The 143,404-nt window shown below is 40.5% G+C and overlaps 6 protein-coding genes and 1 long non-coding RNA gene across 12 annotated transcripts; 3 read left to right on the plus strand and 4 right to left on the minus strand.

The window, feature by feature from the left end:
• Positions 1–3,952: 3,952 nt before the first annotated feature.
• Positions 3,953–5,661, minus strand: LOC105934889 (cell surface glycoprotein CD200 receptor 1-like). The gene is made up of 6 exons (XM_021322839.2): positions 5,616–5,661; positions 5,247–5,360; positions 5,055–5,135; positions 4,414–4,680; positions 4,176–4,259; positions 3,953–4,094 (listed from the first exon to the last, which is right to left on the minus strand). Exons 4-6 carry the CDS (start codon positions 4,634–4,636, stop codon positions 3,994–3,996), a joined length of 408 nt encoding a protein of 135 aa, XP_021178514.2. The 5' UTR covers positions 4,637–4,680; positions 5,055–5,135; positions 5,247–5,360; positions 5,616–5,661; the 3' UTR covers positions 3,953–3,993.
• Positions 5,662–13,420: 7,759 nt separating this feature from the next.
• LOC105934890 (cell surface glycoprotein CD200 receptor 1) lies at positions 13,421–17,003 on the minus strand. Its single transcript, XM_036138694.1, has 7 exons — positions 16,708–17,003; positions 15,332–15,385; positions 14,724–15,029; positions 14,153–14,425; positions 13,944–14,031; positions 13,819–13,861; positions 13,421–13,614 (listed from the first exon to the last, which is right to left on the minus strand). Exons 1-6 carry the CDS (start codon positions 16,784–16,786, stop codon positions 13,846–13,848), a joined length of 816 nt encoding a protein of 271 aa, XP_035994587.1. The 5' UTR covers positions 16,787–17,003; the 3' UTR covers positions 13,421–13,614; positions 13,819–13,845.
• A 1,658-nt stretch (positions 17,004–18,661) lies between these two features.
• On the plus strand, positions 18,662–28,913 carry cfap91 (cilia and flagella associated protein 91). Its single transcript, XM_012875101.3, has 17 exons — positions 18,662–18,842; positions 18,925–19,001; positions 21,949–22,097; positions 22,176–22,238; positions 22,775–22,831; positions 22,956–23,125; positions 23,202–23,379; positions 24,600–24,757; positions 24,851–24,997; positions 25,084–25,208; positions 25,281–25,397; positions 27,123–27,194; positions 27,290–27,436; positions 27,511–27,732; positions 28,057–28,205; positions 28,293–28,384; positions 28,487–28,913. The coding sequence occupies exons 1-17, from the start codon at positions 18,755–18,757 to the stop codon at positions 28,681–28,683; spliced, it is 2,208 nt and encodes a 735-aa protein (XP_012730555.2). The 5' UTR covers positions 18,662–18,754; the 3' UTR covers positions 28,684–28,913.
• Positions 28,914–31,446: 2,533 nt separating this feature from the next.
• Positions 31,447–44,760, plus strand: nr1i2 (nuclear receptor subfamily 1, group I, member 2; the record flags this gene model as incomplete). The annotated part of the gene is given in 9 exon segments (NM_001309942.1): positions 31,447–31,596; positions 32,567–32,760; positions 35,275–35,405; positions 36,400–36,569; positions 36,651–36,961; positions 39,259–39,404; positions 43,708–43,824; positions 43,996–44,101; positions 44,184–44,760. Coding segments are annotated over 8 exon segments (1,326 nt in total). The 5' UTR covers positions 31,447–31,596; positions 32,567–32,572.
• Positions 44,761–53,142: 8,382 nt separating this feature from the next.
• gsk3ba (glycogen synthase kinase 3 beta, genome duplicate a) lies at positions 53,143–105,673 on the minus strand. 4 transcript variants are annotated; one of them, XM_012875097.3, is made up of 11 exons: positions 104,830–105,671; positions 90,912–91,105; positions 79,245–79,328; positions 69,283–69,393; positions 68,174–68,304; positions 65,287–65,393; positions 65,015–65,112; positions 64,809–64,904; positions 57,544–57,730; positions 56,996–57,094; positions 53,143–56,139 (listed from the first exon to the last, which is right to left on the minus strand). In XM_012875097.3, exons 1-11 carry the CDS (start codon positions 104,915–104,917, stop codon positions 56,069–56,071), a joined length of 1,266 nt encoding a protein of 421 aa, XP_012730551.2. In that variant the 5' UTR covers positions 104,918–105,671; the 3' UTR covers positions 53,143–56,068. The 4 variants fall into 4 exon arrangements, with proteins under 4 accessions (XP_012730551.2, XP_012730550.2, XP_021178498.2 ...); XM_012875096.3 differs by having other exon boundaries at positions 64,797–64,904; XM_021322823.2 differs by lacking the exon at positions 56,996–57,094 and having other exon boundaries at positions 64,797–64,904; positions 104,830–105,673.
• On the plus strand, positions 87,906–89,358 carry LOC110369316. Its single transcript, XR_002428919.2, has 2 exons — positions 87,906–88,210; positions 89,038–89,358. It is a non-coding gene; the product is annotated as an uncharacterized LOC110369316 (long non-coding RNA).
• Positions 105,674–115,665: 9,992 nt separating the features above from the next.
• gpr156 (G protein-coupled receptor 156) lies at positions 115,666–137,035 on the minus strand. Of its 3 annotated transcripts, XM_036139194.1 has the most exons (11): positions 129,758–130,019; positions 128,174–129,372; positions 128,054–128,065; positions 127,328–127,443; positions 127,092–127,227; positions 126,897–127,007; positions 125,356–125,481; positions 125,030–125,125; positions 122,801–123,037; positions 120,695–120,853; positions 115,666–118,261 (listed from the first exon to the last, which is right to left on the minus strand). In XM_036139194.1, exons 2-11 carry the CDS (start codon positions 129,368–129,370, stop codon positions 116,939–116,941), a joined length of 3,513 nt encoding a protein of 1,170 aa, XP_035995087.1. In that variant the 5' UTR covers positions 129,371–129,372; positions 129,758–130,019; the 3' UTR covers positions 115,666–116,938. The 3 variants fall into 3 exon arrangements, with proteins under 3 accessions (XP_035995087.1, XP_021178510.2, XP_012730562.2); XM_021322835.2 differs by lacking the exons at positions 128,054–128,065; positions 128,174–129,372; positions 129,758–130,019 and adding exons at positions 133,681–133,833; positions 136,799–137,035 and having other exon boundaries at positions 115,666–118,258; positions 127,328–127,455; XM_012875108.3 differs by lacking the exons at positions 128,054–128,065; positions 128,174–129,372; positions 129,758–130,019 and adding exons at positions 133,681–133,833; positions 136,799–137,035 and having other exon boundaries at positions 127,328–127,455.
• Between the last annotated feature and the right edge of the window lie 6,369 nt (positions 137,036–143,404).

Here is a 143,404-nt window from a genome sequence, read left to right on the forward strand (position 1 = left end):
CACATGAAGTAGGAAGCTATCCAGTTTGACTTTAGTTTTGGTTTTGAATAAATATGTGTAATATAACTGAAATGTCACAATCACTGTGAACATATGATTAAAATGAGATCTGACAGTGATCGTTGCCCTGTAGGCACGTCGCCCTAGCGGCCGGCAGCGTCCAATGGGGCGTCTACATATATAATTTCTATGGAGTTTAGCTAGCAAGGACGGCACCACAAAGACAAGAAAATAAAGAATCATCGAATGAAGGGGTCAAGGGGGGTTATAAATAATTATCTGGATAATTAGAGGTGGGGTAGAGGCGTGGCCATGCTCCCGAACCTGAGTTGAACTATACCCCCCCCCCCCCAAAAAAAAAGTGTAACTTGAATAAGGAATTAGCACCTAGTTGTCCGGTTACACAGATTTGCTTAGACTTAGAACCTGTCACCGTTATAAAATACATTGTCACTGAAATGAAGAGGCTCGAGATCAGGGGTCACCAACATGGTGCCCGTGGGCACCAAGTAGCCCTCGATAACCACATGTGGTGCCCATGAGCCTGTTCCAAAAAAATAAATAAATAAAGCACAATCCACCACCAAAACTTTATTTTATTCCGTTGTTCTTCTTGTTTAATTACACTTGCATTTAAATAGATTTAAAAATTACAGTATCTATAAAAATGCATGAAAACTGTATTTATTTTACATAAAGTTAAGGTGAACTTTGACTCTTCTAGTTCAAAGGGCAGTACTGGTAGCCCTTAAGGACCTCCATAAGATAAGGGGGTGGTGTCAACGCCAGAGCAGAATGTGAGCAGCAGGGATTCAGGAACCAGTCTTCAGTGCATGGAGACACGACGGGTGAGTAATCCAGAGCCCAACGAACTGTGAGAAACAGTAGACAAAGTTAGAACTAGGAATCCGAATTATCAAACTCACAGTAACGAAGAACTGTCGTCTGGACAGTGGCCTAGGCGTACCACAACGGTCTAACACTCTGGCGTCCTTCAGCTGATTGAATGCTCCTTTTAAGCTCCAGCCAAAGCAGCCCCAACGAGCCGCAGGTGTGGGCCACGCCCACCTGTCAACAACAGCCATCTGTGGAAGAGAATTAGCAGAGCACAGTACACAGAATCCTGACAGGTGGATACACATATAATTGTACTTTGTACAATTGTACATATGTAATCGTACAGTTATTGTTTGTTTGTTTGATTTTTTTGGGAGAGGGTTGTATTTTTCCAACGCATTTTAATTTTTCTCCACCAATTTTGACTATTCAGTGTAGATCAGTCTCATAAAATAGTATTAGAAGATATTTACATTACAGGTTGGAATGTAACAAAATAGATGAAAAGTCTAGGGGGTATGAATACTTTTGCAAGGTACTGTACATAAATCAGAATGCACAGTACCCTTACATGCATCTTTACACAAAATCAATTATTAGTTATGCAGACGTGAGAAATACTTCACGTTACTAATAATTATAGGATAATACCTTGTTGCAAACAAAAACAGAGTATGACTTAATAAAAACAGTATTCTAGTCAAGGTTTGATGGACTGCTGACAATTCAAGTGTTTTACTCAGAGGTACCACTTTTGCAGTCATACTGCCCCCTTTTTGATATTTTCATCTAGCGCATCATCATGCTTAATTTAATAAGACATTTATCACTTTCGCGTGGTAAATTTCTAAGTATAATAAACATTTAACAATAAACTATAATTCTACTAAACAACAACTAAGCAACAAGCTATAATTCTACTTTATGTCTCTGAATGTTGAGAAGTCAGAGAGACCACATTGTTTAAACTATATCATATTTATGGATAGAATTTCTTTATTTAAACTAAATAAAGTCTACATTTGGCTATGGCAAGATGGCAATTCACCCTGTCACCTGTAGCTAGTTTCTAAGGCCTTTGCATGGATAAGCACAGCTAAAGTAAAAGCACACACCTTTAGTTAGCATCACTCAATTGTTTTTTTTTTTTTAATTAAACTAATAATTATTGAGGGGTGGTTGCAAATAAACAATATAGTCTTAATGGGCAGCTTTTCTATCAAAATTTTAGAATCAATTTTCTGTTGGACAAATGAAGCACAGTAATATGCAAATAAAACAATTTTATTGGGGATTGAGCAGCATTAAAATATAGTTTATGTGAGCAAAGAAAGCAGGAGAGAATTCAACAGCTGTATATCAGCTGGCAAAGGCCAGGTTGCAGATATGCATAATGTGCAAAATGAGGTTCTTGTTGGATGACATTGTGACCTTTAAATGTTTTATATCCCCTTTATGTATACAGGTAAATCTCACTGAGATACAAGCTCTCCTTTGCAAGAGCACCCTGCTTTAATCAAACGTACAAGATGCAAATATGTTTAAACAGATAATGGTTGTTTGAATAAATACCACAATTAAGCTAAAAAGCATCGAAAAAAATAAATAATGGCAGCAAAAGTAAAACATCAGAAAGTTATTTGGAGATGCTTTGCCCAGTCTCTGTTAAAATATGTCTGGACAGCTTCATGATCATTTTAAAATTGTTCCAAGTTATGTCTTTAACCAAGAAAATATTGAACTACTTGTATAGACTCAATATTCTCTAAAAAGAAAACGCTAATGAATATGATCTAGCTCATGTTAGGATTGTAAATTTAGGACAAAATGTTTAATTGTGTCATGATTATGTGAACCTGAACACAACCACATACAAGCAGAGCTTAGTTTAGAGAGTTTATTGAAGGTGGTGGATAGTGGAGTAAGGAAAAACCAACAGTCTGTACCGGGCTGGAGCAGGAGGATGGTGATGGCAGGAACTGGCTGTTCGGCAGGTGAATACTTGTAGTCCCGAGCAACAGCACGACGTCACGGTTAATACTTGAAGGACTGGAGTAACAGCAGGACATCAGAGTGAAGACTTGCAGGACTGGATTAACAGCAGGACATCAGAGTGGATACTTGCAGGACCGGAGACGACGGGAATTCAGGCTGACAAGGAAAAGGTAGGCGAGCAATCATGAGCAGAGGTAAACAGACAAGCAGACAGGGAAGGGCAAACTGAGGGAGGTTTAAATAGTAAAGCTGACAGGTGGATTGAGTCCTGGCTTGATTAGTGGCTGGCAGGTGTAGATGATTACTGAGGTGGAGAGGAGACTGGGGTGTATGGAGGGTGAAAAGTGTCCTGAATATGTGCATGGTGCAGCAGACAAAGCTGCACCATGACAAATTAGTGAACTGTGAACATTAATGAACTGAGTTTTGACCTGAACGTAGCACATTTTGTTTGCCAAACGTGAACTTGCATGTTCAGCAGATAAAAATATTCAAAACCTAAAGATGTCTTTGTTTTAATTTTGATAAAAAAAATATATATTTCAAGCTAGCCATTAGTTCTCCCTCTTGCTTTAATTTATATAAAACAGGACTGGCTTTGCTGCAATCACATAGCTGTAAAATTGTATATTTCTGAACTTACATTGCAAATGTTGGACATAAATCAGAAGCAGGACATAAAAAATGTAATCTAATATTCTGTTCAAAGTCCTGAATAAGGGAAGATGATGATGATTATTCAAAGAGATGTTTTAATCATTGGCTTTGGAATGTAAATTTGTATTATTATTATTATTATTATTATTATTATTATTATTATTACTATTATTATCATTGTTGTTGTTGCAGAAAACAGGTGTTCAGGCCACATCTGTGCACGTTGAGTGGGGCCAATGCAATGCCACTGTTCTGAAATAAAACTTGTAATACTTTGAATGTCCAATAACTCCAGCAGTGCTTATCTCGTCAGCTTAAGCTTCTATCCATCACTATTGACTGCATTTGATGTTCCACGTTTCATCTTCTTATCCAACAGACATCACAACAGCGAAGTTGTCACAAACACTTTAGTCCTTACCAACAAAACCTGACCCTAATCAAATATTTCTACCTTATTTAGTTACTGCTAGAACTCTTACCAACAGTAAAATAAAGTGACACCTACTGGTACACACAGGGTAATAAGCAAAAACACAAAACTGGCTCCTGTGACATGTTTCCCGGTGATGAATTGGTTTGTGACATCTCACTTTTGACATATCCTGCCAAAAAGTTATGAAAATGGAAGAATTTATCAATTTATTTCATGTGAGCACAGTAAGGCATTCAGATAAATCACTCACCATTTTTTAAAGCAAAAACGAATGTTACTGAAATCATTATGATGAGGACCAAAACGATACGTATCCACAGCTTTGAAGAATAAGCTGTTGTGAAAGAATGAAAGTTTTTATTTATATTATGATGGCCACCACCACTGGATAATGATTTACAGTAAAGAACAAATGTTAATTGATCAGCTAACAATCATACCATTATAAAACATTGTATTTTCATGAGGTAAGTTTAAAGAAACCTGACCTTCTCTGAGTTTTGGTACCAAAGTCTTCTCCTGGTCCCAGAACTGGTGCCGCATAATACAGGTCAGGTTTTCTGGATCCATGTGTTCAGGGATCTCCAGCTGACTCTCCACTGTTACTGATCCATCTGGGTCCTGCTGCTGTGTCACAGAGTCATTTCCTGCAAGACTCCAGCTGATGGTAGAAGCAGGCTTCCCTCTTTCTGCTCTGCACACCGCCACCATCTTGTTGCTCCGACGTTCTAACCAGGCAGATACATCAGGAGGAGCTGAACCAGCAAAGACAGAAATGGAAAGATGTTGTACCTCCATGACGTATGAAAAGGTTAATCACATCACAATTTAACAGATGTGTTACTTTTTCATATTTAAGGATTTACAAAATAAATATTAAAATCATTAAATTATCATTTCAGTAACGAGCATATGCTATAAGAAGCATATTGATTTTTTGAGATCTTAAATTGTTACAACATTAAATTATACTTTGCTCCTAATATTTACAAGTCATAATAAGACATAAAAAAGTAATAATCTGCGTTGACTTTCAGGTCTACTTATCTAGTCCTTTTTCTGATGATAAATGTCATATAAGAGTTCTATATTCAAAACATGCTTTTAAGGATTGATCTAAAGTTCCTACCTGTGACATCCACTTCAGTGATATAATTGTCAATTCCTCCTGTGTAGACTGATTCACACTTGTAAACCCCAACATCACTGGCTGAAAAGTTTGGGATGTGCAGGAATGACTGACCAATTGAATTGTTTCGGAGAGACTTTCCATCGTTGCAGGAGTCAAAGCTTCCGCCGTCATCACTAAAGGAAATCTTACACTTTTTGTGTTTCAGTTCAATGTCCCAGATAACAAACACTGTCTTAATCCACGTCGTATTACTGCACTGCAGGTCCACAGTGCTCCCAAGATTGTAAACTGCCTTTCTGTAGACTGCAAGAAAAAAACAATAATTCACATTACATTTGGTAACGGTGGCAATTAAATGTTTATTTGATAATTCAAACAATGTTTATAGATTCCATTATAGGAAAATGCTAGACAACGATACAGAAATATTGCTTCCAAAATGAATTACAGAATTAAATAGAGGTAGATCAAAACTCCTAATGCTAGTTTTCAATGTATAGTCCTCATTGTTTCACAGAATGCAATTTAGCATGGAAAAGCATAAGAAAATCCATTTACCATTAATTTTTGGAGGTGAAGCAGTTGAGTTTGAAATAACAGAGGTATTTGAGTTAGTATATTCTGTGAGAAACGAAGGTGGATGTTAGGAAAAGTACACAAGTACAAAGATTTACAGAATCATTCATATTCCTTGATTTTTTTATAAACCAAGACACCTTGAAAAGTTTCATAATTTGTTAAATGAAGTCCAGCTGTGTACAATCAAGGGGTCACAGGATTTGTCGGTATAAGCACACCTTTTCTGAAAGGTTGGGGGTTTAGTCATTTGTTTGTTGTCAGCAGCAAAGTACTAGCACCATCTTTGCCAATTAAAAGAAAAAGAGCAAAGGAAGAAGACGCTGTGGGTGCATCACACACAAAGCCCTCAGATTCAGAGAGCAGCTTGGGGAGTTCCTGCTTTTGAAAGAACTCCTTTTCTACAGCGAAAACAAGCACAGACTTGTGTCATATACTAGTTTGAGGAATTTAGACACACAGTATTGGCTGATGGCCTGGTTTCTATTGGCTGTGCGTGTATTCGCCGAGCTTTACACTTCACTCCCGCTTTGCTTGACGCAGCAATAAGTGAGAACAAGCTTTGTTAACGGAGAGCTTTCATGAATATGCAGATCACATGCTCATGACCAAATCGCGCAAACTCGCATGCATACAATGTCTGAGGTCCTTGTAGCCAGAAAGAAGACACTAAGGAAAGAAGAAGGACAGAGAGTTTCTTTGCAAGTAAAAATACTTGAGATGTCAGAATAACAACAGTAGAATCATTTTAGTGAGGAAAAGGACGGCTGCTAGATGCAGACACTTAGAAATACATGGTTAAGTCAGCCGACCTTTACTCTGTTGTTAAGATTAGCTTCGCACATACATGGTGGATTACGGTAACAAAGCAGCAGGGGTGGCCATGCAGGTGAAAAAAATAGAAATTTTGAGAAAAGGAGAAGCACAACCCCCAGAAAAAGTATATTTCTAAAAAAAAATAGTTTCAGACACATACTATAACCAGGTAATATTTAATAATTTTACCACTTATTTTTGAAGAAAAAAAAAGTCAAAGTTACTTACAATGCTCATTCTGGATGGGTTTGTCTCATTTTCAGTCATCAATTTCTCCAAAACCACAAGAAGTGACAACAACCTCTCTTCATATTTTGTGGAAAGGTCACCTATATAATAACTGCAATTGATATTTCATACTTTTACTGTAGATCTTTGGAGGAAAGCCAACTCAAACTTCCTTATAATGCTAATTCTGAATGTGTTTGTCTTGTTTTCAGTAATTTATTTCTCCAAAAACCTAAAAAGTTACAACAAAGTCTCTTAATATTATGTTTAATGATTCATCTATAATATACCAGTAACTAAAATAAATATTTCAAAATGTTACTGTAGATTCTTGGAGAAAACCCAAGTCAAAGTTCCTTATAATGCAAATACAACATATTAATTTGTCATTTGCAGCATTTTATTTCTCCAAAACCCTAAAACATGACAAAAAATGATTCATATGTTAAAAGGTAACCAAAAGGTGCCCATTCAACGTATTCAGCTTGTTCCTATCTCCAGTACTCATTGGGGAAGAGGTGGGGTAAACCATGGACAGACTTATTTCTGTTATAATTTTTTCTTTTAAATAGTTATTATCATTATTACCTTCAATGACTGGAGGGATGTTTGAGTAAACAGAGAACTTCTGCTCAGCTGTTGCATTTGACATTGCCACTGTCGTTTATACACGAACTGGTACAATAGTGATAAAGATGGATGAATCTGATTTGTCAGCTGTAATATTTTCTTATTAAAGTGAGACAGTAACTAAAAGTTTTTCTTCTGTTTTGCAGAGGGTCTGCTGATGAAACAAACTTTTTCTTTATTTTAAAGAATAAGTATTATTGTGTCTATGACAACGTTTAACAGCAGCAATTCAAGTTTTGTGTGTCCTGGGTGGCTGGAGTGACTATTTGAAGGATTTGATCTTCCTCTTTCTTTGACAGCAGCTCCCAAACTGCCAGCAGTAGACGCAGTTTACTCATTTGAATGGAATGAAACCAGAAGTTTACATACACTGTATAAAGAGACACAAGCATTTTTTTTCTCAGTCAGGCATGAAGTGGTAAATGGCCTGTACTTTTATAGCGTTTCATCAAGTCCAACAACCCAAACACACTTTACACAACAGTCAGTCATTCACTTATTCACACAAACATTCACCTGACGGTAAGGAGCTATGTTTGTAGCCACAGCTGCCCCAGAAATGAGGCTGCCATACGTCGTCACAACCACATTTGTCCATTTGGAAGACCCATCAGCAAAAGTGTTGAAGAAAGCTTCAACTTTCTTGCTGCTATATTGATATGTTGTTTTAATATTTCAACATAATGTTCTTTACTCATGATGCATCTATATTGTGTGCACCTACAAAACAACCCAGGCTTGAAAGCTTCCCCCTTCTTCCTCCAAATGTAACAATGGTCATTAGCTAAAATTTTCAAGCTTTATTTAGTCAGACCACAAGACATGTCTCCAAAAATGTATTTCCTTGTCCCTGTGTGCATTTGCAGGCTGTAATCTGGATTGTATGCATTTCTTTTGGAGTAATGGCTTCTTCCTGACAGTGAGAAAAAAAATCATATGTGTCTTGTTATATAGCGTATTTATACTTCTGGTCTCAACTGTAAAAGTAGCTGCTAAATAATAACTTTATACACAGAGAACTCAACTCAGAACCCTATTTGTGCAATGATTCATACCCCTAATCGGTAATTACTGACACTTAAAAAATTGAACATATAAATAACAGAAAAACCCAAACAACACATCTTTACATGACTTTTAGGTTGACACGGCATATGTGCCACATTCAGACTAAAAAAAATATATCTTGAAAGACGTACACATATTTTGCAAGTAAAATGGTGCAAATTGCCAATCAGTTTTATTTTCAGGTTTTAAGGCAAGAAAATATGTAGTTATTAAGGTGTGGCAAGAAAAAACTGTTGTTAAAAGACAATCATAAGAAGTTCAGCCCAGGGAGATAAAATACAAAAAGGAATTTTGCTGCTGCTCATATCCCTACTTTCCACATTTGGTTCTACATCCACTGATAATACCTTTGTCTTTTTTTAAATGTTTTTAATTGGCTCTAGGCATGTTTTTGATTTGCAGCCCACTGTGTTTTGCCAAGAAACATTCACGCAGATAACTCTTTGCAATTAAGAGCCATTTTAGACAAAGATATCAAAGTTTATGATAACAAATTTAAGTTTTAAGATTTCAAACCTTGAGCCAGAGACCAGCCTTCAGATAACAAAGTGATTACAATATAAATCCACATCTTGTCCTTCTTCTCAGGTTATCTTTAGTTTTCTTTGTAAACCTTAGTGGCTCCAGCACATCAGTGAAACACATCAGGTTTATAGTTCTTTTACCACCACGCTGGTTTGATCTGCATGTATTTCCTGTGCACTCGTGTCATTCTCATTTCTAAAACAGCACTAGTTTTATTTCCAGCTTGTGATACTATCTTATTTTACAGCAGTGTAAAAACCGGTACCACAATAAGTCAAGCAAGCAACCTTACACAGAATCTCATCTCCCATCCGAGAGTGTTGAAGACATTGTTGACTTTTTACCTAATTTTACTAACAGAAAGCTCCTATAGTGAATATTTAAGCAGTCCCATGTAAGACATGCCAGTTTTGTATCTGCATAAAGTAGCTGTCAAAGCAATCCCAATTGGGGGAAATCTGCAACACACAAAGTATTACAGTTAAATAGTCAACAAATGAGCAGCACATACTATCTGGCATTCAAAATAAGTCCAACTAAATATTATCAAGCCATTGCAAATTCTAAGTTTTAGATCATTACTATTTGTACACAACACATCAATTCTTGTTCTGCAGTTGTCTTTAAATATGTTAATTCAGGTCTTAGATGTTCAAGTGTAGAAAGATATAGTTTACATTTCTTTGCTTTCAAACTAACCAGCCTACTTTTGTAATTCTTGTAAGTGTAATCATTATTCATTGTGATCATCTTTTAGTAATCACCGACAATGATAAAAGGGGAGGTTTTTTTGCAGACTTTGTGGTAGATTCAGATTTGGCAATGAGAGATTTGTGCATCAGTTGCACCAGAGAAGAGCAAATGAATGCAAATCTAGAGTTCTGTTTTCTACATATGTGTGTTTTAGATGACAGCAGCCTTCCTGCCTCCATAGTATTCAAGAGTTAAAGCAGCAAGCAGATGCAACTTCTTAACTTTATAAAAGCAGATGTTTCAGCAGTTTAATGGTCATAAACACATAAGCGTTTGTTAATATCAAAGCAGGGAGGCCTCTGGCAAGACCTTGGGGAAACAATTTTTGCCCATTAACCTGGGAAGGGTTGTGAGACCATTTCCCCAAAAAAATAGAGGTACATTATTTCACAGAAGAAAGTTCATCTTTCTTCTAAAAAGAAAATGTCAGTATTTCTCAGATTTGCAAATTGCATTTGAATGAATCTCAAGGCTACTTGAATAATGCTAAGACCAAATTAGAAAGGACTGACTATAATGCACATATTTGGAGAAAACACGACATCCCACTGCAGAATTAAATTAAGCAGCTTTCAAGCAAGGTGACAGAGGGGAGATGATTTGGGCTTGATTTGTAGCCCCAGAACCTGGGCATGTTCCGGTCATTAAGTGGGAAATACTGATGTACCCCTGAATCATATGTGACATCTGTGGCTTTGCAGAAACTAGATCATAAACAGCATGATGATCAAAAGCAGACCAGCAAAATCTACAGCAGCTACAGGAGCTTACAAATCATGAACTGATGCCATGGTATTAATACAATGGGTTCAAACCTGCTCCAGAACAATATGAGTGACTTGAAAGGAACAACTTTTTTTACTTTTACATACAGAAACAAGACTTTATAATGACAGAATATGATCTATAACCCAGGAAAGGCATACTATTAAAAAGTATTCATCGACACAACAATTTACATGTGACATATGAATCCACACAGCGCATGTATTAGACACAACAGTTTGTTTTAAAGAAGAGTTTGAGTGCCCCAAGTTTAAGACAACTACAGCAAAACAAATATTTTAGTGAAACGGTCTTTCAGGAGATGATTTGTTCTATAAAATTATTGTTGATTGTCAACATCGCCTGGCAAAAAGTAGACAAACGGGAAGAAAGGATTGACAAATATTTTTGATTAATTCAAATAAAACATTTATAATCAAATTTTCAGATAAAAAATTTAAAATACTGAACGCTATTCACAACATTGATGAAATATCTGTTGTAATAAAAGTACTATCAATATTATCATTTCCATCACATGCATATTGATTCACAAAGAGTACTGATCTCTACAATAATGTATAACTGGTTAAGAAGCCCTACAAATTGCTAAATTGTGATGAAAAAGAAATCGCCCTGTAATCCAGGTGAGAACATCGGGAGAATAAATGATAAAGAATTTAGTAGACAAAATGAAAAGCCCAGAGATCAATGTTTGTGTTTTAAAAAAAGGTTAAAAGACTATTTTAAGCAAAAACGTGCAGTAAAATGTTAAAATTAAAATTCAGACAGCAAGTGAAGTAATAAAGTAAAAAGTGTGGTGCACTGTAGAAATATTATTTCTCCTTTTGCTTTTCACCAGTCATTGTTTCTTATAGATTGGTTCTACTGCAAACTGGGATGGTAGATTTTGTACATTCACCAGCCTCCATCAGACAATGGATTTGTGTTTATTATTGTTGTGTCATTTTACCTATTTGATTATGAATATTATTAACAATTATAATTGGATATTATAATTAGTAATATGTTATTGTAGTCAGAGGTAAGCAACAGCGAAAAATGCTTCCAAATGGTTGTTATTAAGGGCTACCACCAGCCTTTAATGGATATAACCAACTTAACCTTATTTACCACAAAAGACAAAAGATTACCACAAAGTGTTTAACCAGTTGTGAAGCTGAGTAAAATAAGCCACCCATAAATGTTAATAACCTTAATTTATGATTGCAATTGAAATCACTTAGGAAAAATCTCTCTATGTATATTCGTGTTGGCAACTCAAAGGTGATGATTCGTTAACTTTTAGAGACAATTCGACCACTGATATAAAACCCACAGACCACCGCAGTTAAGCTAGTCAATTAATTCCCTGTTACAGCAATTATTCTGTTTAATACTAATATTACTTGAACACAATATCAAACAACACAATATAACAGAAGAAAATAAAACAATAAAATAAACAGCAAGGTGATGAAACATGGAGGTAGTTTTTTGGTAATTTTCTAACCTAAATAAGCTTTACTTAATTAAGAATTTAATAATCACCATTGAAGCAGCAGCACATATGATGTAAACAGCATTGAGATGGATCTGGCTAATACTTGGAGTAATGTGGTGGTTCTTCAAAACATTAGTACTGCTGCTAGCCACGATTGGCTACAGTGAGCTTCAAGCTACTAAGCTAGGTGGCACAAGATGCCGGGGCTACAAAATGAGCTTGTGCTAAGAATGTTTAGCCCAGGTGGCTCAAAATGGCGGTATCTCAGACAATGAGCCAACCCCAACAAGGAGGAATGACAGAGGGGCAGCTATGTTGAGACAAAGGCTACTAGTTAATGCCATGAATGAATTTGAAACGAAATCCGCACATAACCCAAAGAGAGGAGGAAGAGAGAAGAAGGAAGGAAAAGTGATTGGATCTTAACGATAACATTCAGTATAATAACCTTGAGCCGTCGGCACAGCTGTCCCACAGAAAATAATAACATTAAGAACAATAACCTTCAACCGCTGGCGCAGTTATCTCACAGAAAGCACAATAAAAAAACACAATAAACAGCTCATCACCTGAATTCAGTCACATCGTGTAAACATTCAACAGACAGTACAAAAAAAACTCCTTCTGGAGTAAAACATAGGCAATAAAACCTACTTCTAAATAAACCTCTGCCCAGGCAAGTATCAGTTTATATCTAGAAGAAATGGAATGGTGGCTTTCTTTGTCGTACTCCCCGGGTGGAAGATTTGGTCCAGAAATGTAACATGACTGCGCCCAGATTGACGGCTCCCTGCCATGTCTCACTGGCCTCCATGGCGGTGGAGATGTGGTGGCTCGCCCGGTATGTGCGGGGCGGCTTCACGCTAGCAGTCTTTTTGCTCTGCATGGCCAAAGCAGAAAAGACATTGCCTCATCTGTTGATGGAAAGGGGAAAAAACTCCTTTGTCTTCTCGTTGGGATTGTGTACTTCAACCTAATTAATTAGAGTCCCTGGATCTCCTCTGTCAATCCAACTATAAAGGGTAAAGGTGATGTTCAGCTTTGTCCTGCAAAAAGTGGGTCACCAGTTTCACTGCATGTTCAGACACAGGGTTCTCAGTTGAGATGGTGGGGTTCTCTCCGTTACAATATGAACTGCGGGAAGAGAACGAATTGTTCGGGTTATACTGTTAGGTGGAGTCAAAGTCACAGCCCAGGTGTTTAGTATGCTGGGGATTAACTTTTCTTAAATTATGTCTTTTCCAGAGGATTGGTCATGTTACTCACAGCTGATACCGCTAGAACTGCTTTGTGGGGAGCTCTAAGAACAAATTCTGATTTGCGATATTTCCCCAATTTAATGTGATTATTTTAGAAACGTTTACTGGTAGTGATTTGGATGTAATGTGGTATTTTTATTTTCACACAATGCTTAGTCTAACTTGAAACTTAGTCCCGGTTTGGTTCTGTTCTTTGGTTCCTGTGGTACATGTTTTGTCTGGTTGGGAACTAAGCAAACTTTACACCATGAGAATAAAATAAATAAATCGCTATTCAAATGTTGTACTCAGGGTCAGGAAAAGATTGACTGGGCTGTATCTGCTGACCTGCAAGTGATGATAGCTGTTCCAAGATCTTCTTCAAACGATAATACTTGGCTGCTGTCTTTTTCCTGTTTCTGACGCTGTCCAAGTCAAGCTGACAACTAAGATACTAAGAAAACACACAGAAAAGACATTTCTGTGTAAAAAAATATAATAAATATAAAGTATATATGTAAATACATATAAAGTGCTATATGTAAATCAGAAGTCCTGGTTAAAGTGAGAAACAGAGGGAAGAAAATCTGCTTGTTTTGAATAAATGATTCCCTAAATTAACTCAAATTAACTTTCATGTTTAGCAATAACATCCTACCTTGGGTATTTTTGGTTGTGGCGTGTTTTATAGAGGACGATGGCTGGTAAAAAAAAAGTTACACAAAGTGAGAATGAATGCTTTATTTTAGATACTAGGCAAATAAGATTCAATAAATGACTCACCACTTCTTGAGTGCTAAAAGGAAGCATCCTGAAAAAATTAAAATGATCACCAATGCAGCACGTATCCACAATAGAAAAGAATAATTTTCTGTGGGAGACATAAAGCTTTGTTATTACAAGGAATAACTTTTAACATAATAATAAAACACTGGACAAGTTTTAACTAAAAACCTTTTTCCCATTTATTTTTCAGTCTGGAGAAATCTGACCTTCTCTTGGTTTTGGTACCAGAATCTTTTCCTGCTCCCAGGAGAGGTGCTGGACTGTACAAGTCAGATCTTCTGGATCAAAGTCCTCCAGGATCTCCAGGTGACTCTCTACTGTTATGAATCCTTCTGTGTCAAGCTGAGTTTTCACTGCAGGCTCCGAACTGCCTCTATAACTCCAGCTTAAGTTGGCAGCTGGTGTTCCTCTTTCAGCTCGGCACACTGCCACCATCTTGTTGTCCCTTCGCTCTAACCAGGCAGATAAACCAGGAGGAGCTGAATCAAGAGAGAGAAAAACACGATCAAATTCAATCCAAGACCTCAATTTATAAAAAGTCCAAGTGATTTTGAACTTGCATTATTCACTCATTGTGAATAATGCCAAAACAAAACTAATTAAACCAATTATAGGACTGATCCTTCTGGGAAAAGCAAATTAGGCAAACTGCAGTGTCCTTCAAGAGTTGACAAGATTTTTATTCTGCAAGGTTAAAAGTCATCATTGTGTACACATTTCCATTTTTCTATCAAAGAAATGTCTTAAAAAGATTCCCCGCACCATGTAAAGACCTACCTGTTACATCCACTTGGATGTTATAATTTTCAATTCCTCCAGAGTAAACCGACTCACACCTGTAGACCCCAACATCATCAGCTGAGAGGTTTGGGATGTGCAGGTACAAATGGCCGGTGGAAGTCTGTCGGATAGATTTTCCATCGTTGCAGGAGTCAATGTCTTTGCCGTCATTTATAACGGAGAGCCTGCAGTTTTTGTTTTTCAAGTTTACATCCCAGATTATAAATAATATGTCAGCCCACGTTTTATTAGTGCAAGTCAGGTTGACGTTGGTCCCCAGATTGAACGCTGCCTCTCTGTTAACTGGGAAAAAGAAATTTGTGGTAATGAAATGGTTAGGTGTTTAGTCTTGAAAAACATACTTATTTAATAAAACTGCGTTATTTAATATAAGCTTATTTAAACACACACACTAGTGTAATTGTGTGTTTACATATACAAGTCAAGTACAACTTAGTGAATGACTTCATGTGTTTTTTTTTTGTTTTGTTTTTTTACAAATATCTTTACCTTAGTTATACCAAACAATTTCATTAAAGATTTCTTTCCAGGCATTTTGATGAGCATCAAAATACCACTTCTATTATTTTCTGCTGAAACTTTACCATCAGTTAGCAGGAGAAATGCATTCGAGTTCCCAGAGGTGTCTTCAGTAGTTCCTAAGACAGAGAGAAGTAGATGTAAGGAACAGGTTAGTAAACCTGAGCGGCTTTCTCATAACCTGGCGAGCCAGATTTATAATGTATAGCGCTCTACGTTTTTCACATAACCAAGCTGGCACTGCTCCCATTAAATCCGTTCAGGAAAAGGAGGGACATTCAGCCGAACTACCAGCAGAGCTAACTACCAGACACCTAGTGACTGCCTACCAAAGGTTGGTTTAAGCAAATCACGCTATCAAAAAATGTTGATAGCAGGTGCCTCTCCTTCTTTCCCCTCTTCTACCTTTTAGTGTCAATTGAACATGAAATAGTCCCAGAACCAAATCTAATAAAGCTTCTTGCATGTATAAATCAAGCGGAGCACTATGGCGAAAGCAGAAAGGCTCCACTTGTGAAAGTAAAATCTGTTGGGCTCTTTTTGGCATTAAGACAACAATTCTTAATGCTACACTGCCAGGCAGGACACACACAGACACAAAAAGAGGAGAATGGGTACACTGGTTAGGGATAGTTAAAAGACAACAGTGTAGCGAAAATATCCAATTGCTTCAACCCTTGGAATCGGAATACCATCTCCGAATGAATAACAGCAGATAGTCCACAGCAGCAGAAAACGCCAAGTTTTTATATATATATATATATATATATATATATATATATATATATATATATATACATACATAGATAGACAGACAGACAGACAGACAGACAGACAGATATATAGATATACAGACATTGCATAGGTATTAAAATACCTATGCAATTGAAATTGAGATATGACAGTGCTATATTTGTTTGATGAAAAAATAATTAATTGACGGTATTGTTCATTTTTTTAGGGTAAAACTACGATATTTTCTACAATGCAAACAATACTGCTGTTAAGAAGAATGGTAAATATTCATGGAGAACGTTTTTTAACAAATCAGTGGTGTTTGTTTTCCATGACATCAAAATTACAGGCGCATATCAGTGAGTTCATTTATTTCAGCAACTCACTTCCTTAAGTCAAGCATATTATACAGTAGAGTAATTACACACACACTGAGGTTTTAGATTCTCTTTCTGTAAAATATAATGAAAATCCAACATTTAATTTCTTAGAAGATTAGAATATCACATCAGACTAATGAAAAAAACAGAAATGTTGGCTCAATGAAAAGTATGTTTAATACCTGCTTCAAGGTTGTTATTTTCAAAAGGTACTTTTACTCTGACAGACAAGTCTCTCCTGAACGCATTTTCTAATTTACTGAGTTACACCTGTGTAAGAACATGAAACATTACATTTACAAGTTTAACGTATTAATAATCCAAACCTGAACCTTGAGACCATGCTTCGAACATGAGGATGACCACAGTATAAATCCATGTCCTGTGTATCCTCTTTGCTCGCATTTTTTGTGTAACTTTGTTGTTTTCGTTCTTGTCAAACCGCTCCACATTTCATATGGTCTGTAAATGGCCCCGTCTCTCCAAGCTATACTCATTTCCTGTTATTTGAAGTTACTTGCAACACCCCCACACAGAATGACATCTCATGTTTGCTCATATTTTCCATTTCCCAGAAATGTGTGATTTAGCTAGCCAGTGTTACCCTACCTCGGTAATACTGATTCTATATATTAGCTCACTGGTTCTCTTTGTTCACTGATGGATTTTTTCGTTTAAATTGGTTCACTTTGTTTCAACATTGCAAGTCCTGATTATTTTCTTATTAAAGACTATTCACTTCATCTCTCTACTTCAGGTTTAGCCTACATTTGGGTCCATCCAAAACCAAACATGATGAAGCCCATGTATATTTTTAATTTTTAGTAACCCAAAGATAATCAAATCTAAATTTAGGTATGAAAGTCCTTTAGTTTCAACCCCAAACTCCATCTAGTCATTTCCTATGTTATGCAAAACTAAGTGTCAGATTTCTGAACCCTTTGTTAACCTGTTTCAAGTGTATTTGACTGTAGAAATGGAGAAGACTTTAGTTTATAAGGTGCTTAGTGTCCCAGGGCCACTAGGGGCCCCACAAGAGCAATTCAAAATGTATACAGTTTTTTGCATGTATTAAGATTTCTATATGATTATGGTAACAAAAACAAAAATGTTGATAAGAAAATGTGCTTGTTTTACAAAAATGTATCCTTGATCATGTAAAAATCATTAACTACGCATGCAAAAAATAATAGGTTTTAATTGGTCTTGGGGGGGGGGGGGGGGGGGGGCTGGTAGACGCAATAGGTCACGATGCTCCGTTATACCCTGCCGGTGTGCATAAAAACTTCCAAAGTACAGGTGGAATGCAAGTAGGCAAAACAATGTCGCAAAAAAAAAAAAAAAAAAAAAAAACAAGAACAGAGAAAAGAAAGAGGAAGAAGTTTATTATTTTTTTATATAACTAAGTATTTGTTATTTGTTGTTGTCTTGCACTACAGATTATCGTGTGCACATTTCAGTTGCATTGTTTTGGAACCAAATATTATAAACCTAACCTCTTTAGTGTAAATGCATTGCATACAAGATTATTTCATTACTTTTATCAATGATACATATAGGTAATGCAAATAGCATATCCAGAGCTTTGATTAGTTTATAGTAGGCATATGAACAAGATGATCATTTGACTGTTGATTGTAGCAATCCAATATAAGAGAAAGAAAAGAACAGCCTATTGCTGGTGAGCAAGCCGATTCAGCCGAAGAGTCGAAGGAACCCACCAAATAACCGCGTTTCTCACACTGAGCTATATAGCTCAGTGGTTTCTCATCATTAATAGTGCATTCAATTACAGTCGGAACTCGGAAATCCGAACATAAAAATCTACTTTAAAGGCCGGGTGGTCGGGTCCAATATAGCAGCTCCTCACATCAACAACAGCAGGCTGTGATAAAACATGTTTATTTTACCACAGTGTGTCTAAAATCAATGATACATGTAGCAGCTGCAACTTTGAACCGAACAAATTAAACTTGGTGTTGTTTGCATGTGGAAAGTACAGCTTTATGTTTATAAGATGTACTACAAACAAAACAACAGCTTTCATGGCCTTCGCCCAACATTTATTTATTTTTTATCTTTTTATTTATTTATTTTTTTATATTATTTTGGAATCCCGACCTCTCCGACTGTATTCACTGGAACGCATTTACTCGGGTTTACACCCTCCTCCGCTCTTGTCTTCGTTTTCCGAGGTAACGGGAATGCAACACAACACCTGACAAACGCTGGGGGAGTTAACTCCTCCCCTTTCCTGACGAGCAGTTGTCCGTTTCCATGGTTACAGCGCTGAAGATATTTTCCGTGTCGTGCGGGTTTTCAACGTCGCTGATAGCAAGAAAACTGTGTCGGAAGAAGTTTCGTACAAGCAAAATGAGCTATTCTATCACCCAAATTATTCCCCAAAACAAAAGGGCTTTTAAAGCTGTGATGCCGGAGCGGCCTTATGACTTCTTATATGGTGAGTAAACGTGGCTAAAGGTCGGCGGTTTGCTCGCCTGCCGCAGGAAGCTGGTTAACAGTCATGAAACCTTGTGTGACAGATCCCGTTTACACCGTGTCGTCAGAGGTGGACCACACCAAGGCCAATTTTAAGGCTTATGCAGCAAATAATCGATTTGTGAGTTGTTGCTCCACACAAATACATCTGTTTAGATAACAAGTGTGTGCTACTGGAGGAGGAGATGAAAGTGCGGATGTAGGAATGTTTAGTTGTTGTATGATCTTGTTTTGTTATTTACATACATATAATTTGTAAAGATAGTCATAACTTTTTTTTATTTCTTTACGTTTCCTTTTGGTAAAAAGTGTAATTTGCTCTCCAAGTGTTAATCCCAGCCAAGATGTGTAATAAAAATGGATTTATAACTTTCATACATGAACTTAGAAAGTGCTTCACAAGATCAAATTCAAAATGCGCCTCTTATCTATTTTAAACCCCTTTCAGGGATTAGATGAAGAGCTCAGCAGAAGGTGTATGGCGTAAGAGATCAGAGATGTACTTTAGCCCAAACCTGCAGAAAGTCCTAAATATCGTCAATAAAATATTTAAATCAAGTTCACATATCAGATTTTAAATTCAGTATGTAGCCAGTGAAGAGACGATCAAACGGGAGTAATGTGCCCTCTCTTTTTGGTTCTGGTAAAATGAGTAACTTTTTTTTTTTTGGCTCAGACAGCTCTAAAACGGGTGGCAATAGTCTAATCTTGAAGAGACGTCAAGATTTCAAGATTCGATAGAAAGCATAAATGACAATCTCAATGTCTCTTTTCAATCAAACCAAGCTCTCCTCGCAGAGTCTGCTAAACTGGAGGAACCGTGTGTAAACAACCAAATTGACATGCTTCTTTAAAGGTCTCAATAATGTTGAGACTTTGCTGCCAGTGAGTTCAGGTTCCTACTTGTAAATTTGACAGGTGGGTTAGCACTAACAAAAATTAACCCGGCTTTATCCATATTTTTCTCTGTGGGAATTTCTGTGCCATCTAGCATTTCATAGTTATATTTGGATAAAGATATTTAAAGTTAACAGTCTGGAAGCTTTATTGGCGATAAAATAAAAGCTCGACTGTGTGTGATCAGTATAGTAATAAAAACTCACTGCGTCTGCCGATCACATCTCCCAGAGGTAAATTGTAAAGAAAACAGTAAATGCCATAGGATGGACCTCTGAGGGACCCTACTCGCCATTGTTATAGATGAAGACTGAAACAAGTTTACTAAAAATCTGTCCTGCAAATAAGGGAGAAACCATTTTAAAACTGCCTGTCTTGGAGACGATTTGATACAGTGCAGGATTTGTCTCAGGTTTGAAAAGCATGAATTAGGTCTGGGTCACAATGGGCTTCTTGGATGGGACCCACTTTGGTTATCCAAATGCAATCCAGACAACACAGACCCATTCAATGAATTAGAATATTACTAAAAAAGCTCATTTATTTCAGTAACTCAGCTCCCTGAGTAAAACACACTAGAGTAATTAGACACAGACCTTTATCAAGCCTTACGGTCTGTTATTGTGACTTTTTGGTTAGAATTAATGAAGACATGACATTTAAGTTTAACACATTACATCAGATCAGTAAAAAAAAAATAATTAGTCCAGAAATGCGGTCTTAATTAAAGGTATGTGTGTTAAACTGGTTAAAGCTTATTGTTTTTAAAGGGCACTTTTAATCCGACATAGGATCAGAACCCATATTCTAATTTATTTACTCTGACTGTATGTTAGTCTTAGCCGAGTCTCAAACAAGCACCCAGAAAATCAGTTAAAACTGAGCAGCACAACCTGGACACGTATGGGTGATGCTTTTTACCCAGCGTTGTGCTGTGTCACACCTATACAGTTGACATTAGGCTATTAGACAGTGCATGTTGTGATGGACCCAGACCCAGAAAGGACAGTGGAAGGCGCATTGTGGAGAGAATTGTTTAATGATAAAGAGAGAGGCCTACAGATAAGACGCGAGGGAACCAGGGCATGAAATAAGTGACACAAACAGAAGAATCCAGCACTGGACAATAAAAAGCAGTGATCCTAGATACTGAGGAGCTGTGGTTAGTGACAGGGGAACCAGGTGGGTTGAGTGAAGGTGACAAACCAAATGAAGCATTAACAAACCAAGGAGGGGAAAGAGCAACACTAAAAATCAGGATCTGAACTGAAATGCACAGAGAATACGACTTTAGAAACGCCTTAGAAACTCTACACAGGGTGTCCAAACTTTTTGTCACATGTGCCAAAATTGTCAAGTCAAAACCACTTGAGGGCCAAAAAATCTAATTTAAAAAACAAAACAAAATTACCAACAAATTATATTGTGATATTTGTTTTTTACCTGCTCCACAAAATATAAGCATGCAATATTTCAGTTTCACAAATTAGTCAGATTCACTGTAGGAAAGGGATGTATAAATCCCGGTAAATTTAAAACTTGAAAAGGGTTTTGCAATTTGCCATATTAAAATACAGTCAAGTGTTTTGGGCTTGATAAAAATTTTTTGTCTATTCTCAGCAATAGGAACAGGATTTGGGTCAGTCTGTCTCTGAAAACGCCTGCTGAATTTTGCCAATTTTAACAACTGAATTAACAGCAGATTTTGGTGCAATAAAGTCTGCATTTGACTAAGTCATTGGTCTTATTTACTATGAAATTAATGAGAATATGATATTGTTATTAAAAGACATACTTTGACAAGATACATTTTCAATTGTATCTTGTCAGTAATCATTTTGCGATATTTGAAAATATGGCAAAATTTGAAAATCTGCCCCAACCAACTGCGCTGGTGGTCTGAGTCATTTTTGAATTGTGGCAGGGGGCCGCACAAACACAAGTCCAGGGGCCGCAACTGGCCCCCGGGCCGCACTTTGGACACCACTACTCTACAGAAATGAGTATGGCAAGATGTTGATGACAATAATAAAAAGCCATAGAAGATCAAAATACAAGCCTCGGTGAAACCCAAAGCACAACATCTGTGAATCATGACTCCCTGGTTTGTATTGGCTGGCTGGGATGATTCAAAACGAACAACCTGATATTTTCTTTCTTATCGCACGCAGAGAAAAGTACCTGAGTTTGGGCCTATGTTCAGCAACCAGCCACGGTACACTCTCAAACTGGACCCAGCAGTGCCGCTGCCATCCTATTCCGATTACCCCTGGCGAGGACATGCTGAGCAGCGCAGAGAGACCCTGCAGCGTCTGGCTGGGTGAATAAACTCAGCAGCCTCGATTTAAGCATCCTCTTTTAGTGTTCCAGATGTGACTCTGACTCATCTCCTTGACAGCGTCAGTCCAAACGCTGAGACGTGCCACGTGACTGGAGCCGATTACTGGAAATACTTCAAACGGTTTGATTTGCCAGCAGATATTCTGATGTTATGATTTTAACATTATAGCTGCATTTACTTAACGGTCAAAAAATGAAAAAGAGATGCAACGATTGGGCTTTGCTTGACTGATATCCATGTCCGTCTTTCTTTTGGATCAGACCAGCCAGTTCACTTTTGATGGGTTCAGATTTTTCTTTTCTAAGCATTGCAACACATCAGAGGAAAATCCATTAGAGCAGTCGAGGTGCTAAGGTTGAATCCGGTGGGGAATGAAGTCGAATGATCCATCAGATCAGGTCCATCAAACCATATGTCAGTCAACTTTATCTGATAACTGATAAACTGTAAACACATTGAATCAAAGTTTGTGCTTTTATGGTTTTTTTTATAGACCGAAAATTGTGGGATTTCTTACTTTGGATCAATCAAAAAAAGATGGTTGATTCCAGTCTCTGGCCGACTTATTGGCACATCTCTAAAACGATAATGATTAAAAATAGGAAGTTTTCTGTAAATACTGATTACAAAGATATGACTGTTTCTTTCCCATTTAGTCCTTTGATGGCGTTTGAACAAAGGTTTCCACCAGATGTGGTATTTGAATTTTCAGGGTAAGTCTCACATGTTCCCCAAGTTGCTCAAGTTAGATTTTTCTTTTCTTTCTGTCAGCCTCTATGCCTTTGTTTCTGTTTTATTTGTGAGCATGCCCTCTCTTTGGTGAAAACATCGCTGCAGGGAAGATTTTGAAGCTAGTGACGAGGAGCAGCAGCCCGCCCAGCGCTCTGTGGGGGTTCAGACCGACTACAGAGAAAGCGAAACCCAGACTGACCCGTACAGCCCTGCGTACGTGCTGCAGCCCGAGACCACTCCCTCTGAGCTACTGCAGCTGGCAGCACTGACCTGGGGTAGGAGACCGACCGCCACCGTCTTTCTACATTTCATTCTCAGAGCCACGCAGCGTAGATGATCTCTGCCTCTCAGGTCATGGCTTGCCAGCAGGCCTCGCCGAGGTGGAGATGATTGAGCGGATACGTGCAAAGCGACTCTGGGAGGCCAGCCTTCCTCCACCGCATGACCGGAGCCAGCTCGACAAGAGGAGGCGCATGATGGAGGAGATGGAGGCCAAGGAGTGGGCGTTCAGGGAGGGAGAAATCCAAAAGTGAGTTGTTGTGCTCCTCAGACTCTTTTACCGGAAAATAAGAGCAATAATCCACAGTTACAGTTTGAGTGGCTTTGTCTTTTCTCTTTTATATGAAAGACGACTTCCTAATAATAATTAAGATATCACACAATTTATAAAGTTACAATGCAATGGCATGCAATGATTTACATAGCTATATTTTAAGGTGATTTATTAGCAATCTTTAGTATCTCCTCTTAAATAATTATGTTGTCTAAATCACAATTCTATTGGAAATTTTTGACAAATCTGTATAATCTGATTGAATTTGACTTTGTAAAGTGCCTTGAGACGACATGTTTCATGAATTGACGCTATATAAATAAATTGAATAAAAAAATTTAATCATGTCCTGCAACCAGTTTTATCCAACTAATATATCTACTATTAGAAATTATTATTATTATATTATTATTATTATTATTATTATTATTATTATTATTATTATTATTATTATTATTATTATTATTGGCTCCATGTTTTCTCCTTATGTTTTCCTTCTACTGTCTTGTTAAAATATACAAATTTGCAGCATTTTGATTTTCAATGCGACTTTTCGACCCAGATTGGCGTATAAAACTTTCCAGATTTTCAGGAACTATTGCTTCTCTAAACTCATTGCTGCCGTCTTCCTGCCTTGGCATTGTGTTAGCTAACACCTTTTAGGACGAACAAAGTGCCAAAACTCCTGTTTTTACAGAGGTGGCCACACTGATCGGTTTATGAAGTCCAGTCGATTAAAATCATCTGGCGGCTATTTATCCTACAATCTTAGGAAAGCGGCTACTGTGTGTTTAATATTTTTTAGAAGCATGGCGATTACAGTTCGTCCTTCTTTTTGTGAACCACGTTTTTTTTTGTTGTTGTTTTTTTGCTATGCCCTGATACAAAAGAGCCTAATGTTGTAAGACGTTGTTCTTTCTTTTTCTGTGACTGTATCTTAAAGACCAAAAGCTTGATTCCTGACTGTCCAGATTAGGTTTGATCACGTGTCTCTGATACACGCAAGTTTCCTAAAATAATACCTGTTCCCCTAGTGTACCCTGTTACACAGAACCGATGCTCCACAGTGTTAGCCTCATACATTTCCCCTATACATGAAGTTTGGTCTTCAGATGAAGCAGAAATAAGAAACCCTAACCCTAAACATTTTGTTTTTAGTACAAAGCTAAACCCTGAGCAATTTCTTTGTCGACCAGACTGCAGGAGGCTCGCCTTGCTGTGCTGGAGGAGCTGCTGAAGCAGAGAGATGAAGCTCAGAAGGATGCTAAACATGACAGATTAGCTCAAATATACTCCAAGCATCTGAGAGACAGGGAGCACAAGCTCAAGAAAAGCAACAGTGACTACATGAGGGGTAAGATATCCCGCTGTGTTGATGAGAACCGCATGTGAATGAAGGCTGAATCCCATTTTATTTTTATTTACCTCTTTTCTCCCTCTTTTGTAGCTGTTAGAAAACTGGAAGCCAAGCGAAAAAATGTGGAGGGAAAACTACAGCGAAGGGACATTGTTACCGATTTCCTGACTCAAAAAGACAACTTCACCAAGCGCAATACGAAGCAGTTCAAGAGCTACTACACAGACACGTATGAAGGTGTGATCAAGGATCTTAGCAAAAATACTACTGCAGACCCACGCAATGGGCACATTGTTACAGGATTTATATGTGATCCTACGTAGGCTTGGAGGAGCTGGAGGCAGGACTAGAGGCGTCATTCAAGCAATGGAAGGAGCAATACAAAGACATCGGGGATGTGAAAAGGTCGGCTGCACAGAGAGCTGTGGAGTCACTGATGGATTACAAGGTAAAAGCGGTGCTTACTCAGCATATCCTGTAAAATCTGGTGACATACTCAATACAAATTATGACTCAACAGGCCTGCAGGGAGGAGGAGGGCAAAGACACGACAGAGAAGAAGGCTCTACGTTTTCTCACCAAAAAGAAGAAGCCTCTTCCTCCTCCTGTCACTCCAACAGTAGAAAGTCCCCCAGAGGTTAGAACATCGCTGTCTGTTTATAGATAGATAGATAGATAGATAGATAGATAGATAGATAGATAGATAGATAGATAGATAGATAGATAGATAGATAGATAGATAGATAGATAGATAGATAGATAGATAGATAGAGAGAGAGAGAGATATCTTTATTGTCATTTTGTACAGAACGAAATTTCGTTTGCATACAGCTTGAAAAAAATCACTCTAGAAATCACTCTAAAAATCATATATTGCACTATTTTTCAAGATAAAGATGCAGCAGCGATTTATGTAAACAATTGAAATGAAAAACAATGTAACAATGTAGACAATGCTGGGGAAATAGACAGTGTGCTATTCACGTAATGTTTGTCACTAGGGTTGTATGTGATAGACCAACATGAAGTACTATATGTAGGAGGAAGGAAAATTATTACTTATACATTATTATTAAACACATATGTGTTCAGCGGCCCTGTACTCTGATACTCCTCCGTTAAAATTCTGTCCAACCAAAGGCGTCCAGAAGTCACCTAGTTAGTAAAAACATTCAGTCTGTGTTTAATCTCAGTGTAATTCCTGATGTTCTCTGAATACAACAAACATTTGGCAGAAGATGGTCAGTCAGAGGAGACACAAATTGACCTTTTTGACCCACATGCAACACTCGGTGTGGAAGAAAAGTGAAAGAATATGCTGGTGAAGATTCTCAGTCATCCAGGTCATGATCAATCAAAAAGTGTTAAAAAAAAAAAATAAAACAACTGGACTTCTTTTCTGAAGCTGAAGACGTTGCGCTTCCCATCGAGGAGGCTTTCTCAGTTCAAAATGTCTGGAGTAGAGTAACGTTCCAAGCTTTATAGACCTGCTGCCAAGGCCTCGTTAGAGCTTAGAATCACATGTAAGGAAGTAATTTATGTAAAGCGAGGAAAGCCAACTTTAAACAGAGGAGGTGGGCTCAGGTTTCAACTTTCAAAAACTTACAACACAGCTATAGGTTTGCCCTTCCACGCATATGACCACAACATTCCTCCTGTGAGCGCGGCAAACGATGAGCCTAATGACTCTGCATTGTTGGGCAATCAGTTCCACGCAGTTATTTTTTTAACCTTTTTTTTTTTGGTTAAAAGTGAAAGAATGCATCACTGTGAACACATCATTCCCACAGTGAAACATGGTTCCTATTTAATGTCTGTGTGGGAGAACAAACGGGGTTCTCAGGTACCGGTTGCGTTGTGTGGCTATGAGAACCCAGTACTGAAACTGTAAACATTTCTCTGCCTTTTAGAGTAAATATGGCAAAACATAGTTACGGTTTGAAGAGTCTTTTTATTACTACAGAAGTCTACAATAGAAACACCACATTATCAGAAAAAAGAACCCGGGGAGATCGAGAACAGGTCTGTTTAACAATATGTTGTGGGATAGCGTTGCAAGCTTTAGAGCAAACAGCTGAAAGATCTCTGCAGTTTTTAAAAGCTGGCAGAGGTAAATGTCCCTTTATGCGAGACCGAAATGAGCGTGAATTGATTTAGTTCAAATGAATGGAGAAAATACTCGGGGGCGCTGAATATCAATACACGTCCCACTTTTCAACATTTTATTTGTTAAAAAAAAAAAAAAAATTATATTAAAACTTACCACATTAAAGACACAATGTGACTGGTTTCAACATGACAAAATGTGAAAACCTTCTGCAAAGCGTTGTCTTAGAAATTGTACTTGTTCATGTTTATTTAGGAGGACGAGCAAAGCGAGCTTGCAGTAATCTATTTGCAGAAACTACTCAGAGGAAGAAGCATCCAATACCAGGTCTGTATGAGCTGCCAGTCTGTCTTGATTTTTAAACTTTCTCGAGAAAGGTTCACCTGCGTTCCAGTGCAAAGTCTTTTTTTTTTTTTTTGCAGATGTTCAAGGGCAAAGAAAACAACCTGGAGCTCATCAGGGAACTGAGGAAAGTCCACGCTCTGCAAAGTGAGGAGCAGCAGGCACAGAAAGCTGACAAAGCGTTTATAATCACCCTGAAGAAAGAGAGGGATCAGCAAATGCAGCAGGTAACGCACAATACGACTCGTAAGCTTTACTCCCTCACCAACGATCTCACTCCAGCCTCTCTTTGTCTCTGCAGGCGTCGCAGGAGGAAGCACGTCAGGCCGCGGTGGTTGGCAGGGACCTGGCGCAGCTGTTCGACACCCTGTCCAAGGATCTGCTTCTTCTGCAGGAGGAGCGCAGGATCCACGCTTTCACGCTGCTGGCCGAGAGAGAGCGCCGTCGGCGGGAGGCAGAGGAGAGCGGGAGGCGTCAGGTGGAGGAGCCTAGACTCAGAGAAAGAGACGAGATCTTCAGACAAGTGTGTACACTCCTCTGTGGCATCAGAACAAAAGAGACTGATCAAAATAAGACATGTGCAAGAGTATTTATACATTTTATAGACAGACACAAACTAGGGATGGTTTAGGATGTTTAGGATGTTTTCAATGAAAAATCTGAAAAGTGTGGCTGAATAAAGCATTCCAGCATGGCGATGCTGTCACAGTTTAACTGTAGGGATTGTGAGGTTGTGAGGTATGAGGTCCTAATTTCTTTGTTTTTCAGCTGAAATATCTCATGATGACCTCATTAAAAAATCTGTATCCATGCAGAATGCTAACACATAAACCCCTGCTTGTGTCAGATAGTGCAGGTGCACCAGAAGAGCGTGGATATGTATTTAGAGGACATGATTCTGGGACAAGTGGATCCTGTGGCTGACGAGCACGCCAGAGAGGAGATCACCAGGAAGGCAAAGCAGCTCAACGACGTCGCCTACGCCATGGAGAAAAGGTAAGCTAGGACTCTGGTGTGGTCGCTGGCGCTCTTTATTCAGAAGTTACAAACAAAAAAATAATCAAATGTGTATATTTTGTGAAGCAAGGACAGCTGTCAGTCAGAGGAGATTGTGGCAGAGATGGTGTACAGCTTCCTTGTCCCCGAAGTTGAGAGGATCCGAGTCATGCAAGGAGGTTTGTGTCCACACATTTTTATGGTCAAAAAAAAAAAAAACTGATATAAAAATGCCAGTGCAGTTTTTCCACATTTGTTGAACATCGGCATTTGTCGCCCAGTGCGCTTGAAGCAGCAGAGGCACTTGGAGGCAGCTCGGAGCATCATTCACGGGCCTGAAGCGCCTGCCGGCATCCCTCAACCTGAAACCCCACAGGGTTCCTCCTCTGGTGTAAAAACCTCTGGTCAGGCTGAGGAGAAGATGACGAGCCAAGAGGAGCAGGGAACACGAGCACAAACTTCACATGTGCAGCTTTAAGGCCTGATCCAGAACTTATCTGTTTTAAAAAAGCTTTTGAGGAGTCAGTCTTAAAGCACCCATTTAATGTTTTTTTTTAGGAGACTACAGTCATGGAAAAAATTATTAGACCGTCCTTGTTTTCTTCAATTTCTTGGCTGCAGTCAATAATCCAGTGGAGCATTACTTGATCTAGAGTAGTTCCACAACCACAGTGTTTCAGGACAAACGTTATTTTCCACCTATATATATGTGTGTGTGTATGTGTATATATATATATATATATATATATATATATATATATATATATATATATATATATATATATATACACACACATACTACATTGAATAAAGATGTTTCAAGCACTTACTGTATTTTTCAATTTTTATGTTTTTCTCATTGTTGAAAAGAATGACTTGTCAAAGTGACTTTCGGTTTGAATGTAATTTACTTTGTTTCCTCCAAATTTTCCTTCTTTTAAACATTTAGTAATCTTAGGTTCTGTTATCCGTCCAGGGCTCAAGCTCTACTTCCAGACCAAGTTACGCTTTTTACCAGTAAAGTGTCCGTGTCAGACAGGGATTAAATAACTCGCAGAGTCGTCCTAGTCAACAATCGGGTGAATGTCGATTCTCCTGACCATATCATCGATGCCGAAAGACCACTGCCACCAAAACCAGAGAAAACATTGCTCAGAGATAGGAGTAACCAGCTGAATTTGATTACAGTGACCACCTATGTACAAAGATCAGTCACCCAAAATCTTTTGTTTGCTTCAGATAAAGCTTTCATGTGACTCAGTGATAGGAACTCTGATCTCTCAATTTTTTTTAAGTAATTCTCACCGTAAGGTTGAGGTTGTGTGAAACCTTACATTAGGAAACAGCAGATCTGTGTGGCGTAACTGCATCAGCGTTGAGCAAAATAGTGGTCAAAGTCTGCAGTGTAACAAGTGAACTGAGGATTACATCAGATTCCCAGATGTTGAACAGCACAGCTCTGTAAATACGGGGACATCCCTGGAGCGCCGGGCTTTCTGTACGGGTGTAATTCCCCATTGAGTGTGGCTCTGCAGAAGATGCTGGGATGTACGGGAATAATAACCAAAAAAAAAAAAAAAAAGATTTAAATATATGTACACGGTTTGTGGCATCCCACTATGCAGTTCTCCAGCCTTGCTGCATGATGTTATGGTTCAGATCACGCTTCAGTTTTAAAGCCGGGCGATGCAGTAAAAGTCCACCTGGAGACAGTGACTGTCCATGCTCACCCTTCTGCTACTGTTGCTTTTTTTCCCAACGTGTAAAGGCAATGTGGGAATTGTATTAAAAATTAGGTTATATGAGAGAAGACACCCTTTAAAGTGAGTGATTTGTGAAATCAGGCCAACATAAATAAATATTTTCTGAGGCTTTCGGAAGTTCATGTGGGTTGATTTTCTTTTTTTTACAGTTAGGCCCACCCCTTAATGCCATTTCAGGTCATAAACTACTGAACGACGGGTGTACTTGCTGCTTAATCAAGTATGTCCGTCTCCAATCTTGGAGTTTGGGCTTTTAGCCACTAGGGAGCAGAATGTTTCCATCCAGTCTGAGCTCAGGAATATGGAGATTGGACCAGGAAGATTGAAACTTTTAAGATAGCTTCTAAAGAGTGATTTCAGCGGTAATATTCAAATTCCTTTTAGACAGTCTGGATTGTTTTAGTGTGTAAGGTTGTTGGATAGAAAGACCCTGAAATATCATTCATAAATAAAAGTTAATTCAATGAATTTTTCATAGATATTGTTCACAGCTCACAACCCATTGTTATTTTTTTTACAGAAATGATTTACATGAATCCTTTATTGTTATACAATAACTTATATAAAGTTCTCCATCTTCTTTTTTTTTATTCATTCATGTTTTTTCCAACTACAACTAGAAATAGATTTTAGAAAGAGAAATTGATGACCTTACCCCATGGTTAGTTTTTATTTATTGGAAAACCATCAAATAAGACAGCAAATTAAATGATGTTGGGGTATTACAAAGACTAGACTCTGGGTTCAGATGCACCAAGGAATCAAAAGGAGATCAGAATCCACCACATATGCATTAATGGGCTTTTATTTGATGATCACTAAGTCAAACAAAGGCAAACAGATCGTTTTTTTTTTATTTTTAAAATGCGTCAAAACCAATAACTCCCACTATGTTAGATTTATAGAAAAAAAACACGATTTTTGAGTCTAATAATTCTGTAAGGCTTATTGTAAAATCTTTCCTTTTCAGATTGTATACAAAACTGTTTCATCTGCCAAAGACCCTGCAGCAATCAAGACAATCAATAGGAATTGCTTGTCAAACCGGAAATTATATCGGTCAGGAAAAACCTGATCAGTGCATCGGGCCTTTCTCAGGAAAGAAACAGCTAAGAAAAATTTAAAAAATCTTAAATTTAGCATTACTATGTTATTGCTTTTTATTTTATACTTCTTTTTTTGTCAGTGCTGCTGAATATTAGAATTTAGTTTTTCCTAATTCTCTAAATGCATTTTGTGTTTGATTTATGTGTTATTTGATATATTAAAATAAAGACAGAAACTAGTAGAGTGAACGTATGGCATTAGTCAGCACAGCTGTGGGCAGCAACACTTCCTCCTACTGTGACTGAGCTCAGAGTTGGTACCAAGGTAACAGCTGTAATCGGTGTGGGCGGGGCTACAGGTCTAACCCCGCCCACACGAGAAATACTTGCAGGAACCCGCCCCGACCGAAATCAGCGAGGCGAGCAACAGGTCCAACCTGCTGGGTTATTCACCGCAGTCGTTCTTACCTGCTGTGTGTTCAGAAGGGAACAAAAATCCTAAAAAATAAAAAAAACTGCCTGGATCAGCCGCAGCGAGGCGAAGCTGACTGAGCACAGCTGGCTGGACATCTGGAGAGTCAGGTGAGGGACTATTTTGACCCCGACTGTGTGTTTGATCAAAGCCCGACCTTTAACCAGGTGACGGGAATCAGGGCTCACCTCTGTCACGGGCACGTTAGAGTCATTACCAAAGGTGAGTTTGTAGTGTTGTACGAAGAAAAAGCGTTTTTTTAGAAACAACAGTGCGCTTCTGAATCTGTACGTTTACACTGAGCTGAAGCTGAGGCGCAGTTATATGACCGGAGAAGCTACAGGTGGCTTGTACAGCCGGTCGCTGCGAAAGGCAGAGTGCGGCCGAAAACCGACAACCCAGATCCAGCTGCATATGCAGGATCCAGATGTGGCTTCACACCTAGGGCCCACATGTGGCTGCACACCTAGGATCCAGATGTGGCTGCACATCTAGGGTTCAGATTTGGCTGCCATTTGTTTGTTTTTATGCTGAGCAGATACTGAAACGCCTTAGTTTTCTGGGGTTAAACCTTTTTTAAGGACTACTGTATTACTCAAAAAAAAAAAAAGGATCAAAAATACTCTAAGCGATCTTTTTTCTTGCGCAGCATCACTTGGCTTTTGAAACGATGCAGGACGTTGTTCGCCTCAGTGGGGTACAGGGTACACCGGTGCGCTGTTGCTGTGCTGCAGACTGTAAAGCAGTTTCACACGGTGAGCACTTTGCACCGGTGAGAGGAGGTTAAGAATAAAATACCTCGTCAAACTAGTCCCACTTTGAACGGCAATCAGCACCGGATCTGCTCTGGATGAGAGAAATTATGACAAATTTAGCTGCAAAACAAGAAGACAAGACTTAAAAAGTATGAGGAAATGGAAAGCAAGATAAAGAAAGTAAACATTAATTTAGAAGAATTTACTTAAAAAAATAAGTTCTAATTTTCCCCTTATATATTTGATTACCATGGTGCTTGATATTAATATATAAAATGTTAATACATAAAGAAAATGATGATAAAAAGTTTGATTCCCCTTTTAGCTGAGGATGAGTAGGAAGGCTGCTGGGATCCAAGTTGTCCACGAAGCTCCCGCCAAGCCCCACGAGGACGATGAGGATGAGGAGGGGAAGGTGACAGAAGATGAAGAGCTCAGAGCGTGCGGCGTGTGCGGCGACCTGGCAAAAGGTTACCACTTCAACGCTCTGACATGTGAGGGCTGCAAAGGCTTCTTCAGGTAAACCTCATCTCTCACCCGCATGTTGCCGATTCCCCCTCACGACGTTTGTTTGTGTGTTCCTGTGCTGTAAATTAAAGTTGTTCTAATTTATAGCTTTTCCTTTCTCGTAGCTTCATTTCTGCTAACAGGACATCAACTGTTGTGCTTAAACTCACTCTTCACAGTGCAGTTTATGATTTATAGAGCACAGTTATGGGGCTGCATGGTGTAGTAGTTGTTACTGTTGCTTTGCGGCGAGAAGGTCACGGGTTCAAATCCTGGTCAGGGGGTACTCCAGTTGTTGCAGCTTCATCCAACCATTCAGAAAACATTCACTTTGGGTTCAAGAGCCCTCAACTGTGTGTGTCTGTGCCTGTGAATGAACGCTTCAACAATGCAGAGGGTGCATTATCGCCTAAATGTAGTGAGATTTGGAAAAAAATCATACACAAAACGGCATAACCGCGTGTGTATTTGCTCTCATTAATGTTACATTTGGAAAAAAAAAACCTGGATGCTGGAGTGATCGTGCAAAAAAGTGATTCATTTGAAGTGATTTATTCCAGACTAAGGAGAGAGGTGATGTAAAAGAGGTGGTTTGTGAGGCAGCGACAGCAGGCAAGAAGCAGGACAGAAAGATGAGGGGACGGCTGCAGCCGCAGAGGAACGAGGCCTCCAGAGAGACGGAGGAGGGGAGATGATCACAGGTGAAACGAAAAGACTTCTGAGATCCAACATGAGGGATTCCCGTGTTAATCAGATATTCTTTGGTCTTGCTGAACTCTGACTGGGGGAGTTCTGATTGTCCAGCTTTCCCTGTTAAAATGGGAGTTTTCTCTTGAGACACCATGAGAGAATGGGAGGTTTTTCTTTTTTGTTGCTTTTGGATTTTGGCTTTTCATCTTGGATCATCGTTGCAGGGAAATATTCCTCCTTTGCCAGACTTCAGGGTCAGCTCTCACCGGACCCCTCCAAACCAAACAAGTTGTTCTTGGTTGGATCGGACCTAACATTGTGCTGAGTGATACTCACCAGGCTTCTTCTAGATGCTTTTAGGAAATCTGTTTTGTTTTGTTCTCTAAAGACAGCTGGATATTTTTATTTTTTTATATGATCTATGGAAGATGGTGTTGATGAACGATGCCTGACAGTAGGGGCACAGTATTTAACCAAGTTATATGAATCGTGTTTTCACTTTTCCTTTTCAAATTGACCCTTTAAAGCCTGATACAGGTAATTGTGAGGAAACTTCATAATAAAAGAAATAAAAAAAATCTTTTTTTTGTTTGCTTTAAAAAAATAAAATAAAACATCAAGCTTTCCAATTTTCAAATTGACACGTTAGACCAAAAAATTACATTTTCCTCCATGTTTTCAGCAATTTCTTTATAGGGTGTGTAAAATATATGTGAATTTGTATGTTGTAAATACTGTACCCAATATTTTCCATTCTTAGACGATTTGAATTTGCCAATGAAAATCTGGCCCTGATAAATGTTTAAAAAGTTTCCAGTCTGCACAACTAGTCCCATTCTGGAATTATGATGTTTGGGTCATACGAAACCATCAAACGGCCCCCTGGGTCACGCCTTGGGCACCCCAGGGTTAACAGAGAGAGTTTGGTGCGAGTGGCTGAGGTGGATAGGTTGAATGATACCTGAGAGGACTTTCAGAAATCCGCTGAATTGTGTAACGGGGCCGGGTCTTTAAGGGCATTGCACAGAAACAGGTGGCCTACACGGAGCTCAGAGCACGTGCCGATTGACCTCTGCTAATGCATCCTAGCTGCAAATCATGCATTTTTAAAAGCGCCCCCCCCCCCCCCCCCCCCCCCCGACAGAAAGACCATCCAAGTGCATCTAGTCAGTGGATTAGTTTGTCAGTTTCAGGTGGAAAAAAAGTGCATTTTTTAAAAAAAAAAGATTTTCCTTAGTTTAAGTTGACGGTGTCGTCGGGCTAATGAAAGAAGCGCCTTATCTACTGCAATTGTTTTTTTTTCACCTTTGACCCCGTGAGATAAACTACTTCAAGCTACAGTAGTGTGTTTCTCCTTGCATAGCTGGAGGAGGAGATGCCATTGTTGGAAAACTTAGTGAGTGTGAAAGCTGTCGCCGGGGTTGCGTGTCCGTCTCCTGAGGAGGTGAAGAGTTTTATTTGTGAGTAAAAAAATTAGAGCTTTTCAAAGCTGTCATCCAAACTCGAGCGAGCACTTTAAAAAAAAAAAAAAAAATGGGTAAAATGACATGGAGCATTTTCTTTCTTTCGATGTCTGCCCAGAGTCTGGCTCAAAGAAGCTCCACTATGAGTCAACATATTTTGTTATCTCCACATTATATATGACTTTTGATGTAACGAGTCACTTAAGAGCTCACATGTGCCTCTGTGATGTAACAGTCCAGTTTATGGGAATAATTCAACCTCTCGCATTCCAAGCTCAGGGGTAAAGTACATTGTTTCTTCAGATTGATGTTGATAAGCTGTTATTGAGTTTATTTGGGTTTTTTTGTCTTTGTTTTTATGTAATCAATTTAGACGAGCCATTAAGAGGTCAACACAGCTCCGATGTCCATTCCTGAATAAATGCATCATAACCAAAAACAATCGTCGCTCGTGTCAGGCCTGCCGCTTCAGAAAATGCCAGGCCATCGGCATGCGGAAAGATAGTGAGTAATTTCTAATCTCTCACACCACTGAATGATGGACTTCAGATTGTCTGGAAATCACCCTATGACCCATACCAGATTTACAGCCCATGATGATTGTACTTCTATAGTCGCTGCTGCTGTTTTTTTCCTTCTTGGTACTCTGTTAAACACGCATCGTCAGACCGGCCAAAACGCCAGATTTTATAGAGGTAGTCACACTTGTTCATGAGTGGTTTGAGGGTTTTAATTAGTACTACTTGGCTGCAGCTCCATCATTGAAGAGGCAACTCAGTACTTAGTTTTTGACCCAAAGCTTCTCCAGTTTGGCTTCATCTTAGTTAACTAGAGGACGGTGAGGCATCTTCTTCTTCTGTGCTTCTAAGCGATGCCGAAAGGACATTTTCGTGCCATACAAACATAAACGCATTTATAAATTCTAATGAGCAAAAATAAAGCATGTCACTACCAGATGTGCACTACAAAAACGGAACTAAAAATAAGTAATATTTTCTTAAAATTAGGGTATCTGTCCTTGATTTGAGCAGCTAAATAAGATTATCTGCCAATGGAATAAGATTTTTGCACTTAAAATAGGAAGAACTGGTCTCTATCATCTTATTTCAAGTGCAGTTTATCTAATTATCTTATTTTAGGGGTCAAAATACTAATTCCACTGGCAGATAATCTTATTTACCTGCTCAAATCAAGGACAAAAACCCAAATTTTAAGAACATTTTACTTATTTTTAGATCAGTTTTTACAGTGGTTTAGTTCTTTAAGTGCTACCTTTTCAGACCTTTTCCACAATCATCCATGGCTCTTGACCAATTGTAGATTTTTTATGATGCCTGTGCAAGTTCTCAGTCACCCAGGTCATCGCAACAGCAAAACAGGCTTAAATCGCATATTAATTTTTCCTCGTGATTTGTAAAAGAAAGTCAAAGCTGCGCCATTCTGATGCTGTTCTCTGTTTTGTGTGTGTGTGTGTGTGTGTGTGCGTGTGGATGTGCAGTGGTCATGTCAGAGGAAGCGGTAATGGAGCGGCGAATCAGGATAAAGAAGAAAAAGATGCGCTGCGAAACCACAGAGCTTTCGTCCCAACAAGAAAAGGTGGTTGAGGAGCTGCTCTGTGGCCTCCGCGGTACATTTGACTCAACCTTTTCACGGTTCACTGGCTTCAGGGTGTGTGACCTGTTGCGTACGTTTGTAGGCGGCTATCGTTGTCAATGTCGCCTGAATTTATTTAATTATTTTTTTTACCAGCCCATGGACAGAGAAATCTTGGCTGAGGACCAGCAGACCAGCTGCCCGACAACGTCCTGCTCTACAGCTGATAAACCTGATAAACCTGTAGCTGAACCCATAGAATCTCCCTATTCCTGCTCCCTCTCCTCCTCGTCTTCATCCTCCTCCTCCTCCTCCTATTCTTTCCGCTCCAGTTTCTCTGAGAAAGTAGAGGACCACAATGGAGACACAAGCAGCTGCGTTTACACTAATCTCCCACATCTGGCTGACCTCACAACCTACATGATCCAGGACATCATCCGCTTTTCCAAAAGTCTTGAGGACTTCCGGTAAATATGTCCAATATTTAATAAAAGCCCAGAGTTTTTCTAAATGTTGAATGATTTACAAACTTTGATGTATTGAAAAATTATTTTAAAATCTTTCGATATCTGGAGTGCACACACATTATCTGTGTAATTTCTGTGTATGAAAGTTATCCTCAAAGCTCATAAGACTTGCTGGCTTTTGATCATTTGCTTATAATTACTTTGGGCTCAAAATCTTGAGCCCATGTTACCTCACTGAATGTCACGGCTACATGAGGAATCAAAGGTTGGTTTCAGTTTCTGGTCACACACAGAACAATGTTCCTTACTGCTGTGCTTCAGTTCTGAAATCTCTGAATAAGTTTGTCAGTGAAGACTGTGGAGATAAATGCTGTTTTGAGGCTTTTCTCTATTTGTAGGATACAGAAAACATATCCTTAACTTTAAACCTTTTCTGATTTTTGCTGTGTTACAACCATAAACCTGAACTGGTGATTTCATGTCAGATTTAATTTTTATATATCGCATCAACTCCAAGTAGTTCACCATTACAAAGTGGATAAAAACATGGTCTCCATAATGTTTTACAAAAAAAAATCTGAAAAGTGCATTTGCCTTCAACCCCCTTGTGTCAACCCTTTGTGAAACACCTTTCACTGTTTTTACAGCTGCAACTCTTCTGAGGTTGGTCTCTACCAGAATCGTACACCTATAGACTGAAGTTTTTACCCATCCTTCTTGGCAGAATAGTTAAAGTCCAGTCAGATTGGATGGAGTGGCTCTAAACATCAGCTGTCAAGTCAGTCCCGTGATTCTGAATTGCCTTTAGGTCTAGACTTTGACTAGGACATTCTGACAACTGAATACGTGTTGATCCAACCATTTAATTGTACATGCGGCTATGTTCAGGGTTGTTGTCCTGGAGCCATTTTCAAGTGTTTTGTGATTTCTAGCAAGAACACCTTGGATTTAGCTCCATCTATCGCCCCATCAACTTTGACCCATTTTCTTGACCCAGCTGTAGAAACATATCGACCCCGCAAGATGCTGCCATGACATTGTTTCCCGGGTACTATAGTATGTTTAGGGTTACATGCTAAGAGCTCTGCAAATTCATAGAACTTGCCTTCATGCCACAAATTTTGTATGTAGGTCAAAAAAATCTGCTCTGATCTTATCTGATCAGATAATCTTCTTGCACATCTCTGCTGTCTCCCCTTCATGGCTTGTGGCAAACTAGATCAGACTTATCGTTTTCTTTCAGCAATTGTTCTATCCACTGAACAGCCATGTAGGCTTGTTAGGTTTGCCATCGTGCCACACTCTTTGATTTTCAGATGATGGATTGATCAGAGCTTCATGGGGTGCTCAGGGCTTTGAATGTAATTGTATGACCTAACCCTGGTATAAGCTTCTTCTTCTTCTGACCTGCCTGCTGTGTCCCTTGGTCTTCATAATGCTGTTTGCTTGCTATGGTTCTGTGACAAACAGCAGAGGCCTTCACTAAACAAATGGATTTACATTGATATTAAATTACACAAAGGTTGGATGCTGCTAACTAATTGGTTGACTTGTGATGCGCTATATTTTATTTAGGGCTATCAGAGTTAAAGGGGCTGAAAGCAAGTTCCAAAACCAAAAGTTTCCACGAAAGGCTGTGTTGTTTATTTTAAGCAAAAAATATGGACAAAACAATAAACAAAAAACTCTTACAACTTAGATAAAAACGAAAGTTAACCTATTCGGATGTTACAGTTTCAAAAAGTGGTCAAAAACTAAATTTTACAAAACCTCCTGTCGTCACAGCGGACATTTGACTAACACAAGCCAGCCCCACCACGCCCTCTGGTGTGTTCTTAATGTCTTAAATTAATGGGAGGGTCTACAAATTAAGTAATCTAAACAGTTCTAAATATAAAAATGACAGATTTTGGTTACAAACTAATTTAAGTATATTCTAACTGTCCAGAGAGAAAAAAACTAAATTGATAGAACTACAAAAAAATCGAAATTGATAGATTTACAAAAATTTGACATAAATGGCCACAACAGCGACTATGCTTAGATTTTCCTTCTTTTTTTTAAACATTGTTTTGTCTGTACTTTAGAGTTTTGCATTACTTTGTGTTGGACCATGTCGTTAAATCTCAAATATTATAAAGGGTGATTCTGTAATGCAAGAAAATCTGAATAAAATTCAAGGGGGGTTGAATAGTTTCGCTAGACACTGCAGGTAGGTTTTCCCTCTAGGTTTCTGCTCCACCGGTGTTTCATAAAACCTTAGGGATAACGGGGACTTGCATTCATCTCTCGTGCAGGTCTCTAAGCATTGAGGACCAGATATCTCTGCTGAAGGGAGCCACATTTGAAATGATGCAGATTCGCTTCAACATGGTGTTCAACTCCACAACCAGCAACTGGGAATGTGGCCATATTACATACTGCATACACGACGCTGTTCGAGGTGGGACTACCTACATTTGTTATGGTTTCTGATCTCTTTGTTGCAAAATTTTCCTGAATATTTTGCCCTCTTATTCTGCAGTGGGTGACGTGGGTGCATCTACTGTTGCTGTTAGATATGTTAGGTTGATGTAAAATAAATAAATAATAACACAACCAAGACATTAAAGCATACAAATAGGTTGATGCCATTTTTTAAAAAAAAAGCAGCAGAAAGTTAGGCCACAATGTTGTAGGAACCCACACTATTACACAAATCTCCATGGATTATGATGTTTGCAGATGACATTGTGATCTGCAAGGAGAGTCGGGAACAGGTGGTGGAGGATCTAGAAAGATTGTTTGTCCTGAAAAGGAGAGGAAAGAAGGTTTGTTGCAGCAAGACAGAATACATGTGTGAATGAGAGGGACCCAGGTGGAGCCGTGAGGTTACAGGGAGCGGAGATGAAGAAGGTGGATGATTTTACGTACTTAGTACAGAGCAACAGTGAGTGCAGAAAAGAGGTGAAGAAATGTGTCCAAACAGATGGGAACGAGTGGAGAAAAGTTTCAGGTGTGTTGTGCAATAAAAGGTGATAAAAGGAAAGTTGAACACCATGGTGGTGAAACCAGCCATGTTGGCTACATCAGAGGGACAGCATGTTAGATGTTTTGGATATAAAGTCAGAGAGATCAGATTGAGATGGTTTGGACATATCCGAGGAGGGATGGTGAATACACTTGTTTGAGGCGGTGGTTGGGTAAATCTGGCTTCAGAAATTAAAAACCCTGCCTGTTTTTTCTACATCCTGTTCACTTAGTGTCTGAAGTCTGTGGGTTGTTTGTGCTAGTTTCGTCTTGCCCTTTAGCACTTTAGAAATGTGTACAAATTCTGCAAAACGCTCAAATACGGCGTTTGCACTGTTGTTGCACAACATCACTATCACTTTATTTGTACCTATATATATATATATATATATATATATATATATATATATATATATATATATATATATATATATATATATATATATATCTGAATATCTGGAGCGTGTAACAAGAGTAACTTCCATCTGGGATCATTAAAGTATGTCCGATTCTGAAATACAGTGGTATCGGCACGGTTCTCTGAAAACATGTGAGCAGAAGCTCTCCTCTCTACTTTGTTTCATCGTGTTCTGGAGTATCTTGATTTCCGCACAGGGAAACCTCAGCAGAATGCAGTCAGACTGGACCGGTCGGTTTAAAGTTCATACAAATCTGAGCTCATATTCCCTTCTTTGCACGCAAGCCGTCTTGCCATTGAAACTCTTTTGATACTCTTGGGCTTATGGATTGAAGACAAATTAGGGAAATACATGCTCTTCTGACCAGAGCCTGCATGAATGAGCAGGTTTAAGACAGTGATGGGATTGTTGAACAGGTCAAACTGGCCTGAGCAGCTGCTGCAGCTTTCTGGATCTTGAGGCCTTTCAAAGAACTTGAAAACCTGAATTTAAGATTCTTAAATAAACATGTGAATTGATTATGTTAACCCAAACAGAATTCAGAAACGTTGATGGAGAGTCGTTGTACAAATTACATATATGAATTACATTTTAAGGAAATTGTTGAAGAAAAATAAATCAAGCAGGACAGACCATTTTGAAGAAACCTATAGGTGCTGATTTAAATTAGCTCACAGTGAACTTGGAGCATCGCTCACTGTTGTATATTAAAGACAGATGGTAAAACAATCTGTATATAATCTATTTTCTCTGCCTTTACCACTTGTGTGTAGGTAGAGGTTGTGTCTAATCGCTGAGGTTTGTTTGGGTGAACTTTAAGGAAACTTCTCGTCAATGTGCCGGTCGCTTTGTTTGAACAGCAGGAAATGACACTAAACCTCCACAGGTATTTTTTTTGCTCTAGCGACATAAAAGCTCTGGTATGGGTATTAAAACAGGCTGATCTGTCTTCAGTAGGTAACCACCTCGGAGATGTTAAGATAAACATTATTTTAGAAACGTGACGTCAGGCCTCAGTGGTTTGTAAGAGCTGACTGCGCGGACTGGCACCGGGCCGCGCAGAAAGAATAAAATAACAGATAATAAATAAAACGGAAATAAGGTCAGAGTCTGAACAATGTTGTATTTTGGATACAGATTTCCTTTGAAAAAGGGCTGGATTTTTTCCGTCACATCCGTCTATGACACACTCTTTATTCATGTAACGGTCACATGAACAAATGCACTTATGGCATCATACTTGGTGACGTGAATAACTTGTAGGAGAGGCTGCGCAATGAATGTGGCCTTAAGAGTATCTATGGAGCAACATACTTTGTCTCTCATTACCCCTAGATGAAACCATATTGTTGCGGAGGAGAGGCTCCCACATATTTGCGCAGACTCGACAGGTATGCACAGGGCTCAAGTTTTAGGACCGTGTGCGCAATGTCGCACTATAAACCTCGGCTCAGCAGGAAGAAGTCTTCACATCAAACTGTTTTATGTGTGACACTGAGCTTGATACACTCAGATGCTCAAAGCGGGCAGTCGCACGGACGCGGGGCATCACCTCCCCTCTCTGTGCCGCAATGACAGGTGTGCGGTGGTTGCCTGCTGGAGAACAAACAGCTCTAGATGCTCAACTGGCTCATCAAACAGGCTACTATCAATTTCCCCTTATTCCTCCAACTGGCAGAAAGTGTGGGGAAATGTAGGAATTTGTCACAGGGAATGTAGGCAACCGGTACGCTGAACAACGAAGGGTAATTCTGCTGCGGACAGTTCACAGTACGCCCGAGTATGCAGGAGCCTTAACACGCTCAGGGCTCCCGCTGATTCTGCATTAAGGAGAGTTGCATTTTTCAAGCACAGTGCAAAAATGGTTGCGCTTTACTGTGTCGGAGAACTTTAAACCTATGAAACTGAAAAAAACTGATGTGGCATGCTGGTCGAATTTGGTGAAATGTCATGCATCAACTCAAAATGTTCCTAAATCATTCTCATGGCCACTATGTGCTTGAATGTATGCTTGACAACATCAGGACGTGGTCCTTATGAAGTGACAAATGATGCATTGTGGGGATATCTCCTCCTTGGGAGGACCAGGGCATCACAGAGCTCCTGGAAAGTCTGAGGTGCAACCTGGAGGTTTCGGATGGACCTAGACGAGACGTCCTGGAGATGTTCTGTTGGATTTAGGTCAAGGGGATGAGGAGGCCAGTGAATGGTATCAATTCCTCCATCCTCCAGGAACTTCCACATGGGGCCAGGAATTATCATGTACTAAGAGGAACCCAGGACCCATTGCACCAGCAAAGGACCCAACAATAGGTCTACGGATTTCATCCCGACACTTACTGACAGGAATGGTTCAGCCTGTGAAGGCCACAAACATTTTCCTCCTCCTTTTTCATTGACTGACTTTCAGTGTTTTACACGTGACCAGGGTCTGTCTCTACTGGTAGCATGAGGCGATACCTGGACCCTGCAGAGGATGCACAGGCAGTCCATCTCCACCCGGATGGCACATCAATATGTGCCATCACCAGAAGGGTGGCTGTGTCTCCCAGCACAGTCTCAAGAACCTGGAGGAGAGTCCGGGAGACAGGCCGTTACTCTAGGAGAGCTGGACAGGACCATCAGAGGTCCTAAACCCATCAGCAGGACCTGCATCCGCTCTTTTGTGCAAGGAGGAACAGGATGAGTTCTTCCCGAGTCCTACAACGTGACCTCCATTGGGCCACTGGCGTGCATTTCCTTGACTAAACCATGGGAAACAAACTTCATGAGGGTGGATGTCCTCTAGTAGACCCTGTGCTCCCCGCCTGGCACCACTGGCAGAGAAAACCGGAGTGGGCAGATTTGGTACTGAGGCCCTCTCCTTTTCACAAATGACAGTGGATTCTCTGAGCTCCTGAGACGTGAAGAAGTCTGGAGAGGCTGAGGTGAACGTTGCGCTGCCTGCAACACAGTTCAGGATGATCGTTATGTGGTGGGACAGTGTTGGTGAGGCATAATCATGGAGGAACGCACAGAGATGTACAGGATAAACAATGGCACCCTGACTGCTTTGGGGTCATCTCACCGTTGCCTTTAGTGCACCTGTTGTTGATTTCATTAACACCAGAACAGCCGACACCGATTAAGCAGCCCGTCTGCTACTGAAGTGACCTGATCAATATCGCAGAGGTTTAACCGACCAGATACCATGTGCTGATTAAAAGGTGTTCCTTCAGTGTTTTTGAAGCGGTGTATTTTACATTTTAGGATTGAGTTTAGAGCGAGTCTCTGTGCCAGCAGAGCCTGACCCAGTTCCTTCATTTTCATGTCTTCCAGCGGGATTCCAGCCTCTCCTGCTCGAGCCCATCTTCAAATTTCACCACAATCTGCGCAAGCTGGACCTCCAGGAGGAGGAGTACGCCCTCATCCAGGCCATATCCCTGTTTTCCCCAGGTTAGCTGCAGAACGTCCAGTCGCTCCATCCCACTCAAGTCAATCATTAACGCGCCCTGTAAATGTTTGAACGCTGCAAACTGTGTGCACTTGTAGTCTGGATGAAAAAAAAAGAAATGCACTTTTAGAGGCTCTCAGATTTTCCTTTTATCTTTGAATTCAATCCACCAGATCGCCCAGGAGTGCAGGAACACGCCGCCATTGACAGAGTTCAGGAAAACCTGGCCCTGACGCTGAAAACCTGGATTGACTGTAAGAAAAAAGGCCCAAAGAAACAGTGAGTGTCGAGTCACTTTTAATCCATCAACTGTGAAACATCTTCACATATTCACCCACCTTTTTGTCTCCTATCGTTTCAGCCTGCTGTATCCCAAAGTGATAGCCTGCCTCACAGAGATGAGAACAATGACTGAAGAGTACAGCAAGCAGATTCTGCAGATCCAGGACGTGCAGCCTGACACCATCTCCCCCCTCATTATGGAAGTTGTCAGTAAAAACCCCTGCAAACACGTTTGATGTATAAAGAAAACGGCCGCTTGGAGGACTTGGCTGTTATTTGGCTGCTGAAAAACTGAATGGGCCCATGGATTTGCTGCTTAGTAAGGAACCCAGGAGAAGAGCGAAGACAAATCCTGATAAAGTCATCAGATTTTTGTACAAATTCATAGCATCCATTGGTCAGAAGCAAGCTGTACAGACTCTGTGATCGCTTTGTCCTGAGTGCTTTTTTGTGGCATTTTGAGAGAAAAAGTTTTGATGTTTACACTGATTGTTACTGCATTCAGAACGGAGACTGCTCTGGAAGCAAAGAGAAGCCGTCTTCTGATGACATCCTTACCGTTTCACTCGTTACCTCAGGTTTTGTCCAGTTTTGTGTTTGTTGTATAATGTAAAATAGAAGGTTAACACTTATAAATAGTAAAGATACTATTTCTAAACTGGTGTGTCATGATTAAGTTGTGTTATAGTTATCAGGGTTTATAAACCCTTAAAAAAATCAAGCTGTCTCATAATTTAAAATCAATCTGAAGGACCTCTTCCACAAAAAGGAAACAAAAAGGAAGTTTCTGTATATTTTTTCAGGAAAATTTTTTCTTACATCCACTAAACCATTAATTAAAGGTCATCAGAAGAATCAATGACTCTGTTAATTAGCATAACTAAGACTTGAATGTATTATCAATCACATTAAGATTTGTTGACTGATAATTAAACTTGGCCTAGACGGCCTCAAAGATACTAGACTGGCTCGACCCTCTGACACTCTTTCAATTCAATTCAATTCAATTTTATTTATATAGCGCCAAATCATGAAACATGTCATCTCAAGGCACTTTACAAAGTCAAGTTCAATCATATTATACAGATTGGGTCAGATTATACAGATTGGTCAAAAATGTCCTATATAAGGAAACCAGTTGATTGCATCAAAGTCCCGACAAGCAGCATTCACTCCTGGGGAACCATAGAGCCACAGGAAGAGTCATCTGCATTGTACATGGCTTTGCTGCAATCCCTCATACTGAGCAAGCATGAAGCGACAGTGGGAAGAAAAACCACCCATTAACGGGAAGGAAAAACCTCCGGCAGAACCGGGCTCAGTATGAACGGTCATCTGCCTCGACCGACTGGGGTTACAGAAGACAGAGCAGAGACACAACAAGAGAGACAAAAAGCACAGAAGCACACATTGATCTAGTAATCTGTTCTACATTAGATGGTAGTAGCGGGTGAGCCGTCTTCTCTGGATGATGTCACAGTTAACAGAACGCCAGACCAGGTGTACCTACTATGAAGAGAAAAGAGAGAGAACAGAAAGTTAAAGCAGAAATGACAACACATAATGCATAATTGAAGAACAGTAGAACTCAATAGAGTGAGAAAATTAGATCCTGATATACTCCAGTAGCCTAAGCCTATAGCAGTAAAACTATAAAGGTAGCTGAGAGTAACATGAGCCACTAGTTATAATTTTTGTCAAAAAGAAAAGTTTTAAGCCTAGTCTTAAAAGTAGACAGGGTGTCTGCCTCACGGACCAAAACTGGGAGTTGGTTCCACAGGAGAGGAGCCTGATAGCTAAAGGATCTGCCTCCCATTCTACTTTTAGAGACTCTAGGAACCACCAGCAGACCTGCAGTCTGAGAGCGAAGTGCTCTGTTAGGAACATACGGGGTAATCAGAGCTCTGATATATGATGGAGTTTGATTATTAAGGGCTTTATACGTTAGAAGAAGAATTTTAAATTCTATTCTTGATTTAACAGGAAGCCAATGAAGGGAAGCCAAAATTGGAGAAATATGATCCCTCTTGTTGATTCTCATCAGAACTTGCTGCAGCATTTTGGATCAGCTGAAGGCTTTGAACTGCATTTTGTGGACTTCCTGATAGTAAAGAATTACAATAGTCCAGCCTTGAAGTAACAAATGCATGGACCAGTTTTTCAGCATCGCTCCTGGACAGAATGTTTCTAATTTTGGCGATATTCCGGAGGTGAAAAAAGGAAACTCTGGAAACCTGTTTAATATGGGATTTAAATGACATGTCTTGGTCAAAAATAACACCAAGATTTTTTACTTTATTACCAGGGGCCAGGTTAATGCCACCCAGATTAAGTGATTGGTTAAGAAGTTTATTTTTTGAGGACTCTGGCCCAAAGATTACAACTTCGGTCTTGTCAGAATTTAGATGCAGGAAATTTAAAGTCATCTAGCTTTTGATGTCATCAAGACATGACTGCAGTCGAAGTAATTGATTGGATTCATCAGGATTTATGGATAAATATAGCTGAGTATCATTAGCATAACAGTGGAAATTAATCCCATGCTGTCTGATAATTTTGCCAATCGGAAACATATATATAGTAAATAGAATTGGTCCAAGGACTGAACCCTGTGGTACTCCACAAGTGACCCTAGAGTTTGAGGAAGATTTATTATTAACATGAACAAATTGGAATCTGTCTGACAGATAAGATTTAAACCAGCCTAATGCTTTCCCCTTAATCCCTACAGTATGTTCAAGTCTTTGTAGGAGAATATTGTGATCAACTGTATCAAACGCAGCACTGAGATCTAACAGGACAAGTATAGACACAAGTCCATTATCTGAGGCCATGAGAATATCATTAGTGACCTTCACCAGAGCTGTTTCAGTGCTATGATGAGCTCTGAAGCCTGACTGAAACTCCTCAAGTAGGTCATTACTTTGTAAATGTTCACAAAGTTGATTAGCAACTACTTTCTCAAGAATTTTAGATAAGAAAAGAAGATTAGATATAGGTCTGTAATTTACTAACTCATCTTGATCAAGAGAGGGTTTCTTAAGTAAAGGTTTAATAACAGCTACTTTCAAAACCTGTGGTACATATCCATTTACTAAGGATAGATTAATCATGTCTACAATAGGACCACTGATCAGAGGGAATACCTCCTTAAACAACTTGGTTGGGATTGGGTCTAACATACAGGTAGAAGGTTTAGATGAAGCTAAAATTTTAGATAGCTCAGAAAGCTCTACTGCTTTTAAACAGTTCAAACACTGCGCAGATTCTAAAGATTCCTCCAATGCTGCCTCACTTACTGAGGACGAGGTAATCATGTTTGGGAGGATGCCAATTATTTTATTTTTAATGGCATCAATTTTATTTATGAAGAATCCCATAAAATGATTACTACTAAGAGCTAAGGGAATGGATGGATCAGCAGAGCTGTGGCTCTGGGTAAGTTTGGCAACTGTACTAAAGAGAAATCTAGGATTATTTTTATTCTCTTCAATTAATGATGAAAAATATGCTGCTCTAACTCTGCGAAGAGTCTTGTTAAATGGTAAATGGACTGAACTTATATAGCGCTTTTCCAGTCATGTTGACCACCCAAAGCGCTGTACACTATAGCCACATTCACCCAGTCGCTCTCACTAACGCACACACATTTATACACCGAGACGCAGCTCGGTAGGCAACTTGGGGTTAAGTGCCTTGCCCAGGGGCACATCGACATGTGGCAGGGGGAAGCTGGAATCGAACCCACAACCCTCAGATTGCCAGACGACTACTCAACCCGCCAAGCCACAGTCGCCCTCATTGTTATACAACAATAGTCTGTCCCTCCAGATTAAGTAGGATTCCTCTTGGTGTGTAGATCGCCATTTTCTTTCCAATTTCCTAACATTGTGCTTCAAGGAACGCAGCTCTGAATTAAACCAAGGAGCCAGCTTCCTGTGAATAATCACCTTCTTTTTCAAGGGAGCTACATTGTCTAATGCAGAACGCAATGAGGAAGTCAGATTGTTAGCAAAGGTATCGATTTGTGAATGGGAAGAAACAGCAATGCTGCCATCTACAGGGCAATTCTGCAATACTGAGGATATTAAAAAGGGGACAGACTCTTTAAGTTTTGATACAGCATTATCCGATAAAAATCTACTATAATGGAACCCTCTTTTGGGGGTGGAGAACTCAGTTAGATTAAACTCAAATGTTATTAAAAAATGATCAGACAGGACAGGGTTGTGAGAGAATACTGTTAATTCTTCACAATCAATGCCATATGTCAGAACAAGGTCTAAAGTATGGAGCCAAGAGTGCGTCGGTTTATGCACATTTTGAGCAAAACCAATTGAATCTAGGATAGTTTTAAAGGCTACACTAAGGTTATCACATTCAGTGTCAACATGGATGTTAAAATCACCCACTATAATAACCTTATCAGTATTTAACACCAAATCAGATAAGAAATCTGACAACTCATCCAAAAACTGAGTGTAAGGGCCTGGTGGACGATACAAAACAACAAACAGAAGAGGTTTTATTGCTTTGCAGTTTGGATGAGGGAAACTGAGGGTTAAATGTTCAAAAGAACTGTAATTATTAGTTGGCCTGGGACTAATTAATAAATCAGACTGAAAGATAGTTGCCACTCCTCCTCCTCTTCCCACAGATCTGGGAATGTGGAAATTTGAATAATTGGAGGGAGTTGACTCATTTATACTAACGTAGTCCTCTTGTAGCCAGGTTTCTGTGAGACAAAACAAATCAATCTGATTATCAGAAATCAATTCATTAACTAACAAAGTCTTTGGAGGGAGAGACCTTATATTTAATAGACCACATTTAATTGTTTTATTTTTAGGTTCAAGGTGAACCGTATTGATTTTTATTAGGTTTTTATGATTTGTTCCTTTGATTGGTAAGCATTCAAAATACCCTCTGATTAAGAATCAAAAGTTAATCATGAGTTGATCTAATTTAAGATTTTAATTTCTGACTTTAACCTAAGAGGAGGAATTAAAGGAAAGGCATGAAAAATAATAATCTTTGAACTGCCTTGACAAACAAAGCCTAAAGAAGGAAACAACATTTTTTTTAATGTCACCAAATCTGACAGACTGATCAGGCTTCTCTCTGATCCAGTAGATCACGCCCGTGGTGGGATCCAAGGTGGTTTGGTGGTTAGGCGGGGCATTTGTGTCCTGGGAAGGCGGCAAGTTTTCTGCTTCAAAGCACGTAGACTGCATGTCAGTGAGGGTTTCCCCCTGCATTTATTGGTTAATAGAGATGAGAAGCAGGTAATCACAAGTGACAGAAAACCATAAAGGTTTAAGCACTGAGATCAGGAATGCCTGCATAAAGAGAACATAGACACCTGGGATCACCATAAACAGAGCCAGTATTAACTAGAACATAGATTAAATGTTCTAAATACATTTTCCCTCATAAAAGCTCTGAGATAATATCAAACTTTCTCAGGTGATAAATATCTGAATTCAAATTTGGTCTGTCCCCTACTATGTCCTCAAAATCCACTACGGCAGCCACTTGTCGGGTTTTCGGGTCTGATGGTAAACGTATCATTGAATCAAACACTACTGTACACCTATTTTTGACCAACTGTTCATGTTTACATGCCTCTAATACATCATCTGGGCATGTTTTGGCATTTGTAGTTGGTCTTGTCACCGATTGTGTGAAATTTTATGTAGACTCCAAAAGACAGATCTCTATTCTTTGGGTACCTTTGGGTAAACAAACTCTTATGGGTACCTGAAGAGTTCAAGCCGACAAGAACTTTTTATAATTTTATCCAACTTGACAAAAACAAATCCAAAACAGTTCTATCTTAAGAAAAAGGCCTCTGATCATGATGGTGCCATGATGGTGCCAGTACCTCCGGCTTCTTCATTGTTGTTGATCGGACTGTACTCGGGTCAGCTTCTCTGACCAGTTGTCTATGTTGTCTTTTAGCCTAATCCTCCTCACCAGGACAAAAAAAATGCCTGCTTCCCAAAAACCAATGAAAAAATGTTTTCCCCCTTCTTAGAAACACTTTAGTTTGAAGTATCCAAATCAAATATATAATTAGGGCGATTTTAATAAAAGTTAATGTATTCACCCATTTTTACTGTTTAAATTAAAACAATTTCTCCTAAAACACATTTAAAACCATTTATTTTATTCACACTGAACATGATTGCAGGCTTTGACTGGGGCAAATGTAGCGCCATCTGATGGACAAATGTAAAAACTGATCACTAGAGGTCCATAATGAAATCTTCACATTAAGCAGCAAACCTGGGCAATCTACGGCCCGTGGGCCACATCTGGCACGCTGACCACCTTTGACCGGCCTGCGTGAATTGTTAGTAAAAGTCCAAATCCCTTTACTTTGTTATGGGTGTTCAAAATGCTATGATACGGCTTTTATCTAGAAAGCCACTACTGTTTTCTGAATGTTTCTCAAGAAATGAACAAGGCAGGGACTTCTAAATATGTATTTACTGAAATTGACCATAGGGCTGTGTGCCTAATGTGTGGACAACATAAAGTAGTGTTTAAGGATTACAATGCGAGAGCCTAAACATGGAGGGAAGTACAAGATTGTGATTGATGCAGAGCATGAGAGGATCTGCTAGCCTATCTGCATCCAGTAAGGACGTTTTTAGAAAGCTCCGCTCTTCCAGGGTTGCAGCAGTCAGGACCAGCTTTGTAATGTCCCACAAGACTGCTAGTTATGGCGAACCACTCTCTAATTTGGAGTTTATTAAAGACTGTGTGGTGGAGTCTACAGTACTAATAAGCACAGAGAAAAAGATGCATTCACAAACGTGTCTCTCTGGAGGTATCCCATAACGAGGTAGATCAAGAACATTGAGGGGCGTTTGGTGCCTCAGCTGACAATTTTGTCTTGTTTCCTTTGGCTCTGGACAAAAGGTTGTGATGTCCGTGATAAAACCCAGTTAATTAACTCTGTATGTTGATGAACTCCCCGGGACTTTTGTTGCAGTCGAAACTCGGAAATCCAGCTTTCATTTGGAAAAATCAACTGTAATGGTCGCTATAGTTGGACTTTCCCCTTGGAAAGTCTGAGAATTTTTTTTAAGGCTGATTGTCGGATCCAACAGTAAGCTGTGATAAAAATGTTTATTTTACAAGACGTAGTTGTAAGAGTGCATCTGAAAACAATGTTACATGCATAGCGACTGCAAATCTGAACCGAGCGAATTAAAAGTGATGTTTGCACATGCAAAGTACAGCTTTAAAGGACGTTTATAAGAGGTACTATGAACAAAACAACAGCTTTCCTAGCCATTGCTATATTGGAATCCAAACCTTTTGTTTTTTTGTTTATATTTTTGGTATACCGACTTCTCCGACTGTATTAACTGGAATGGTTTTTTTTACTTGGGTTTACCCCATTCCCAGTTTCTAGTTTCATTTTCCAAGGGAATGCAACTTAAATGGGACCAGCTGGGGGGTGTTGCAACCGATGGTGGTCCAAATCTGATGGGGAAAAATGTTGACTTTTGTGTGACAAAGTGATTAACCCAGTACAGGAACTGATATTTTTGCAATGTATTATTCATCTAGAAATGTGCAAGTTGGTGCTAAAATGATCCATGTTGTTCCTGCAATTAAAATAAGGGCACTGAATCAGTTTGATTCATCGTTGGAGGAGCATGACGGTGAAAATTGACAAAGGTTTCCAGACCGCTGTGACATGGCTCAGCCTGGAAAGGGTCCTTAAAAGAATATGGGATCTAAAAGAGATTTGTTGTTTTTTTGTGAGAAAGCAGGCAATGACATCCCAGAGCTCTCAGGTGCAGACTGAATGGAGGATCTGGCCTTTAATGTTGGTGTGACTGCACAAACTTAACTACATCTGCTGCAATGCAAGACCCAGTTTGTCATCAAATGTACAGCTTGGTGACAGCTTTCAGGAGAAAGTTGAAGTTTCTTTCAATTAGAGGGCAACATGCAAACACTGCAGGATGTCAGACTATATTAGCTAATCACCTCCACGTTAGGACCACTGCACAGCGAGTTTTTTCTAAAGACTTCAGAACAGTTGAATGAAATTCAAATGACTTTTACTCTACTACACGGTGTGTATGATGCACCCTGTGATTTCTTAGCTTGGGTTTATTGATCTGCAGTCTGATAATCTGCTGTTAGAGCTTTAATCCTCACTAAGAGGAATAAGAGTGGACACTTGAGGACCGCTCAGAGGATATTGGTTCTCTTAGCATCCATCTACACTTGTGTACAAACGTTCTCAGTGATGGAGTTTAACAAACCCAGATCCTCTCTCCGTGATGATCACTTGGCTGCTGAACTCAAATCCACATCAGACATTCAACCCGACTTCAGGGCACTCTTTCAAGCACAAAACAGGCTAGATTGCTCTAACCGAACACTAAAAGAACGGAGGTAAAACCAAACAAAAACACTTTTTGGAGTTATTGCTTTTTGTTGTTGCATAAAGTCAATGTGATGTTGGTGTTTGAAAACTAGTTGAAGGTATTGTCATTTCACAAATGCTGCAGAAAATAGTTTTTATACATTTTAAACAGTGCAATAGTTTGGTATTCTACACTTGCTTAATGTACCTATTGAGTTACTGTTGGTTATCAATGTAAGTTTAGGCTACTATTTTACATCAAGTTATGACTAAACATCACAAAAGCGGAGTTCTAAACACAGGAATTAAACCATTTACGTTGAATGGACAATAAAAAAAAAGACATTTTCAATGAAACCTTTTTTTTCTCCTTTGAAAAAAATGTTTTTTGTGTGCAGCTTAGCAATTCTTGGCTAATTAATAAAACATATTTCTGAAAATGTTTTCTCGGTTTTAACACTCCTCCTGACTTATGCCATTGCAAACGGTGACTTTACTTCAAAAGGATCAAAATCAAATGTCAGGAACTTTAAGGTAAACTTTATTTCAGGCTCATCAGATTTTTGTATTTGAGGGTGGTGTAAATTCAAGATTTCTAAAAATAGCAACAAGCACTAAAAAGAAAACCAGGGAGACACATACCTTGATCATTTCCAGGCTATCCTACTCTTTATTTGTTGCAAATTACAGTACCAGGGAACTATTCCTCGGAGCACGCAGGGGGGAATATTTACAGAGGCGCACATTTAGCATACCTTCACAGAAACAAAAGGAGCAAAAACAAACAAAAAGAAAAATCTAAACGAAATTTTTCAGTCACAAACAGAGGCATTCAAGTAGTAGTACTGTTATACAGGATGTATTGGTAGTAGTTTTTTTTTTTTTACTTTTTTTTCTGTCTCTTTAACCCCAGTTAAACCCATTTAGCATACGGCTAGTACATATGCTAGTACGACGTATGACGCTAGCATATATACTCGCTTTGTTTTTGGTAACTGTTTTTGTTTTCATTGAACTGGGTGGTAAGGGTTGGGGTAAAGTGGTCAAACCTTCTGGTGGAGAGAAGCAACAAGTTTATGAATGCAAAATTACAGCAAGCAGGAGATTGGGAGAGAGGCTACATGACTCGACCACCCCCCCACATGGTGCTACTAAATTCCTCCCATACCCCAACCCTCCCTCTTCACGTTTTCAAGATATGCAGCCCAGAGACGAGAAACAGTCAACAGAAATATCCAGACGTAGGGGAGGGACAAAAAAAAAAAAAAAAACAAGAAAAAAAAGAGAGTTATTGCCTCTGAGGATGGCTCATCACAACTACGTTAACGTTCGGCTTTGGTAACAGAACCAACACTGTGAGCGATACTGAATCTCTACTGTAGTCTATATGTACAGTATTACGAGGCCTCCTGCTGCCTCACCAGTCCACGTGTGCGCCCGTGATAAAACATCTATCAAAATAAACACCTGTCTATAGTGTATCTTCAGCTGAGGGAGAACTGGGGGGGAGAATTTTACAATTAATGTCTGTATAATACATGAGGTGTGCGATGAATGAAAAAAAACGGGAGCGATGAGGAGGCGGAGGCGCCGTGTGGCGGGACGTTCAACAGCACCAAGGGGAGAGTTACGACATCGAGGGGGGGCCGGGGGGGGGGGGGGTGACGGAGGAGACAAGGCGAAGGTGTATGAAAGCAAAGGCACTCCAAACTATAGTTACACTATACATGACTAGTTCTTGTTACAATAATACAGCTGATATCTACCGTACTGTACAGGTAAGATTGAACATATGGCTGGATAAAGCTGATCATCATCATCTAACAATATCCATAAACAATATGACTTCTGCCCCGATTCTTTTTTTTTTTTCTTTTCTTTTCTCTTTACCAACTCTTTGTTTTTGCTCATAAACAGTACATGGGTCAGCGTATATACATACCTTGAACACAACATGGGAAAAAAAATAAAATAATAATCATAACATAAAAAACAAGATACAAGACGTACAAGTCAGAATTTTGGTGAGGAGCATTTATACTGTATATACAAATTCATTTTTTTTTTTCCTTTTCTTTTTTTTTTTTTTAAATGTAGTGAGTGTTCTTGGTAACTAAAGACAGTCGGTCTTGTACCGAGCAGCTCTCGATGCACTGTGCTGCGAGGATGGAGAGTGGCTAACACTTTAAAGAGCGCCGCTTGCGCTCGTCGGAAAAACGAACGCAGAAAGAAAAAAACGACAACCTGTGATCATCTGGAAGAGAGAGAGAGAGAGGCGGGTGCGGACAGGAGAACGGGTTCGTCGAGACGATGCGCTTTCTTTCACGCTGTTACGGACAGAGTCCAAGGCAAAAAGGAATAAAGCGAGTGCTCTAGGTCCACCTACAGCCTTTAATACACGCGACGTGGGAGAGGAGAGAAGCTGCTGCTGGACTCCAGCAAGAACGGAACAAAAAAACAAAAAACAAAAAAAACAAACAAACAAATAAAACATCAACTTTTCTAAATCTGTCTTTAGGCAGCAGCAAATATTGCCACTACTCTACCAGATATGAGCTCGCCATAAATGATTTCTGAACCATTGTCGTTATTATACATATATCTATATATACTTTTTATACAGAAAGAAAAGTAATATATAAACTGTGTGTATGCTTGTTTGTACTGTATGTATATATTATACAAGCACACAGGAGCAGATACACGTCACATCCATCGCACACACACACACACACACACACACACACACGCACACACCAGTCCCCCCGGCAAAACACTACCCACGAGGACAAAATAAAAATAAAATTAAAACGACGAGAACAGGCCGACGAATTGAAAACAACCCCAGGTCGAAGGAAACGAACCGTCCGATCCGTCCGGGCTTTTCCCCCCCGGGCGGACGTCACCGTCACCATGCGTCAACGTGTGCGAGAGGATGTGAGTGTGTCTGAGGGTGTAATACGCGTGCGTGAGCCTCATGCCTGGTCTGCGGAGGTGAAAGGGCGTGGCGGCCACCCCCCCCCCCCCCTCCCCGGTTGATCCTACTGTACTCGGGTCATGCACTACAGGAGGAACCGGAGGAGGAGGAGGATGCAAAGTTGGGTACATTACAGAGGGGGGGAGGGACAGTCGGGAGGCGGGGGGGTTGGGGAAGAATGGCAAAATACTTTTTTTTTTGTTTTTTTTTTCGCAGATTGTCCTCTTAGAAATATTAGGAGGCTAGCATTGAGTATACATGTACAGTATACTTGTAGTCGTCAACGCTTCTGCCCCCTATGTTTCCCTGTGAAAAGAGCGCGGAGAGGAGGAGGAGAGTTCAGACAGCTGGGGGGGTCAGGGTTTTTATTGGGGAGGGGGGTTTAGGAGATGGAGGGCTGGGTTCGTGTGGTCATGTCTCAGGGCTGTTGTGTCGCTGTTGAGCCCCGGCTCGCTTCGGCGTCGCTGCCAGGAGCAGAGCTGATCACAGCTCACCCCCTGGCCAGGGGGCGCAATGGAGAGGCTGTATGGCCGGGGCTGAGACCGGGGCGGGGGGGGGGAAGGGACAGGGGGGGCAAGTGAGGTCTGCAGGCTCAGGAAGTGGAGTTAGAGGCCGAGGCGGACGCGGTGGTGGTGCTGGGACCTCGCTCCGTGTTGCTGCCGTCTGTGTGTAGGAAGAAAAATGGCGAAAGTTACTTTGGAGACACGTTAAATCGGACTGGGCACAAAAAGTTAAAACATTTGTGTTTTGTGGATTATTTCACAGCTGCAAAACTGTTTATTCCTCCACCTGTTTCAGCATCGGCAGAGAGGATTTGGCACGAACCACTTACTCGCCCACAAATGCGTTTCCTTACAAATGATGCGCCATTCAAAGGGAAACAAGCAGGCTCTCCGACAGGATCAGATTTATTGCTAAAAAGCTAACTAACTACACACTGACTAAATCCTCTAGTTAGTTGACTTTTTAAATGAATATTTTCTACCACAAATGAATATCATTTATCAATGTTTAGCCTCTGGTCATTACAGCCCCTAGTAAGTGCTAATCCTATCACAGCAGATTTTCTACCTTCATGAAATTTTATACGTTCAGTTTACTCTTATTCCATGTTTTTTAATAAAAACAGGCCTAAACTGAGCATTATGATTGTAATAACTATTTATAAGCATTAATCCAGGGATTTTTTTTAAAGGTAAAGATGTACTCAGGTCATCAATAGTTTAATAAATATGAATCAGTGCCAGAAGCTCTATTAAAAGGTCGATAAATAATTTTTTTAAACATCTGTCCACCTTCAATACAATATAAAATCTACTTAACCTACAGGTGAATTATCAATGAATTAGGACATCATCAAAAAGTTAATTTGTTTCAGTAATTTGCGAAAAATTAAAGGTCAAATAGATTCAACTTGGTTTGAAATCTGCTCAATTTCAACCGAATGCAAAGCCGTAAGTAGTAAATGACGAAATGGAGAGGAGAAAATAAATAAAATAAAAAGAAGCGTGGCTCTAACCTGTGGTGGCAGACGAGTTGGTTGGTGTGGAGGCCACAGCCTGGCTGCGGGCGTGGGCAGGGATGAGTATGGAGGCCAGAGAGGGATTACTAGATAGCTCTGAAAGATAACGGACAGAAGTTGTCGGGTCATGCTGCTGCAGAGCTTCACCGAACCCAGAAAAAAAACGGAAACGGAGCATTTCTATGAGCGGCACGCATGAAAACATGGCTGGGGTGCCCAGTTTGGATTTAGGATTAACTTGGGGAAAAAGCTGCACGTTTCAACTTATTCTTTCATTAATATTAATTATTATATCAGGAATAAAATATTTATAGAGTTTAACAGACTTTCTCAAGAACAAATACAAAGGTTCCCTATTGTTTATGGCTGATATTTCTGCAGTAGTCAGACTTTAAACATGAACGTTGCAATAATTTAAATATGAGGCTTTTTTACCCTGGCCAAGAACTGCATTAGATTCGGTTTACAGGTTAAAGAAAAATGAATCAAATGAAAAGAATCAATCTTGTACCCTCAAATGAACAGCTTGTGTCTGTACAGCATACCCTGGGTGGTGAAGTTGAAGAGCGATGGCTTCTCTCTGCCGTTGGGCAGCTTGATGTTGGGGTCACGCAGCTCGTCAAAGAAGGAGTGGGCGCAGGCCTCCAGAGGGGTGAGGCGCGCCGTGGGCGTGTACTCCAGCAGGCGAGAGCAGAGGGCGATGGCCTCCGGAGGCGTACGAGGCCGGAAGACCTGAACCGCAGTCAGAGACAGCAGCAACGTGTTAGAATTGGTCATCGTTTTAAAGCCAATTAACGCACATCTAGAGGCACACAGCCAGTCAATGTAAAACTGGAGAGGAGCAATTTACACGTTTTCAGCAATATTAAGCAAGACTTCGAAATTCTTCTAAAAGTACTTTTACTGAGAGCTGAATGCAGCTGCAGGGAACAACCACAAGCGGCCTTAGAACGTGGTTCCCACACAGCTCTATTGTAGAAATTCATATTTTTCCACACTCAGCTTTTTACATTATTTCAATTTAAAATATAAAATACTAAAGTTCACCAGGAATTTATGGAGGAAGGAAGGAAGCAAGCAAGGAATCAGATTCCATATTTTTTTCCAGACATTTTCAGTCCTAATTCTATGGAGGACCAATCCTGCCATAATTAAGAGTAAATTGATAATTAAATAAATAACTTAATAAATGAATTACTTTTGCCCAAAAACTAGTTTAGTTAATCATTTAATGTGCCATTAAATGCAACAAAATCAAATTCTGATCACAATGTCAGTCAAAATTGGACATTTCAATTGAAATCATGTTATAATTTCTTATTATTCTCGTTTTGTTTTTCTCTCTATTGTTTTATTTTTGACACATGTGAAATATATTACATAGAGTAATATATTTTCCCAAGTCATTTTATTTCTTTTTTACTTTTTATTTATTTATTTATTTTTAAATTTTTTGATTAGATTTTTTGTCCTCGTAATTCTTAAACAAAATTTTTTTTTCTCTCCCAATATATACTTGTTCTATTCCCCAAACAGATTTCTCTGAGCCCATTTTCTCCCATCTTTCTGTTTTATATCCCTTGTTTGCTCTTTTGTCTTTTTTGTCGCAACAAGCACCTGGAAAAGTAAAACCAAAGGAGGCGGGACTGAGAACAAGGGGGCGGTCTTTGGAACCGCCTCAGCTTCTCTCCTATTGGCTGAGGTAAAACCTCCAGGAAGTAGATACTGAGCGTCATTCTGCCTGTCAGGTTTTGAGAAGGAGCAAGTAGAAATGGCTACTTTTTGTCATGTTGATAAATAAATTCAACATGATGCAGATTTAGCAGTAAAGCGCTGTTAGTCGGGATAGTTTACCATCTCCTGTTGACTCTGACTGATAGAAAACTTCAGTTTACCAGGGCACCAAGTTTTAAGGCATTCACCTTAACTGGCCTGCTTTATAACAGCTAAAGATTGAAATAAAACACCAATTCAGGCCTGACATTTGATCGGCTATTTAATAAGTAGTTTCTCTTTTACTGTGTTGCATTTATTGACACATTAATTTGCTAAACTACTTATGCAAATAATTCATTCATTCATAATTTATTTCTAAATGTTAATTCACTCCTTACTGCCTCTTATATTTATAGTCTATGTCTCACAGTACAAGATAAAAGTCTTGGAGAAGGTCAAGATCTTTAACCACATCGATCCAACCTGCAGAAAACATGGAAACAGCTTTGTAAAGCGGTTGCTGATCCAAAACATGGTTTAAACTTTGCTCACAAATGTCCATGCCTCTCACTCCCCAGGCAGCAGTTAGTGGCTAATAATAATAATCACATGAAGAAGATATTAAGTTAAAAGGTAGCTTCAAATTTTAGCTTAATGAGTGTTTTCTTGTCCCGCTGTTGAAAGGACAGCACAGAAAAGAACCGCAAATTATTTTGACAAGGATGTTTCATGGTAATTTTTTGTCAATTAACATGAAATACGTTACATAGTCTTTAATCATCCCTCACTTTTCTTTTCAACTTTAGGTCCGGGCTACAGGCTTTTTAGATCATATTTGCTGTGTCTTTAAAATAATTTTTTCTCTGAACAGTGTATGCATGTTCAGCTTATTGTTTGCCAAGCACCTGGCTGTACCTGAACATTTTCATAGAAATCTGTTGTTCATGCTTAATAGGCCACTTCACTCTGACCAGCTAGTTCATCACAGAGTTAATATATAACTTTCACTTTTAAAATCCCACCTTGTTTAAGACTCAAATTTTCACTTTTCAGTGCCAGTTTAGAGAAATTTTAATGTCTCAAAATAAATCTTTTAAATAAACTTTAGATCAACACTTGGCTTTTATTAGCTGCCACATCTGAAACAAAACATTTTGTGGTATGTTTTAGGTCTTAACCTCTGGGTAAAGTGTTTTTCAATGAAACATGTGGTTTAGTTTGTAAAAGTATTTTACCAATAGCAGACAATGATGCAGATCTGAACACAAATAATAAAAAAACTGCTATTTATTTAAACTTCATTGAAGAAACATACATTTTACCAAGCCTTACTTTTCTATTAGATATTTACTTGGATCAGATAATGTTAACATTTTCCATTTGGTAGTAACATCTTTCACTTGGGAAAGTGATGGTATGAAGTTGGGGAAAAAAACTAACTTTGAAATAAATAATATGTCTATAAAAAGTTTATAGATTAGTGTTTGCAGGAACCTCAATGACATTTTTAGGACTGGAGTTGTTTTAAGATGGCTGAAATCCTATTCGGACATGTCTCAACCCAGACTAGTACTAAAGTTCAGCACCAGGGACTATTAATCTGCGGTGAGTTTATGTTTGAGAGGATTTTAAAGTGAAAAACAGGAGAAGAAACAGAAAAAACATTAGCTTTTTATTTCCTAATGTTAAAGGAGCTATAGGTAATACTGGCACCTTGTGGCTCAAATTGGTACAATCAATCTAATATGCCGTTTTTAAACGGTGTGAAACCTTTCTGACTTTTTACATACACAGGAGAGGTATATGATGTTGTATTTTGTTCCATTTCTGGTCAGCTTCTCTTACTGGCTTCCATGTTAGCAGGCTGCTGCTCTTTTGCCAAGATAAAATACCAAATGCTACGCTCTGTGTTGCGAACCCTGGGAAATCTCCTATGATTGGCTCAGGAACCAGGAAGTAAACACAAACTACACTATGAACTGAAGTAGTTTTGGACCGTACCTGTAGGTTTGAAAATAGAAAAACGGGATGGAAGAGGACCCATTTTTACAGGGAATGTTACTTCCATCCCAGGTGGCAAATGAGAATGAAATTTATTGATCTTATTAGAGTAAATATCTGACTTATAGCTGCTTTAACACTGACTTATCTTTATTTTACTTTTTAAACAATTTTTGATCATTGACAACCTTATTTTCTTGCCTTTAAAATTACGCAGTTTCGAGGAACGCCCCTAACGGCTGCGCTGAAATAGCAGCGGCCGACTGGCTGCATTCCTTGGCAACGCAAGGCCTCAGTCAATCGTTCCCCCAAGATGTTTGTTAAGTGTATGTGATGGACGGTTGTACTGGAACTGAATTTTTGATTGCAATTGCAAATTGTAGTTGACAATATAATTGATTGATTGATTGATTGATTGATTGATTGCTAGACATCTACTTTAGAAAACAAGTTTTTACAGAAGACTAACATCCATACATCCATCGTCTTCCCCTTATCCGGTATCGGGTCGTGGGGGTAACAGGTCCATGAGAGAGATGCCAACATCCCTCTCATCTACCTGCTCATTCTGGGTCGTCCCAGGGGTCTGCTTCCCATGTGACTTGTCCAGAAAACTCCCAAAGGGAGGCAGCTAGGGGGCATCCTAAGATACCTGAACCCCTTCATCTGACTCCTTTCGATGCAGAGAAGCAGCGGCCCCATCTCTAAGGCTGAACCCAGCCACCCTCTAGGGCACATGCGTCAAACTCAAGGCCCGTGGGCCAAATTTGGCCCATCAAGGTAATTTATCGGGCCCTCAAGAGACAAAATAGGCATATCATGTCATAAAGTAGAGGCACATATTGTCTTAAAGTGTATAAACTGGCTAAAACTGTACCTCCTATAGTGAATGTTGATTTTTTTTTTATTGTTTAATAAGAGCATCCTGCCACGACGTCAGTTTTTCCACAACACATTAAAACAACCCAGAAATGTCCAAAAAGAGTAATGGTGAGGCAGAATGGTGAGAGTTTAGTGTAACTCAACCCAACATCAACATTTTCCCCCCTTTTTTTTGCAGCTAAAGTGTATAAACTGGGCCTAGGGGTACTACTTTTATGTAACTGGGAATTTTTTTTTTCACATTTTTGTTATGAATGCCAAAAGTGGCCAAATACCAGAAAGAGTGACATCCCAGCTCTAGAGGAAGCTTAATTCAGCCGCTTGTGTCCAGGATCTTGCTCTATTGGTCATGATTCTTTCCTCATGACCATAGGTGAGGACCATAATGTAGACAGACCGCTAAATCGAGAGCTTTGCTTTTAAACTCAAACAACAGACAGTGCCAACAATACTGCCGCGCCAACCGTCTGTCCATCTCCTGTTCCATTGTACCATCACTTTTGAACAAAACAAGATATTTAAACTCCTGTACTTGAGGCTGAGACTCACCCCAACCCAGAGGAGTCAATACACTTTTTCCAGTTGAGGACCATGGCCTCAGACTAAGAGGAGGTGACTCTGATCCCGGTCGCTTCACGCTCAGCAGTATTACGTGAAGAAACCATCAGAACCACCACATCATTCACTAAAAGATGTGATGGTGAAGCACCCTCTTCTCCATGACCACACCTTGAGAACATGTCCATGAACAACAGGTATATCGGCCGGCCCGTTCGCGGTCTGTAGTACAGCAGCAAGACCGGCCGGGTCTCTTTACTGGTGTTTATAGTCGCTTATTTTAGAGCCCAAATAAGCGACTCACAGAATTTACAAACGACTTTAGAAAAAAAAAAAAAACAAGCAGACATGGCAACATAGTCAAAACCCATTTCACACGATGACCGTAGCTATGCCCTGTGATAGACTGGCGACCTGTCCAGGGCGTACCCCGCCTCTCGCCCATTGACAGCTGGAGATAGGCACCAGCACTCCTCACCACCCCAACGGGGACAGACGTGTTAGATAATGGATGGATGGACCGTAGCTATTAGCTATTAGCAGTAGCTAATACATGGAGGACGTGTTTACATGTACACATTTATGATACTCCGAGGCTTCCATAGAGGCTGTTACGGCGACGTTGTTTGTAATTCATTTAGTTTGTAATTCATGTGTGAAAACCTTTAATGTTATGTGTGAAATCAATAATAAGTCTGAGCAGAATCTGTCATTCGGGGGACTGGTGTGGTCTGGACAGGATGTAAGGTTCTGGGTTCCAATCCCGGTCTGCCCCTCTGGGCCCCTGAGCAAGACCCTTAGCTCCAGAATGCTCCCCAGGTGTAGCACAGTGGCAGCCCATAGCTTCCTAAGAGTTGGCTTAAATGGCGAGTTTCACTGGAATTTATGTTTCAAACAAATAAAGATAATTATTCATTATTATTAAGCTGCCTTTGAGATAAATGGAAAAGATCTGACACAGGAGCTGAGAGATGTATCCTCAGCTGAACATCTATAGGAGGTTTTTAGTGAATATCACTTTTTTTTTTTTTTTTTTTTTAAAAGTGTTCTTCTTGATATTCTTTAAAGATTTCACAAAAAAGTGGCTTGCATCTTTAAAAATAAACCAAAAAATTCCAATAATCTTCATGAAAATGTTCAGGAACTGTATTGGAAATGAGAGAAAACGCAGCAAAGCTCCCCAGAAAAACTGTAAAACTCTTTTAGAGAGTCTGAAGAAAACTTTTGAACAACACTCTCAGGAACATTTGTCTCAATCAAAGTAAAAAGCAAAGGCATTAGTGATGATTCACGACTTTCTGTCCAACACACTCAGCTTATACAAACGCTGTATGTGTGCTGGCAAATACAGGCAAAGGTGAGCAAGGCAACAGCAAATCAGGCTCAATATAAAAACACAGACACTCGCCGGCCACTTTATTAGGTACGCCTGTATCATTGCTCTTTAACACAAATGGCAATCCAGCCGGTCACCCGGCAGCAACTCAACGCATTTAGATATCAAGGTGCGGTGGGTGAAGAACCGGGCCTCAGCACGGGGGAGTTTAAGTGACTTGGAGACGTTGGCCGTAGTTGTTGGTGCCAGGCGTGCAGAGATAAGAAATTTCACAACTTGTTAGAACCAAGGTCTGGAGTATAAAATCTCTGAGTGCAAGATTTCAACTGTAACATTCAGATGGTGGGGTCAACGACATGAAAGCATGGCTGCTTCCTGCCGGTTGTCAGCAGTTCAGGCTGGTGGTGGTTTAATGCCGTGTGGGGGATATTTCCCAGCCACGCTTCGGCTGCTTTAGTTCAAAATAGGCATCGTTTGAGAACGCCACAGCCTACCCAGGTACCCATCCCTTTACAGCCATGGTTTAGACTCTCATGGCAAAAACTTCATAATCAGATCAAACTGGCTTTTTGAATAACATGAGTTCCCTGTCCTCCAATGACCTCCCTACACTGCAAAACAGAACCAAATTAAGTACAAATCTTCTTAAAATTGGTGTATTAGTTCTTTATTTCAGTAGGTAAATAAGATAGTCTGCCAATGGAATAAGATTTTTGCACTTAAAATAGGAAGAACTCATCTCCATCAACTTATTTCAAGTGCAGTATATCTAATGATCTTATTTCAGAGTTAAAATGACTCTTTCCATTGGCAGATAATATTATTTACCTTCGGAAATCAAGGACAAATACACTAATTTCAAAATGTTACTTATTTTTAGTTCTGTTTTTGCAGTGCAGTCACCAGATCTCAATCCACCAGAGCACCTTTGGGAATTTGGTGGAAACGTTAGATTTTCACCATGGATGTAAGGATGAGAAATCTGCATCTAAATGGTCGATCGCATTACGGCACCTCTGAAGGGAAAAGAGGGACCCAGAACTAGGAAAGGCGTACCTAATAAAGCGGCCAGTGAGTTGATACGTCACACAAGCTGATGCATGATGATGTTCAACATGCAATGACAAAAAAAAAAAAAACACATGCTCAGTAAAACAAGGAGTAACTAATAATAAAAACAGCTAAAGGAGGAGCAGTTTTATGAGCATGCAGCTCCAACGGAGGGAGGCTAGAGAAAACTGACGACAAAACCAAAGCAGTGGGATGTGGCCGTAGTAGAACGTAGAAGTAAAAGTGCTGCTGTACCTGCTGACTCACCTTAGTCCATGGGTGGGCCTTGATCTGGGGGAATTTGAACTCAGTGTAGTTGGGGTTCATCTCACGGATCTGTTCTCGGGTTGGAGTACCAAGAACCTGGAAAGACACGGAGAAGCGTTAACCTCAACAGCATCGTGTCCTAAAATCTAACTTCCACGTGCTAAAAAATAAAAAAAAAATAAAAGTAGCACCGGGCTGCTTGTTACCTTAATAATTTCCACAAGCTGATCCACCCCACTGTCGCCAGGGAAGATTGGTTGTCCTAACAACAGCTCTGCCAGGACACAACCAGCTGACCACACGTCTGCAGGAGGAGGCGGGTCAACGAACAGAAGAGAGGGAGGAAAAAAACAACAAAAAATGAAAAAGAGGTCAGACACCAGAGCTGGTTTACTCTAGATGGATCGAGCTACAGAACAGCATCCCCGATACTGACTGTGACCCCTGGGGGGGGGGGGGGGGGGGGGGTGAGGCCTACCTATGCTGGAGGTGTAGTCAGTGGCACCGAAGATGAGCTCCGGGGCCCGGTAGTAGCGAGAGCAGATGTAGGACACGTTGGGCTCCCCGCGGACCAGCTGCTTCGCACTGCACACAGAAGAGAAGCGCATGACTGTGAGCATCACCGGCTCCTTCAGCCGAAAAAAAAAAGAAACCCGAGACAGGGGGGATTAGGGTTTAAATGGGTACGCAGGGGCTAGACCGGGATTTGGTGTGTGAAGGTGAGGAGGTCAGTGAGGCTTCTGCAGTGGAAGCGGTGCTTTTAAGGCACTTGGTGTAAAGAAATAAAGAGTCTGTTTCCTACAGTGGAGTCTGCAAAGAATGGACACAGTGATCTAAAAGTGTTGCATCAGACGCACAGAATAACGAAGAGTTAAAATATCTTTTAATATAATTTACATTGCGCTCTCTTTTCCTACTTAAATGATGGTTTGCAGACAGCTGGTGTGGTTGTTCTTCTGTGACCTCCTGGATGAATCGTAAATCTGCTCTTGGAGTGATTTTGGTAGCCTGAGCACATTTAGGGAGGCTCCTTGTTGTTTTCTCCATTTCATGGAGAGGTCAGGCTACCAAAATCATGTTACGACAAAGTAGGACTCTCTCTGTGGATCGCCGGAGGCCCAACGCCTAAGAAACCGTGCTTCAACACATTTCACACCGATTCATGTCAGTGGCTTTGTTTCTCGTCTCTCGTGTATTTTCTCCAGACCAGGACATAACATGAAGTAGGTTTAAACATCTCAAATAGCAACACTTTGTCCGGCAGGTATTATTTAAGTGATTCCTATAAATAGAAGGAAATTTTTCCACAATTTTTTTTTCTATTAATAAATTAAATCGTTTTCTTTCTCTTACACTTGACGATTAGAGAGATTTAAATATGAAAACGGAAGAAAGAAGGAAAAACTTTATTGTTCTGGGCAGCATTTAGACATTTATTTTCAACAAACATTCAAGCATTTAATGTTATGAGCTAAAACTATGACAATGTTGTCTATGCGTCACACTTAACACGTGAAACATTAACTATTTAAGACACAGATTTGAGGAATTGGGATTTCCACATTGTGGCAAACGTAAAGGAAACGTGTTCATCATGCTCTACTTTCTTATTTTACATACTTGAACACTAAAATAAATTAAAAGGTTGATCTCGAGGCACACGACTCCAACCAAGCTTGACACCCAGATTGTAACTAATGTGTCTGATGACTTTACTGCCATTTATTCACTACAGTTTATCCCTGCCGACTTCAACCATCGTCTATTTGCTGCTACAGAATACCGTCAAATTGTTCCATTTTCACCCACAGCTCCGTGGCGCAGCTTGTGCCTGTTAACAAAATGCTTTCTAAATTAAATTGACACTGACAATTCAATCAGGCCGGCGGAGCCCGGCTCAGCGTGTGCTCGCGCCGAGCAGGTCGGCACTGTGTACTCAGCTGAGTGACAGCGCCGTTGTTGATTAGAGCAGCGCGCTGCACCCATCGACCCCCCCACTTCACACATAAATGCCAATACGGCTCTGTGACGGCCTCCGTTGATGACTCAGTGGCATGTAACAGGCAGATCAATTTAAAGCTTCACGTCGCCTCTGTAGTTTAACACGTGATGCCTCAATCAGGTAGTCTTGTGATAAAATTGTTACTGATAAGGCGCCTGAAGCCATTGTTACACCAATTAAACAAAAAAAGCCAGTTGAAGCAAGAAATATCTTTAAAGCTGATAATTTCTAAAGATGCTTGTTGAGGCGTCAGAGACCTGAGGTTCACGTTTTTGCAGACAGATTGCAGGTTGTAGAGAAAATACATAAAATACATAAAGTTAAACAGAGTAGCACAGCCTAATCTCACTTATTCTGTGGTTTAGACCCGTCACCACATCTATTAATCTGTATCTCAGTCCTTGGGCAGGACACTTCACCCACAGTGCCTGCTGGCGGTGGTTCAGAGGGCCCGGTGGCGCCGATGTATGGCAGCCTTGCCTCTGTCAGTCTGCCCCAGGGCAGCTGTGACTACTAAAGCCGGGCGTACACTGTATGAGTTTTTGCCCTTTTCGGGACGATTCTTCAGTCGAGAATTGTTTGGATCGGGCCGAGTTTCAGCTTGATCGTGCGTCCTGCGCCGTGTAGTACACAGGGGGTAACGAGGGGCGATTCGCCTCTCATGACCACCTCACGATCAGGAATCGGACGATCGGATGAAAACCAAACATGTTTGAAAATCAGTCGGCTCTCCTGAGCGATCGAGTTACAAGCATCTGTGAGCCGATTTCCCCCAACCTCACGCACTGCGGACGCGCAAACAAGGAAATTCTTCTTCATCTTCTCAAACGAAAAAGAGAAGCATGATGGCGGTACGTGTGACATGGAGTCAAACTACGGAGGAGCAACCCTTAGAATTTCAAAAGCAGCGCATTTGTTTCTAGTGGGCCTCATATTTAACAGTCAGCATCAACACGTCCGCCTTTTTCTTCTTCTACTGTTGACGTTTGGCTTCCGGGTAGACTAGTCCGAGTAGCGCCATCTCTCTACGGGGCTGAGTCCGACAGGTTGTTTTTGAACGTACAGTGTGAGGAATCAGATCGTATCAGAGCGATGGGCCGCACAGTGTAATAACATATATCATGAGCAGTGAACTTTTAAACCCTGCGGTTTCGTCGTACAGTTTGAGCTGTATATGAGTACCGAGTGAAAATATTGTACAGTGTATGCCCGGCTTAACATAGCTCACCACCGTGAGGGTGTGAATGGGTGAATTACTGTATGTGAAGCGCTTTGGGGTCGTCGGACTACTAAAAGCGTTAAGCAACTACAAACAAATTCACCATTTATCCATTTTGGGCAGAATGTGCGCGCTGCCTCTCACCTGCCAAAGTCGCAGAGCTTGAGCACAGCCGTCTCTGGGTCGAGCAGCAGATTCTGGGGCTTGATGTCCCGGTGGCAGATCCCGAACGAGTGGATGTAAGCCAGGCTCCTGAACAGCTGGTACATGTACAACTACGCAGGGAAGAAGACACAGAGAGGCGGGTTAGAACGGCAGAGCAAGCAGGCAGCCGGCCATCACAAGAAACAAAGCATTCTGGGATGTGTTTGATTCAGGTCCAGCACGGGACATTTTGTCATCCAGTCCTTTTAAAGGACCGCATGTTGCAGAGATGAAACGAGACCTTATTCATCAATGAGTCAATATGAAACATCTAATTTGCATGAATACACAGGGGAAATGAGAAAAATACTGATTTGTGTATGTTTTATTAGTTTGAAGAGAAAGAACAGATTTTAAAAAGCAGACAATAGTCAAAACAGGTGAGATTGATTTTATTTTGGCTGATTTTATTGTATCTTAGCAATATTCTGTTCCAAAAATCCTACAAATGAGAATAAGTTCAAAGAGAAACGAGTAAATAATGGAACACATAAAAAAGTACTTAGAAATTATTCAGAGTCATGAATCTCAGAACAGATTATCTTCATTGTTGCACTTATTTCATGCATTTTATCTGTTTTTGTACTTTTATGTATTTGTGTTTCCCATTTTAGATCCAAGTAAAGTTTTGTATCAAACTAATTAGGGAAGTTAGACTTAGATAGATCGATAGAGAATTGGACTTCACACCCATTTGTCTTATCCAGAGTTTACTAACAGTCTTTTGGGTATAATAAGCTTTATTTTGTATTTAAGCACCACGATCTAAAAGCATTTCTTAAACTGAGATAGAAAAACTTGTTTAACACCAAAGGTCATCTTGGCCTGATATAAAAAGCAGAATCCACTAAGATTTCTAATCAGGAGGTTCAAAACAAAAGTGATAATCACAGCAGAAGAAATTTATGCTGCCTCATTATATGATTACTGAATAATAACAAAAAGCACGAAAAAAAAAAATCCTTTCCCTTCAGAATCTCTGAAAACGAGCAAAGTGCACTTCTTTTTGCCGTAATGCTTATGAAAACATTAATGAGTTCTTTATATACCTTAACATAGACCATGGGCAGCGTCTGCTTGGCTCGGCTGTAGTGTCTGGCCACTCTGTAGACGGTCTCGGGAACGTAGTCCAAAACCAGGTTCAGATACACCTCGTCTTTCTGTTGAACACAAGCAAAAACAAAGACATTTTGGTTAAAACTCATCATCCCAAAATAAGTCAGTAGAGCAAACGGGCAAATATTAAAGATCAATAATATAGTCATATCCAGGCGCATCTCGGTGGCCTGTTTAAATTTTCAGTGGGTTATCTCTCTCTCTCTCTCTCCGCCTGTCGCCATTTACAAGCTGATGTAACAGATTCTCACATCCTAAATGGGAATCCATTGTACCTCCCCGGAGGGCAGGAAACGCACAACTGTGCGTCACAACAGCCTGAACTCAAGCAGCGGACGCAGACAGTGATATCATTTCCTTCTTCCCTGGTCTGAACGAAGCGAGTGTTGAAGGGCAGTAAGGGGTGCGGGGTGGGGGTTATTGTAAGACTTCCTTTATCCTCTGAGCGCAACCTGACCTGCCCAAAACCAGGCAATCAGACAACAAGACAGAGACCGATAAGCGACAGCAAAAAATCCTGATACGGTCCGAGATGTGACAGTTAATGAGAGGACAGCTGTATTCTTGCTAAAGTGCTTTCTCCTTAATGGTTTTCCATACTCTACAGTCTCTTAACAGCACAGAGAGGAAGACATTAGTCTGCCCTATATTCATCCTGAGCACCCACTCCCCGCAGGTCTGTCAATGGCTGAGAGTCAATGAGTAATCCCCCTGAAGAGCCCCCCGGCCAGGCTCTGTGCTACACTTCTGTCAGCTCGCTGTCCTGCTGTCATACAACGGCCCTCCCAGGCTCAAAGCCAGATAACCAATTAGTTATGTTGGTCAATACTACAACCATGACTGAAACGATTCCTCTGGGGTTGGAAACAACTTTAACTTTCAGTAACACTTTGGTGAATAAAGTTAATTATCATATAAAATGTATAGTCTCCCATAAGCTTGGCCCTCTTATTAAGGATCTTCTTCTCTGGTAGCAGTTAGCCGAAGCAGCAAACACTAGCTAGCTTCTCTTTTGTATTTAAAGACCCAATACGGCCCGTAACATTTTTGTAACGTATACCATTTACTGTATATATTTCAAGCCAAACTTGAAAAACTTGTTAACTAAAAACAAATGCAAACAAACTCAGCCCTAAGCCTTGGTAGACTTGGATGCTACAGCTGATGCACTGCTGCCTCCTGGTGGTCGTCGTGACACATTACAACTAGTACGCTAAACTACCTACCAGCATTGCTGCCACCTAGTGGTAACAGTGACACATTACAAGCATGTTAAACCAGCTACCAGCATTGCTGCCTCCTGGTGGTAGTCGTGACGCATTACAACTAGCATGTTAAACCAGCTACTAGCATTGCTGCCCCCTGGTGGTAGTCGTGACGCATTACAACTAGCATGTTAAACCTGCTACTAGCATTGCATGAAGATTTCTCAATAACGCCACACTGTGGGTAGAAACAACGCTTTAGAGTCAAAGGCAGACAAAGGGACGTAAACATTAAGTGATTTTATTGTTGAAATTACACACCAGAATAAATATGTGATGCTTCGACATTCTCCCTTCCCTAAATGAGTGAGGTAAGAAATTAAAGGATGGCTTTTGGTCCTGGTTTTAATTTAGCACTTTGCTTCAAATTCAGAGACTAATGCTTTAGTTGTTTATGAATGAAGGATCACAAATGGATTAGAAGCTGCAACGACCAATATGGTCTCCGGCACGATTCTATTAATGTCACTGTAAATGTGGGAAAAAGTCTTTGTTGGGAACAATCGAATGTGTATGTGGATTAACTTGACATGCTAAAAATAATCCCATAATAATCAGTTTTTTATAGTGTTTTATGACTTTATCTCAGAAGTCATAAGGAAAGCGGAGTGTGGCCAGCTAGTTTTAATTGGTATTTTTTGTAGATTGCAATAAACAGAATAATGAATACTGTCAGGAAATCTGACTAACATTCTGCAGGTAAAAAAAACTAATAACCAAACTACAGGTAAAGTCTTCAGGAACAGCTCACAGAACCTGGAACAGGTCTGAGGTCTGTAGTGTTCACTCTCCCAACAAATACCTCCTGTAACACCCTGATGTGTGGAACAACTCGATCTACAGAGATCTAACAGTACCGTCTCTGTCACAGACACCACACGTTTCTCCCTCATGATAACCGGACAGAGCTGTGAGAATGAAGTGCCTAAAAATTCAGAGAGACACAGAGACAAGGCCACCTGTAGACTAAACACACGTTTTCTACAGTCCCATTCACTCTTTGGCAGAGAGGATTTGTCTTCCCCAGCCGAGCATGCATGTCTGCAGCCATTCCTCCCCATTGATAACGTTTGTGACGGCCAGGGAGCCGGTTCCGCCTCCTGCTAGCGCCATCGATGCTATATTTAGCCTAGCAACAGCGATGACTCACTTCCTGCCTCGCTGCAAAGCCACTTCCTTGGCTTCTTCCCAGAGGGATTGCCATGCAAAGCCCTGATTGGCTCTTTACACACTCCCAGCTAAATAATAACGCATCTAATTTAGGAGGGTTTAAAAAAAAAGATGCCCACAGCCACCTGAACAACTGGGTGAGCTTTCTTTCAATAACAATCTCCGGTTACACTTTCCTGAAGGCTGGATGGAATCAGGTCGACTTATAATAGACGGTTTGCACAGCTTATTCCAGCAGGTGTGGTTGTGCTTCATGTCGCATGCTCTCATTTACACACTGGATGAGTGAGCCCTCAGGAAGCACACGCATGATATCCACAGGATTAGGAAAAGCGAGCGGAGTCGTACATGTCGATGAGCGGGAAGATCACGAGTATAGCCAGAATGAGTCGGCACTTTGTCACAGACTAATGAAGAAGCTTCCAATGTGGCACTTGGAGGCGAAGGATAAGTTACTAAACATGTGCAGAGGACACAGTATGTCTCGCACTGCCATTGACCTTTCTCTTAGTGTCTACAAGTTAATCCTGTGCCAACTCTACCAGCTCGGTGATTAACCCGAGGCGGCGGCGCTCAGCCACATCCCGTCTGACAACAGCTGCACTCATTTGTCTAGAGTAAAAGCTGAGAGAGGGCGATGGTCGTTCAGGTATTTTTTTTTTTTTAGAGACTGCTCACATTTTTCAACAATTAATTTAATAACCTAATATATTGATTATTATTAAAATTATATTAAATAATTAGGGGTGCAAAAATTCGCCGTGGCCGGAGAAAAGTAAATCAGTCCCATGCTAGCAGTGGAGTCTGCCATGTGTCGAAGTGTCCGTGTAAAGGTAATATTTACAGATGACCTTAAATTTATCAACAGCCCTGGAAGAGTTAGCCTTAAAGTCGTTTTCAAAATTTAGTCAACATGTTTCTTTAGTCTGGAGGTAACCTGAAGGTTTCTGAGTGGCTGTGCCAGAGTGCTGACTAAAATCGGCTGGGCAATATTTTTAAAGGGAGATATAAATTAAGACTATATTGTTTATATCAAGATGGTTTGTGGTACATTATAATTATAGTTTTGGGTATTCCACTGGGTTACTTTTCAGCTGCTTCTCTTATTTATCTACAGAGCTTTGTTAAAATAAATTGCCCGTGACACATCTGGACTAATGCTTTGCTTCAGATTAGGGGTGAGCGATATAGACTTTAAATTTTATCACGATATATTGTGGTAATGTTGTGATAACGGTAAAGGTGATGATAAAAGACTATTTACAGCTTCTTGCAGTCTTTTTCAGGTAACTGTGACTGCATGTCAATTATAGCCCAATAAACCCAAATATAAAAACATAAAAAAAAAAAAAAAAAAAAAAAAATCAAGATTCATTTTGACTTTAGTTATAAGTGTAATTTTATTACCAAACTGCACACAGTAGTGATAACTGTATTTAATTATATGTTTGAATTTATTTATATTCATTGATGCTCAATAAATAAGTAAATGATCAATAAACCAACAGTGGAGAAAATAGAAAAAAAAATAATTCTGAAAATACTGGCAGTTTTGGGGGGGGGGGTTTCAAACACCACTAGTTAAAAAGATCAATCCAAATTATTATTATAAGACATTTTTCATAATTATAAAACAATACGATAAAGGCCCAGACCTAATTCAGAGATGTCTTTTTATAATTACTTCATGAAACCATATCAAGATAAATATCATATATCGGCGTTCCGCCTAAACATATCGAGATATTGATTTTTGGTCCATATCGCCCATCCCCACTGTGGGAGCTAAAGATTAGGGTGATGGTAAGGAGGCCTGCCAATCACAAACACTGGGAGCTCATCACCAAAGATAAATAGTGGAAATTCTACTATAAATATAACAAAGAGACTAATTCACTGTTGTAAAAAGCGTTTGGTTGGTGTAATGCCAATAAAGATTTTTTTAATAATCTCTGAGAAAGTGTAAATGATTTTTGACATAATTTCTAAACCAAATCAACAGAGCAGTTTTTTCTTTCTTCATATTCAGTGTTTCATACATTACCAATGGATCTATTTGGCTGTATTTCTCTCATAGATAAAGGCAATAATGGGGCAACTGCATTCATTCACCCTTTCCTTTTTCCCCCCACATAGAAAGTACGCCTGGGGATAGTGTCTGTCCTCAGTCAGGCTCAGCAAAATGTCACACACGTTGACCCAGGTTCTGTTGAGGATTTACTCCGGTTAAAAGGGAGTTTTCCTTTCCGGGCGCCAAACACATGCTCAGTCGGAGGAATTGCAGCAAAGTTAATGATTCAATGCAATAAACACGCGGCAACATGCTCGTTCAGAAGGATTGATGACTTGACGCAAATGTCTGCATTTTCTTAGACAAAAAAATTTGTTTCACCAATTAGCATTAGAGACTAAACTTGAGTGCAGTGTTTTAAAGTTGGATCAAATTGGAATGCATGTATTTGACTTAGATTCTGTCTATATGATTGGACTGACTATACATTTCTGTATTTTTACATTGGTCTTGTTTGTTTCTTGTAGTGCTTTGAGATGACATGTTGGAAATTGAGCGACATATAAATCAACTAAACTGATGCTCCTTTTTTATTGTTTCATCTTTTCAGAGATCCAGGTATCATTTCCTATCAGCTGGCTGAATAAAAATAGGTTTAAACCTTTGTGTGCCAGAGGAATGAATAATCTCACACCTCTCATCATAAGATACTGGATGAGATCTTCTGGAAAAAAAAAATTCTTTACCTTTACTTAACATGAATTGAATTAATATTCTTTTAATGTATTTTCTAGTAGCAGGGGATTCTATTCTGGTGTGTAATAAGCGCATTACTATCATGACTCAGGCTCTTTATGAGTCTGTTTCAGTTTAGTCCTTTGAGTAAACACATTTATTTAACACCCTGCACCATCCTTATGAGCTAAAAAAAAAAAAGAAGGAAAAAAAAGGGCTTTCTTTGGTGATAATCCAATCTGAAAATGTGTCATCGCTTTTGAAAAAGGCTGATAAAAAAAAGGGAGCTTTCATTAGTGGTGGGCAACATGACGGCGTCGGATTGGGATGGATCAGAGGGTGCCGACGATCCGCCAGAGCAGCGACACCCTAAGCTAGTTTATAAGGCAAATTTATGGAGGTTCTATACTCTTGCTCGCATACTTTAGTTTAATCTCCCGCCTTCTCGCTTCCTCTTGGAGCGGGGATGAAAAGTCTACCAGTTTCACGGATTACTATGGTTTAAATGGGGTAATAGCGTTTAGTTAGCATTACTGCTTTAAAATGGAATTGCCATTAAAAACACATTCAGGTCGGGAAACATTTTAAAATTCTGCCTTTTTTCTATAATTAACTCACAAACAGAGACCAGCAGAAGGCAGCGGTAAAACAGCAGGGCTACTTCAACCACCTAAGAGCAGCAAAAGTTTCTACTATTCTGGACTTTCAAGATGTTTTTGGTGTCACTGGATGCAGAAGGAAACCACACGAGTCGTCCTCCAACTCCAGCAGAAGCTCTGATGCTGCTTGTCAGCTGTTTTTCTACTACTTTTATAGTGCCTGGTTATAGGGTGTGGTTATAGTAGGCGAGCAAATTTACTTTTTTGCCTAAAGCTTTTTGAAAGGCATCTTATTCTATAGCGAAGACAATTTCCTTCAGACGATCACAGCGAAAACCGTACTCCTATCAACTGTTTTAAAGGTATTTAAAAACAGCATTACAGTTTTAATGGTGGCTGCATTTAGGCTCTTTTGCTACTGTAACATCAACATTGTGTAGCAAGATCGATCGTTGTCGTTTACTTTGTAAAATAAGAAATCTTTTTTTCTTCTCTTTTAGGCAAACCAGTTGGACGGAGGGCCCCGTAACCCTTTAGGTGCGTCGACACGGCCGAACTCTGTCACTGACGGTACAAGGTTTACCAAACTGTGCCTAAAGGCTTTTTGTTTGTTAGTTTCAAAGAAATGCTTTACGTAAGACAATCAGGAATTTGATTTTACGGTTTCGAAGAAAAAGAAAAAAAAAAGAAAGGCAGGATTCTCAAAAGCGAAAACTTTAGTGGCGCCAGCCTTTAGTGTTGAACGATTACGGAGTAAAACATTTTTATTTTATTTTTTTATTGATTACGGAGTAAAACGTTTTTTTTATTATTATTTATTGGCTGCAACATGTTGCTGCATATAAAACAATGTTACCTTGCATTTTAACGTTACTTTTCATTTTCAAATAACACTGCCAGATAATTGGGGACGGGATCACGCACCATTCGCAGACGTGGTGAGACAGTGGGAGAGAAATGTCCCTCCAGCTGTGGGAGGTTCCCTTTATCTTCATAAATCTAAAACCTGCCATCTCAATGTTCATTTATTAAACTCAGTTTTACAGGTGCTATAAAAAAATATATATCTGATTGCTTGCCGGTAAAAATCTCTTCATTATGCACGTTAGTACACGAGAGGATGTAGATGTTGCGACTGCGAGCAGCTCTGAGCTCTTGGGCGCACCGTGAAGCAGACGAAGCGAAGGGCGACGCTGCCTTGAAAAAATTCTTACTCTCAAGAGGGAAAAGTCAGGCGACTATTTGCTCACAGCCCACGCTGCTCAGAACGGCGGCCTCCAGTTTAAATAGCATTATACAAGAGGTTAAAGGGTAAACGCTGACTCGGGCCCGCCACATGTCGCCGGTTGCGTAAGGCTACCTGCAGCAGCTGCAGTCTGACACTCGCCTCTCTAAAAGGTGCACCCGGCGTGAACCCTCGCTTCAGGATCTGTGTGACACCTACATCTGATTTCTCCTCAGGGTCTTCTTATTAAAAAGCCTGTTCGTCCGTCCTCCCGCCTGTCTGTGAGCTTCCATCTTAGCCTCTAAGCTGTGACTTTACCTTTTGTCCACTTCATTAGCCCTCCCTTCACTCCAGCCTCTATGGGCGGTAAATCCCCATACCAACAACATGGTGCCAGTCTCCATAATTAGCCAAGTGATATGATGGGAGGGGGGGAAGAAGGGGGGATAAATGAGTACAGGGGAGGAAAAAAAGTGAATTTAAATGGAAGAGACGGTGAAACTAATTTGACGTAGAAAGAAAAATAAAGGGGGGTTTACAGTAAACTAACCCGAGGACGGCTGCGGTTTGTTTCTGACATAACAGCCTCCGCAAATAAATTATTAGCCATGTTTTCCCAGAGGTCACTGGGCACATGAGCAAGAACTGAGGTGGAGCTTAAAGGGATAGAGGGTACAGCTCGAGTAAATCTATAATTAACCAACAACCACCCCCCCCCCACCCCCCAAACATCTCTCTTTCCACCCACGATCCCCGACTCTAACCCTATAATCCTTACAGCGTTCCTTTAGCTTCGGTAGGTGTGCTGCAGAGGAGCATTCCTGACTGCACAGTCATGGGTATAGTCCCCGCAGCGTGCGTGCCAAGTCCACGTGTGTCTATATTTGCCACGCAGACCTCCGCAGGCCTGTTTGTCAGCGGGCTGAATGGCACCTCCCAGTCTTTCAGTCTCCAGGAGACCCCCCCACCCCACCGGGTGACAGAAATAGTAAGCAAGACAAAGGAGGTGACTTTCCCGTCTTGATGGATGGTGTATGCTGTTGAACAAGTCTGTGAGCTGCGAGATGAAAGCTTCAACAACGTTTTAGGAATTCCTGAAAAATCTGAGCTTTCAAAAAGGATCCGTTTATTTGCTTGATTTTTAGAGAACAGCTAAATAACTCAACTCAATTGTATTCATATAGCACCAGTTCACAACACTTGTCGTCTCAAGGCACTTTACAAAGTCAAAGTCAATCAAATCATAGATTTTACTCGATTTTTTAACTGCTCTGACTGAGCAACTGAGATTTGAAAAGCTTAGGATATTATTTATTTGACTGATTTAAACTTAAAGTCCAAAACTTTATTCCTGGCCCGCCTACTGTGCTCCTTGTTCTTAATGATGCTGTTTTTTCAGTAACGTTCAAAAGTCTTCACAGGACAGCTGGATTTATACTGAGATTAAATAAAGCAATGGCTGACTATTTAAAAATGCAACTACAAAAAGTATTAAAGTCCACTTTATTTAGGGGAACAGTGCTTTGCAAAAGTATTAATTAGCATCAACCAGAGAGGCAGCACAGAGAACGAAGGTAACCCTGAAGGAGCTGCAGGAGCTGCAGAGACTGGAGGATCTGTCCATAGAACCACGATAAGCTCTACACTCCATAGAGCTGGATTTACGGAACACAGGCCAGAAAAAAAGGCAATTAGTGTCAGAAATAAGAATTTTGAGTTTGCCAAATAGGCACGTAGGCATCTCCCCAGATCTAAGGCGGAACATGCTCTGGTCAGATGAGACTAAAGGCGTTTTCAGCCACCAAGGAAAATGCTATTTTTGGAGCTAGCTCAACAAAATCCCCCTCACACCGTGAACTCCATCCCACAGTGGAACATGGTGGTGGCAGAATTATGCTGTGGGGATGTCTTTAAACAGAAGAGACTGTGACTGAAGACTGAATCAGGTTCACTTTCCAGCTGGACAGTGACCTGAGGCATTCTGCTAAAGCAACACTCAAGGGTGTGTAAACGTTTGCAAAGCACTGTATATTAAAGTTGTTTCCCATTTCTAAAAGACTTTTTAGAGTAAACAAAATGCAATTTCTATTTACAAAATATTTTTTTTTTTTTTTACATAAAGAAGATCCAGATCCAACAGAAGGAAAAGCCAAGTTGAGTTCAATTTAAATACTCTGAAATCTTTAGAGACGTATCTTTATGAGGGGTCAAAGTAATAAAAATGTATTTGAAATATTGGATATGACAGTAAAACTGGATTTGACAAAAATAAATAGTAAAAACCAACATGTGACTAATATTGCCTCTGTGAAAATTAGAACCCATGAATTTGGATGTCATTAAAATCATAACGTGGTAAATGCCTGTGCAAATTAACAAAGACTCCTGGATAGGCGTCGAAACGTTTTCAGAAAGAACCAAACAAAGTCCGGTTGCCTCCGATTTAAGCCCGTTAACATAGTAAATATTAATGCCGTAAATATAAAGGTTATAAGATTTAGCGTTGCCAGTTTTCATTCAGTGCCTTGACGCCTCAAGGCGTCCACGCCATGGTGTAATTCTTGTTGCTGAACATGGCAGCAGAGGCAATATTAATCACATGTTGCTGTTCACGCCGCCCAATTTCACCATGTTCGGTACTTTACTGCCACCTTGCAATATTTCAAATAAAATTTTTGTTACTTTGACCCTCGTGTGTTTTAAGACCAGTTATGGCGAATGTATTATAGAAGATACGTGCACGTCAAGCCCCGCATGAGTCATGTGGCAACGCGTCTGACAGCCGGTGCTACAGAGCGCTGCACCTTTATGGATCCTGCATATTTACTGTATATTAAACTCGATTTCTCAAGAAGACGAACAGGAGCCGGCACATTCATGTGTGACCGACCTTGTCTCCGCTGGAGTAGAAGAAGTAGCGCAGGCGGACTATGTTGCAGTGGTCCAGCTTCCTCATGATCTGCAGCTCGCGATTCTGAGGGCGAGAAAAAAAAACAGACAAACATGAAGATGCAGATAAGTCAGCTTTAAGTTTCAGGCACGTTTGCAGAAATGCATCAGTCAGTCACTCAGCAACTTTGAATTAAACCCAGTTATGGAAACTGACTACGCCGAGTTGGATCTGTTAGATGCCACAGCCGCAGAGTTGAAAAGTAAGCATAAATATACAGAAAACCGTAAGTTAAAAACACAAGAGGCATCTGTGTTAGTTTGGCTAAAGGCTCCAACAGGCACATAAAACTCCAATCGGGATTTTAAGACAAACGAGGAAAGTTCAGAGGAAAAACGTTTCAACCGAGATGGTTTTAAAAGGCCGCCGGAGCCAAAGCGTAAGCGCTGGGTGAGCAGCGAACGCCCACAGATCAAAGCAACTGTTCACAGACATTTTCCAAGCATGGACATTAATCCAAGCAACCCAAAAAGCTGCAATAGCTCCATCAGAGGTCATACTTTGTGCACACACCACCCACCCTTTTGGTAATCTCAAGGCTTCGTGGCGCCTTGATCTAACGTGCTTGTGTAACCTCTGCAGGATGAGAAAAAAAACAAACGCAGGGTGGCCGGGGTACGGAGAGAACGACCCAAAGACCGCAGGAGGAGGCTTAGGAGCAGGAGCACACTGCAAAAAGAGGACTAAAAATAAGTAGAATTTTCTTGAAATTAATGTATTTGCCCTTGATTTGAGCAGGTAAATAAGATTATCTGCCAATGGAATGAGTATTTTTACCCCTAAAATAAGATAATTAGACATCCTGCACTTGAAATAAGATGGAAGTCTCATTCCATTGGCAAATAATCTTATTTACCTGCTCAAATCAAGGAAAAATACTCTAATTTCAAGACGATTTTTCTTATTTGTAGTTCTATTTTTGCAGTGCAGAGTTAGGATGCGGACGGTTGTGTAAAAGTATAGCTTTGACGTTGTAGTCGTGTGGAACGTGACTGCAGCACGATGTCTGCCGGCAACTCAGGACACGACCAGGTTCAGACACTAGAACCGGCTGTAATTAAGAGAATTAAGACGGGTTTTTCAGTGAGGAAATGGTGAATAAGCTCAACGCCGACCGGTGCATCTAAGATTACAACTCCATGACGAGTTTTATTGACCATTTGTGTTATTTTCTCTATTGTTAAAATCATCATTCCAAGCCAGCCGAATTTATTTTAGCAATCTGTCTGCAGATGAAATTTCATATTTATTCCTCAGTAACAAGCTTTATACTACTGCCCAACAAAGGCCTTTTAATGGCTTAGACAACATGCAAATTCAACAGAAACAGGTCCACCCCTTAGTAATGGGTGGTCGTTAAAGCCATTAAGCCGGCAGATTGAACCAAAACTGGTCCACTCCTCTGTAACGGGGAGTCGTTAGAGTTGTTATTGGCTTGGCTTAAAGGAACAATGTTTTGATCACCCGAATGAGGGTGAGAGTTAAGGTGATGATTGGCTGGAATTAATCCTATAGCTGTGTTGTACGTTTTTGAGAGTTGAAACCTAAGGCCTCCTCCTCTGTTTAAGGTTGTTTTTTCTCTTTTAACGTAGATGGCTTCCTTCACACCCCTTTCAAACCATCTGTCTTCTTCGTCCAAAATGTGAACATTTTGGTCCTTAAAAGGGTGTCCTTTGTTCTTAAGGTGTAGGTGGACAGCAGAGTCTTGTCCGGGAGAGGAAGCGAAACATCTTCAACTACAGAAAACAAGTCCAGTTGCTTTGTTTTTTATTTTTTTTTGGAATGACCATGACCTGGATGACTGAGAATCTTCACCAGTTTTATTTATTCTTATTACAGTTTGATTCTGCCTCTGTAACAGCGAAGCGCTTTGGTTAACCGTTGTCGCTTTTAAATCTACATAAATAAATCGGACGTCAACGTTCTTAGGTGACGCATCTGTTTAGGAGAAAATGCACAGCTTCTCACATACGAGTGACGATGAGGAACCACAGAACCAGAATATAACTTAGAACATCCCTCCTCTGCACCTTCAGCTGCATGCCCGGCTGCCTTCAGCTTATTTCTACATTTCTTCACCACTTCATTGAGGTTATTTAATACAGATGCGTCTAAATAAAGCAGAACATTGTGAAAAGGTTAAGCATTTTTGTCACTCATTTCAAACAGTGAAACATGTAAAGATATTCATAACACAGATTGAAATAGATCAAACCTTCATTTCTTGCTATCTCAGCATCTCAGAAAGTTAGAATAGTGTGAAAAAGGTTAAATATCCTAAACTCGTGGTGTCACGCTCCAATCAGCTAAATAACTTAAAACACCTATACGCCTGTAAATGGTTTCTTAGTCTGAGTCAGCAGGAGAGACAACCATGGGGAGGACTGCTGACTGTAAAGATGTCCAGAAGACAATCGTTAAACCCCTCCAGGAGGAGACCGAGCCACAAAAGACCATTGCTAAAGAAGCTAGTTGTTCATAGAGTGCTGCATCCAAGCATATTCATAAAAAGTTGAGTGGAAGGAAAACGTGTAGCAGGTCAGGCTGCACCAGCTACAGGGCGAACCACAGCCTTGAGAGGATTTTCAAATAAAGGCCATTCAAGGATTTGGGGGGGAGCTTCACAAGCCACTGAGCGCCGACAAATCCTACAAATGGGATTGAGCAAAATGGAAATTTGCTCAATGGTTCAAAATCCTGTTTTCACATGAAAGTAAATTCTGCATTTAATTTGGAAATCAAGGTCCCAGAGTCTGAAGGAAGGAATCCGTGTTGTTTGAGGTCCAGTGTAAAGTTTGTACAGTCTGTGATGGTTTGGGGCGCCGTGGCCTCCGCTGGTGTTGGTCCACTGGGTTTTATAAAGTCCACAGTCAACACAGACATCTACCAGCAAATATTAAAGGACTTCATGCCTCCTTCTGCTGATCAGCTTTAAGGGTTTGCAGACTTGTGCTTTTAGTAGGACTAGGCATCTGCCCACAATGACAAAGATACCAAAAGCTGGTTTGATGAGCAGGGTGTCACAGTGCTTGATTGGCCATCAAACTGATATCTATGGGGTTCTGACAAGAGGAAGATTAGAGACAAAAGCTACAACCATGCAGTTTCCATTATACCTCAGCAGAACCACAGGCCGATAACTTCCCTGCCACGCTGCACTGATGCAGTAATTCATGCTGAAGGAGACCCAACCAGGTACTGCGTGCAGAGAAAACACCTGATGTTTCTGTTTATAACACACTATTTCATTGATCTTATGTAATATTGTGAATTTTCACCATAATCATCAAATTTACAAGACAAAGACATGAACGATTTCTCCCCATAGCTAAGTTTACAATAACAAAAGTAAGCGGAATAAAAGTGCATCATGTAAACAAGACAATCGGAATATTGCGGATCGGATTAAGTCCAATGAGAATGAAACTGTAATCCGAATGAGACGGGTGGTTTATGCCGATTGATAATCCGATCAGGGTGTATATAAAACGCTCGTCAGGCTCGAGTTATTCCGAATGTGGCAAACTGACCTGACGCATGTGTGCCCGACGTAAACGTGACGTATTTCGCGTAGGCGAGTGGCGGAAATATGCCGGGAAGGAAAACTGTCGGTGCTCCTGATAAACCGTTCTGTTTGAAAAAATAAAAGAGCTCAAAATTGTTGCTTTCTCAGTGACGTCTCAACCGTAATCAGAACATCGTGTAAGTCCATCCTGGACGCTCGGAAGACAAACCAACCCGTATAATACTGGTTTATTTACCATGTTAATTGTTTAGCAAAGACGGAAGTACTTCTGCGTTTTTTTAGGGGAATTTGATAACTGCGCATGTCAGAGTGGTTCTATTCTAAATAAAGTCAGGTGTATACACACATAAGGATTGGATGAATTGATTGTGTGCCCATATAAACGGTGAAATGAGTGATAAAAAATATTGAACCTTTTCACATTATTCTAGCTGGTTTTAAATGTACCTGTCATAATTTCCCTCTGAAGATAATATATATAAACTTGGTAGCAATGACTCCGAACTCGACTAGAAAGGAAAAATGTAAAAAAGTTTAAATACAGTGTTTGAATTTGCAGTTAATTAAGTGATTAATATGCAACATTAACGGTCAGCCTGTGATTAATGAGTGAGAGTAAAAAAGAAAGATGCTCTCGGCCAATAATTGTAAGGACTTTCTCTCAATTAGTTTGTGGTACAAACTGCTTAGGTTTGGACCGCCATTTGACATCATCACCCAGGGGTTACAAGAAAGGAGCAAAATCTGTTTTCATCAATATTACATGGAGCCACAACTGGCCCAAGTATATCACTGAGTGCTGACCTAAAGCAAGAATCGTTTATATAATACATTGTATGTAGAGTTTATGTCAAAATCCCGTTCTTTTCCAGTAACAAATGTCCATTTTTCTCTGGGATGGAGTGAACAGATTGAAAAAGGATCCGGGTCTGGAAATACAAATGTTTCCCTTACTTCATTTTTTTCTTCTACACTTATCCAAACCTGGTGCATACTTTTATTAAAATCCATACTTTTCTAGAAAGCAAAGATTCAAAAACAGATTTTTAAGCTAGTGGGCAAAACAGTAAAGATGCTGGCTCTCGGTCTCAATGAGTGATTCGTAAAAAGACTGTTATTCCCCGTTTTATCTTGTTTTTTCCAGGCAAACAGGCCTTTATATATATATATATATATATATATATATATATATATATATATATATATATATATATATATATATATATATATATATATATATATATATATATATATATATATATATATATATATATATATATGCCTGGAAAAAACAAGATAAAACGGGGAATAAAACGGCCTTCTTCATGTCAGCACCAGAACTACGGTCTATAATACACTCTGTCACTTACGAGCAGATGTAAAGTGTTTCCAAAGACCCTCTAGCTCCGCCTCCTTTCTTTCTAAACTATGACCAACACACTAAGACCCCCCCGTCATGAAGTGACACCACTGCACGTAGGTCACAATCCACACATCGAACTATTGTGCTCTGCAGACAACGCCCTCGTCTTCTAGCGCTGGACGGTCCCAGGGTGTGTCTTTGTCTGGTTGACTCTGTGTGTGTGTGTGTGTGTGTGTGTGTGTGTGTGTGTGTGTGTGTGTGAGTGTGCATTATGTGCGAGGGTGATGGTAGCATATGGAGGAGGAGCAGACAGACTGTTGAGTAAAGCCCTGCTCAGCTCCTGTTATACTGCAGTCCTTCCTGCTGACCTGTCATCCACCGATGTCTCGGCAGCCCAGACACAGAGTGGCTCAAATGGGAGACGGAGAAGGTGAAAACCGGAGGAAAAAAAAAAAAAAACGCCCTAATTGCAGGCTGCGATGGGGTGCTGCAGTGTAGCGCTTCGTGCTGCTGATGTGTACTGCCAGACAAAAAAAAAAAAAAAAAACTCACATCTAGCAGGCTGAGCGCACAGAGCCAAAGCGTACCACCTACACAAACACATACCCTGGTTTTTTCTCTTCTCCTTAAGTAAAAGCTTATGGATTAGACCGAATACAGCCACAAAATGTTTTAAATTATTGTTCATCTTTATCTTGTTTTTTTTGTTTTTTACTGTGACGAAAACCTTAATAAAATAAAATAAAAATCAGGCAAGAGGTAAACATTTCATTTGGTGGGAATGATATCTGCCACATTTTCTCTTCGCAAAACATCAGATTTTTTCTTTTTTTTGACATACACACCATACCTGCAAGATTTTAAAGACGATACGTTTGTACATAGATGTACGTTGCCAGTATTCTGCCGTAGCCCCACGAAGGTTTATATAACAACATTTAAGAGTTGCATTAATTAAACTTCTTTTTTCCATCAATGAAAACAATGAAAGGTTAAGAAATTGTTTCAAGAACATGACAGACTGATTGGTGAAGACAACGGACGGCAGGCACTCAACAGTTTTTCTTAGTCCAACAAAACCATTGGTTCAGAATAAAAGCAAAAAATATTTATATTTATCTTTATTTACCTTTTTTTCTTTTGTTTAAACAATGCAGTTTGGATACATTCCGGCACAATCATTTCAATTAAGCCATAAAGTTTTCTTCTACTCTTTCTACTTTCAGGTTTATCAGGAATTTGCAATCTTAAGCAATAGGAAAAATTAATAAATAATAAGGAATTAAAGGAGCATGCAGGGTTGAACAGCCCTCGCACCTCGACGCCGCTCTGGCTTGTGTTGCGATCGTGGACGTTATTCTTCGCCACCTCAACACCTCCAGCGAGCCTGCCACTCAGTCCCACATTGCGAGATACGGCAATTTGAAGTACTCTAGGGGCCGCAGTTGATTGAAATGCAAAGCAAACCAAACCAATTGACATGTTGGTAGGTTGAGAAATATCATTCATGTCCAGTTCGGGGCAAATCGGATGATGCATGCGTGATTTACAGCCAACGGTACAGGAGCAGCGAGACATCGCCCCGCCCACGGTTCAGCCAACGGTCGCTGTTCAGAGTAGGATTAACACCTGGACCTGTGTCACCAGACAAGAGGCTGAAACCTATGAGTCAGGGAGCAAAAAGGAGGACATTTAACAGGGAAACATCTCACCTCAGGCTCTAAGTGGGCGGGGTGAAAGAGACGTCAGCAAATGATCGCGTGAACGAGTTTGTCTGTGTGATGACACACAGAGAGAGTCTGCTTCAGCTCCAAACTGCTGCATTTTAGACTCTTTGGTCTCGCTTTGATGCAGCAAAAGGCTTTTCATAACTTTTTATCTCCAATGTCTTAAAACTACACCAATTCACTTTAAAGTCTGCAAACCAAAAGTAGAGACTTCTAAAATAAAGATACAGCGAGTGTAAAAGAGACGAAATGATGGCTTTGAGCCAAAATGGCTGACTTCCTGTACGGTTTGGCCCACAGCTCTGACACCCTACATATGTATAGCAAACTCCATAACGCTTGGTCAAAGCATGGGGGGCTGATTGTTTTAATACTTCTAGGGGTTGCCAAACATAAATTTGCCTAAAAATCTTTTAGAGAATTAGATAAATATCCATCACTTTCAATTTGGTCCAGGTCTGATATATAAGAAAATTAGAGGCAAACGTACGGCCACACCCTCCAACAAAAACCACATTGGAAACAAAGTGAGGCCAACTTTTTCAATTAAATTCAATATAATTCAAACATACTTTATAAAACCCAAAGGGAAATAAATGCTGACAAAAAAAAGAAATCATGCGATTACAAGGGGCCTTGGAAGCGCTTTCATTGCTAGTTCCAAAAATAAAATATCCAAGACTAAATGCAGATTCTTTGAGGCACAGTTAATGAACTTTGGTACTTTTATTCTGTTTGCGCAGCAGAATAAACAGAATGAAAGTACTGCTGTTCTGGCAGCATTTCAACCACGGGGTCCAGTTTAACATTTGAGTGAGTCAGGAAGTGAACCAAAATACTGATGGGTAACGTGGCAAAAATCAATGTGTGATGTGGCACAGCATCTCCTTATAAATCAATGTAAAAGCTCTGCATTACTTCAGCTTTACTAGACTTCATGTCTATGAAAATAAAAGTCTACAAAATCAAATATTCATCCATCCTCAGTTGCTTCTAATCCATTCTCATCCACGCCTGGACAACGATTGACGACGACTTTCCTGATTTGCCAAAACTACGCAGGAATCCTGTGAGGTAAATATTGACCGCTCACATAGGGAGGTCGGGAAAATGTATTTTACAGCGCTGCTCCAACATCTTCTATTTCTTTAAAAAAAAGAAAAAAAAAGAGTGGTAAGCTAAGATTCAGTGTCGGCGTTACAAAAAGCAATTAGAAATGAACATGTTCTGCTAATTTAAAAGACAGGATACAGAAAATCTCTTAAAAAAAAAGCAGAGTGCTGTACTCTACATCACATCAAAGTCAAACTAATGGATATTAATGCATTTCCTGGGAAACTATTTTATTATGTCTGTTGTACATTAACAAACATTTGGGTCTCCATTAACTATTTACAGCCGCCTCAAAATAACTCGCAGATTCTGCCCTCCCCCCTTGTAATGAAGCAACACATCTGCTCCGGCGGGGCCCAGAAATGGGATTTCACTCATTTCAGGCAGCTGCAGCGACGGCTCGGTGAGGCGCTGATCAGATTTGCTTAACTTCAGCTGACCCGTCGTTCGCTCTTGTTGCCGAAAGACTGACCGCCGCCGCTAATGTTCTCGCTCTCTGAGAGCCTTCGGACGCGAGCGTCCATTTTCCAATAGGCTGATATGTGATCCCTCAAAGGGGAATAGGAGATGGAGCCTATCCCATAATGCACCACAAGCAGACTGTAAGCCCACCAGAACTGTCTCAAACACACACACACACCCCCGTCTCATCAGCGTCACCCTAATCCAGATCCTGCTCATGTGATGGCTCCGACTTTGCTTTTGCGTGTCGGCGGGGTGGCTGGCCAAAAAACAAATCATCTGAAAAAAAATAATAATTAATGAAGCAGGGGGGAATAAAACGCTTGGAAATCGGAGAGGTGCAGGTGGCGGGTACCGTCCATGTGTGAAGCTCGGTGGACACCGCATGCTTGGCTGTCATGTGAAGAGTCTTAACTCTTATTGGCCTCATATTTCCTCACCAGCTGTTCACAAGGAGGACAAGGCGGGTTAGTGAAAGGAACAGGGGACGTAGAGAGCGAGGGGAGGGAGGGAGGGAGGGGGGGTGCGATTAACTGAGGAAACTATACAACGTAACAGCGTGTGATCTTCAGCTGATCGCTGGCCTGTTTCAAGAAGCAACCCGCTAACCACGGGCTAAGAGAAAGAGCAGGATGTGACTACATCAAGAGCGTGCGTGCCGCCCCGGAGGAGCGCCGGCAGCTCGGTGGCAGATGGTCGACCTCCGTATCATTAGGTGACATCATTTTCCTTGTCTGGTTTCAGAGTGTGCCGCACTCGCACAAACTCCCTCAGAAAAAGGTTTCAAAATAGGCCGTTTGCTCCGCTGAGGCGTTTAGCCGGACCCGGTTGGGTTAAAGCGCCACGGGGCTGCGGCTAAATTTCCCACACCCACCGCGGCGAGTGGAGCTGCAGGTTGGGAAAGCCTGGCTCGGGAGCAGTGAACGCCACTCTTTGACACATACTTTGTTTCTCTTCACAGAGAGACAAAGTATACGCCGATGACCAAAGAGCGGCAAAGAAAGAGCTCGGTCGGTTTAAATAAAGGTTAACCACCGTCTCACGCTTCACTTAATACTTCTATTATTCCTCTCTTATGTAAGCACCTAAAGTGTAAATACCTCAACAGGTTTTTTTTTTTGGTTTTTTTAACAAGTGTACTTCTACCCCTGAAATTAGAAACAATATGTATTTATTTCAATTAAAGCTAAATAACTAGTTTACATCTCAAATTGTATTGCGTTTGTAATTTGCTGGGTTTCATGTTTTACACCTAAAAAGGTCAGAAACTAGAAGGTTACGAATCATAACACACCAGAGCTGCTTTGATATAAACAACTTAACCGAATCATTGCGTGTGTAAGAGCAATTAATGCAGGCAGGGCGTCAAGTCGAACAGACAGAGAGATTTGTTCTCTCTAGTAAAGTTGGTGATCCTGACCGACCGCCAGCAGCAGGTGAGGCGGGGAGCATCTTCTCCTGCCCAAGAACAACTAACACAGGCGTGTCCTCGTCTCGCTGCTCACTAATGACAGTACACTCTCTGTGCTCCATTTCCTGTAGTTTGCAGATAACACCCCGGCCAATGGGCTGATCCAGGACGGTGATGACTCTGCATGCAGACATGAGGTGGATGGCCTGGACCACTGGTGCACCCAAAATCACCTGGAGCTAAAGTTCAGGAGAACCCCCCTCACTATCCTCAACAATCTGGTTGAGAGGTTGGTTCCTAGGAAATGGGTCACTTCCACTTCCTAGGAACCAACCTCTCTCGGGACCTGAGACGGTCCTCACAGATTGTCACCATCTGTGAGAAGGCCCAGCAGAGACTGGACTTCCTGCAGCAAATCAATAAATGCATCATTCTTCAGGATCTACCGAAAATCTTCTACTCTGCCATCATTCAATCTGTCTTGTGCTCATCCATCTATACGTGGTTCAGCTCATCCACAAAACTTGATAGGTCCAAATTTCAACAAGCAATTAGATCTGCTGACAGGACTGACCTTCCTTCCATTCATGACCTGTACAGGTCCAGGTACCAATCTATATATATATACGAAAATGGCAAAATAAATTACCTGTCACAGATTTAAAGAAACTGGATTTACATCTGGGCCATTTTAATCAGAAATACTTTAATAATACTTTAAAACATGACTAAACTTTTACCTAAACCACTCTGTTGTGCTTTAGGTTTAGGGTTGTCGTCCTACCGCAGGAGTGGCGAACGCGCGGCTCTTCTCCCTGTCCCGTGCAACTCGCAGCATCACTCACCTCATCTGTCAAGGTTCTCATTATAACCACAGTTTGTGCGCTATTTCATTTTAAAACCTTATTTATGGTGAAAAAATATTAACTTCCACCTGAATTTAAGTACTGCATCCAGCTAAGACGTCTGTAATTCAGCCATCTTTATTGCAGTTACGTCAGCCGATCCAGTAGGGGGAGCCCCCATCCCCACCACACCGAGAAAAAAATAAATAAATATGCAGCCTCAAATATTTACTGGGATCTATGCGTCCATTTTAAAACTAGCTTTGCCAGATTGAGTCATATTTAAAGTCACGTAAGGGTTAGGATTAGCGTCAGGGTTGGTCAGGCGTCCTGTTCTGCCACACTGTTTCCATTTATGGATGATGGTATGAAAAGTGTTCAGTGAGATGTTTAAATGTTATAATACAACCTGCTCTAAATAAATAATAAAAAAAGGTATTTGTGCTGGTCTATCACATAAAGTCCCAATGAAACATGTTAAAGTTTAATGAAACATGTTAAAGTTTGTGTTCAAAACACGGAAAACTGTGGAAAAATCCAAGTCATGACCACTCCTGCAGAGCACTGAACCGGTTTGTATTATCAAGATATTGCTTAGATAAATACAGTATGTGTGCTCAAAACTGATTAAAACTTGAAGCTAGTTGCTTACAACATTAAAAATTACCAACACATTTCGACCAAAACATCGCAATGCTGGTATTTAAGGGGCAGACGCATCGATTTCTTTGTTGTGCCATATACCCAAACTTCCCCCTCCCTAACTTAGATCCTGATGCCAATGTAAGCACTAGCACTGAGGTTCCTAGAAAACAAATTCAGTAAATTCAAGAACAGAGAGGGTCATCAGGCTCCTGAACACATGAATAAATATTTAAATGTTCATGTTTGTAAAACACACACCACGTGTGTGGTATTCTGCCAATACCACACACGTGAGATTGTGTTGAAATTACCATGTTTTCTTAGGTGTTTTTCTCTGGTTCAGGATGTTTTCTAATCTCCCTGTACTTGAGACAGATCGGCCCGTTCACAGCTACTCCTTTACATCCATTAGCACGGCAAATGTCTGTGTGGGTCGCATTGCGTAAGACGGAAATAAAACAGGACGACAAAAAACAAACCAGTACGAGAGAGAAGGCAATCTCATCCAGCGTTACCTTAAATCTCTTGTCTTGTAGGACCTTCTTTATCGCCACTAGTTCCCCAGAGTCGCAGAGCTTCGCTTGGTAGACGACGCCGAAGGAGCCGTTGCCGATGACCTTCGTGTCCGTGTAGCTGACCTCCTGTGGCCTGTCGGGTCCCTGGCCGGGCGTGGCCACGACTGTCGTTACCTTGCTGCCATCTTTGTCTCCTACGAGGACACACACACAGAGAGACACGTGGGCGTCCGTCACAAACGTGAAGCTTTTACAGAGAGCAAGAGGCAGAATACCACAGTTCAGATATGAGATATAAAGGTATGGACAATAACAAGACGGACATATATCTTATTACCCGGTGATAGTATTATTTAAACTCTTCCACAGATTCTGGGAGAAAGACTTGTGTCACACAAGCACTAAAGCCCTGAGATTATCTAAGTAACGTCAATAAAAATAGCTGTGATCCAAATCAGTCATTGCAGATTTCACACGAACTTTACCCAGCTACCGTCCGAGTCCAAAGTACAGTTATGTACAGTTGATGACGAGCTTGAAACACAACACTGACTTCTGAAATTATCGGCACGCTTCACCTACATCTCACTCAGCTGCTTTCTGCTGGAATGAAGGGGGAAAAAAAGCACTTAAAATAATTGCCTTTGGTCTATGAGAGCAACCAATACTAAAGGAAAACGAGGAATGCCTAAATAGTACAAGAGAGAAGAGCGCACGAACATGGCAATATGAGCAGCTTCAGTTCTCCTGAGATTTGAGATTTGTAAGATGTGCCGCTAATCCCGAAGAGACCAGCGTCATAACATCAAAGACCTGAGGGATCTGGAAATACCGAAGGTGCTCTTGGATGTTTGTCTTTCCCCGCTAAGAGTCTGAGCCAGACAAACCTGTGGAGGGCGTCGGAGAAAAAGCGTCCAGAGCAAAGTGTGACTCTCTCGCCAAGTTAAGTTTGCGCTCTAATGTAACCTGCTGGCAGTTCGTACCAGCAGATAAAGGCAGGTTAGACTGATCTGGTCGTTCACTGAAGCTTTCACAGTAGTAGTCAAAGAGGAACACATACTTTGTGACTAAAATCCCTCAGGGGACCAAAAAAAAAAAAGTTACACCACTCCAGCGTTATCGGAGGTAATCACAGAACTGAGACCCTGTGAACACGCTGTTTTTTTTTTTTTTCAATTAAAACGGCGTTTTTTCCGAAGGTGAAACGATTGGAAAAACAGATTCACGTTCTGAAAGCATTCCAGTCTCCGCTGTTGCGTACACATGGAAAACAACATCTGCACGTACGGAGAAGACCTCGCACATGTGCAGTACGCCTGCAATTAGCAGGGAATACCCCCTACTAGTGGCCTGGCAGGGTATTACACCATTTAAACATTTCTCCTAGCGCAGGGTTCTGCTGCATGTGGCTCTTTACACCTTCAGCTTTGGCTCTTATAAACTTATAGAGCAAAAATGCGGGGGGGAAAATTGGCCAATGTTTCTAAATGTAAAGTTAAGATAAAATGACTAACTTTAGGATGCATTTAGTTCTGTAATATATACATAACATTTCCAGAAAGAAAGAAACTACACTGCAAAAACAGAACTAAAAATAAGTAAAAAAAATTTTTAATTAATGTATTTCTCCTTGATTTGAGCAGGTAAATAAGATTATTTACCAATGGAATGAGTAATTCTACCCTTAAAATAAGATAATTAGATATACTGCACTTGAAATAAGATGGAGATGAATTGTTCCTATTTTAAGTGCAAAAAAATCAAATTCCATTGGCAAATAATCTTATTTACCTGCTCAAATCAAAGAAAAATACGCTCATTTCAAGAAATATTTTCTCATTTTTAGTTCTATTTTTGCAGTGTAATGGTGTATAGAATATCTTACTATAGATAAATTAAGCATATTTTTATCAATAGGTTGCAAATGACTTTCCTTTTCATCATTTTGATTCCACTTGCTATAAAAATCAAATGTCCAAATGAAAAAAATGCATTAACCTAAACATAAAAATACTGTTGGTTAAATAATAAAATAATAAATAATAAAAGCTGTTGATCTTAAATAAAAATTAAAAAAACTATAATATACTATAAAAACAAGCTCTTGTTTCAAAGAGATGTGTAACTTTTGTGGCTCTAAGCAAAATTAGTTTAGCTGGACCGAGGGCAAAAATGGCTCCGCGGGGGGTAAAGGTTGCTGACCCCTGGCGTCAGAAATCACAATTAAAATGTCACGTCGATCGGTTCACAGAAACAAAGAAACAATCTTGTTTGTAATGGATCTTTGTAGCGTCCACAGGGCCTAGGTTCACTAGTAAATGTGAAGGGGGGGGGGGGGGGGGGGTGGTATAAGCAGTTCTCCATCAAACCTATGGCGTGCGTGTCACTAACAAGTAACAGCATTTGGTCATGGGATTGATAGATTAGTGTTCTGTTATTGAGAAGAACGAAGCTAGTGTCTATATGGAAAGCTTTCTAAACAGCCAACGGAGTCTCTCTGTTTTCCTATACGGAGAACTTCAGGGGTTTTCCCCTTATTTGTCCACAGTAAACAGCTTACTGACAGCTCACAGGACCAGATGGCAGGGAGAGTGTGCTACTCCATGCTTCTTTTTTTTTTTGATAACCAAAGGAAACCCTGCATTGTGCATCTGAGAAGAGAGATACAACGAAAAAAATGAGAGTGAGAAGTTAAAATTGTAGTTGTCTTGCACAGCAGTCACTTCATGTCTCACAACAGGAACACCCTGAGCGTAAAATCATCAGAAGCTCCAACCCATGATTTGCTGGGGAGTCCTACCCCAAGCTTATGCCTATATATAGGGCTGGCACTGCTCATTCAAAAACCTCTCCTCACTAGGAGCACAAGGTCCGAGCAGCTTCCTCTCTGAACATTGCATCAGCGTGCAAAGTATGAACATCTGGACCAACAACTACTACATGCCCAGGAGTCTTTTGCTCTAAAAACACAGGTGTCCACAGTAACGTCAGGATGACGATATATTTGTGATCAATTAAGACTTCCTTTGAATGTTACTGTTTTTTTTTTTCTTCCTGTTTTCTTTCTTACATTTAAACAAAACTGAAAAGTACAACTTGGAAGTCTCAAACATCTTTATGGTTTGCTGGTCTTCAGGTTCCGGACGAAAGAAGTTCTTTCCATCGGCCCAGCCAAGAGATAATAGGGTTTTTACGGTGCCAGCAGGTGGTAAAAACAGAACTAGCACACTTTAGCACCAGTTTAGCCCAAAGAACTGGTGTCTGGTGGGAAAAAACACAGCATTCTGCGCTACGCGGCCTGTTTTGGAGTTGAAAAGCTCCTTTTATAGAAATTATTATACCGTAATGAAGAAGAGACGACAGACGTCAAAGTAAACATGCACAAACTGGGAAAACACCCCCGTTACATTTTAAATTCTGGATCCCCAAGGACGTCATTTCTTAGTAAAGCAGTAAGTTACAATTTGTTGCTGGGAAGCAGAAAAACGCGCATCGGTCTGATATTAGAAGATAAATGGAGCTCTGAAGGGTGGTTCAGAGCGTTCTCTCCACCTGCCTCCCGCAGCCTCCACTTTTCCCTCTCAGCAGCTCAGCTGAGGACTAAAGTCCACATTAGCTGGCAGCTAAAAGCGCATTGATCCGCAAGCGCGTTCCGGTACGTGCCGCCTCACACCTGCAGTCTATTTGGAAGGACTCTGGACTTTAACCCCAAGTTTCCCACCAGAAATCTGACCAGCACACACCTCCAGGCCCTCTCTGAATCAGGTTCCCCTGTGGGGGAAAAAAAGCTCAGTTTAAAAACTCAAAAACCTCTTTCACACATACACACTTAAAAACATGTGCTTGTTTAATCCTGATAATTCTAGCCGATCAATGTAATGATCAGCTTTACCTCAGTTATTCTAAGAATGTGTTCAACTTTAAATGAAAAGGGAAGAAATAGAAAAAAAAAAATCAACATTTTTGCTGATACCGTAAACAGCACAGAGGTTTACTGGTCTTATCAATTTTCACTGTCAGTGGCTGGCTGGGGTAATTTTCCAAGCGCCTTATTGATTTTGACGCAAACGGGGGCCTGCATGGGCAGACTCGCAAACGACAAAGCGAATACCGCACCACCTCTTCACGTGTGTGTGTGTGTGTTTTCCTGTTGATGTGTGCGGGTTTGTTCTGCAGCAGCCTGACCAGTCAGAACCTAAAGCCACGGGAAATATGCCTAAAATCAAAGTCTGGGGAGGTCCAAAAGATGAAAAAAGACGGGTGGGGTGAGGGGGGTTAGAAAAACAAACTATCTTTCTTTAGAAAGGAGTCTACAAAGAGTAACTTGAATCTGGAGAAACAGAAGGAGAGTTACTATGTGAGAGTGCGTAAGAGGAAGAAAAAAAAAAAAGAACTGCCTACGTATTCCAGCAGGGCCATTTCTAGGACGCCTCTGCACTTCCTGAAGCCGTGAGAAACGTCTGTGCAGACTCACAGAGCGACACATGCAGCTCACAGAGGGCTCTCACACTGCTGCCAACGAGGGATGACCGTCTTTTAGAACGGCTCGTCTTCTCCGTCACATTTTTAAAAGCGACCGACTGGAAGCTTTGATTGCACCACCTTAAAAAAAATAAAATAAATGTCTCCAGGAACCTTTTTTATGTCCCTAACCGGTAAATGAAGGACCAGCTGCACTAACTCTACCAGATAAAATCTCCATCCTACTAACGCCAGACAGTTTTAAATGATTAAATCTTTCTTATCACCAGTAACTCGGTCCTGTCGAACTGTGCGCCATCATTTCCTGCATGTAAAACCTACGGCCAGCTACGGAGTCGAACAAGAGAGGCAGAGTCTGTGCGATTCCTAACCAGAGCCATCGATAGTCAATTAGGGTCACCGGGCTAGCTCAGGCCCCAGCTGGATACGGCTGACACAGGCACAAACGGGGACAGACGAGCTGCTAAGTTAAGAGATCAAACTACAGCGGGATGTCATTGGAAGGCACGAACAGACGTGAAGCTAGATGTCTTTTATTGACCCGAACGCGTCGACGCAGTCAGGGAAGGTTTCCGTCCAATCCCAGGTATTGGTCCACGTCAGAACGAGGCGTTCCGCCATCGATCGGTAATCGAGGGGTCAGTGAGTGCTCGGTGCTTCTGAGCCGTGACGTTTAACAACAACGGCGACTAGGCAAAAGGAAACGTGGAACGACGGGTTCTGTGGAAGCATTTTAAAGAGGGGAAATGATCAGACAGGAGCATTGTACAAGGTGATAGTAGCAGAACATCTACCTATTAACGGTGGGTACATTTGACGCTGGAAGGCAAAGTTAGGCTTTACAACATTTTGTGATTTCAAATGAGACAAAAAACCCAAAATTGTGTTTTTCTGATTTCTTTCTCAAGTAATCTGAAAAGTAAGGCACTGATTTCTAGTCACCCCCTTCACTTTTTACTAAGAAACCCCCGGTTAAAATCCAGGGCAACCAAGTAGATGATTAACCCAAGAAAGCAACCAAGAGGTCCGGGGGTAGCTCTGGAGGAGCAGGAAAGATGATGTTCAAGATAATCCCTATCCAGTCTGGGTCAGCTTTACCTTGTTTTGTGAAGAAAATGGTAGAGACAGCCATCATACTGACAAAAGATGATTTTTAACTTTTTACTATCTGCCACTCTTTGTCTTATCACAAGCATAACATCACTCCACATGAGCATTTGCATGTCAGTCACTATAACTTAAATTAAATGTGAGTATTTAGTGCACTGACAGGCCATCCAGTGAGCCAAATGCAGTTATAGCATCTATAGTGTAAATACGAGACCCTTGGAAAACATGAGCCTACCATTTATTGCGTCAAAGCAATCTTTCTCTATGTTTATATTGAACAAGTTTGATTTGAAAAAAATGTCCAGCTTCAAACTTAATACAATCCTTGTTTTCTTCAGTCGAGAAGAACCGATTTTAATCACAAAAGTCGCTTCATTCACTGAAAGACAACTTAAGAAATAAGAACTCAACGTTCTGGTCATGAAGCCTACTGGTTGCGTTCCTTCAAAGACCACCGCTCCGTTCCATCTGTACTCGGAATTTCCGACCGCCAAGTTGGAAGTTTCAACTGGAATGGCCCCAGTCGGGATTGTCGGATTGTCGGTGCAACAGGATCATACCCAGCTTCCACATTCAAGATGGCTGCTACTCGCAGCAACATTGAGTAAAACTTCTCTAACTGTTTTTAGCGGTTCTCTATTACTTATATAATATTTAGTCAGTCGTACACAAACTACCTTTCAGCGGTCAAAAGCTGGGATATTTCAGCACCGTTTGTATGCACAAAATCCCTCGTAGAACAGCGTTACTGACTTTAGTCGTGTTTACATCAACGTCTTTCAATGTACATTTCAACGTATTGCATTTGAAAAGGTTGATGGAAAAAGGGCTAAATTAATCTAATTAACGTACTAAATTTCGCCAAAATGTTTTTATGCTGTAGCAAATAATTACCGCTCATGACTGATCAACCGTTTCTGCTGCCGTCAGAAACTCTTGGTCCCATACCGCTCTTAAACAGGGCTGGAAGCAACAACAACTACGCGTGTACCAATGAAGAGCATTTGTTTGTGAAAAAAATACAAATAACGCATTCATTAAAACCAGCATGCTTACTGAGTGAGCGCGGACCTTTGGTCCATGCTAGTTAGCAACCTCTACTTCCTGTGTATTACAGAAAACGTCAACGTAAAACGACATTACGCTTTGCATCGCCTGGCTAATTCGTTGCATTTTCTTTTTTGCGTCAATTTAAAGGTTCACTCAAAATTTGCACGAGAATTTTATGGATACATGGCTAGTTATGGTTTTAACTTTAGGGGTTAAAGAGCAATGAAGAATTGGCACTTATCGTTTAATGTTTCATGTTCAGTTGATAAAATTTTGACTTTTAAATGCATTCTGAGACTCAGGCCGGCTGTATTTGTATGTTTAACAATGGCTGGTGGGCGAGCGTCCGTGTTTTTTCCTATTGTCCAACAAGAGGAAGACTGGAATGGAAAAAGTCAGATATGATATAATCTGCAACTTGCTAGTTTCGAGTTCTAAGCCAAATGAACGCAAAATACATCTAAGTGCTACGTAACCAACCCAGAATCCTTTTAGTGCTGTTTGCCCAGGATTTCTCCCTGGTCTCTAACATCAGTGCATGTCAAGCAAATATTCAAGAAGCACCTGAAATTGCCCAGCAACGTGTCCGCATCGCAAAAAGCCAAAAATATAAGCACTTGAGTGAGAACGTAAAAAAGATCCCAGTGTTTCAGCAGAGTTACAGTTTTCTGGAAGTTTGTTCCAGATTTGTGGAGCATAGGAACTAAATGCTGCTTCTCCATGTTTGCTTGTGGTTCTGGATATGCTGAGTAGAACCAGAACCAGAAGATCTGAGTGGCCTGGAGGGTTGATACAGCAACAACAAGTCTTTAATGTACTCTGGTGCAAAGCCATTCAGTGATATATAGACTAACAGAAGTGTTTTAAAGTCCCTGAGATACAGGGAGCCAGTGTACGGACTTCAGAACTGGGGTGATGTTCTCTATCTCCCTGGTTTTAGTGAGAACACGAGCAGCAGCATTCTAGACCAGCTGCAGTTGCCTGATTGATTTTTTATTTTTTTTTGGACAGACCTGTGAAGACGCCGTTGCAGCAATGCGACTAAAGATAACGGCATGCACGGGTTTCTCTTGATCTCGTTGGGACATCAGTCCTTTAATCCTGGAAACGTTCTTCAGGCGGTGGACGGCTGACTTACTGTCTTCATGTGTCCTTGAAGGTTCAGGTCTGAGTCCATCACTACACCCAGATTTCGGGTCTGATCACTAGTTTGTAGTTGTAATAACTCAAGCTGTGTGCTGATTCTAGTTCGTTCCTCTTTGGGTCCAAAGATAATAACTTCAGTTTTGTTTCTGTTCAGCTGGAGAGAGTTTTGGCCCATCCATGCATTGATTTGTTCTAAGCCTCCGTTCAGTGCATGGATTGGTTTAGAGTCACCTGGTGGCATTGTGACGTAGAGCAGTGTATCATCTGCATAGTTATGGTAACTAATCTTGTTTCTTGTTATAACCCCAGCTAGTGGAAGCATAGAGATATTGAATAGAAGGGGTCCCGGGATTTAACCTTGTGGTACCCACTGAGCTATATAATACACTGGAGTGCTGATTTTGCCGAAAAACTGAAGTCACTGGCCGCCATCTTGCTCCTCCCTACTCTCACAGAATCCCATAGGATTTGGTTGCAACAACAAGCAGTTTTCTGGCTGTGAAAATGTTTCACAGGTAATTCTACAGTCAGTGGATGTACTAACACTATCAGCTACTAGGAAATTAGGTGCTGAAATATTTTACATGTTATTCACATAAAAAAAAAAAAAAAAAAATATATATATATATATATATATATATATATATATATATATATATATATATATATATATAAGTATGTGTATATGTATATATGTATACACATATGTAAATATATGTTTTTGTATATTGTTATTTATATATTTATAAATGTTAAACATATATATTTAAATTAATATAATGCAAAATATTTCAGCACATGAATTTCTCAGTACTTGATAGTTTTAGTAAATAACATAAAACTATATGGCATTTGAGAAATGCCATATGAGAAAATCCTCGTTATTCGATGCTGTAGCACACATATTCCATAGTTACTGGGGGGAAATAGGGAGTACCAATATGGCGGCTGGTGGCTTCAAAGCGACTCGTTCAAAAAGACGGTGATTAGCACTCCAGTGTATTATATAGCTCAGTGGTGGTACCCCATATGTGACTTTGATCAGCTTCAAGTAGAGTTACAACAAAGAAGGGAAAAAAATGGCCAGAATCTGATCTGATCAGTGTTTGGCAGGTTAAATGCTGAAAAACACATCTATGCACTGAAATCACACATGAACTGTGACACATCCACTGTAAACTGTCAGTTCATTTCGCAATATCAAAAACGACCTTAAAGTAGCTCTGTGTTTCCCTAGTAAGGTTTAAAAGTTAAACGAGGGTAAATCCGACACATCACTGAGCTGCCAAAGAGTTAAAGAACTCAGTGGGTGTTTGGAGGTTTTCTAAACTGGGCTGGCTCAAGGCCGGACCTCTTTGATTTAGTCGACCAAGCAAAGGCTGGACACACAGAGGAATAACTAGAGACGTCTTTTTTAGCCCAAACTCCTATGAATAATCAATAATTTCATGATGCAAAACAAAACAAAAATGCACCACAACGCAAAGTGCTCGGATAGTTTGACTGACGCGCGTGTCCCTTCCGCACAACGCACCAACAACCTGCACAAATCCAAACATCCACACTACATACACAAGCATCCATCACCCGGTTAGCACATAATCCAGTGCCTCACACAGAGGCACTGGTTGCAGCTAAGCTTTTCCCACCAGACCACATCCAGACTGCTCAAACCTTTAGGCTGCAAGGGGGGGGGGCCGTCATCTGATTCTGCACGCAGGTCTCCCAGCACGAGCAGAAGCACACGCACACACGCAGACGTCGACGTGTGGAGGCAATCGTGCCCCGCTGCCGGCGCTCAGCTCATGAGATAATTCACTGCGCTACTGGAACATCCAGTAACAGGAATGTCAGCTCTGACACGCAGCAAACATGGCCGTACCGAGGTGGAGACGGAGGCTTTTAGCGAGACCCCGACGTGGGCGCGTAGATTTTAGATATCCACAAAGCCACCGAGATGACTGCGCCGCACAAGCTCAGCTTAGGTTGATCAGGCCTATTCTTTCTCCCCCCCCCCCTCATCTTCCTCTCCGACTGTAACAGTTCTCGTCTTGCCTGCAAGCCCCGCTGTTTCAATCAGACTCAAAAGAGTGTAACTGGTTCATTTTGCTCTCATTATCTCTTGCAAAATGCAAGAGAGGGGGGACAGTAAAGGCAAAGGAGGGAAGAGGGCTGCAGCTTTGAAATGCTAAACAGGCCCCTCATTGTTCTTGGCCAGCTGCTTCAGCCCCCCCTACAAAAAAAAAAAAAAAAAAAAACCTACATAAACCCCTGCGAACAACATGGTAGGGGGAACGCGGCATTCTCTCCATGATTATACGCACATGCTACAGCTGCTTAGGGTCATCAGCTGGCGTGTTCCCGCGTAAGCGCGGACCATGCATGTGCAGCTGGGCGTGCATACGCGGCAGGACGGTGGAGGTTAGGGTAACTGACTGCAAGGTGGAGAAAAAAAAAGACAAATAGGTGTTCCAAGGTGCAACATAGATCCAGTGATCTGTCTATCCTGCAACTCTGAAGGAGAAATCTGACTTGGGGGAGTTTAAGAAAACTATATATAATACATATATTTTTTTAATGCAGCTGAAGTCATTACTCAGCAACACAGCACTTTCACAGTAGTTACTCACGCTGAAAAAGGACGAAATTATTTGACGAAAGCAAATCCAAGCATCCGAGAGCTGGACTTTCTCTGCGGCTGCAGTCCGCTCCTATATGCCTTCCAGCAGCAGACGCGCAGCGGGAGCCGTGAAAGAGTCGCATCTGGCTAATGAGAGATGCGGGTCGGAGCGTATCGGCGTGGTAGGTGAGACGCCTCGTCCAACCCTAATGATGGCTTTTCGCGCCCGCGTGTATAAAGAGACGCATTCCCACTATTAAAAAAGGGGGAAAATGAAGCAGAACTTGATTCAAAGACATTTTTGCGTTCCTTCTCCAGGATGCGGCGCGCATAGGCCGCATCCTGGAGAAGGAACGCAAAAATGTCTTTGAATCAATTCAAATGTTTGGTTCTGCAGCTTTTCTTGCTTTTTATATTTCATAAATCTAATGTCAGCATCTTGACTGATAATAAAACCAAACATACTTATGACATTTATGTCCACTGAGATTTATTTTTGCACTGATCTGGCTTTAGAAAGCCAGTTTCTATTTCCAGTTTTTGTTGTGCACATTTGCACATTTATAACTTTTTTTCATGTGGAATACTAAAAACACCACAGCTTTACCACATCACAGTCCTAACATGAAACGTTCACACACACAAAAAAAATCTTTATTATGAGCCAACTGATTCTATTTGATGCATTTATTTTATTTAAAACCTATTTATATGCTGCAAAAATATACTTTAATGTGGCAAATTGATTAATGCTATATTGTTATTTTGATACATGAAAAAAAAATAAAACCCTAAATTGGAGCTCTAAGCGCGGAGTACTGTAAAGGTAATCCAGTCGGACACATGAATTAAGCACATATTACAGCTAGCTTGACATTTACCTCCTGCTTGGCCCATTTTTTTTTTCTTCCTGAAATCAAAAGCGTCATCATTACAGCACCAGAAATGTCAGGCTGAGCACCACCTACTTAGTAAAGGATGAACGTGTTAAAACGTAGCATTAAAACCTCCTCAGACCCTATAGTCAAACAATCACAGACTCAGTAGAATTTCACAGCTGATGCCTTTTCCTTAATATGCAACCCCCACCCCCAATGATAAAAAACAGGTTTGATTTTGTGACAAGTATCCCAGAAAGGGTAAATGATGTTCTTTCTAGAGCTGAAACCTTAAGCTGACCCTTAGCCTTACCTTCAGGCGTCATCCTGCAATCACACAGGAACACATCGCGACCTTTTAACCTTCCTCAGCAGACTCCTTTTCACCAAACACACCTAAATAAGTCAAAGGTAAAACTGGGGCAGGGCGGCTTTGAATATTCAACCATGTAGCTCTCACTGTCGCGGTTTAAATCGTGCCACGCCGTGGCAGAAACCGGCTGCCTTTGTCACACGCGCTCATTTTTTAAAGTGCCACATTAACCTTTCCCCCAGAACTGAACCGGCCCGGATTCAGGCAGCGGGCAAAATACTCCTCAGAGAAATGGGACGCTCCTTCAAGAAGCTGACCCATTACTGTTGTTAACAGTTAAAAATAGTCAATATTTATATTATCCTTCTTAAAGAAGAGGGTATTTAACAAATAAAACTATGGCCAAACTAAAGTTTGATGGATTTAAAATTAAGGCGGTGTGATTTTGCCAAAAATCAAAACTGCGATTTCGGTCAATCGTAACTGCGATTCTGTTTTGCCTCTTCTCTGCTTTAACCACAAGCAACAAAAATGGCCTGTAGATAAAGAACACTGTAAACAAGGACTATTTAAAGTTACAGTTTTTATTAATCGGAATATTACGTTTTCCAAGAGAATAGCTTTTAACTGAGTTGGACGAACCAGACAATACAGTAAAAAAAAAACAAACAATAATAAACTGAAGTGTCTTATATGCAAGATTTCCTAACACACACACAAGTTATCTGGACTCGTTCAGATCCTTGCTCCGATCTAAACCAGAGTCTGTGCAAGTCTGGTCCTCCGCCATCTTTTCAGGACTGCTGCATTTGTCTCGTTCGTGCCGGCGAGTAGCTGAGGTTCCTGCACGGCGCCGTCCGGGTGGTACAGGGCCCACAAAAGAGAACCGGAACCGAGGGAACGTGCTCACCTCCAGCCCTTGCTGTACTAACGGTCGGTATTTGACCATCGACGGATCTGCGGCTACTCCTGTAGCTCGGTTTGCGATCTCGCCAGTGACGTCCCCTCAACGTCGCCTTCGGATTTGCTTTGCGGTCTGGTCACGGGATCGTAAAGCAACACAGCAGGGGCTTACAGCAAAAGCATTGGTCCAAAAAAATCCTGCTTTGATTTACCTGAAGAGCAGGATGCTTTAAATGTAAATGTTTTCAAGTAGCTGTGTGATCAAAATCAACCAGTTAAATATGTGAGGGCAGGCATCTGTAGCCTGAGTTAGGTCCAGATTCTACCAAAAATTAGAAATAATTACACAAGTTATGCAAAAAAAAAAAAAAATGTTTTCAGCAGTGATAAACATGGATGGAAATGTGTGTTCTTCACTAAAATGGGCACAGATCAATTGTTGAGGGGCCGAATTAGTCCAGAAATTCAGCTTTTAGTCATTGCCTTCATTTTGAACCTACACATAAGTTCTTGGTATGGTACAAAAAAAAAGGTTTGTAATGCTTGAGAGGAAAATCGTTTGTTTTGACATTTGGCCCTCTTGGTCTCATCCCTGAAGCATCATCAGCATTCTTCAGCAGTCTAATTTTTCACCATCTCTCCAGCCCAGAGATGGATGGGGAGAAAGGTGAAACTCTGGTCCACGCACGTCTAACCTGCTGGGCGGCTTTCTTTTAAGATTTCGGACACCAGATCAGATCAGAGAGCCGCGTCTGGCCCAGACTACACCCCCCCTCCTCCTCCCTCCTCCCTCTGCTCCTGCACTGCTGGACACCCCCACCAACCCATCCAGGTCAGCGGCCCGGGGCTTGATCTCGGCGGCCGCCGCTCCTTCATCGGCTGGACCTCCGCCGATCTCTAACCCCGCGCCCACAGAAACCAGCTGACCCAACCTGGCTCTCCCGAGAGGCAGAGTCGGTTTCGCCCGAGTCATCGATGGGCGTACCTTCCGCTGCGCTCAGACGCTTGCGTAATCCAGACCGGCCCTGCCGCTCCAGCAGCCCCGCCGCGCGCGTACTTACCGGCGCCGTGCGGCGAGCAATCCCGCTATGCGCCGCGATCTCGGTTCACACACACGTCAAATAGCAGGACTGGGCTTGATTTATCTTTTTGTTGGCGTTTTCTTTAGCTGGGCCGATGCCAACGACCCCCCCCCCCCTCCCCTCCATTGGCCCAGCCCTGCCCCGGTGCGGCCTGCTGCACTGACCGGCCCCCGGTCAGTGCAGCGCGCGCCGCCGAGCCACATCCGGGCTAAGCTACTCTGCGCTAGCTTGACACTCGGGACATGCAGGGACCACCATGACCCGGTGGTTGCATGCAGGATATGGTAGGGCGGTGGGGGGGAGAGATCTAGGATTACAGAAAGGTTGTACTCACGGCTGACTTTCATGCTGCCGAAAGCAGAGGGCTGCGGCACGGGCTTGCAGCTCTCGGCGAAGGATGTGGTCCTGGGCCGACCCGACATGATCCAAATCCCTTTTGATTCTCTCGGTGTGCTTAAACGGCAGGGCTGATCGATTCGCCGAATCCTCTCATCCAAATATGTATATATGTGTATAAAAAGAAAAAAAGGGGTGACAGTAAAAAAATGATATCTGTGTGTCTCGGAGGAAGGGCACAAAAGAGAGCCCGCTAGCACGCTGGGCTGTGGTCGCAAAATAAAAAAGAAAAACCCCGACGACGTGCGATCAGAGCATCGTTTCACTCCTTTATAGTCCGGACTTTCTTTCAACGGGCCTCACGAGACACGTCTCTCCGACTGAAATAGTCCTGAATCCGGCCTCTCCCTGCGGGGCCCCCACTCTCTTGGTCGCTTTAAGTCCCCTTTCCTGGTCGATTTCCACAAAACGCGAACAATAAACGGCTATGCCAGCTCGTGGATCCAGAGGCGAAACGATCCGTGTTCGTTGCCGATTCAGGGACACATGCAGCTCCTCTTCATATCCCGATGTGGAGCCTCAATGATCCGACTGCCATGGCGGCTCCCTCACTACAACCAGAGCCTGAAGATCCTCCAACGGAAAACCTGCCCGCCGCCCCGGTCTTTATACGGCTAATTTCAACGCTTTACGCTAGTGCTAGCTCCGGCCTCGCCGTCGTCAATTTTCGGCGTCTGTACCTCGCCCCTAAAGCGGCGAGCTCCCCAGAAAAACGATGGTCTCGAGGTACAGAGTGCGACGATACCGAATGTCTTTTTTTTTTTTTTTTTTACTCCTTCCCCATAGGGTTCAGGCTCGCAGTCTTTTGTCGTTACGCACGTTACGTACAGAAACTGGAGTCAACGGAAAGGAGTTCACGCTGGTGACGTAGTTCGCAATGCTGAATAGGAATACCGTGAGCGCGCATACGCCAGATCTGGGGTGGCGAGTTCAGCCAATCAGAGACAGTATCCTTCAGAAATGGGCGTTGACCCTTGCGCCTGTGGTCCAATAGAAAGCGTAGCTCTTCAGCACCACATGGCATAATTTGCTCGCTGCCCTCCCTCCAGACTTCAAAGGCTTCTTCCAGTGCCATGACGGGGACAATGGGCGGAGTTTACCACAGGATTGATGATTTTTCCGACGAATGGAGCTTCAAAGCCAGACTGTCAGTTCAGAACCCCCCCCCCCCCGCCCCCCTCAGCTGTCACAGAGCACCGGTGCTCATGCAGCACTGTTGCTATGTTAGTCACACAATCCTATACCTTTCATGGACACCTTTGAGACACATCCTCGTGCAGCTAATTATTGTCAAATTGTCCGGTAATTCTAATTAATAGTACGGACATATGTGCATTGATGTTAATATAATTTAGGTTTATTTTAAACCCGTTTGCAAAGGTTTCCCAGTTGGTTAATTGTATTATTATAATTATTATAATTATAATAATAATAATAATTATCATTATTATTATTATTATTATTATTATTATTATTATTATTATTATTATTATTATTATTATTATTATTATTATTATTATTTATAATAATAATAATAATAATAATAATTATTATTATTATTATTATTATTATTATTATTATTATTATTATTATTATTATTATTATTAGGGATGTGTCTGAGTCCCCCGCTGTTCACCCTGACTGCCAGCCAGCTGACATCAAATCTGCGGAAAATAAAACAATCGCTGGGCTGATCTCCAGTGATGATCAGGCGGCCTACAGGAGGGGGGTGGGAATCCTGACACACTTGGTGCTCCACCAGCGATCTCATCAGGAGGACATGTTATGAAACAAAATGTTTCTAAAATATTCAGTGATAAATCTTGATGGCAGTATGGATTGGATTGGCTGTGTTTTATTTTTATTTTTTTAGAAAGGTTAGGCTGTCTTGTCTCTTCTGGGTGTAAGCTTTAAAAATGTAAAGGGCTACCGTAGCTTGTGTTTGTGGATTTTCAGATTTAACCACAACTGCTTTTAGTAATTTATGTCAGCTCAGCACAGTCAGCACCCAGAGTAAAGTCACTTGGACATTTCCACTCTGCATTTTCAGCATTTAGTTGAGATTTTGTGTTTTGAATCCATCATCATGACTCAAAATTCTGTGATCCGTGTCATCGCAACAACAAACAGGCTTAAATCGGAGGCACCCGGCATCCATCCATCCATCCATCCATCCATCCATCCATCCATCCATCCATCCATCCATCCATCCACCCATCATCTTTGTGGTTCATCTCATTCTTTACCATCACAGACTAGAGGAAACATTTCAACCATCAAAATGTCACACAATTGTTGTGAAAATACACAAACATGTGACTAAAGAAACTCTTGTTGTATTTTTAGTCAATCTATCTTTTGTTTCCATGCTGTTGCTTTGCTCCTGTGTTTTAGGCAGTGTGTTTGTTTAGGTTCTGATCAGTTTATTGCATTAAAAAGACTTAAGTTTCATCATTAGTCCTTTTTTTGCTTGTGTTTCAGTCTTCTAACCTCCGAGTGATGGGAGCAAAATGTATTTAATGTTTGTTCTTTCTGTTTTACTTGTGAATAATATCTCTAACTGTATCTGTTGAACTAATAAGGACATCAGTGTGCTTCTCTATTATTATTGTAGATGATTTCCTTTCATGGCATTTTGGTCCGCCCTGCACATAAATTGATAAAAAGTCAGCTTTTAAAGCAGTGCTCACAATTGCCAATGATCGATTAATTAAATACAATATCTGTAAGTACCAATATCTGTTTGGTACTTACCTTTCTGAGGTCTTTGAAAGTCATAACGGCAGATCAAGTTTTTCAGACAAGGCTTATGAATTTGGGCTCAAAATAACAATACAGTCAAAAATCTCACCCATTTTGTCCTGGATCTGAAATTGTATTTACAAATATGTTATCTAATACCATATATAATAATTTACAAAAGCAGAAATCAAGCCTGAAAATTATTCATACCCCTGGCAGATTTAGATTTAAAGTAATGTTTTAACCAAACCAAAGTGATTATTCTGTCCAACTTTAACCCTTTCCATAAACAACGTGATATTAGGATATATCGTTGGTCTGTGCTGCCTCAAGTAGAATTAATTATATTAAAATAAATGTACTCCCCAGATTTTTGTATCTTTTCCAATGCATTCCGGTGTTTATTGAAAAAAGCTCTTTCCACTCACTTGAGAGCTCAGTCTTACATTTTTTAATGGAACATAAACCCTCCTAGAATGTGAAAGAAGCTTTTTCAAAAAACAAGGACACAGGAGGCCTTGCTCTGTCAAATGTTTATACTATTATTGGTCTGTAAATATCCACACAGTGTTACTTTGGTGCAGTACAAATGACAATAAGCCAAGTTCAATGCTGATGGAGGAGACCTCATGTGGTTCTGCTTCTCTGTTTTCTCTTCTCTTACCTTAAATTCATCTTCAGCACAATATTCAAATAATGTCATTGTTAAACGTTCCCTAAAAATCTGGACTCAAGTGAAGTGACGTTTGGGGTTTCAGGGAATACCTCTCAACTCATCATTTGATTTAAATACTGTATTTCTTTCATCACTAACTTACTTGGACTCATCTGTATGAAGGATTTTTTTTCACCGACAGCCTTTTAGCCTCATTTGCTCAATCATCTTCAAACTTTAAACTGCCCAACATACATTTCTACAGGTATTTACAGGCCAGAGATTTTATCGGCAGACACTTTCCAGACGCTCCCAAAGACCCCGCCACTACTGCAACTAACACAATAATGGAATTCAACCTTCTTCGAGGAGCGCGATATCTTACTCTAATTCCTCAGTAGCATCTGATTACCCTCGCATTGCCTGGTCTGAGGAGCTCAGTGTGGAAATCGATGATGAGCAATGCTGGTCTGTTCTGAAGCGCATCCATCCTCATCAATCCTCCAGTGTAAAGTGGTGCATGGGATACACTGATCTAGGAGTAGGCTGGTCCAGGTTTCCCCTGTTACTGACTCTGATTATAAAGGATGTAACTTTTGACTTGGCTTTCCTTGTCCATGCTTTGGACTATGTTTTTTGATTCACTTTCAGCTATCTCATCTATTCAACTTCCACAGCCTGTTTGGTAATACAGATGTCATTTTTAAACCAAATTATCTTTGGAACCCCTTTTCTAAGCTTTCCCCCCTTTTTCAACAATAGAAAAGCATATAGTGTCCAGTATCATAGTATCCGACGACACCAAAGCAAACTTTAATTTGTACCCACGATCTGTGTTGTAATGGTTATAGCACACACACGCAAACTTTGTTTATTTATTTTGTGTGGTTTGATTATCCTATTTTCATTTTGTTCTGTTTTATTTGTGTGTGTGTGTGTGTGTGTGTGTGGGGGGGGATCCAAATTCTCTTTTTATTATAAAAATGTTGTGTTGTTTTTGCTGTCAATGTCCATTTAACATATATATATATATATATATATATATATATATATATATATATATATATATATATATATACATATATATATATATATATTCAAGGGGAGTATGCAAAACTTGTAGAAACTGAAGTGTGTATCACTTGCACGGTGACTGTTATTGTTGCTTGCAATGTTTCTTTTTCTAATTTTGAAAATAATAAATAAATCATACCTTTTTTTTTTTTTTTTAAAAAGAGTGTCTTTTCTGGAGGATAAAAATATAGATGTGTGTCAACTTACGATCCTACTATGAGCCATGGATTTCCCCAAAAGTTAAAACTACATTTTATGTAAAAGCCTCATTCAAAATTGTTCATACCTACTGCAAATTCTGAGAGCCTGTGGGAAAACTCCTGGTTCTGCATTATTTCATGTTTACATCAACCCAGCTTCAAAAAGAGCAGCTCTCTGCAGTTAGGTTGGGCAAGTCACGACAAAGAAGCTTCCCAAGTCTGCTATTGTACACAAGGCTGTTGATACCTGAGGGTAGAGCTACAAGGACATATCTAAATGCCTTCTAGTTCCAGTGGCCACAGCAGAAGGTACTACTAAAAAAATACAAGCTGTTCCGTACTTTGGAAAATTCCAGATGACTTATTAGGAAGAAACAAAAATGATGATGGTCAAAGAAACCAATAGAAACATCCAGAACGCTTGTCAGCCATTATGGGTAAGCTTTGGTTGCTGTAATAGCCAATAACGGATTTTTTCCCATCGATTATTGAGAACCATTTGTACCTAGCATTTAAAAAATTTTCTTAATACCATTTGTACAGTTGCATTACCTTTTGGCCGATGGGTGTGCCATTTCAAATCAAGAAAACAACATCTAAATTTAACAGGGTCTGAATGATATTGCTCAACTCCACATAACTGTAAATGTATATCAGTATCAGCGGTGGGTAGTAACTAGTTATATTTACTCAGTTACATTTACTTAAGTAACTTTTTGAGCAAAATGTACTTTTAGCACTGTACTTTTTATTTTTACTTAAGTCATATTATAACTCAATGATTGCTATTCTTACTTGAATAAAATTTCTGGCTACTCTACCTACTGTGAGTAACTTCATGAATGAAGAAAATACTTGTTTTAACCAAAAATGTGCCAGAGACAAAAAACTAGAGTTAGGTTAAAGTGAGACTTCTTTATCTTATTCTTCTTATCACAACCTTTGTTGTTTTAATGTTATTTTCTATCTGCTGAGCTCATTGAGCCATTCGGAGGTCAAATAAACATGGAGTAAACAGTATATATTCTTACTGGAAGTACTTGCCACTGTTCTAACACACTGTATCTGCATTAGCTGATGTGAGTATTGCTTTTAAGTTTAATTTTGAAAAAAATCAGTCAGAAAAGTGTTTCTTTTCTCTTTCGCATATCTTTTGTCTTTAAAATACCAGAATTTGCGCCTAACTTTGTATTTTTGCCTGACCGATTACATAATTTTGAAATATTAAATCATCAGCTGTTATTATTTTACTCAGTACTCGAGTAGCTTTCTTACTGAATACTTTTTTTTCTCTTACTTGAGTAATTTCTTGGCTGACAAGTTTTTACTTTTACTTGAGTAAAAATATGTTGAAGTACTGCTACTCTTACTTGAGCACAATTGTTGACTACTCTACCCACCTCTGATCAGTACACATTTACATTAACCTGTAAATTGTTGTTTTTGCTAAGTTACACTAAAAAGGTATTTTGCAGACGGATTTTAGAGGGTTTGCCCCAAAGTTATTCATACCAGAACAACCACTTTATATATAGGCCAGATCAAAATGCATTTTGTAATTTAAAAACAAGTCATTAAAAAAGGCTGTACTTAATAATCACTTTTATTAGTCAAATCCTGTGAGTAGAGCACTGGATCTGATTAAGAAGTGTTGTATTTGTTAGATGCTAGTATTACACGTCTCAGAGAAAATGCAAATCACTCGCCCTAACAGGAAAATCTTTCTTTCTTCGCTGTCGCTGGTGTGTTAGCAGTCTGTCTTTTGTGTGAGCTATTTTTACTTTGTTGTGTTACATATCAAAGGGAATTTCTCCAAGGCTGTCCTTCAATGATTCGCGCACAGCAAGATTCAAAATACGGGCAGCAGGGCAGAAGTAATGCAGGACGAGTCGTCCATCAGCCGCACACATTTTCACACGAGAGTAAGAGTAAGAGGAAAAAACCCCACAGAGGAACTTGTAGATCAGGGGTGTCAAACTCATTTCTGTATTGGAACACATTAAAAGTATTAAAAGTCTTTAAAAAGGCCAGCTGCACCTGTATAGATGAAACTTTTGATTTCAGAATTTTAATTACAAAGAGCTTATTGCTCTAGTATTATAACTTTGCTCCCATTTATTTCAGGTTATAAAATAAACCTTTATTCAAATGTATTTATTTAATTACTTATCCTAAAGGGAAATTAAATGTTGATTTAGATAATTTTGTCAAGGAGTTATTATAGATGGCGACGGTCTGTTTTACAACCTGAAGAAGCCTTTGACTGTTTTCCCATGAAAATGTCATGAAGAGGATGTTCAGGACTGTCCTTAATTTTCTTGATTTTATAAAAAATCCTTATATGCATCATCGTCTCCAGAGGTTCCACAGCCTTCCCCAGAACAGAACCAGCCTTCTTTATCAGGTTGTTGAGCCTTTTTAGGTCCCTGGCCCTGATGCTGGCACCCCAACAGATGATGGCAGAGGACAGGACGCTCTCAACAAGTCAATCAAAGACCAATCTTTTCAAGTCAAATCCCATTATGAATTTAGATCCCAAGTTCAACACTTTTTGTCACATTTGATGAAGACAGAACGACACTGCAGCAAATCTTCTTCTTTAACACCTCTTATAAATAATGGACAAATGTGTATTATCTGTGCTTTCATCAGCAGCTAACAAAAAAGCCAGGAAACTGCGCACCACCCTGGTCAGCCGTTCTATAACATATTCAGCTGCTGAGGCAGTGGAGGACAGGATGGGGGCAGTTTCTGTAGTAGCTAACAAACACTAAACACTATCGATCAATTCTCCCAATGCTCACAATTCCAAGTCTGAGTGCGTGCTGAGATGCTTTTATACACGAAACGTGGCCATGATGATGAAAGCTTGTACCGTTTAAACCACAGGTGTCAAACTGAAGGCCCGCAGGCCGAATCCGGCCCATCAAGGTAAATTATCCGGCCCTCAAGAGCCAACAAAAAGGCACATCATGTCATTAAGTAGAGGAATATATCCTTTTAAAGTGTATAAAGTGGCTAAAACTGTGCCTCCTGTAAGTGTAACTCACCCCAATATCAACTTCTTTTGCAGATAAACTGTATAAACTGGGCCTAAGGTTGCTACTTTTATGTTACCATGCATATTTTATACTTCTATGTGAACTGGAATGAAATTATGGAATGAAAAGTATCATCTATACATGAGCAACCGGCCCTTTTAATGACTTCATGACGCGAAAGTGGCCCCATATAGAAATGAGTTTTACACCCCTGGTTTAAAAATTCAACTGCAATAGCCACCGTTCAACCTTAAGAGGGCAGCACTAAGACTGTTTTTAAGAGGAATATTGCAGAACTTTATACATTCACATAAAAATGTAAAAAAAAAAAAATTGTACAGTAACATTAAATAAAGTAGCAACCTTCGGCTGAGTTTAGACAGTTTATCGGCAAAAATGTGGATTTGACATTTTAAAGTCTAATTATTCTGCATCAATTTTTCTCTGTGTGGACATTTCTTTGAGTTGTTTCAATGTTTTATGTAAAAACTGACATCTAGTGGCAGATGTTGTGACTACATGGTAAAAAAAAACTATATTTGCTATAGGAGGCACAGTTTTAACCACTTTATACACTTTAAAAGAAGATGTGCCTCTACTTTATGACATGATATGGCTTTTTTGGCCCCTGAGGCCGATAAATTCACTTGACAGTCTGGATTCGACCAATGGGCCTTAAATTTGTGACATAAGTTTTCACCAGACCCACTTTTGCATGTAGGCCAAACACTTCAAATCAGACCAGAGTATCTTCCTCCACACGCTTCCTACATTTCTTTTGGTGAGCTGCATACAGGACTTCTGATGGCTTTCTTTGGGCAAATACTTTCTTACATGCAGTCTTACAACATACATGCATCCCTTGGAATGTGGAGCAAGGCAACATCTTCCACAACACATATGCTAATGATACACCACTTTACATTTTTTGTGTGTGTCCATGATAAATGGACGGGTCAAAATGCCCTCAAGCTAATGCAGCAAACAGACAAGTCATTGTCTCCGGCCAAAAATGCATGATTAGAGATCAGGATTTTACCAGAATCAGTGACACTAATATTGCAGGCATACAACAAGCCTAGGTATTGTTAGGGAGTCAAACTTAAATTTTCATACATACAAATGTAGTCCAAATAAAATCAGCCTACTACCTTCTTAAAATGTTGTATGTTAAATGATTGTCAAACAGTTAAGTTCCTGCAGCTCATCCAACATAGCGGCCACAGTCATGATCAACTCCAGGACAGGTTCTTACATCATTGTTTGTAAAACGATAACATTTAAAATCATGTTATTGGTCATGAATGATCCTGAACTTTAATACATCTCAGAGGTGCTTATCATTTATGAACCTTCAACTATCAGACCTGCTCATACAGTGTATATAGGGCCAAAATTAAACAAGAGAAGGCAGACTTTAGGTTCTTTGCTGATCAGGAAGATACTCCCTGAAAACCTGAAGCCTGCAAAAACAGTTGGCTCATTTGAATCCGGACCGAAGACAATGCTGTTTACGGCAACTTCCCATGACGATCACATCTAAATTTATCAGCCCTTTTTCTAACCTGACAACAGCCAGATGCATGTCTCGCTCCGCCTAGCTCCAGCGAGACATGCATCTGGCTGTTGTCAGGTTACCCTTTTTCTAGCCTCGTGAGACCATCCTGATCTCGCGAGCTTTCAAGGTTTCACTCGCAGATCAGTCTGGATACTCTCCGTTAAAGAAAATTTGGAGCCGTTCACCAAACGAACGTCCAATCAGCGTTGGCTTTGAGGCGGGTTGAGGTGTGACGCAACGGGAAGCGCGTCAGTTCAGTCTAAAGAACATGGCGGCTTCAGCCGATGAAACTAGCGTTAGCGTGGCTATCGAGCAAGTTTTATCGGAATTACAGAGTATTTCTTTGCTGAGCTAACGAGCCTTTACCTGCAGCAGCAAGAGTAGCTTGGCTTGTGGTTGTGTTTTCGTCGACGACGAATCTGATTGGTTCATTTGGCCCGTCTATCACCAACATAGGCCAATCAGCTAACCAGTATTTTCGCCCCTTCCCAAAGTTACTTCAACGGAAGGTTTCCAGATGGATATGCGGAGCAAATCTATCTGGCGGAGTCAGGTAACCCTTTTTCTGCTTCTAACTCTAAATCTGAAAGCTTTTGGTTATTTTTGCTTAATTCCTAAGATGTGCAAACTATTGTTTTAGTGTTTTTTATTGTCTTTAATGGTAATTTTCTGTACCATTGCTCCTTTATTATTCTGTAAAGCACCTTCTGCATGAAGAGCCTAATGCAAATCACCTTGCTTTACCTTATCATAGCCTTCCTTTGTATGATCATTGGCCGTCTCATTTTCTTTTGCCTCCAACCGATTTCTAGACAGCCAGACCATTGTGAAAAATTTTAAGTTGTTTTTTAGACATAATAATTATGTTCCAAACAGTCACAAATTTCCAGTTGTAAAAATAAATGGACAAAGGAAGCTCGTGTTTTTGTCTGCTGCGTTTGGATCCTCGAAAAAAGAAAACACTGTCTTTTTTTCTTTTTACAATAAAACATTTATAAATAAATATTACAGGAAGTTCATTGTTTACACAATTGGTAACTGAATGCACATCTGTAATCATCTGCAAAATGCTATCAATATTACACATTTTTATACTTGTTCTAATGCTTGTTTTCTGTGTTAGCATCCTGTTTAGAAAAATATTCCGTGCATCGTCAACACCCACTTATCCCTGCGGGGTCAAGGTGAGGCAAATGATTTTGGTAAAATCTAAAATCTCCACAAGCAAAACAGCATAATTAAAAAATATCTATGTTTTCGTTTTCTTCATATAAAAATGGAAAAACAAAACATTTCTTACTAAAATTAGAGCTATATTATCTCCCACTGTATAAAAATTCATCATCGTTAAACACAATTGAGACTGGTGCTTTAAGAGCAAGTATAGTGCTAAGAAAAAAAACAAGGATTCGCTTCTTCTATTTTTTGTTACTCTTATTTGTTTCAGATCATCAAACAAAGTTTTGTATCACACAAATATAACCTGAGTAAATACAAAATGCAGTTTTCAAATGACGATTTTATTTATTAAGGGGAAAAATTGTAGCCGAAACAACTTGTCAACTATCTGTAAAGATAATTGAGCCCCTTGTTAAATCATTATTAAACGGTGATTAACCAGATTTTCTGGTTGAATTTCACTAGTCTGGATTACTATCAGACCTGTAAAATCATGAATTAATTCAGATAGAACCAGTCTTACAAGATGAAGTTGACTAAAAGATCTCAAAGAGCAACACAAACAAAGAGAAAACATGAGAAACACAGTAACTGACATCTATCAGTCTGAAAAGGCTTATAACGCCACCAATAAGGCTTTGGGAATCCAGCAATCTAGACTGAGATTGGTTATTCTCAAATGGAGAAAACATTGAACAGGAGATTACAGGGAGAGGCCAGCATTGCAAAATTACTTCACGAGCACATCCACAACTCACACAACAACCTAGAACAACCTCTGAAGCACTGCGAGCCTCATTTAAGGCTAGTGTTCATTATTCAACAATAGAAAATAGCTGGACAAAAAATGTTATCCATGAGATAATTCCAAGTTAAAAACCACTGCTGACAAAAACAATTTGATTGCCTAAAACACTAATGGGGGGAAAAAATCCTGTGAACTGACAAGACAAAAGCAGAACCTTTTGGAAGGTGTGCATCCTGGTATTTCTGGTGTATATCATAACAACAACCAAACGATCAGTACTTTACCCTAAAACGCCAGTGCTCTTGGGTTATGTATGCAATATTCTACAAAAACAAAACTGCAAGTCCAACTGTGACTGTCACAAAACAAAACAACTCCACAACAAAAGTCAACGTTTCCGAGTGGCCTAGTCAAAGGCTTAAATCTGATGCTGCAAAGTGACCTGAAACACAGTTCATGCTTGAAAACCCTCCAATGAGGCTGAACTGAAACAATTCTGCAAAATAAAAAAACACAAAATAGGAAACTAAAATTCCTCCAATACCCGATATCAGTCATCGGCAACATTTCATGGCTTTTGTTGCTGACAAGGTTTTCCAGGGAACCAGGGATTAGTTTTAGGGGATAATTACTTTTTTCAACAGGTCAAGGTTGATTTGCATTTTGTGTTTACTCAAGTTATCGTTCGTCTGATGACAAAATGTGTCTGATGATCCAAAACGTTTAAGCGAGACAAAAAGAAAAGAAAAAAGAAATTCATCCTGCGGGGGGAAAAATAATTCTTCAAAGTACTGCAAGTTCAAGTGGCGGACACATTTTAAATAACACATAAAGTGCGCTAAACATGTTCTCATACTAAAGTAGGTTTGAGGTCATCTTTGAACACGACGGGCCGCGGAGGGGCGTAGAGGTTCGTGTAATCCTCGAACTCGCTGTCGGACGAGTCTGAGGAGCTGTCTGAGCACAGGAAGGAGCCTCTCCCCAGGCAGGAATCACAGTAAGGTCGGTGGTAGTAGCAGTAATCTGTGGAGCTGCTAGAGTCTGAATCCCAGTATCCGCTGGAGTCTCTTATGCACCGATGGCGCTGCCTGCCACTGCCGTCTTCCTCCTGAGGGGCGCAGTTCTGTCCGGCACAGAGCGGGCATCTGTGAGACCTGAAAGCACACCTGGGACACTTCTCCATTGTCTCTTCTTCATCTTTATCCCTCCCCTCTTTCTCCTCCACGGACCTTCCTAAATCGGAGACGCTGACGTGAACGTGGGAACGTGTATCGTCTGGATTTTGGTGTTCACGGGTGTCTCCTTTCAGTCCACAAACTGGAACGTCGGAGCCTCTGTAGAAGCAGGAAGGGGACAAAGCTCTCCTGGAGGTCTGGAAGGGAGGCCGGCGTTTTCTCATCCCGCGTGGAGAGATGCTGGGGTAGTGGAAGAGCGAGGCTGAACGAGGGGAGCAGAGAGACAAAGGGGACAAGGTGTTCAGTTTGGGCTGAGAAGACGCCCTGGATGCCTGACCTGGAGCTCGGAGCGCCGTCTCCGAGGCGGCATCCATGCTCAGCTCCTGGAGGATCTCCTGTAGCTGCTCGCTGCTGACGAAACCAGTCAGTTTGGGATTTGGTCCCATCTGCAGCGACAGGCCGCCGTAACTGAAAAGGTTTTCCGCCTGAAAGGGATTCAGTCTTCTAGGGCTTTGCAGAGAGGTGACAAAGTGGACAGCGTCTTCCGCTGTCCTTCCAGGATACGTGCGAGGCAAAGGCTGGTTGAGATCCTCTCTCACCGTGGACTCTGCTGCGTCTCTGGCTGCAGAGTTGGAGACATCTTTCAGGGTTCCCCTCAGGGATACGTTATCAGCGAAGGGCGGAGAAACAGGATGGAGGTCCATTGTGTTTCGGACAGAGGAGGACGTCATAAGTGCGTTCGAGGGATCAGGAGGCAGAGGGAGATTATGGGAGGAGGGAGGAAGTAAAAGTCTGGATTTCGTGTCTCTCTGAGGTAAACAGGAAGAGGAGGTTCCTTCGTACTGAAGCTCAGTTGTCTGGGTGGAGGAGGAGTTGAGGTGAGTGGCAGAGGAATCAACATCCTGGTCCCCGAGGTGCTGGCTTGCTGTCATGAGCCTCAGGAGTTTATCCTTGGCATTGTTGACCTGCTCCTGAAGACTGTCAATCGCAGCATTCTTCTGAAAAGAGTAGAGAAAACATAAACATAAACTCTAGATGTGACCACTTAAGTGAACTATGGTACCTCAGACAATAACTAATCCAATATGATTCTGGTGTTTGGATCAGATTCCTATCCAGGGCACTTTTAAATGATGCCATTCATTAAGCTCGACTCCGTTGGTGCACTGTCTATGACTTTTATGCATGGGCGGCCGGTGAGCACTCGGGCTGCCTTTAGCACAATTTCCAAAATTCACACCGTGTTTTGTGGAGAAAAGCATGTAAAACTATATTAGAGAACATGAACAAATCTGCTGTTCTTTAACAATTTGCCACCCCCCCTTTACAATAATCAGAATCAGAAAGAGTTTATTGCCAGGTACCGTAAAGAAGAAAACATTCCACAAAACTAGCAAATTTCTCCTATGGCAAGTGCAAAAAAAAAATCCACAAAGCAAATATATAAATGATGCAAAAAGCGAAAAAAGGTAAATTACATATATAGACTGTTGACATTTGTACACAGTTAAATGTTCACCAGTCAAGAGAGACCGTATTGACTGTTGCAGCTGTTCATGTGGCATCAATAAATTATTCAACATTCAAATGTCGTTTGTGAAGCAGGATGCATTTTTTTCTCTAGGTTTTGTGGGTTCAGAGGGACACTATCCAATCTAATCCAATCCAACATACAAGCTACTATAGCTCCAAATGCGGACGAACTTAGTGCCGTGCTTTAAAAGAAAGGTGGCAAAGCACACGAGACCTCAGTTTGTTGCGTATGGGCCTGCAGACCTGTGCCAAAGCTGTCCACTGTCCACAGCAGAAAGCGCCAACAAAGGAGAACCTGAGCTGGACCATGGAACAACGCAAGGTGGACCAGTCTGATGAATCACATTTTCAGAGCAACTTTATGGAACATTAAAGGGACAACAAGTAATAATGACACCTTGTGGTTAAAATGGGAACAACACATACTGAACGGTTTGCTGTTGGACTGAATTTTTACTTCCGCAGGATAGTTATATTCTGTTCTATTTCTGGTCCGCTTCTCTTACTGGCTTCCATGTTTGCAGGCTGCTGCTCTTTTGCCAAGATAAAACACCAAATGCTGAGCTCTGTTTTGAGAACCCTGGGAACTCTCACATGATTGGTTCAGGAACCAGGAAGTAAACACGGGCTACACTCTGAACCGAAGCAGTTCTGGACCGTAGCTCTAAGGTTAGAAAGGAGAAAAACGTGACTAAAACTCCATCGACACATTGTCGATGGAGAGGACCGATTGTTTATTGAGAATGTTACTTCCATCCTGGGTGACAAATGAGAATGATTTAGGTTGATTTTACAGTAAATCTCTTACTTATTGCCCCTTTAAATACAATCTCATTAAAATATTTAGATGTTACCTGATGCATGAAACCCTCTCTCAACATGCAATAAGCTATTTTAGAAGAGCGTAGCAGTTCAGTTTTAATGCGTGTGAGCTAAACATAGACCACAGAGAGGGATATAACCATGTAATACGGCTATAAATTGTGCTTTTACTAGCCTGGATGACCATAATTTCTAAATGCCATTACTCTAAAAAGGAAGCTGACTCCTGATCAAGACTCAATATTGGTTGTTGTAAATGGAAAAGTAATTTACAGAGCTAGAGTCACACTGAGGCACGTTCAGTACTTTCTTGAAAAACCAACCAACCACTGGCTGCATTAGGCACACAGTCAATAACAATCAAAATTTTCTAAGTATATTAATAGAGTTTGTCTTCAATTAATGTCATCACCTAATTTCTCTAGTTGTATTTTAAGGGCTATCCTATTGTCCTAACATGGTAATTTCTGGCAAATCTAAAGAAAAGACACATACAGCCAATTGGAAACCAACACGTTAGATAACGATGGTTACATTCACCTCCTACACACACTGTATGGATGTGCAGCATTCAGCCCATAATCAGACTGTCTGACGGCTCAGTCATGAACAGCTCCACCCTAAAAAAACTCTAACAAACAAAAAGATACAAATGTTCTTAAGCACTTTTCATCCTTTGGTCCATGAAGACGTTTAGGTTTTCAGAGAGACAGTTTCACAATAAATGTATCGCTGGTGGAAGGCAGAAGTCTAGATGACTGTTGTTGAGATGCACTTAAATTAGTACGAGCAACGACAACTTACTTTTATGCATGTAGAAAAGAAATCATTACTTTGAAGAGCATCATTTTGCTACGTAAATAACCATTTTTTACACATCTATGGACACGGTTAAACAACAAAAAGGTGTTCAGCTGCAGGATAACAAATTATTTTAGTTAATTGTAATATCAAGATGAATGCCCTTTGCCTAAGTCGTGGCCAAAGGGAACGATTTTCTGTCAATAGATTTGTACGTAAAAGGTCGGTTTTCTAAGGCTATAGCTACTATCATCCCCGTTTAAATGAGCCATTACCTCACTCAGGAGCTTTTTCATTGAGCTGTTCTCCCCCAGTAGGAAGTAGATATCATCCTGGCTGTACACGGAAGGCTGGCTCTTGCTGGGGCTGCTGAAATACTTGGCCATTTGACTTGGGTTGTTCTGGTCCTCCTCAAACTGTCGCCACTGGGTCAGCTGCAATGAGAGCAAGTTTGATTTGATATGTGAGAGTTTTTCTGTGTGTTGCCTTGATTTCTAGTGTATTTCATATATATATATATATATATATATATATATATATATATATATATATATATATATATATATATATATATATATATTAGGGCTGGGCAAGTTAACGCGTTAATTTCGCGTTAATTCATTAGACTATTAACGGCGATATTTATTTTATCGCGCATTAACGCATGTTGCTCAAATGCTTTAAGTCAGTGTCAGTCAGCAGGCGCGCTGACTGCAGCGCGCTGTCACGGCAGCACTCTCCCGCTCCCCCTCCCCTCTCGTACATGGCTCAGCGGCGCCAGCCAATCAGCACGCAGGCTCAGCCTGGCCCGCCCACTCAGCTCTCACACAAACTTAACACACAAGCAGCTGAGAGAGACCGCAGCAGCGAAAAAAACATGAACAGGGAAGTAGCACTGTTTGGCTTTATTTTAATACCGTAAATGAAATCAAGCCGTATGTTTTGTAAAAAGCCGGTTCATTTCAGTGGAAACACAACAAATTTATCTAAGCACGTGAAAAAACATGAAAACGTCGAGCCCCAGAAACGGAGAGAGGAGACGAAACTTCTCTCATTGCCCCGACAGACCCACAGACGTCTCTGACTGAGGCGTTTCAGTCCTCCAGGGAACATCCAGGTAGATCAGTGGATGGATGGATGTTACTGGAGCCCACACATAACATGTAATTAAGACCTTGAAAGAACCCAGTACATATATTAAAAAGTGTTATTTAAGATAAGATAACATTAGCTAATCCTTTTTTTTATCCCACGACGGGGAAATTTAAAGGATTAAAGCAACAGGAAGGTGCACACAACACAGACAAAATTACATAAGGATTGAAATATATAAGAGGTGGATTAGCGAAAAAACACTGAACATAACATTATTGTTATTATTATTATTATTTAATTGTAATAATAAAATAAAAACCACAAAACCCAAAAGGTCAACAGTTTCATGATACATCAAGCTTAGGGACTGGCTAATATACAGCAGGTCAAAAAAGGCCATATTTTGGCTGCAGTGCTTGCTGTTCTCTTATGAAGAAAAGATCAACTAGTGCACTAAATTCAATAGATGGGTTGAAAATATCCAGTATAAAATAAGTGCTACAAATGTTACAACACTTTTGTTCATATGGCAGCAGAACATTAAAATAAAAGTGGTCTTTACACTACTTTTGAATTCATTCTTTTAGTTTGCGCATACAATGCGATTAATCATGATTAATCGGGCAAATTATGCGATTAATCGCGATAAAAAATTGTAATCGTTGCCCAGCCCTAATATATATATATATATATATATATATATGTATATATATATATATATCCCCTAACATGAGTTGTGACTCCTTTCGGGAACATCAAAGCAGGTGTCTTTCAGCAGACCGCTCATTGCTCAAGCATTTCCTCCCCTCTCGCCGAAGATGCATTCCTTTACGTTAAGATAAACCCGCTGTTAGACTCTCAGGGAGTCATAAACCTGTTTGCAGCAGCCGACAAAATTTGACTCATTAAGAGAACTTCTGTGTGAGTCATCCTCTCCTCCTGACAGACATCGAAACTCCAGGCGTGAGTACAACAGTCATGTATCGGGTTTATTGGTTTTACCCTCTAAACACCTCATACACATGCTGTCATCCGTCCATCTGTTACAGTTTCTGTCTGTGGGGTTGATTTTCTCATGACAGATATATAGAAAAAATTCTCCTCAAATTTTGGCGCTTCAGGAAAAGATGCTGAAAGTGTGCCAAAATATTACAAATGCTAAGTAATCTTTACACCAATAAGGACATTCTCTTTACCCTGAGTTGTTTTGTTTTTGTTTAAATCAATTGCAACCTAAACCATTGTTTGTCAGCAATAGCATGCGTCTATTGGGTTTTGCCTCTGACCTGCGGCACAAACAGCATGCAGTTGGTGGCCAGTGTGCAGATGAAGATGGCTCCAGCCACGGTGCTGTAGACCAAGTTGGGCCAGGCGTGCAGGAAGACGAACACGGGGACGGCCACGGCAGAGCAGAAGGTGACCAGTGTGACGGTGGTTATGATGGTGGGAGACTGGTTGACTGGAGGATGGCTGACGTTGCTGGTGAGCCCGGCCAGGTAAGTGCCATAGAGGAGAAGGCAACCCTGGAGAAACAGGTGCAGAAGGCATTGTTATGCTACTGTTTAAATTAAAAAACAAAAAGAAAATGTCATTTTGCTTATTTTTTATTATTATTATTATTTATCTAGATTTAGCTCTAAGCTATTTAGAAGCAAATTAGATAATATTGTATATCTATAATGTATGATGTCATCATGTCTATGTAAACAATGTATCACTTGCATATTCAGCTTGCAACTTGCAAGGTTTTAGCTATAATCCCAAAGTATTTTCATGTTTTTAGTATAAATGTATGGATACACATAATGGATGCCTTTAAAATCTTGTTTTTATTATATGATTTCTTAAAAACACTTTAACTATCCTGAATTTTCTGACATCTTTTTATATCTATTCTATTGCTTTTGATAGATTGGCTCATATGTGTCTCATACATAAAAAAATAAACTTTCCCTATATATATATTTATATTTATAGTCCAACCTTTCCTATCTGTGTTTTCCTGTTCATGAAGGATAAAGTTTAGGATCAAATAATTCTTAACGGTTTTTCAGCAAATTATATGTCAATCACTTGAAACTTGATTTTATTGGTGGGTGAGATTTCTAATCTAGAAATAATCATGCCAATAAGATGCTACTTTGATAGTTGAAGCTTAATTTAAATATCCAAAAGTAACATTACAGGAATGTTTCTTTTTTAGGTTTGTGCAGAGATCTGAGCAACTTTCAAAATAATTAGTAGTTCAAGATTCAAAAAAGCATTTTTCAGTACACACTCTTGATATACTTTTATTGCCACCACTGGTAAAGATGTGTAACAAGCCTTAAAGTGAATTAATCTACTATTGCACTGACAAAAAATTCACACAGAAATAGCCGCACTTTAATTAAACTACATTTATATGGCATTAGGGCTGGGCAACATATTGAGATTTTAAAAATACCGAGATTTTTTAAAAAGAGATGAGACCATATCATTTATATCGAGATGGTCTATGTTGCGTTATAATTATAATTTTATGTATTCCAGTAGGTTATTTTTCGGCCATTTCTCATATTTATCTTTGTTAAAAATGTGCCTCTGCGTCATTTGGGATAAATCTTTGATTCAGAGATTTTTTTTTTGTAATTACCTTCTGAAAAGAAAAACATATCGAGATAAATATTGTATTAAAAATATCAAAATATCAAGATATTACTTTTTGGTCCATATCTCCCAGCCCTATATGGATTAAAATATTTTGTTTAACAAAATCACCAGTCCTACGCTTTTTTTTAGACATGTTACAATTCCTATAAATGTAACTATATTTGTAATCTATACTTTACCTTTGTAAGTCAACATTAGTGTTTAATAAATAACACACAACTTCCTGTTTATCTACTATGTAAACATGACAAATGGGACCATATCCCTTAGGCACTTTTACGAATTGGAAAGACAAGCGAACACGCCACTCAAGTAAAGCAAGCGGGAATTGAGCTTCATAGAGCCGGAAAAAAGATGACAAGGAAATAGCTGCTTGTCTAAACGTGCTCATATCTGAGGTGAGAGCAATAATTAGAAAGTATAAAACAACTGGAAGGCTGCATGACGACCCAGTTGTATGTTAACACTATGAACAGAGGTACATGTTTTTAAAGCTCACTGTTTAAAAACATTTGCAGTGTGAGATTATTCTACTGTAGTTAAAGATCTATTTACACGTCTTAGGGTGTCGGTAATTGTGAAGGAAGCTGTGTCACCCTTTCCAATTTAACTTTGGTCCTGGACATGTTCCGCCTCTATTCAATTTACTTATCTGTCTCAGCTAATTAAAATCACAGCTACGAAGCGCTCTGAATTAACCCATCTGTCCCTACAGGAATGTTTCAGTTTGTCTACTCCAAAACTGGAAAAAAAAAAAGTTTGAAAAAAAATTGTCTATGATTTGTCACCATGAATAAACACACACACAAATGTAGCAAATTAGTTACACTACAGAGTCAGGAATGAAAACAGCTGAAGCTTACTTTCTGAACAGCAATAATGACGACCCAGATGTTTGAGTATTCAGAGGAACAAGAGTTCAGCTGTGACAAAGAGTAGGAGGTGTCTCTCTCAGTCGCCTAGATGAATACAAACAAAATATTACATTAAATTTGATATATTTAATGAGTTTATTTTATTGTAGGAAAAATCCACCTTTCCACATTCCTTAATGCATCCAAAAAGCATCTAAAAGCACAAAGCATTCAGGTCCAATCATGGCTCAGTAATATGTTACACGCAATCATCCCCATGTTATATACAGAAATCCGTCAAGCAAATTACTGCAGAGCTTCGTGATAAAGCTCACCTTGGCAACGGCTCTGAGAGATTGGGAACATCTGAGCGGGTCTGTGAGATTCCAGGTGGTGAGAACCAAGATGTCCAACAGGACCAATAGAACCACCATGCCAATCAGCTGGATGTCTCGGATGATCTGAAACACAATCAGAAGAGACAATAGCATTGGACTCTTTTCATCCATACAGCCTTACAGCATCCACATGCAGAAACGTAGCAGCAAAAGGAAGAAATAAAATAAAAATGCTTGCTATTATTTTTAGACATATAGTTTCATATGCAATCTCAATATAATACGTTCAGCTGCTCAATTACTGAAGTTCTAATAGCTGAGTATTGAGGTGGATTTCAAAAGTCCACCCATTTCTGTTTAAAAGTCTTTATGTGACACAAAAAAATGACACAGTGATCAAATAAGTTACAGCAGTCTTGTGCCATATACCCTGTACAATTCAACTCAAACATAAACCCCTTAGTGGAAAAAAATATTTAAAAAAAGGGGCAAGAATCTGGTTATATGAATCCGTGCATTATGATGGATTCTCCAAATCCATCATACTTTGAAGGCTTATCTTGTCTGCATCCCTCTTCAGGTAACCTGCAGACATGGTGTTGGGTGTAGCTCTGGACTCTGATTAGACCGTTAATGTTATTTGTTAATTTTACTATCATGCAGTCTATCTTTCGTTTATTTGGATATTTGCTTGGACATTTTGTGGAGCTGAAAAATGAAATCCAGATTCATTTTCAGGAGATTTGTAGACGGTGTGGGACCTCATCTGCAGTAATTTGGGCATTACTCTGGTGTGGCATGATGAAGATAGAGCGCAGCCATGTTCTGACCCTCAACTATGGTCATTAAATCATAGAGTAGCAAAGAAAGAAGAAGATCCTGGATATGAGCAGTGGAGATGAGCTTCCTCCATAGAGTAGCTGGGCTCTGCCACAGAAACAAAATGAGGAGTCCCTTCATACAGGCAGAGCTTAGAATAGAGCTGCTGAGTAGAGTAAAGAAGTCAATCGAGGTGGTTTGGACATCTCATCAGGATGTTTACTGAGCTTTAACCTTTGGAAATTTTCTGGGTACATCCATCTGGGAAAAACACCCAATAGGAGAATCAGAGCTGTAGGAGGGACTACATATCGCAGCATGGGAATGCCTAGGGATCCCCCAAAATGAGCTGGAAAGCGTCAATGGAGAGGGAGATGTCTGGCTTTGCCTCATAGCCCTGTTGCCCCTTAACCCCGTCTTAGAAACGCAAAAAAGGCAATCAATAGATGGATGAAAGAAGGATTTTCAAAACTAATTTGTACAGAACAAATGAGTTTTCACATTAAAGGTGGAACAAGTTTTTAAGGGCCGTATTTACATTACACTAAGGTTGTGTCTGAGTGTCTCATGAGGCGACATTATATCTGCAGATACTTTGAGTTTTTGTGTTATTGTAAGAGTATGTCATCAATGCAAACCTCAGCAATTTGTAAGAAGAAGAAAAGAGGGCGCACATACTGAAGGACATGACCACAAGGAAACCAGAAGAGCATGTTTACCACTCTCTTGTCCGGAACTCGCTGAGTGAAAACTCTGTAGAGTCTCCAGGTCTTCCCCAAAATTGGCCCGAAAACCAGAGTGCTTCCAATGCAAAGCGTCCATATCCGAGCCTGGAGTAGACAACAGCACGAGGATTACCTTAAAATTGACCTCCAACAGTATGGCGGCGCGGCTAAGAGGATTCAGATACGTACTTGAAGCACGGTAACAGACACTTCAGCCTGGGTGGGAGCTCGTTCATCGATTGCAAACAGGAAGCCGCTGATACATGTGAGGACGCTTCCACAGAGAGTCAGAACATTCAGGTTGGGGCTGGACATCTTCACTATCCTGATGGATCAACACAAGCAAAGTCAAATATCTCTTACTATGCCAGAGCATTGACTCTTAAGGAATGTTACACTTAATTATATTACACTTTTCACTCTACCTGTTGTTTTTGAAGCGCAGGGTGAACAACAGAAAGCAGAGCGCCAACAGGATGCCAGAAGACAGCATTGTCCAGACAACCGCTCTGAGCACAGGAGAGACGGAATGCCTCGGGACCTCTTCTGTCGACTGCACACACAATTTAACCCACATTAAACCCCATTTAGATTCTGTTTTATGATTATGGAAGACATGATCACTCATACATGAGTTCCAGAGTCCAAGTTTCTTCAAACCCAGATGAGGAAAAAAATGAAAACAAGCACAGGTTCTTGTTGAAAGAAATTATTTTATTTTGTGGGGGGAAAAAAAGCATCAAACATCACAAGACAGGCTTGTAGCTAGTACCTGCAAACATTTACCATGATAAAGGGCAGAATATTGTGAAAATTTAGACATTTAAAGGCAAGATAATAAGCGGTGCTGAGTTGACCCCGTTGTGATTCCTTCGCGGGTTGAAGTAGGGGAAAAGTCTCTCGCTGAAAGTGTATCCGGTGTACGTGTAGACATGAGAACGAGAGTCTGAGTTGTAAAAGGAAACCTGGCCTGCTTCTGCGTCCACATACACCCCCACTGTCTGGGGTTTTTCCACCAGTGGCACTCGGACAGGAGGACTGCTGAGTGCCCAGTAGCTCCCATCCTCCCTCATCCCCAGGGTCCAGTAGCCTCTTTCAGGATTCAACACGTTCCCTCCTTTTCTACTGACCGACTCGAGTCCCACTCCAACATCCCACTCCGTCTTCCCTTTCACCTGGACCTCGTAGTAGAACCTCCCGAAGCGAAACCCCTCATTTCCAAGGACACTCACGCAAGGGTAAAATCGTTCTGGATTGTCGGGGAGGTTCGCAGCCACGTCGCTGTGATAGACCTGCTTCCGGTTTTCAGAAAGCACCAGTTTGGGATGAGCCGTGTCCGGATCCAAAGTCACGTCCACGGCGTAAGCTTTTGCCCGCTCAAATTCGGTCTCGCAAAGCCTCTGCACCTCTGCCTTTATGGTTTCTTCAAGCTGGCATGCGGTCCTCCTGAGTGCCCTTCTCACCGTCCCCACATAGACTGCACTTTGCACCAATATTTCAGACCAATCTTTGGTGCTTGGTTTGGCGGAGAAAGCCGGAAAGCTGTGAAGAAGGTAGAGATCATCGTTTGTCTGTGAGAGCAGCTCCAGCCCAGTGCTCCTGTTTGTCAGCTGATCAATCTCTTGCTCAAGCTCCATTATAACCCCACTAGCCCTGCTACTGACGCACCTCTGCTTAGCTGAGATAGCCTCGACCACCTCAGCTTGGCCTGTCTTAACAACTTGCAGCAGTTTGTTAAAGACGTGCAAACTCTCTTCAACCTCTTTTTCTGAGTTTCTTCTGCTGAGCTGGACAGCTTGACCGACTTCGCACATTTTCTGAAGCCGACCGTGGATGCCGTCTTGCACTTCCACGTTCATCCTTCCGATCTGCGCTCTCTTGTCTCGGCCTTCGCGCTCTATAGGAACCGTACGGTGTGCCTTGTGGTCCTCCCCAACACAGACCTGGCAGACGTACATCTGGTCAGTGTGGCAGAAGAGGTTCAGGAGGCTCTCGTGCTTCTTGCACAGTCTGTCCCGCATGTTCATCATTGGGCTGATAAGGGTGTGTTTCTTGAGGGTGCCTAGAACGTGATGGGGCTCCAGATGAGTCTGGCAAAATGAAGCCAGGCAGTCTAGACAGGATTTCAAGGCTTTCACCCGTTTACCGACGCACACGTCACAAGAAACGTTTCCCGTGTAGCTTGCTTGATCCGTCCCACTGAGCTCGTCTTGATACTTCATTTCCACGTGCTCTTTAAACTGAGCAGCAACCTCCGATATGAAGGTGTTGACTTTGAGGTCGGGCCTCTTGAACAGCTTGTGTTTGCACATGGGGCACTGCGGCAGACTGGTGCTCTGCCAGTATCTCTGGATGCAGTCACGGCAGAAGTTGTGCCCGCACGGCGTGGAGACGGGCTGGTTGAACACATCCAGACAGATGGGGCAAAGGAGCTGCTCCTTAGACAGAACGCTGGCGGCTGTAGCCATATCTGGGAACACATCCAGAGAGGAGAAGAAAACAGGTGGGATTTTATGGAACAGGTTGGGTCAGCTTCTTTTATTTTTGTCTTTCCACTATTCTATAAGGCTTAAACTGACTTAGCAACAAATGCACGGTGTTACGTTTCATCACAGCATGTCACACGCTAGCTGGACAGTGTTACATGTTAGCGAGGATCAACAAACAACGGCTGTAAGGTATTTTAAGGACAATGAAAAGGAAACCTTGAACCAACCTTTCACTAAATTTAGCTGATGCATTACCCACAACAAAGCTCACACACAATCGGGATCAAACTGTTGAATTACTTTTGAGGCACTTAATAGCACAACTTAACGTCATGAAGCATAAAAGATTTCTATGAGATAACTCACCTTGCTCCTTTTTGTTGCCTTGAAAGGAGAAAGGCCTGATTGCGTTCTTTGTCAAAGTGTTTCCGCTGCTTTATCTTTTATTTGAGAAGTCTGATAACATTTCCTCTCACCCGCCTTATGCTGTGTGTCTGTCTTCACTCTTCTCTTAAAGGCATCGGGGACAGAGGGGGATTCTAAACATAGCTTCAGTAGTCCATCCCATTACCTTTCCAGATCTCAGCTGTCTCCATCCAGTGGAATAGCACCACAGTTCAAGCAGGCCAACAGACAGACATGGGGGCATTTATATAAAACAGTTTGTAAGGAGATAAGTAAGCACTTTGGCGGCTAAACAAATGCAGAAGAAAACTCTAAAGGCAAAGCACTATGAAATAAAACGTAGATAAATGAGACAAAATAACTACAAATAGCTAAGAAATTGAAACTTAGAAAGTTTTACTCAGTAACCCAGAGCCTTTCTATCTCAGAAAGTTGTCTGTTTAATGTTAATGTTGTTCTTGTTTGTTCAAAATATGAGAAAACTAAAGTCCCCACTTACTGTAAAAGTGTTTTTACAAATATTTTTTTTTATTGCAGTAGCATAATCTCACAATGAAAAAACATTAGAAAAGTCTAGCCTTTAATTAGAACCCATTTATTCAGTAGGAAACAATTCCCACACTAAATCACCATTGGGTCCACGTCTATAGGCAGGCTATCTTTTAATACTTTGTACTAACTCCTTTGGCTAATAGGAAGATACTTTAGTTCTCACCTGAAGCTTTGACAAGGTTGGAGTTTAGAAAGATTGAAGACCAATCTTTCAACTTCTTGACTTGCTGCCTACTGGACCATTTCTTCGCTGATTAAGTTGTACTTCATACTCATTTTCTTTTTATCTCACATTCTTTTGTATGTAACATTGGTTAACATGAGTTATGTTTAAATGTACTTTATAAATAAATTGTAAGTGTGAATTGAGATCCTTTTTGGTCATTATCATGCTAAAAGACCCAATATTAACCAATTTTCCATTTCCTTAAAGCGATGTTCACGTATTCATTTTAAAATATCCTGACATTTCATAGTCTGTGATGCCACACTCTTAGAAAAGGTTTCCAGACCCTTTGGGGTAGACGCAAGCCCAAGGCATCACCAAATCTCAACTTTACCAAACGTTCAGCAGGAGCTGTGTTTTTTTCCACTACTCACCCATTGCTTCATGCAAAACTGACAAGTTGAGTCTTCAGCTTATCTCACCACAAGACTCGTTGCAGGTAAAGTCATCCTAGAGTTGGTCAAAACTCTAGATGTTTATGCTTTTAATGGTAGGTCAGAAACAATAAGGGGGGTAGCTATGGTCTGATGGCTGTCATGTAGTCTCTCTGACCCTAGAACAGAAAGCTGTGGAGATTTTTTTAATCTTTCTTATCTCCCCGATGCTGCTCAGTGTGTGTTTTGGCTAGGTAAACGTTTGAAGCTCTACAATTTAAAACACTTGGACACGTTTTAGTTTTAATTGCTCCGGCTGTAGGCATGTTGCTGCTTTCTTGGAGCATTTTTTTTTTGATTAATGGAGGTCAACACCTAATACATAAATGAAATAATCTTCTGTTTTCCCGTGTTGTGGGGAAGTTAGAAGAACTGGGCTTCTGTGTCACATAATATTCTTGAACAAATTTATAAAAAAAAACAAAAACATTTTGTGATTTTTGTGGAATTGTCATTAAATAATATACTGCTGCCATAAGAGATGTTGATTTAAGAGCTTTTTCCACATCTTTACCAGGGATGCCACGAACTGCGTTGATGATTAGTATTATGCAATAATTTATATTATGCTACGCAAATTAGCGACAAAGACGGAGAAAAAACCCCAATGACAACTGAAGACATCTTGGTAAGATAGCTGAAAAATATTATTATATTTAATTCAGAAAAAAAACTCTGTTTTTGAGACCTATGTGTTCCTATATTCCTATATTTTTGAGCGCTATATATTATTTTTAGACTTCCAAGCATTTCAGAAGCGACCGGTCATAAGACGTCTCTGGATTTAATAAGATGTGGTTCAGGTAGGATTATCAATACAATCATTACAGCCATGAAGAGTTATATGTGGACATGGGAAGAAAAATTTGGGTACATAGATTGTTACTAGAGGCTGCTGACTGGTCCTAGTATTTATGTTGGCGATGACTACAAAAATCCCACCATGTTTGTGTGAGCCCCAGAATTGGACCAGCACCCTAATGGTAGCTCGGTCTACATACATGGATTAGGTTCTCTTTAAAGTGTTTTTTGGAGAGGCTTGGTATGGATGTTAACCATAACGCAGATAAAACTTGCAATATTGTCCTGTGAGCTGATCAAGCCAACTTTCTGCATGAAGACTTGAGTGAAAAACTCCTAGCTCACTTTTGTTAGCTCTACAGTTTATAATTTCTGGTTGACATGCAGGATCGTTGGCATCATAAGAGGAGAAATTAAAGAGATTTCGAAATAAATGTTGTGTCGTCATCGAAAACCTCGAGCCAAGTCATTTAAATGACTAAACACAATGAGACAGTGTCTGAAAATGAAAGTATAACAATAAATCTTTACAACACAGCCACAAGCCTGGAAATCTGTCATCCACAGTCATGTCAAGTCCCAAACACAGGACCCGAAGGTAGTCAGTCGTGGGAATAAAAATTGGTTCCAAATGAGCAACTGAAGGGTTATAACATGTATGAGAGGCTGCATGTGACTGGCACTTAAAATGCATCAGTTTCAAAACACCAACTCGCTTTTAAGTCAGAACCTAACATACAGCTCCTAAAGTCATTGGCATGTCTGATGAAATGTCTTTAAAATTAATTAAAACAAATACATCTCATATTGTCATAGTATAATCTTACACTGAAAAAAATGTCAATATATTTTTTCAGAGGGGAAAAAGACCCCATGATAAATAATTGCTATTTATAAATTTATAGAATTATAGGCATGACTTACGAATCCTATGAAATACATCAAGAATCAAGAAGCTGTGTTGTCATTATGTGTTATCATAATTAAACGGTTCAGAATGCACATAAATACACATGACAAAGACACAACAAGACATGATTTATACGTTTTTTTTTTACTGTTATTTAAAAAATAAATAAAACTATTTATTGTATTGGCAAATGACAGCACTCCCTAAGGGGCTTAAACGTGCATAAAGTCTTTGGCAGCATATAGTCCTTAGCAACTAATGGGCTCCTCAAAATGGTAAAGAATAGAGAAGATGCAATTCAAGTAAAGAAAATGGTTGTTGAGCTTCATCAGTCAGCCAATTGGGTCAACAATAAGTTTACTACCTTGTCCATGTCTACACCCAGAGTAACACTTAGAACGACGTGAACTGTTACAAAGAAGGCTGGACGAGAATCCATTTCTATTGTTCAATCAGGAACAGTGAGGAGGACAGTAAAGGAGATTAGAAAATAATTCTCCAAAATTTAAAGTTGGAGAGCACCTCTATCTCCATAACAACCAATAGACACTATCTGCATTTTAACTCAACAAACAGGACTAGAATTCAGCTTTTCAGCAACAAACACTTCAGTTTGGTTTGCCATAAAACAAACCAGATGATGTGGAAAACCGAATCATGCCTGCTGTTAGGTATGGTAGAGGATCTGTGATGTTGGGGGCCAGTTTCTTCTCTAAAGGCCCTGGTGAACGTTGTTACAGACTAGATTCTGACGAACTCTTTGAAACACCTGGTGTTTTAAATAGAAATCTGTAGGTTTCTCCCAGTAAACTGAAAATGGGCCTTCACTGGCTCCAACGCACATATGGGCTTGGCTGTCACCTACAGTCTCAGGACCAACGCGAAAGTCTCAACAGTGTGCACACATAAACAAATACACAACAGAAAGAGAGTAACAGACGTAGAGCAAGAGGAGGATTACCAAGTTTAGGCTGCATAGTCTCCGTAGGATGTCCTGGCTGTCCTGCCTGCTGACTCCAGCCTGGATGAGGCAGAGTGGGGACTCACACACAGAGCTGCAGTTCAGTTTAGGCCCCATGACCGGCCCAAGTCTGTCCTCCATCACGCACACATCCTGTGGAACAATCCAACCAAACAGGAAAGTAAAGTCACATTTGGGAAGTGAACACGGCGGTCCCTTTACCTGAAAGAAATAAAGGGGTAAAGGCTAACCAAATTCTTAGATCACGCAAACGTTCTTCCCACAGAAAAGTTATCTTTAGTTATTTGGATTTAATTGCAACACGTTACACGAGTTAAATATAAGAACAATAGCTTCTAAAGCTTCAGTAGTTGTAAGACTGAGGTACACCACAGTGTGGTGCTATGGCTAGAACAAGGAGGAGTGAGGGGACACAAAAGAAGATTTCCCATTGAACTGGTGGCTGAAAACAGGCTGAGCAGAGAAGCCTCTGAGTTTCTGTTTGTCCTCAGTGTCTCTCCCTATCAGCGCAGAAAACAATGAGCTGGTTCACAGTCAGCTTTTAATCACGTCGACGTCTTCTGCAGTCAGCTCAGCTGATTAGCGAGAGTGTCTGAGACTGAAGAAGTAAACTTTACTAGAAACGTGTTCGTCACTGCTGCCACAGGCGTTTTTTTTCCTCCTTTTTTTTTTTTTATGAGGCTCCCCCCATGTTGCTTCGACATGCTCGACATTGGAAAATGAGGCACATCTGATGCTCTGAGTTGAACCTAAACTTAAGTCTGATTATTGTAATTGCAGATGTGACTCAGCCGCTCTATGCCAAGGCGGGCTCAGATCGCTTTTATTGATAAATATTGGCAGACAGGTGAGTGTTTCTGCGAGCGGGGTGATATCAGACGCTGCACGTCTCTTCGGTGTCTGTTGAATGACTAACACTGCCAGAACGGGCCTTGGATGTGCTGAGTAATCAGACATGCAAAAAGAATGGGTCATAAATATTTATAATTAAAAGATCCGAAATGCAAGAAGCACTGTTAACTAAACAATGCGGCCCTACTCATTTGGGAAATGTCTGAGGTTCCTGTTCGTGTCCTGTCGTCACTTTCCAAGTTTAGATCACAGCCCGGCTTCTTCCCGCAGGAAAAGCCGGCAGAGAGAGGCATTTCCTCCAGTTTTTCAAACCCTCGGCCTGGAATTCTGTAGTTTTTAGCTTGGAAAAGAGCCCAATCCTCTACAGGTGTCAGGGAGGTCTACCCGACACTCAGCTTTGGGTGTGGAAGGGGTAGCACGGGTCACTGTGTGAATAGCAGGAAAGGCTTGCAACTTCCAAACTGCATTCAGTTTATCTGGACATGTTTTGACAGTTCACAAAAGTCATGAGGAGTGTCTTCTAAAGTCCTGAAGGCTAAACCGCAAGTAATACCGGAGCTACCTGTGTGTGTGTGTGTGTGTGTGTGTGTGTGTGTGTGTGTGTGTGTGTGTGTGTGTGTGTGTGTGTGTGTGTGCGTGGGATGGGCCTCCATCCTGTTTACGGTTCAGCTTTCATTTTGTTCACACTCCGAGCCGCTTTAACATTAACCTAATCGCTTATCGCAAACGCTTTAAAATAAAACTACTGTCACATTTTGAGCCAGAATGTGTAACATTGTAGAAAGTGTGAAGCATGAATGAATCAGGTTCTCTTTGTGTACCCAGGCTTCCTCCCACGGTCCAAAAACCATGACTGTTAGGTCTTTGTAAATTGCCCTTAGGTATGAGTAAGTGCGCGGTTTTTGCTCTGTGTGCCTCTGCGTAAGCCTGTGATGGACTGGCAACCTGTGTTCAACGACGGCCAGAGATAGGCACCAGTTCCCCCGCCGGCCCTGCAAAGATAAAATAATATGGAACATGGATGGACGGTGACAGCTTTTAGGAGGAATGGTAGTGCTGGCGCCTTTCCTGCTGTAGAGTATAAATGTTGGTCAGAACTGGAGCTGAAATGAGGTCTACTTGAACACTGCCATAATTAGCTGTGTTTTTAAAAATAACAGCTTTTCTAAGCAGTCATTCACCACACTGGTGAATTACAGGCAGACTGGACTCGCCACAGAGAGCTTTCAAATCCCATGGTTTGTTAGATCTCCAAGTTAGCACACTGAGACAGCATTTTTCCTGATTCCTCTTCCTCACAGGATGAACGTCCATATAATCGCTCCAGTTCCAAACCTAAAGTCAAGCTGGAGATTTTGCTCTCACTACTTACCTCTTAATTGTGCCATGCACTAATGCCAGGTTTCATGTTCCAAATGTAATGTGATCAATGTTCAGAAACATTTCGGGGTGCTCTTCAATATTAAAAGTAAAAACTACATATGTAAAATGTAGTTTTACGCTTTACATAACAAAAGTAAATTTGACAATATGGGCCTTTTAAGCTTTCCCAACAGGCCACAAGTATGATTTTTTTAAGAATTAATAAAAATAGGCGTAATACTTATTTTCCTGTCAATTATCCGGTTATACTTTAATTTTCTTGAAGATTAGAGCTGCCACTGCCAGATTTAGGTTTAGTTCAGGGAGCCTAAATTGAAGCATTATTTCTGAGTCAATAATCCGTTTCTAAGTTTATTCTTTAATCTGAGTTAGAATGCAATTACAGGCAGTCAGAAAAAAAAGAGCTCTTTAGATCAGCGCACAACACATGCAGGGGGTATGCAAGTGTGCTTCATCCAACTTCTCATTTGTCTTAAATTCATCAGAATATAAATGTTAGACGCGGAAATGACATGGATGTGGCTGGACGAAACTTTGTTTGAGAAACGCAAAACTTCATCCATAAATGAAATCTCCCAGTACACTTCAATTTGTCAAATACATTTTAATTGCGTTCGATGCGGATTTCAGGAGTGATCCCTAAATACGGATTAACCTGTGTTGAAGCGAGCCTTTTTTTTTTGGCGAAGGGAACAATTACGCACGGCTTTGCGCACTCAAGACAACTTAAACTCTGCGGTAAAACAATGCAATTGAAACCCGGAGATAAAGAAGAATAACACATAATAAATAAATGAATAAATAAACAAAATGCGAGGGAGAAGTTATCATTAAGAAATGTAAAACGTTTCAAGATCCGAACCTCGGTCTTCCACGAAGGACGACTCCATCGCGCCGTCCTGTGTCAAATTCCATCGCTCGAGTCCCCAAAAAGTTATGATAAAAGACGAAAAAAAGCACAAGTTATCCAGCATTGCTAGATGGTTTCCGAGGCTGCTGATTTGGTATGAACCCTCATGCTTGACCTCGCCGTCAAAACTGTCAGTCTGAGACGATCCTGTCACTCAGGAAAACGATCAGCGGAGTGCAGGAGTTTCCATTTGAGTCTGACGGGAGAGGGGGAAAAGGGAGGGAGGAAGGCAAGGGTGTGTGTCAGGAGAGGAGGTGACTCCCCCCCCCCCCCCCCACCTCCTCTCCAAAAACCACTCCAGCCTCTAAGAGTATGACGAGAACGCGCAATGCTGGGGACCCCAGGTGGCCGGCAAATGGGACAGGGCGGGCGCGTCACATCATCTGTGCACCAATGCAAATAAACAGGCTGCTTGTTTTAATGGAAACACAAATCATCAGATCTATAATGTGTTGTTTTAAAGCAGGCGTCTCTGCTTCGTGTTTCTGCATGGCTGATACATCCCATCAGCGCGCGGTGTTTATCCACGGGCTCGCAACGCGCCGGCGTAGATGCTCGCGCATTTATTCCGCCAGCCATAAGAGGCATAAAGTTGTTATTAAGACGTCATAGAGATTTACTGTGGGAGCCTTCACACACACTGTCATTCCTGATGAGGGAGTGCCACCGCTGACAGCTGCAAAGAGGGGAAACGGAAGACATGCGCGGATTATGACCCACAGAAAGAGAACAATGTGCGGATTTGTACCTCAAACACTCATCATCAGTCCACTTTCTCTGATCCTCAACATGTCTTCGTGCTGCGTTGGCCATGGAGACGTTGTTTCTCAGTTTAGACAAGCGTTTAAATGTTATTTTTTTCTTGTAATTTTACCAGTTGTGTTATTTAGCATTGAGTATAAAGTTTTAAAATGAACCTACAGCACATATCTGGAGGCATGAACCACCTTGATAAACCTGCTTTAAAACTTACGCATGTTCGCCCTATAGAGTAGCTGGAAAAAATGTCTGTAAAATCTTAGACCAAGTGCACTGTCTCAAGTGTGTAATTAAATCAAGAACCTGTATATTTAATGTGCACAGGTATTTATGAGAAATGGATTGGCTGACATCCTCATGGGAGACCTGGGACATTAGTAATTCATTGGATATATTACATGTGGAGAGTTGGAAGAACCAGTCTTGCTGATAATTTAGCTGACTATAAAATATTTGGCAAAATCCCCCATACCACTTTAAAGTTGTTCATTGCTATTCTAATAACGCCTTTAACGACCACTGAGAGGTTTCTGATCCACCATTGTCAAAAAAGCTTTTAATTACAACAAAAGTAGTTTATACCTGGATGAGTCTCCAACTGGACTGCTTATGTGGAGCAGGTGCCAAGGGTTGGAGTTGACTCTTTTAGGGCTATTTGGCTTTATGATAATCTGGTGCCCTAGAATTAGAGAAATGTCCTGTGTTTCTCCAATTCCAGGAAAAGCAAGAAACTGAGACAAATCCACAAATAATAGGCATGAGAGGTTGACTACAGAATGGATACGCAGAAAAACACAGAAGTAAATATCTACTGAGAAGAGGTGACTATTCTTAAAAGAAGACGAGGAGACTGGCAGCAGTTAGTTGAGAAAGCCAGAAAACAGCGAAAGAGTGAACCTCGGGGAATGAAAGGCTGAACAGAAGCTAAACCCACAGAGACCAGAAACTTGAAAACTGAACAAACACGGAACACAAATCAGTGTGTGAGTTGCTAAAGACAAAAAAAAACAGACAAAGAAATCAAAAACAGGACTGACGGGAAACAGGAAGAAAAGACAACAGTAAATCAAAGAGAGAACAACAACAAAACAGTGACTCAGTAACTATGACTCAAACTCTTAATTGAACCTTAATTGATATAAAAGACTTAAGCAAAAACACAGTCACAGAAAACACAAAGTCTAAGGACTTATAATGGACTTAATGAGACGGGGTGGGGGGGTTCTGGGAAGAGGGGCTGAGGAGAGGGACCAATCCAGCTAACTACCTAAGCATTATTAACTAGCTACATATCCCCTGTATGTTTATGACGCAATTAAGTTTTTAACAAACTTTGTTTAGGAATTGCATTAGACTAATTAACTAACTAATTGAGTGAGTGACTGACTAAGCTATATTCAACTAGCTAGCTAGCTAGCTACAGTTGCATTTTGCTTATTTCGCTGCTTAATGTTAGCAGCTCTGTTACACCCAAAGCTAAGCTATCATTCTCCGGTTTCAGTCGTGATCAGGTTCGGTTAGAGTAAAAAAGCAGCTGGCGGACAGCAGTTAGACTCAGATTACTGGGCTTATAAATATTTTAACTGGGGACGAGGAGGTGCTACTCAGAAAGCACAAGTCAAAACACAGAAGCTAGCCGAGGAGGATGAAACAGGACACATGTAGCTCTACTGAGGTTACCAGACATCAATCAAACATTTAGACTTTATAATCACCAAATACAGGTGTCAGTAACAGCCTCTCTGTGTCACTTGGACTACTGCGTTGTGCGCATGTAGCAGCTGGAGGCAAAAATATTAAAAATATGGAGCCAAGTTTTTAAGCTCATTACATGCCGTTTCCTGTTGAACCACTCCTGTCGGGCCGTGCCGCTGTTTCCTGACATGGAAGCATCCGCAGTTGTTGTTTAACACCCGACCACAGTGCCAGTGAGTCCCACCTCTCCTGTGGTTTTTTCACTTTTTTTGTGTGTGGGAGGATGAGGCATTGTTCTGTATGTGAGGCATCGCTGAGCTCCTTTAGCCCGGTGCTGGATGTTCGTCTGGCATGCCCAGGTTTGTCCACCCTAAACAGAGAAACCAATCCTTCCCTGGAACAAGGCAGCCCTCCTTACAATGCTCCTGTGGGTCTTTTTCAACACTTGAATTAAAGCTACCAAGCAACCAGCCATGTTTTCTTTTATTGCACATCATTAACTCACATCAGTGTTTGTAAAAGCTATTTTACAGCTTGGAAAAGCAGTCTTGCAGATCCCGATGCAAAAGAAAAAACTACAAGGCAATGGGACTGAAGGGTATTTTAAAAGCTGTTTGATACATAAATGAGTTTTCGCAGGTAGAACGAAAACTCCACCCTCAGTCATATTATTCCCTGTGTGTTTGACTGGCATCCCAGAGTCGAACGGCAAGTTTATATTTCCACTCTTATTAGTGGAAATAACAAATAAAGAACAATTGAGATTAAAGATAATGTTTGGTTCTGCAGTTCAATGAGTTTGTGGGGAGCCGATGCCCCTATGGCTCAATGAGATGTGCCCTTGGGCAAGGCACTCAACCTCAAAATTGACTTACTATCCGCATATAGGTGTATGAATGGGTGAATGTGGCTCTACTGTAAGGCGATTTGAGTGGTTACTATGACTAGAAAGGTGCTGGATAAATACACATTTTATTTTTCAATGAGGGTCATTGGGATTTGCAAACGGACTGGTTTATCTTTAGTTATCAGAATTAGCTGTTATGTATTTATTTTTTACTCTGAATTTAAAGGCTTTGGTCTAAACAATGTTAATTGTAGTTTGTTAAACTGAAATAAAATCCTAGCCTGACTTCATGTCGAAAAACAACATAAAGTACATAGTAAAAATAAAAATCCAGCCAGTATTGAGACCATACGACCAGAGGTTGAGCTTTATCTTGTCAAATTCAAACGTTTCAATTTCTTTTTCTCTTATGAGGACTTTGTGTTAAAGTTTGTATTATGCTTATAGCCATTTCTTCATGAGACTCTTGTTGTAGGTTGAAGTTAGCGTTTGTGGCACAGTGCTTGGACGTGGGAAGCAGAATGACATTAAAGCAAAGCACCGAGGAGAGAACATAAACATCAGATCCTTTAGATTTACCCAGAAATGACTTCTGGTTTCCTGTTAGTAATTATCTAAAGCCTGTTTTTGTTTTGTTTATCTTGTGTGTGTACAGATGCTGCAGTTCCTTTAATCTAAATTGGGCTATTTACATTGACAATTTTCTTCATATTTGTTATGTACCTACAAGGATCCTACTGCGTACTTGCTAACCTTTTTCTTTTTCATTTGTAAATGATGGCCACATTTAAATTGCTCTATCATTGCCAATAGTTGGTGCATATGGTTAAAGCAAAAATAATGTAATAAAATCAGTAATCTTGAGTTAAATTTGCTATTTTGTCATATTAGTGTAGAACTCTGTCCACATTTCTGTAGCTTTAAAGAGTCTAACCGGTTACAAAGTCCCACAGTGCCGCACTCAATTCCATCCATCCATCCATCCATCCATCCATCCATCCATCCATCCATCCAACCATCCATCCATCCATCCATCCATCCATCCATCCATCCATCCATCCATCCATCCATCCATCCATCCATCCATCCATCCATCCATCCATCCCCTGTCCTTGCAGGGTTGTATGAGGGCTGGTGCCTACACTATCGTTGGGTGATAGGCGCTGTATACCCCAGAAAGGTCGCCAGTGCGTCGTGTGGAAACATGTGCAACCATGCATGCAAACATTCATACCTAACAGTGGTGTTTTTGGACTGTGGAAGGAAGCTGGAGAACCCAGAGAGAACAGGGAGAATATGCAAACTTCATGCAGAAATACAGGGGCTGAGACTGAAACCCAGGACCTTCTTGCTGGAAGGCATCAGCGCTACCAATTTGACCACCGTGCAGCCCTTTCAGCATCTTCATGGGAGTGGTGGGCTAGGGGTTAGAGCACTTGCATCCTGAGAAGTCTGCAAGTACCCAGTTCATACCCACACTGTGATAACTGACCGTTCCCTTCATCAATCCCAACCTACAAAAGACATCTGTGTCAGACATAACGTCTAGCAATATCCCAACACTTCTTAAAAATCACGGTTATTATTATATAATTTTTCACGTTGCAAACAAAGGCTACAAGTAAAATGATCGATCGCTCGCTCGCTCGCTCGCTCAGTACATCACACCTTGCTGCTTATTTTGTATACTGCATCATACCTTGGGACGTGCTTTCTGTTTGAGACTCAAAAACCATAGCATATCTATATTCATAAAGTGCTTAAAAACAGCCAACAGCTGAAACAAAGTGCTGTACATTGCTAAAATAAAAATATAATGCATAAAAACACTTGAAAGAAACAATAAAACCAGTTTAAAACAAAAACTAAGTCTCGCTAGGGGTAAATGCCAAAGAATAATAGTGGGTTTTAAGGCGAGTTTTAAAGGTGGGCAGTGAAGGAGCCTCTCTTATGTGCAGGGGCAGGTTGTTACATAATTCAGGAGCAACAATAGAAAAGGCCTCGCCCCCCCTGAGCTTCCTCTTAGACCTCGGTACCTCCAGGAGATCCAGTTCAGCTGACCTGAGGGGCCGAGAGGGCGAGTAGGGATGAAGAAGCTCAGAGAGGTACGGCAAAGCAAGGTCATTCAAACACTTAAAAACAAAACTAATAATTTTAAAATTAACTCCAAAATGTCCTAAAAGTCAATGGGGTGAGGCCAAAATAGGGGTAATATGCTCTGATTTTGGAGTAGCTGTTAAAAGGTGCGCAGCAGGGCTTTGAACCAGCTGTAGACGAGAGAACAAAGACTGACTGACCCCAACACAGAGTCCAATCCAGGCGGGCTGACACAAAAGCATGGATAAACGTTTCAGGGAGTTGTTTTTTTTTTTTTTTTGCCATTGAAACAAACATTACAAATCAAATTTAAGATAATATGTTCCTATCTTGCAAATCCTCCATGTGTCACGGGAACCCTTGGTAAAAATGTGTAAAATGCCTTAAATTAAATTATATTTTTGGCATTACCATAATCTTAAAAAAATAATTCATTTCAATGCAAAAAAAAAAAATCACAGCCAAAATTAAAAAGCATTTTTGTACTTAACATTGTGTTTACCATAATTCCATCATTGTGCAACCCCCTATTGCCAGTAGAACAGCACTTTTTCTTCTTCTATAAGAGTTCACAAGAGTGGAACATACAGAGGTTGGATCTTTGATCCCTCCTCAATCCAGATTAAATGTTGTTTTCAGCTTTCCATCAGATGTTTATTTTTTTAAAAAGTGTGCTGATATTTGAAAGCATTTTCTGACACTTTACAATATGGTACACAAATTTTGAATAATTAACTAACTAACTAACTGACTGACTGACTGACTGACTGACTGACTGACTAAGTAGTAGGGAACGCCCTGGGGACTAATCATGTACTAATTGGTAGTTAACTAGTGCTCACTGGTGACCACGTAGCCAAACCTTATTAACCAGTACTACATCATAGAAAAGGTATCTAACGGATTAGTTAGGGATGTCTTTTATTTGTAAGAAATCAAAAAACTTACCGGTTAATATTGGATATTAGTCAGACTGATGAGTAATTATTGGTAATGATCAGGTACTAAGATTGGTTCCTTAAGATTGGTTCCTAATAATCACTTGGTATGATGTTTCACAACATGAAGTTAACAAAATAATAGCTTGGCAGTAATCTGGGTTTCAGGAAGTTATAGTCAGACATAGATAAGATGAGAGTAGTGCAATAAAACTACCAATT

This window comes from Fundulus heteroclitus, chromosome 7 (assembly GCF_011125445.2).
Source record: "Fundulus heteroclitus isolate FHET01 chromosome 7, MU-UCD_Fhet_4.1, whole genome shotgun sequence".
NCBI classification, from domain to species: domain Eukaryota; kingdom Metazoa; phylum Chordata; class Actinopteri; order Cyprinodontiformes; family Fundulidae; genus Fundulus; species Fundulus heteroclitus.

Coding starts and splice junctions, on each gene's coding strand:
- LOC105934889 (XM_021322839.2), bottom strand. CDS start 4,636: ATGGTGGCGGTGTGCAGAGCAGAAAGAGGGAAGCCTGCTTCTACCATC. Junction 4,260..4,413: donor GGTACCAAAACTCAGAGAAG/GTCAGGTTTCTT, acceptor CTTTCACAACAG/CTTATTCTTCAAAGCTGTGG. Junction 4,095..4,175: donor CGTTTTTGCTTTAAAAAATG/GTGAGTGATTTA, acceptor ACTTTTTGGCAG/GATATGTCAAAAGTGAGATG.
- LOC105934890 (XM_036138694.1), bottom strand. CDS start 16,786: ATGCGAGCAAAGAGGATACACAGGACATGGATTTATACTGTGGTCATC. Junction 14,426..14,723: donor CATCCAAGTGGATGTAACAG/GTAGGTCTTTAC, acceptor CTCTTGATTCAG/CTCCTCCTGGTTTATCTGCC. Junction 14,032..14,152: donor GGTACCAAAACCAAGAGAAG/GTCAGATTTCTC, acceptor TGTCTCCCACAG/AAAATTATTCTTTTCTATTG.
- cfap91 (XM_012875101.3), top strand. CDS start 18,755: ATGAGCTATTCTATCACCCAAATTATTCCCCAAAACAAAAGGGCTTTT. Junction 22,239..22,774: donor TACTGGAAATACTTCAAACG/GTTTGATTTGCC, acceptor TTTCCCATTTAG/TCCTTTGATGGCGTTTGAAC. Junction 24,998..25,083: donor CTACACAGACACGTATGAAG/GTGTGATCAAGG, acceptor GATCCTACGTAG/GCTTGGAGGAGCTGGAGGCA.
- gsk3ba (XM_012875096.3), bottom strand. CDS start 104,917: ATGTCGGGTCGGCCCAGGACCACATCCTTCGCCGAGAGCTGCAAGCCC. Junction 69,394..79,244: donor TCTACTCCAGCGGAGACAAG/GTCGGTCACACA, acceptor TGTGTTCAACAG/AAAGACGAGGTGTATCTGAA. Junction 57,731..64,796: donor GGACTAAGGTGAGTCAGCAG/GTACAGCAGCAC, acceptor ACTGCGGTTCAG/GTCTTCCGGCCTCGTACGCC.
- gpr156 (XM_036139194.1), bottom strand. CDS start 129,370: ATGGCTACAGCCGCCAGCGTTCTGTCTAAGGAGCAGCTCCTTTGCCCC. Junction 127,228..127,327: donor CTGCGCTTCAAAAACAACAG/GTAGAGTGAAAA, acceptor TTGATCCATCAG/GATAGTGAAGATGTCCAGCC. Junction 123,038..125,029: donor TCATTATTGCTGTTCAGAAA/GTAAGCTTCAGC, acceptor CTGTTTCTCCAG/GGTTGCCTTCTCCTCTATGG.